The sequence below is a fragment of the Pseudorca crassidens genome, chromosome 11, assembly GCF_039906515.1.
Source record: "Pseudorca crassidens isolate mPseCra1 chromosome 11, mPseCra1.hap1, whole genome shotgun sequence".
NCBI classification, from domain to species: domain Eukaryota; kingdom Metazoa; phylum Chordata; class Mammalia; order Artiodactyla; family Delphinidae; genus Pseudorca; species Pseudorca crassidens.
Window position 1 is genome coordinate 90,960,104 of NC_090306.1, and position 115,199 is coordinate 91,075,302.

Below are 115,199 nucleotides of genomic sequence, written 5' to 3' on the forward strand. Positions count from 1 at the left end.
GTCTTAAATAAATGCTACCCAAAGTTTTTTCCATCCTAGTTTAAAGAGTTCATTTCTAGAACCATACAATCAGAAAAACACTTGGATGGAGAAACAGGGGTTCAAAGAACCTAGAACCTAGTATTAGGCATATTACCTACAAGAAAATTACAAACATATGTTTGAAATTGTGGGAAGATCCTGAAGTTTCTAGTACACAAGAGATGGTTAAAAGTAATATTGCTATCAGTCTTTTATACCCCAAATTAGTAACTGTTTTAAGTGAATGTGAAAAACTTAAAAACGTAGTTCCCTCAATTCAGTTTTTCCAAGTTGCTAAGCACAGTTTTTGGTAATAAGAGTTCAAGAAGTATCTGCTGAATGAACAAAATATCTTAAAATCCCTCAACCACCTATAGGGTTTTTAGAACGCTAACCCTTCCAGTTAGGGGGACAACACTGTATTCAAACATAGTGCATTTGCTCAGTTGGAGCACATTGATTGATACCTCTCTTTCCCTTTTGGTGATTTTTTTGTTTTAGTCACAATTTAGACCAAACTGAAAAAAGCTTTCCCCATCCCACCCCCCAAACATACGAAAATCCTTCTACATTTAAAAGTAAAATATCAGTGCCTATGTTGAAATAGTGTTCTTTTACTAAAATACTGATTTATTCATATGAAAACTGCATCTTTTATTCCCCAAATGGTGATGGTAAATTCCAAGTCAATGAATTTCTCAATTCTGTATAGTACAATCAGGTCCAAAGAGCAGGATGTAAAGTACAGGTGTGAAAAACAAAATATTACTCCTTATTAACAGTGATAAAAGAAGATAAGGCAGTTTTTTCTTTCATCTCATTTCTTTCTCAGTAATGAATTTATTGATCAGTATTAATTCATTATCCAGGATACTTTTTAAAATGTGTATCATCTAAAAATAAAAATGATTGTTTCTGGATTTCTGACTCAAATTTATTTTGAGTTACCTTTAAATACAATTACCACACTGAACATCACTAATAAAGATGGGAAAACAAAAGCCAATGTTTATAATTCCAAATGGTAAGAACTGGCCTACTGGAGAACAGTAAAGGGATAATAATAATGATAACAATAATGGCAGCTAGCCAGAGCTGCAGCGGGCAGTTATGCAGACTATGCACTGCACATTCCAGGGAGCTAGCTACACAGAACAGCAATCCTGTAGCTAATATTTACTGAGCATCCTACCACATGCCAGGCACTGTTATGACCATTTCATATGTAGTATGAAGCAGATACTACTCTCATCCTCACTTTTTATAGAAGAGAAAAAAGAAGGCACAAAAGGTTAATAATTGCCCAAGATCTCAAAGCTAATGAGTGACAGAGCCAGGCATTTGACTCCAGGGCCCACACTCTTAACTGCTACCCCATACTGACTAACTCAGAGTTATAAGCCCAATTACTTGAAAAAAATCTCTTTGATTTTAAATCTTTCTTATAGATAACTTTATTTTTAAAAGTATGAAGTATTTGGAAGATAGTATTCTTACTTGGAATAATTTTGAAAAGTATTTTACTAAATATATATTAGCTGTTTCTTCATTCAGAATGGTGACATGTAGTTTACAGAATCTGTCTCTAATTTGTGATCACATCTCACATACCAATGCTCTCCCCCTTACCTAAAACAAACAAAAAATTTTTAAAAAAGGAAAGGAAAAAAAAAAAAAGCAACCACCAAGTATACAGGATTCCATATACGCATATACTTTAATAACAAAGTCACTTTAGCTGTAACTGAACAAAGAAAGGGAGACAAGAAGAACTTAACACATGATACTATGATATCCACAACTTTGGGTCAAAACAGGCATACATAAAGCTTTAAAATATATATTGTCTATGTTAATGGAGGCTACAACTACCAATTTTGATTACACATGTTTTCTGAAACATTATTGTCAAAGAGTTCAAAGTTAGACCAAATAATGATGTCAAGAAAAATTCTGTCTTAAAATTTTAACAAAGTCTTTTAAGAAAGTCTAAAATCCTATATTCTCACATTGACTCTCAAAACTTTGATTTTTATATCAGAATATCAGTTTGCCACTTTAATTTTTACCATACATGAAAGATTATCAAAAATATATTGATGGGTCTATACTAATTGTGACTATTCATATTTACATTAAGCAAATTCTTTTACCAAGTTCTTTATATACAAATTACCATTTGTCCTATGTCAAATTCATTAAAAAGTTAAAAACTACAGAAATGTTATTAGAAATAATGCATTTCAATATGTAACTGTTTTCCATTAATGAAGAACATTTTAAAATAATTTAACTGAAAAAGTACTGAACTGCCCACCAATTTCTGCTGCAACGGTATTCCTTCTGAATGTTTTCTGTGATTTAAGGAAAAAAAAAAAACTGGGTAAAGCTTGATTGCAAGGAATGACAAAAATCTGATGACTGTTTATTGATCTTCAAGAAATTTACAGATTAATTATATTGGTATTAAAAAATAGCAATGATTAAAAAACGTAAACAGTTCAAGATAACTGAAGAAACAGCAGTCTTTAAAAACCGGCAAATGCACTATATGAATACTTTTCATATAAATTTAAATCACAAAATAGTATCCCATAACCAGTTGAACTGAATACAGGCATGGCTTTCTGACACTTCCAAAAAGGGCCAACATTTAAAAAAAACTTAAACTATTCCCAAACTGGAAATAATTTAGATTTTAGAAGTATCACAATAAATAAAAGAAATTTATAAAATCAAGAGAAGATTTGGGGAAATTTTCATAAGGGGATTATATTAATACCACTAAAATAAAAAAGTCACTTTAATTGTTTTAGACTCCTGGTCACACAGGAAGGAAATGAAAAGGATGGCTTTTTCCGAGGAAAAACCTGAGCATGACATCATAAGCTTTTCAAATTTGAAGATCATCAGTTCAGACGACCATAAAACTGAGTACAGCACTTTGTCCAGTACAGATACATTTCTCTTGTCTAAGAATTAACTGATTTTGTAACAATCACTGAAAAATTTATGCCTCAGATTCTCTGGTTTGAAAATAGAGATTAGCTCCATTTTGGAAATTATATTAATTTATGTTGATTATATACTCCGCTAAAGCAAGAAATAAAGCTCTAAAATATTTACCTAGTTAGTGCTCTGTCTCTGGACTTTAGGACCAATACTCTGTGTGTCCTCTTCCTGACTAGGACGTTTCCCACTGCTGAGACCAGTGCACGTGGAGCTTCTTCCTACACATTTAAAAAAAAATGTATGTTTAAGATAAGAAAGGTGAGAAGAAGAGTATGCTCAAATGCTACATTCTTACCTTGCTTTAATAGGTGAGTTTGCTGACTATCTCCATAAGCATAATGTAAAATACCACTCCCTGGAGTGCAACCTGTTAGTATGTTAAACATAGTAAAATTACTTAAACTAATTTCAAGTTGTATGTATTACGATTACAAATCTAATTTTTAGTATTTGTATTGTGCGTTTTAGGATTAATCCACAACCCTTCATATGAACCAAAACTCATACCCAAATCAGGAAAACTTAACTTGTCCTTAAATTTAGGGTCATAGGAATGTTGACTGTTCAAGGGCAAAATCACTAATAATCATTTTCTAAAAAACACTTCTTTACTGGATGACAATTAGACACTTGATCATGAAGTCAAAACATAGGGCATCAGTGAGATATACATCCTTCCTTCACCTCCTCCTCCCTCAGCACCTATCTAAAACATATGTCCTTGGAGATACAGTAAGGGAATAAGGTCCTGCCAGATGAGAGTTAAACAATGGAGCAGTTACCTAGCCTGTAAAATTGTATCAACTCTCCTAAAAAGAAAAAATGTTATAGGAGAATGGGTTAGCACAGAAAAGTAGATTCTAGAGAAAACATTATGGAAAAATATGAGGATCCTACCCCTAGGAGTGGTTGCATGATGGCCCGAACAAGACAATCTACTTATTTTTAGTGTAACTTCATACTTATCACATTTCTCTGGATAAAGAATTCAGCTTTTCGGGTACTCAAAATTGGGAAAGTGAATGCCCTGATCAAGGATGAGGACTTCTGGAAAGGAATATTTCCACCATAAGCTAATAAACTAATGTTCCCTATTGATATTTTAATTCATATGATTTTAAAATTTCTAGTCTGTCATTCACAGAATGGTCACCACTAATTATAGCAAACGTTCAGGCTTTAGACTTGTAAGGCTGAAGGCCAGACTCAGGACTGTGGCAAATTCACCGCTGAATGGTGCTGCTACTGGTCTTACCATCATCAGGGCTTCCCCTAGTAGCGATACTTGTCATCATGCATCTTTGCACGACTCTACTGAAATCTTCACAAAATAATGTGAAGGTACTTAATTCCACTGAATTGTACATTTAAAATGGTTAAAATGCTAAATTTTATGTTGTGCATATTTTACAATTAAAAAAACTTCAACAAATACATTTTTCAATTATCGTATTTATTTGATTTTTATTGTTATTTTCTATTTTTCTGAATTTTCTAAACTGTCTATAGTGAATAGTTTTTTAAAGCAGTTTTGAGGAGTAATTTATATACCATAAAATTCAACTGTTTTAAGGGTACAGTTCAATAATTTTTAGTTAATTTACAGAGTTGTGTAATCACCAGCATAATCCAGCTTTAGAACATTTTCATCACATCCAAAAGATCCCTCATGTCCATTTGCTTTCATTCTCCATTCCTACCTATAAGCCTAAGGTAGGCACTAATCTAATTTCTCTTTTAAAAACATGACTTTTCTCACTAGTTCATATAAGTGGAATCATGCAGCATGTGGTCTTTTGTGTCTGGCTTCTTTAACTTAACATAATATTTTTGAGATTTATCCATGTTGTAGCATATATCAGCATTTTGTTCCTTTTTATGAATTAATATTCCATTATATGGATATACTCCATTTTGACTATCATGAATAAAGCTATTATAAACATTCACATATAAGTCTCTGTGTAGACATATATTTTCACTTCTTTTGGATAGATACTTAGGAATGGAATTTCTGGGTTGTATGTTAAATTTATGTTTAGCTTTTAAGAAACTGCCAAACTGCTTCCCAAAATGGCTTCACTGTTTTACACCCTACCTCTCAGCAATGTATGAGCGTTCCAGTTTCTTCACATCCTCCACACACTTGTTACTGTCTGTCTTTTTTATTTCAACCACTCTAGTGGTTATAGGGTGACCAACTCATCCCAGTTTGGGACTCTTCAAGTGTTAGCATGGAAAGTCCTGTGTCCCAAGAAACTCCTCAATGCCAGGCAATCAGTGATAACTGGTCACCCTAAGTGGGTGTGAAGTCCTATCTCTTAGTAGTTTTAATTTGCATTTCCCCAATAACTAATAATGCTGAACGGGTATTTTATAATAGAAAAAATTTTAGTAGTCTGCTTTATTATAAGAACAAAAATACCTCAAGACATCTTTGTATGTTAGTTTATTCCTTTCCTGAGCACAAAAAGTCTACAAAAATGAGAGGACAAAAATGCAGTTTCTGTTGCAGAGATTAAGAATTTTTGCACAGTCATTAAAAAACTTAAATCATAAAGAATCTTGCCCTTTGAAATGCCTTTAAGACACTGTAAATAAAAGCCTACGAATAGGGTAAGTATGGGGCATTAAGGGATACGCTTCTGAAGTATAAGTCCTTTCTAGCATTTAAAAAAATTTTTAATTTATATTTTGGCTGCGTTGGGTCTTCATTGCTGCGCACAGGCTTTCTCTAGTTGCGGTGAGCGCGAGTTACTCTTTGTTGCAGTGCGTGGGCTTCTCGTTGCGGTGGCTTCTCTTGTTGTGAAGCGCTGGCTCTAGGTGTGCCGGTTTCTGTAGTTGCAGCACGCAGGCTCAGTAGTTGCAGCATGCGGGCTCTAGGGCATGCGGGCTTCAGTAGTTGTGGCGTGTGGGCTTGGCTGCTCTGTGGTATGTGGGATCTTCCTGGACCAAGGATCGAACCCATGTCCCCTGCATTGGCAGACAGATTCTTAATCACTGCGCCACCAGGGAAGTCCCCATGTAAATCCTTTCAAATGGAACAGAAACCTGAGGGGAGAAATTCTTAACAGCATAGTAACCTAAGGATCTTGCCATAATCACTCCCATTTTCAGGTCTACAATGCTCTCTCCTTCATCTGCCTACTTAAATGCTACCCACCCCACCATCTTCTTTTTTAAAAAAATTTTATTTATTTATTTATTTTTGGCTGCATTGGGTCTTTGTTGCTGTCTGCGGGCTTTCTCTAGCTGTGGTTGAGTCGGGGATACTCTTCATTCTCATTGCGGTGGCTTCTCTTGTTGCGGAGCACAGGCTCTAGGCACGTGGGCTTCTGTAGTTGTGGCACACGGGCTCAGAAGTTGTGGCTCACGGGCTCCAGAGCACAGGCTCAGTAATTGTGGCACACCAGCTTAGTTGTTCCGCAGCGTGTGGGATCTTCCCTGACCAGGGCTTGAATCCATGTTCCCTGCATTGGCAGGCAAATTCTTAACCACTGCACCACCAGGGAAGTCCCCCACCATCTTCTAAGAAAAGTTTCCTAGTTCCTTCAACTCCCTTTTTTCCTATTGCATGAGGAGGCAGTGTCTTACAATTTATCACTTTTTTCATTTTCTTTTTACCCCTTCCACACCCCCATTTAGACTCTAAGCTCTATGTAGCTTTTATGTCTTCTATGTCTTTTGAAAGCCTCTAAGCACCTAGCTACAAAGTGTGTTATAGGCAAATATTTACATGATTAGACTACTTTCAAGATTTATTAATCCTATCACAAAACATCATGTTTATAAATTTGTGAAGCAAAATTATTCCAGTTTAACTTGCTAACATGATTAGTTTTGCAGATAAATACAGATTTGGACTAAGAAACAGTATGTACCATCATTATCCATTAGCTAGGTAACTGGAGTCTGTTGCTTTCCACCCTCTGCCACCTGCTTGTTATCTCACTGCTTCACAGAACTTCTGTCCCTCAAACTCATGTGTGGGCAAAAGAGGCAGTCTGTGAACTGCATAATAAATCTGATAGAACTTTTGAAATGCTACCTTGTTAAAGTTTACTTCAAATTGTAGGAGACGCTGAGAAAGAACATTTTTGAAGTACACTGCCATCATTAGCAACAATTTGAATGCAGGTGAAACACATTCCAGTAATAAAATATTTTGTCTTATGAACACTACATTTGGCATTACATTTGCAGGGGAGACCCAGTGATACAGGAAAGAGTATGAACTTTAGGACTAGTTAGACTTGGATCTGAATCTTAGCTCAACTACTTACTAACTGTGGGATCTTGGTTAAGTTACCTAACTCTTCTAGGCTAATTTTCCCAATCATAAAATGAGAAGCCTACCACCATCCCTCAAGGTTATTGTGAGTATGTGGCCAAAATCCCCTCATACTTAGGCACAAAGTAGGCAGTCAAGATATGAGTGCTTTCGTTTCTTTCTCCTTAAGCTAATTGTTGATGCTCTCAAAAGTATGCAAAATATTTCTGAATTCAGAAAGGTTCAATTTGTTAAAGGTGTTATTCTTAATATCAAATTTTGAATAGCTGACTTCTTTTTTTAAAAAAAAATAAGCTTTCCTCTAATGCAGCCTTGGTGGGTTTTTTTTGCCTTTTAGTAACCATGCAGAATTATTTATTTTACTACCTATAACTGAAATACCAAAAAAACCTTATTTCCAAACCACAAAATGACGTTTTAGAATTTAGAATATGGATGTTTTTATCCCCTTACACGACCAAACAGAAAGTAATAAGTCCAGCCATTCAGCCTTGTTTTTAATCAAATTAATTAGCTTCATGCTATTTTTGGTTAGAAACTTTGAAAATTGATATGATTCAAATTTCCAATACATACTGACTTCTTGACACATATTAAGAACATATGTGGCAACTAACTATATATATCACAAAGAAAACCATTATAGACCAGGCTTTGTAAGAAAAAACTCACGTGCAAAAGGACTAGAGGCCCTATGCATGTGCGTGATAAATCTTTTGGCCACGTTCACAGGGCCTCTGACCTTCTTAACTAATTACCTTATAGCTGATATATACTTAAAGGGAGTAAAAAATAATGACCATTCTGAATATATAACATTTCAGTTTCATTTTATCCTTAAAAATTGCTAACCTCATTCAGTTTGCAAGATCTTTACCTTGACCCAATTCCACTATATATAATGATGTTTCTATCTCTAAAATGTCACTAATGGAGTGAGGGTATGTGTGTATGTATATGTACATGTATGCATGTGTACAAGGAACCTATTACACAATTTAAAGATAGATTTTAAAAAACATATTATAGTGAGGTATGATAAACAATATATTTATAATTAATCTCTTTATGTTACTAAGTGCAGAAATTTCCTTTTCACTTACTTCCACTGCTGCTATAACCTGGGATATTTTCTCCAGGAGAATACCCCATGAGGCCTCCATTCCCATTAGGATTAGATGGCACTGATGCAAGAAGACCTAAAGGGAAAAAATTTCCTATTAAGTTATGATCAAGATCAAGTTCAAGGATGGGTACATAAACAGCTGCCAAAGAAACAAATCAAAGGCATTTACTGACATACCTAGTCCTCTATATCGTGAAAGCTGCTGATAGATCTGTTTCATCCTCTCAATATTCAAACGGCTTGCCTCAGCATGGTTCACCATTGGTTTGGGGTAATTAACTCCTATCAAACATTTGGCTACCTTTTGAATACCTTCTGGCGCATTCCAGGGATCATAGATATATTTTGCAGGGAAGCCTCGTAGGACAGGCAAATAACGTCTTTTGGGAGAAGGAAGAAAAATTATTAATAAAATGAACTATAAGCAAATTATAACAAACTATTTATTAGCTATGAATGACCAAAATCAAATCAATACAATTTAAATGATTTGTTACCCTTCTGCTCATCTCTGCTGCCCATGATGAGTGGGGAATACCCACTTTTCATGTTGCTTAAACATGAAAAGTTCTTCCTAGATTAGCTATTCCAGACTGAATAATAATCATTCTTGATTTACCTGATATAGTCTCCATTGGGATCTGTTCTCCTACCAAAACCAACAGGGCAATAGCAGTGAAAAAATTGTTGGAAAAAGGAACTACAAGACAGCCACATCCAACTTCCAGCATTTATGCTCCAATCTGCATCAAGTAATAATTCTTCAAATACCTTCGGAAGTAACAGTAATCACAATTAGTCTGCACACACGTAATTCTCAAAGCAAGCATTTTTCCAGGTCTCTGTAGATCAAAAGTCAAGGCAAGAAAATCTAGCACAGAGCTGTAAACTTAAACATTCCAAAGTTAGCTTCCTTGTCTGTGTTCTATTCTATAATGAGTTATTTCAGGGAAAGAAACATATTAGTAATATATAGATTTCTGAATAGAATTTACTATTCTAATCTTTGCAGTGTTACTGGAAGAGGGGAGAGTAAAAGTTATTAAAGTCACCAATTTAAAAGGATAAGATGGGATATGAGAAGATTAAAAAACTGGAAGAAAAAGCAGTAAACACTTTCAAGAATGCAAAAATGCTACCAAATTAACCACCAACAAAAACTTGGAAGCTTAGTACAATGGCCTACATAATGGGAACAATCAAATACAAATGACCTTTAAAAATTCATTAGTATTATACAGTTTAAATTTGGGATTCCTTGATCCAAAAGAGAAATAGAATTAAAATAAATTATTTTTTATAAATTCATTGTGTGCTGTACATCTACCTCATGCACAACTTTGTACTAGGAAATACAGGAGATGTAAAAAAACACAGGATCAGAAATGGTCTTTGGATAGGGGAAATTTATGATATAGGCAGGAAGGTAAAACATATATTTAAGTCCCATTATATATAACCAAAAGATGTCACAAAATGTTGTATGCTTCACATTACATAATATAATTATGACTAAAAAGCTATGGTATTGAAGTGAGATGAAATGATTTATAGCTTAAAATTTATAAAACAAATTTGCTATTTCTAAGAACTCAGATGAATCCTTTATGTGACAGAAATGATCACCTATAAATATATATCGACCCAATAAGTCCAGAGTATTAAATCTTATAGCTCCCTTGATGGCTAGGCTGATTTAGCCATTGAAATGACTTCAGGTTAACTGAACCACTTTTCACCAGTTCTCCTATCTGATTATGCCATTCTGCTCCCCAAAAGTGTGTCTGTATGATGAGAATTAAATGCTTTTCTATTGAAAAAATTAGACTATAAATGAATCTACATAGCAGACAATTTTTAGGAATTGTTTTATAAAGGTACAGAGTTCTTCAGAATAAGGCCATACTACATTAGCTGGAAGAACACTTACCTTCATTCCTTCTTCCCAACTAATCCACAGGTCACCTCGTGTCAGGAAGCAAGCAACTGCATGTCTGGCTAAATGATGGATCCAACCCTCCTGACGAAGCTGTGTCATGATGGCATCAATCCATGGAAAGCCTGTCCGTCCTTCTGCCCATTTCGCTAAAGCCTCAGGATTCTTATCCCAAGGAATCTGAACACAGATGGGATTTCCTTCCATTTTGTCAAAGCGTGGATTATTTGTTGCTGCTGTATAGAAAAATTCACGCCATAACAGTTGCCCATAAAGGGAAAGGGGAGGGGAACTGTTCTTTTTTACCTAAGATTAAAAAGCAAAGAAGTATTATCAGCAATTTAAGAAAAAAGTATTTTGAAAAATAAGCTCCAGTTCCAGATAATACCTTTTTGTAGAGATCTGTCAGTTTGAAGTAAAACAGTCGACATGACAAACAACCAAATCGGAGATAAGGACTGAGTCCAGTAGGGCTAGCGAGCAGGGAATTCGCATTCATTCGAGGTCTTTCAAAGTTTGCCACCCAAGCCTGAAAACACACAGAGAAAATTATGCTAACTAATTGCCTTTTCCATTTTAAAAGATTGTTTAAAGTTGAGATTTTTTTAAAAGTTACATAGGGCTTGGAAAATAAAATATCATTTTTCTAGCCACAAATGACACATTTTAATAAAAAACAAGCAAGATAAAAGTGATCATTCTTTTGTTTTAGCCATCCTCATGCAGTAAATTCCTAACACAAGGCTGAGAGCACCTTCAATCTGTCTCTCTGACACTGAGAAAAATATGAAATAGAAGAACTCTATCCTAGCTTCAAAGTTATAGTCATCAGATACCAGCTTACAAAGTAAGAATAGAAGGGGTAGTATTGATAGTAGCTAAAGAGGAAATAATCAGAAGAGGAGGAAGAAGGGTATTTAAATGAAGAGATAGTTGTTAATTTTCAAACAATTAGGATTGCTCTATTTTAACTATTTCTCTCAATCCTTCTTTTTCAACAGTTTTTCTGTTTTTAAAAAAGAGTGAAATTATTTTTAAAATGCCAGTTTGACAATATAAACATCATTTGTATTATCATACTTTTCTTTCCAAATGCCTTTCCAAACGTGTAAGTGCTTCAGTTTCTCCGCCTGGCCACACTGCAGAAGATAAACCATCTGTATCAAAACCTAAAAAAAAAAAGAAAAGAAAAGAAAAAAACTTGACAGTCGCATAAAAATGAAATGACAGCCCTGGATAGGTCCTCAAAAATAGATGATATATAACATGGTCTCTGTTCTTTAAGATGTACATTTTAAGGTGATAACAGATAGACCACATATTTATAGAACACATAAATAACGCACAGATTTATCACTTCTTAGTTTCAGAGTTTCTTTTCTTTTTTCTCCTTTCTTTTCCTTTTAGTGCAAAATACTTTACATGACAAATTAGAAGTGGGATTTTTCTGAATGGTTTATTAACTCTTAAGCTCCACATGTATTACCGTTTACACCTACCTAGTTCTTCCAGTGAAGGGACTCCATATTTCTCATCATGGTCATCAGACAGAGGAGTTGTGCACTTTTCTATCACTTCTGAAGTAATTGTCTCTACTGGTATCTCTAGTGGTTCCATTTTGCTGATGAGAGTCTGGAATCTTTTATAAGTAAGAGGTGGTTGTCCACCATTTAGTTCTATGATCCTATTACAAAAGTTAGTAAAATGCTGTTAGTATTAAAAAAAGGACAATACATTTTGATTGATAAATTCTGAAAAGGCTTAAGGACCAAGAAACTTGTTAAAATAATTAACAAATCTAAAAATCATTCTCTTCATTTTATAGACATCTGCTAGGTATCAAAAATATAGTGTATGCAAATATCAAAACTTTTAAGACAAAGGGAATTAAGCACCTATGAGTGGAAAAACAAGTGGCTAAATAAGCCTAAAGGCAAAAACAAAAAATAATATATATGGAAATATAAAAACATACCACAACACAGCTCAAAGAATCTCTTAATCATCAATAAAAACTAAACCAGGCCCATATTATACCAAGGAGCAATCAGCAAGTCTCATTAATTAGGATTCTATATTACTGTCATGATAATCACTTGCTATTTTCTATTGTGCTCATGTTTTTGTTAAATGTCAGCATATGTATCTCATGTATATATTTTATATTTAATTCTGATCACTAATTTCTCAATTAAGTAATACTAAAAGGAAAGATAAGTCTTACCAATGGTAGTCTGAATTAGACACAATTTGGAAATACCAATTATTCTTTTTCACTATGGCCATTTGCTTACTAGCATTTAGCCTTAGTAAAAAATTATTGGTAAAATCCAACTCCATCGTTTTATGCATCAGCAACTGAAGCCTCAAGAGAATTTAATAGTCAAGGTCACATAACTAATAAATAGCAAATCAAGGTTTTCTTAATCCAAATACAGTACAGTTTTCATTATACCACATATAATTATGTATCAGTTGTACATACAGAAAGTAACCACCATAAAAACTATGCTCTCTGCTTTTAGTAATTTTGCTTTGGTATAATACTTTGAGTTTATATATAGGGTCATAATGAAATCTGTCCACTATAATGATACTACAATGGCACTACTGAGGACACTGCTAATTACATAACAGAAGCAGAATAAAAATCTTAGAAAAAATGTTTTCTATATGTTACATTTTTATATGATGGATTATATGTGGTAAATACTCACACTCAATCTAACAAACATTCCAATTTTATGCACAACACTGAGTTTCCCACTTAAAGCAATTGCTCTTATCTTGTTTTGTCTCCTTGCTATCAGCTCTCTAAAGTTAAGAAATCTGGTAAACTAGAAGGCAACTTTATTATCGAAGGATATATGACTTCTGGCTTAATATCAAGTAAGACCCTTGACTGAATCGAACCACAATATTTTGATACACTTGGAATAAAATTAACTAGCTTGTCGTGTTACTTACAGAATTAGTTTTATTAACTTGACAAAATGTGAAAATAAAAAAGTAAAATAATTTAAAAGGTACGTAAATTGTGAGATTTCAGCACTTGTAAGGATGATAGTACGCTAAAGGTTAATGTTAACAAATCTTATGAACCTTCAAATCTTACAGCATATAAAGCTTTCTAAATTTAAACTTGACCACGGAATCTTTGTTGGACAAAGCATCACCAAAAACTGATAGTCCAGGAAATACGCTTTGAGAAATAAGATATTATACCATTGTTCAGAAGACTATGTAATATTACATAAAATGTGCATATGGACTTAAAATCCAGAGACTAGATATATACACATAAAATAAAATAACTTATGACAATCATGTAAAATATATCAAGGCAGTTTGTGGCTATGTATGTCATATAAACTATAAAATTAACATTGCTAAGAGCCCAGAAAGGCAAGTTAGTAGGCTGAGTTAGAACAGTCAAAGATAACTGTGTGATGCTTTTAATAGTTTTGAAATTGAAATTCTGAGTATGTTTATCTTATGTACTTATGTCTGTAATTTTGGTATCTGTCACTGGGTAAACAAAAATCACAGATGTTAAATAAAATGCTAAAGGTTTGACATATATTCACTTAATTCTACCACAAGTCTATTGTGTATGTTTTTATTTCCACTTTATAAACTAGTCCCACAGTACATTCCCACAGTACATTTTCTATGTACTTAAAACCACTGAAATGTACACTTAAAAGTGGTTAAGATGAAAAATATTATAGTATTTTACCATTAAAAAAAACTTACTTGTCTAGGTCATATAATGTATGTGAAATTCGTACAATTACTTCTACCCCAGCTTCAGTAGCCAATTTCTTAATAGCTGCATCTCGTTCCTTTCCAAAGGGCTCAGAATCATATTCAATTGAAAGTTTAGTAATGTTCCATTCCTAAAATAAAAGAAAGGGGCAAAAACATACATAAATTTTAACAATTAGTTTTTCTATTATAATGACATAGGCTGGAAAAAAGTGAAAAGCTCCAATGCTACCTAGTATATAACAAACACTATATATAAGTGTTTGTCATGGTAAAATGGAAAAAAATAACATGTTACCAAGTTGCTGAAAGATTAAATGAGTCAATGCATATAAATTGTTTAGGACATAGTACATAGTAAGTCCTCAGTGAATGACAGCTGTCATTATTACTAGCCATTTGTATATTTCTTACTTTGTGGGTTGCAGCTTATGTTTTCTTGGGTTTCTATCGCAGATAATTTTTCTCTTAAGGATTTGTAAGAGCTCCTTATATTTTAATGATAGCAAACCTTCTCTATCACCTGTGTCACTTTTTTTCCTAAATAGTTTGTAATTTAATTCTATGATTTTTTTGACAAATAAATATTTAGTTTTTAGTTAGTAAATGTTGGAATTTAGAACAAGTCAATAACACTCCCTCCCCTTTTCCCTTTTTGAAAAGGAAGGGAATGTAAGTCAGAAAACTAAAGGTAAAAATATAGATCACACAGTCTCCCAAGGCAACTGAAATAAAAACAAAAATAAACAAATGGGACCTAATGAAACTTACAAGCTTTTGCACAGCAAAGGAAACCATAAACAGAATGAAAAGATAACCTACAGAGTGGGAGAAAATATTTGCAAATAATGCAACTAACAAGGGCTTAATACAAACAGCTCATACAACTCAACAGAAAAAAAACCAAATAACCCAATTAAAAAATGGGCAGCAGACCTAAATAGACATTCCTCCAAAGAAGAAATACAAATGGCCAACAGGCACATGAAAAGGTGCTCAACATCGCTAATAATTAGAGAAATATAAATCTAAACTACAATGAGGTATCACTTTGCACTGATTATGATGGTCAGATGGCCATCACTAAAAAGTCTACAAATGCTGGAGAGGATATGGAGGAAAGGGAATCCTCCTATACTGCTGGTAGGAATGTAAGTTGGTACAGCCACTATGGAAAACAGCATGAAGGTTTCCTCAGAAAACTAAAAATAGAATTATCATATGATCCAGCAGTGGCACTCCTGGGCATACATCCAGACAAAACTCTAATTAAAAAAGATACATGTACCCCATGTTCATAGCAGCACTATGCACAAAAGCCAAGACATGTAAACAACCTAATGTCCACTGACAAATGAATGGATAAAGAAGATGTGGTACATATATACAACAGAATACTACTCAGCCATAAAAAAGAATGAAATAATGCCATTTGCAGCAACATGGATGCAACTAGAGATTATCATACTAAGTGAAGTAAGTCAGAAAGAGAAAGACAAATACCACATGATATCTCTTTTACATGGAATCTAAAATATGACACAAATGAACCTATGAAACAGAAACAGACTCATGGACATAGAGAACAACCTTGTGGTTGCCAAGGGGGAGGAGGTTGGGGGGAAGGATGGAGTAGGAGGTTGGGGTTAGCAGAAGTAGGCTATTATACATAGAATGGATAAACAACAAGGTCCTACTGTATAGCACAGAGAACTATATTCAATATCCTATGATAAGCCATAATGGAAAATAATATATAAAAAGAATGTATATATGTATAACTGAATCTCTTTGCTGTAAAGCAGAAATTAACACAATATTGTAAATCAACTATACTTCAATTTAAATATATATATATATATAGACCACATTACTAGTAAAGTTGAATTGGAGTAAACATGTTATGTTTAAGGACAGATAAGCTTGCTAATTTTTTACCCCTGAATTAAACAGATTTAGCTACCCAATGATAAGCAGCACCTTCCTTGCAGTGTGGGCTGCCCCTACAAAATTTATTACATGGAAGAAGGGACTAGGATAAGTGCTCTCTGCAACTGAATAGGCAAAAAGGTATGATATGAGTGATACTCACCTAACTCCTTCTATTAACTCACCAGTGAGATCATTCACTTCTTCCCTGGGGATAAATTAGTGAACATCTCTCCAGAAAAAAAATGAAAAGCTAGGGAAGAGAAGGTTCCCCAAACATTAAAAGTATTCAGGGCAGAGTCAAGATGGCAGTGTGGAAAGACGAGGAGTTAGCATCTCCCCACACCTAGGGTGCCTGACGGCCGCTGGTGGTGGACTCTGATGCCAAAGGAGACAGGAGGAACCTGAAAGTGAACCAGTAGGACATAGGGGGACTGAGGAGGGAGGAGAAGTGGAGGTCAGACAGGATCAGGGCCCCTGAGGCCAGGGAGATCAGGAGAGGCAGGAAGGAGGAGTGGGGGAGGAGCAGAGGGCGATAGCCCTGCCCCTCGGGCCAGGGAACCTGCTGAGCTCCCAGGTCAATCCTCTGCCTTCCAAAGCCCCCTCCAGACAGCATGGGTCCTTGGAGTAGCAGGAGGGAGGCCAGAGCGATCAGGAGAGGCAGGCGGGAGGGGCCATCTGGGAGGAGCGGGAGAGAAGCGGAGGGTGATTGCTCCGCCCACTCAGGCCCCGGGAGCCTGCTGAGCTCCCAGGCCAGTCCCCTGCCCTCCAAAGCCCCTTCCAGGCTGCACAGGTCCTTGGGGGCATAGGAGGGAGGCCGGGGAGATCAGGAGAGGCAGGCGGCAGGGGCCCTCCCAGACAAGAGGAACAGGACAGGAGAGGAGGGCATTTGCCCCACCCACTCGAGCCCAGGAAGCCTGCTGGGCTCCCAGGTGAGGTCCCCTGACCTCTGAGACCAGGGGTTGGGGGCATGCCTGGGCCCCTTCTGTTCCTTGAGCCTAAGCTCCACCCCCCACGGCCTTTTCCAGCCCTGTGGGTCCTGTGCATTGGCCTGGCCCACCATCCAAACCTCACCCTTGCTTAGGCCCCACCCTCCAGAGCCAAGGCTTCTCCTGGCACCCCCACTATTTTTGTTCTTTTCCCTCCTCCTCTTTTTTACTACTGTGGTACTGATGTACCTTCTCGTTGTTGATTCATCTATATTTTTACTTTTATATTCTTCCTAAAATATCTCTTAGTTTCCTAGTCTAATTTTATTTTTTACTTTGTTATTTTTTATCTTTTTATTTTTTTTGCTGCCCCAGGAGGTTTGCAGGATCTTGGTTCATGAGCCTGGGGACAGGCTGAAGCTCCTGTGGTGGGAACTCCGAGTCCGAACCACTGGACTAACAGAGAATCTCAGACCCCAGGGAATATTCATCCGAGTGAGGAGGTCTCATGGAGTTCCTCATCTCAGCACCAAGACCCAGCTCTACCCAATCGCCTACAAACTCCAGTGTTGGAAGCCTCAGGCCAAACAACCAGTAAGAAAGGAACACAATCCCACTCATAAAAAAAAAAAAAAAAAAAAAAAAATGAGATGGCAAAAAAATATGTCACAGATTAAGGAGCAAGGTAAAAACCTACAAGATCAAATAAATGAAGAGGAAATAGGCAATCTACCTGAAAAAGAATTCAGAGTAATGATAGTAAAGATGATCCAGAATCTCGGAAATAGAAAGGAGGTACAGATTGAGAAAATACAAGAAATGTTTAACAAAGATCTAAAAGACCAAACAAACAGATGAACAACACAATAACTGAAATGAAAAATACACTAGAAGGAATCAATAGCAGAATAACTGAGGCAGAAGAACGAATAAGTATGCTGGAAGACAAAAGGGTGGAAATAACTGCTGAGGAGCAGAATAAAGAAAAAAGAATGTAAAGAATTGAAGACAATCTCAGAGGCCTCTGGGACAACACTAAATGAACCAATATTTGGATCATAGGGGTCCCAGAAGTAGAAGAGAAAAAGAAAGGCTCTGAGAAAATATCTGAAGAGATTATAGTTGAAAACTTCCCTAACATGGGAAAGGCAATAGTCACCCAAGCCCAGGAAGCACAGAGAGTCCCATACAGGATAAACTGTAGGAAAAACACACCGAGACACATATTAATCAAACTAACAAAAATTAAATTCAAAGAAAAAATATTAAAAGCAGCAAGGGAAAAACAAAAACTAACATACAAAGGAATCCCCATAAGGTTATCAGCTGATTTTTCAGCAGAAACTCTACAGGCCAGAAAGGAGTGGCAGGATATACTTAAAGTGATGAAAGAGAAAAACCTACAACCAAGATTACTCTACCCGGCAAGGCTCTCATTCAGATTCGATGGAGAAGTCACAAGCTTTTCAGACAAGCAAAAGCTAAGAGAATTCAGCACCACCAAACCAGCTTTACAACAAATGCTAAAGAAATTTCTCTAGGTGGGAAACACAAGAGAAGAAAAAGACCCACAAAAACAAACCCAAAACAATTAAGAAAATGGTAATAGGAACATACATATCGATCATAACCTTGAACGTAAATGTACTAAATGCCCCAACCAAAAGACAGAGACTGGCTGAATAGATACGAAAACAAGACCCATATACGTGCTGTCTAAAAGAGGCCCACTTCAGACCTAGGGACACATACAGGCTGAAAGTGAAGGGATGGAGAAAGATATTCCATGCAAATGGAAATCAAGAAAGCTGGGTAGCAATACTCGTATCAGATAAAATAGAGACTGTTACAAGAGGAAAGGAGGGACACTACATAATGATCAAAGGATCAATCCAAGAAGAAGATATAACAATTATAAATGTTTATGCTCCAACACAGGAGCACCTCAATACATAAGGCAAATGCTAACAACCCTGAAAGGAGAATTCGACAGTAACACAATAATAGCAGGGGACTTTAACACCCCACTTACACCAATGGACAGATAATCCAAACAGAAAATAAATAAGGAAACACAAGCTTTAAATGATACAATAGACCAGATATATCTAACTGATATTTATAGAACACTCCACCCAAAAGTGGCAGAATATACTTTCTTCTCAAGTGCATATGGAACTTCTCCAGAATAGACCACATCTTGGGTCACAAATTAAGCCTTGGAAAATTTAGGAAGACTGAAATCATATCATACACCTTTTCTGACCACAACGCTATGAGATTGGAAATCAATTACAGGAAAAAAACCACAAATACATGGAAGCTAAACAGTGCACTACTAAATAACCAAGAGATCATTGAAGAAATCAAAGAAGAAATTTAAAAAATACATAGAAACAAATGACAACAAAAACACGAGGACCCGAAACCTATGGGATGCAGCAAAAGCAGTCCTAAGAGGGAAGTTTATAGCAATACAATCTCACCTCAAGAAACAAACATCTCAAATAAACAATCTAACCCTACACTTAAAACAACTAGATAAAGAAGAACAAAGAAAACCCAAAGTCAGTAGAAGGAAAGAAGTCATAATGATCAGAGCAGAAAAAAATGAAATAGAAACAAAACAATAGCAAAGATCAATAAAACTAAAAGCTGGTTCTTTGAGAAGATAAACAAAATTGATAAACCCGTAGCCAGACTCATCAAGGAAGAAAGGGAGAGGATGTAAATCAATAAAATTAGAAATGAAAAAGGAGGGGCTTCCCTGGTTGCACAATGGTTAAGAATCCACCTGCCAATGCAGGGGACACAGGTTTGAGTTCTGGTCTGGGAAAATCCCACATGCCGCAGAGCAACTAAGCCTGTGCACCACAACTACTGAGCCTGCACTCTAGAGCCCGTGCTCCATGACAAGAGAAGCCACCGCAATGAGAAGCTCGTGCACCACAACAAAGAGCAGCACCCATTCGCCACAACTAGAGGAAGCCCGCGCACAGCAACAAAGACCCAACAGAGCCAAAGGTAATAAATAAATAAAATAAATAAATTTTTAAAAAAAGAAATGAAAAAGGAGAAATCACAACTGACACTGCAGAAATACAAAGGATTATAAGAGACTCTGCAACAACTATATGCCAATAAAATGGACAACCACGAAGAAATGGACAAATTCTTGGAAAGGTACAATTTTCCAAGACTGAACCAGGAAGAATTAGAAAATATAAACAGACCGATCACAAGTAATGAAATTGAAACCATAATTAAAAATCTTCCAACAAACAAAAGTCCAGGACCAGATGGCTTCACAGGCGAATTCTATCAAACATTTAGAGAAAAGCTAACACCAATCCTTCTCAAACTCTTCCAAAAAATTTCAGAGGGAGAAACACTCCCAAATTAATTATACGAAGCCACCATCACCCTGATACCAAAACCAGAAAAAGGTATCACAAAAAAAGAAAATTATAGAGTAATATCACTGATGAACATAGATGCAAAAATCCTCAACAAAATACCAGCAAACTGAATCCAATCATACATTAAAAGGATGATACACCATGATCAAGTGGGATTTATCCCAGGGATGCAAGGATTCTTCAATATACACAAATCAGTCAATGTGATACACCACATTAACAAATTAAGGAATAAAAACCATATGGTCATCTCAATAGATGCAGAAAAAGCTTTCGACAAAATTCAACACCCATTTATGATAAAAACTCTCCAGAAAATGGGCATAGAGGGAACCTACCTCAACATAGTAAAGGCCATACATGACAAACCCACAGTAAGCATCATATTCAATGGTGAAAAACTGAAAGCATTTCCACTAAGATCAGGAACAAGACAAGGATGTCTACTCCCATTACTCTTATTCAACATAGTTTTGGAAGTCCTAGCCACAGCAATCCGAGAAGAAAAAGAAATAAAAGGAATACAAATTAGAAAAGAAGAAGTAAAACTGCCACTGTTTGCCAATGACATGATACTATACCTAGAAAATGCTAAAGATGCCACCAGAAAACTACTAGAACTAATCAGTGAATTTGGTAAGGTTGCAGGATACAAAATTAATGCACAGAAATCTCTGGCATTCCTATACACCAACAATGAAAAATCAGAAAGAGAAATTAAGGAAACACTCTCATTTACCACTGCAACAAAAAGAATAAAATACCTAGGAATGAACCTGCCTGAGGAGGCAAAAGACTTGTACTCAGAAAACTATAAAACACTGATGAAAGAAATCAAAGATAACATGAACAGATGGAGAAATATACCATGTTCTTGGATTGGAAGAATCAATACTGTGAAAATGACTATACTACCCAAAGCAATCTACAGATTCAATGCAATCCCTATCAAACTACCAATGGCATTCTTCACAGAATCAGAACAAAAAATCTTACAATTCGTATGGAAACACAAAAGACCTCGAATAGCCAAAGCAACCTTGAGAAAGAAAAACGGAGTTGGAGGAATCAGGCTCCCTGACTTCAAACTACACCACAAAGCTACAGTACTCAAGACAGTATGGTACTGGCACAAAAACAGAAATATAGATCAATGGTACAAGACAGAATGCCCAGAGATAAACCCACGCACATATGGACACCTAATTTATGACAAAGAGAAAAGACAGCCTCTTCAATAAGTGGTGCTGGGAAAACTGGATAGCTACATGTGAAAGAATGAAATTAGAACACTCCCTAACACTATACACAAAAATAAACTCCAAATGGATTAAAGACTTAAATGTAAGACCAGACACTATAAAACTCTTGGAGGAAAACATAGGAAAAACACTCTTTGACATAAGCCACTGCAAGATCTTTGACCTACCTCCTAGAGTAAAGGAAATAAAAACAAAAATAAACAAATGGAACTTAATTAAACTTAAAAGCTTTTGCAAGCAAAGGAAAAATAAACAAGACAAAAAGACAACCCTCAGTATGTGAGAAAATATTTGCAAGTGAAACAACAGACAAAGGATTAATCTCCAAAATATACAAACAGCTCATGGAGCTCAATATCAAAAAAACATACAATCCAGTTAAAAAATGGGCAGAAGACCTAAACAGACATTTCACCAAGGAAGACATACAGATGGCCAAGAGGCACATGAAAAGATGCCCAACATCACTAATTATTAGAGAAATGCAAATCAAAACTACAATGAGGTATCACCTCATGCCAGTCAGAATGGCCATTATCAAAAAATCTAGAAACAATAAATGCTGGAAAGGGTGTGGTGAAAAGGGAACCCTCTTGCACTGTTGGTGGGAATGTAAACTGATACAACCACTATGGAAAACAGTACAGAGGTTCCTTAAAAAACTAAAAATAGAACTACCATATGACCCAGCAATCCCACTACTGGGCATATACCCTGAGAAAACCATAATTCAAAAAGAGACATGTACCACAATGTTTATTGCAGCACTATTTACAATAGCCAGGACATGGAACCAACCTAAATGTCCATCGACAAATGAATGGATAAAGAAGATATGGCACATATATACAATGGAATATTACTCGGCCATAAAAAGAAATGAAATTGAGTCATTTGTAGTGAGGTGGATAGACTTAGAGACTGTCATGCAGCGTGAAGTCAGAAAAACAAATACTGTATGCTAACACATATATATGGAATCTAAAAAAAAAAAAAAGTGGTACTGATGAACCTAGTTGCAGGGCAGGAATAAAGAGGTAGACACAGAAAATGGACTTGAGGACATGGGGTGGGAGGGCAAAGCTGGGGTGAAGTGAGAGTACCATTGACATATATATACTACCAAATGTAAAATAGTTGGCTGGTGGGAAGCAGCAGCATAGCACAGGGAGATCGGCTCAGTGCTTTGCAATGACCTAGAGAGGTGGGATAGGGAGGATGGGAAGGAGGCTCAAGAGGGAGGGGATATGGGGACATGTGTATGCATATGGCTGATTCACTTTTTCATGCAACAGAAACACAGTATTGTGAAGCAATTCTACTCCTCCCTCCTGGAACTTACTGAGGAACTTACAGAGGTAAATAAATAATTAAATATATAATAACTATTAGAAAAAAAATAGGATGCTATGATAGAGGATATGGGGGTGAGGGAGAGCTGGTAAGTTAATTATCTACTCTTAATTACACTGGCTAGACTTTTCAGTAGGTGGTGAAAGTGAATATCCTTGCTTTGCTCCCTATCTTAGGTGTAAAGCATTCAATGTTTCACAGTTAAGTATGATGTTAGCTATGCTTTTTGTGGACAATCCTTACCAAATTGATATTTATCAATTTTCTATTCCTAGTTTGCATATAGTTTGCATAAAGTTTTTAAAAATTATAAATGGGTGTTGACTTCTGTCAAATGATTTTTCTTCATCTACTGAGACAATCATAATACCCTGTCCTTTACTCCATTAATAGGCTTGTTAATTTTATAATGTTGAACCAACTTTGTATTCTTGAAATAAACCCCACTGATCATGATGTAGTATTATTTTAAAATATTGCTAAATTCTATTTGTTGATATATTAAGGATATCTGAGTGTGTGTTATGGGGGACACTTGGCTATACTTTTTTTTTCTTTCTTAAAAGTTCATCAGGTTTTGGTATGAGTTATGCTGGCCTCATAAACAAGTTCAGTGTGCCCAATATTATCCTCTGTTTTCTGAAAGAGTGTCATAAGACTGGTATTATTTCTTTCTTAAATATGTGGTAGAATTCACAAGTAAAGCCACCTGGGAACTGCAGTTTTACTTATTGGAAGGTTTTTATAATTACAAATGCAATTTCTTTAAGAGAGGGCTATTCAATTTTTCTTTCTCTTTCTTCTGAGAATTTTAGTAAGTTGCACTTTTCAAGAATATTTTTCATTTCATCTTAGTTGTACAATATATTGGTATTATGATGTTTACAATATCCTTTATTATGTTTTTAAAGTTTAGAGACTCTCTCGTGATGTCCCCTTTTTTATTCTTGATTAAGGTAATTTGTGTTTTCTCCCTTTTTGGCCCTGATCAGTATTGCTAGGAGTTTATCAATTTTATTAATCTTTTCAAAAGAAAACTGAACTCTGAATCAATCAGAGTTCAGTCAGTAGACAGAAACCACATTAGTAATTTGAACAGGGAAAATTTAACCTGAAGAATTGTCAGCAAGTAAAAGAAGAGTTAAGGCTATATACTGTCCAATATGGTAGATAACCACTTGCCACTGAAGTGGGTTCTGAGCACTTGAAATGTGGCTAGTTGGAATGGAGATGTGTTATAAGCATAAAATATGCAGTGGATTTTAAAGACTTCATATAAAAAAAGGTTAAAATAGTTTGTTTTGTAATGATTTTATACTGAAAAGATAATATTTTAGACATACAGTGTTAAATAAATCTAAAAAATTAACTTCACGTTTTCCTTTTTTAAAGGTGGCTATTAGAAAATTTTAAATTACACATGTAGCTTCTGTTGGATAGTATTGTTCTAAGGTGTCCAAAAGCAGCTACCACCTCTAAATGGAGGGAAAATAATTAAGCAATGAATTAAGAAAGTTCCCTTTCTTCCCTGCTGCAGAGATTCACACCTCATTGTATGGGGTGTGCTGACTCAAGAACAACCTTCCCTGTAGCGAAGAAACCTGCCAGAGGGCTAGGGCCAGAGCTGGTTCCTAGGAACAGCCCAGTTGGTGGCTGAGAAACTTCCTGCAGGGTATGGGCTGACTGGAGCTGATCTGTAGAATCAGTCCACTACATGGCAGAGAAATATGCCAGAGGGTGTGAATGAGCTGGAGCTTGTCCAGGAGGGCTACTGAGGTGAGGGCTACTGAGGTAAGTGCTACTGGTCCTCCCACATGCTCATTTGCTGGCTAAGGTGCTAGGAAAAAAAGTATAAAGATACCAAAAAGAAAGCCCCTTCTCTCCTGCTGTGACCTTACAAAGAACCAACAGCAATTTCTACTGACAAAACCTAAAATCAAGCCAGCCAGCAAAGGAAGAAAGTTTACAGCATCCAGCTTCAGTATCACAAAGCAGGGCAAAGAAGGGTGGATTTGGAGCCGAGAGACAAGAAATTGTTTATTCCATGTTTATTTTCTCTATTGTTTGTCTGCTTTCAGTTTCATTGATTTCCATTCCTCTCCTTATTATCTCCTTTCTTCTACTATTGGTTTAATTTGTTCTTTCTCTATTTTTTAAGGTAGAAACTTAGTTCTTTGATTCTTTTCTAATAGAGTATTGAAAGCTATTAATTTTCCTCTAAGCACTACTATAGCTGAATCTCATAAATTTTGATATACCGTATTCAAATACGGTATGTTTGATATACCATATTTCCATTATCATTCAGTTACAAAGATTTGCTATTCTCTTGCTATTCATTTTATTTTAAATTTTACTTATTTTTTATATACTGCAATTTTATTTCAATCGCACAAATGAAGTTAGCCTATAGGAAATTTAAATGAAACAGTATGGTAAAAATAGCAGAGAACCAAAAACTCTAATAAGGAACTACACCTAAAGCATGAGAATTCAACATTCATTACTGTTTCATCTTCAGTGTTGATTGACACCTGATGCCTGCAAATTTTGAAACAAACTTTGAGATCATGATGAAGAGATTTCAGCTATTCTGATTTCTTCTATTCTGAAGAGATTTCAGCACCAGCACTAAGATTTGTACATTCAGTTGGTTTGCAATTCACTTGTTAGCCATTTACATAGTGTATAGTACAGATTTGTCACATGTCAGATCACAGTGTTGAAGGAAAGAAGCACCTTCCTGTAATTAGAAAGGATCCCCTAAACTGCACTCAGCTTAAGACATGCAATGTACATGAGCACAAAAACCATAATATTGTGGCTCCAGTGAACATAGTTTTGATAAGGAAAATAACCTAAGCTTCTGTTTCCCATTTTAATTACTGAAATCTCTAACAATGATAAAACTGTCACATAGGACAGTAAATGTATACAGTAATTCAATCAAACTTCTTGGAAAGAACACATTTTTGCTATTCATTTTAATTTAATTCTGTTGAAGTCAGAGAATATTATTCTGTAAGATTTCAGTCTTGAAATCTGTTGATAACTGTTTTGCGACTGAACATATGGTCTATCTTGGTAAATGTTTCATATGCACAAGAAAATAATGTGCATCCTCTAGTTCTTGGGTGTAGTGTTCTACAAATATCAGTTACATCAAATTGATTTCATAGTGTTATTCATATCATCCATATCTTTATTAGTTTTTGTATAATCAATAAATGAGATGTAAAAATCACCAACTATGATTATGAATTTATCTATTTCTCCTTTTAGTTTTATCAGTTTGAGATTCATGTGTTTTTATGCTATTAGTAGATAATACATATTCATGATGGTTATACTTTTTCTTTTAATACATTTCTTTCCTTCTTTCTTTCTTTTTGGCTGCATTGGGTCTTCGTTGCTGTGTGCATGCTTTCTCTAGTTGTGGAAAGCCAGGGCTACTCTTCGTTGTGGTGTCCAGGCTTCTCATTGTGGTGGCTTCTCTTGTGGAACATGGGCTCTAGGCACGTGGGCTTCAGTAGTCGTGGCATGTGGGCTCAGTAGTTGTGGCTCACGGGCTCTAGAGTGCAGGCTCAGTAGTTGTGGTGCATGGGCTTAGCTGCTCCACAGCATGTGGGATCTTCCCGGACCAGGGAAGGAACCCGTGTCCCCTGCCTTGCCAGGTGGATTCTTAACTACTACGCCACCAGGGAAGTCCAGGTTATATATTTTTGATGTGAGACTTTACTCTTCATCTGTGGTAATTTTGTCTTGAATTCTACTTCTTTATCTTACTTCTTACAAAGTACATCTTTCTCAGTCTCTTTTATTTCAAACTATGTTTCTTCATATTTAAAGTGTCTCTTCTAATCAGCATATAGTTGGTTCTTGCTTGTCTTTTTATGTAGTCTGATAAACTGTCTTTTAAATGGAGAGTTTAAAAAAGACCACTTACATTTAATATAATTATTGATATAGTTGTGTTTAATTTTATCATGTTGGTAAGTTCTCCGTTTGCCCATCTCTTCTTTTACTCCTCTGTGCCCCCTACCTGCCTTCATTTGAATGAGTAATATTTTTAGTATTCCATTTAAAATTCCTCTATTAACTTTTTAGAAATAGCTCTTTGGGTTATTTTAGATCACAATATGTATTGTTATCACAGTCTACCTTCAAATAATATATTACACTTGAATAATGTAAGAATTTACACATACTTCTATTTACCTTCTTCCTACCTTGTGTGATCTTGTTACAGATTTTATTTCTATATATGTTTCAAGCCCCACTATATTCATATTATTCCCTACAATTTATCAATATTAGCTGGTTTTAACCTGTCAATGGTCTTTTTAAAGGAAAATAGGATATATTAATATACATAACTAAAAAAAAAGTGGTCTTTTATATTTACCCATATTTTTAGTGCTCTTCCTTCTTTGAAGATTCTGTCTTTAGCCTAGAATTATTTTCTTTTACCTAGCAGAACTTCCTTTAATATTTCTTTTAAAAATAAATTTATTTATTTATTTATTTATTTTTGGCTGTGTTGGGTCTTCATTGCTGCGCACGGGCTTTCTCTAGTTGTGGCAAAGGGGGGCTACTTTTTGTTGCAGTGTGTGGGCTTCTTATTGCAGTGGCTTCTCTTGTTGGTGGAGCACAGGCTCTAGGCGCACGGGTTTCAGTAATTGTGGCGCATGGACTTCAGTAGTTGTGGCACATGGGCTCTGTAGTTGTGGCTCACAGGCTCTAGAGCGCAGGCTCAGTCATTGTGGCACAAGGGGTTAGTTGCTCCGAGTCATGCGGGATCTTCCCAGACCAAGGATTGAACCCATGTCCCCTGCACTGGCAGGCAGATTCTTAACCACTGTGCCACCAGGGAAGTCCCCTTTTAATATTTCTTATAGTATAGATCTGATGGAAATAAATTCTCTCTGCATTTGTCTGACTGAAAATGCCTTCATTGTGCCTTCTCTTTTAAAAAAATGAATATTTTTACTATTTCTAGCTTTTTAAAAATGCCATTCCATTGTCTTCTGGACTTTTCTTTTTAATAAGAAACCATTGAACACTCTTACTGTGGTTCCCTGAATATGTCCTTTCTCTTCTGGCTGCTTATAAATTTTTCTATCTTTGGTTTTCAGTTAATTGATTATGATGTGGTAAGATGTGGTTTCCTTTATGTTTATGCTGTTTGGGGTTTGTTGAGCTTCTTGGCACTGTAGGTTGATATCGTCCATCAATTTTGGAAACTCAATTATCTCTTCAAATATTTTTTTTCTGTCCCAATCTCTCTCTCCCTCTTTTTTATAGGTCTACAATTATGGATATGTTAGGCCATTTACTATTTTTCCACAAGTCTCAGACACTCTATTCCCTTTTTAAAAAAATCTTCTTCCTCTTTGTGCTTCAGCTGGGATACTGTCTTCAACTTCACTGATCTTTTGTTCTGCTCTGTTCAATCTGGATAAACCCAATTAATGAATTTTCATTTTTGATATTGCATGTTTCAGTTCTAGGAGTTTCATTTGGTTCTTTTTAATACTTTCCATTTTTGTACTAAAATTACCATCTCTTTACATAGTTTTTCACCTGTTGACTAGATCCTCTACTATCTACAGCATAATTATTGTAAAGTCCTTTCTTTATTCTAATCCCAACATCTGCATCAACTGTGGGACTGGTTCTACTGACAGTTTTTCTTTTACTTGATTGCAAGTTACATATTCCTGCTTCTTCATGTGTCTCATAATTTGTGATCATACAACAGACAATGTTATAAAAGACTAAAACGCAATAAACAACATTTATCTCTAGAAAAGTGCATAGTCTTTGCTCTGATAGAAGTTGAATTGCTGGAGTCAGTAATTGAGCTGGGTCTGGGCTTTGTTGCTGCTGTAATTAAATTTCATTCACCACTGGCTTCAAATATTTTGAGGGCAGGATTCAGATTTTTCTTCAACAGGGCTTGAAATGTGAGTATTAACAAGACTCCAGATGTCTCTCTCGGCTTTACAGCACAGTCACTAGCTTTACAAACTATAGGACATCTCTCTCTGCTTTGCTGTCTACCCAACAGCTTTATGGTTGCTAAGGACTTCTCTGTTTTCTAGCCCTGTCCCCTAATTTTCTACACCTCTGGAGGCATCTTTCTACCCTGATGTCCTGTCTCCAGCTTCAGTGAACTGCTACTTTGCACTAAGTGAATGCCCAGTGCACTTCAATGAGGGATTCCTCTCTTCTGCCTCGCTCCAGCCTTTGGCACACTGCCACTGGTACTCCATGAAGGCACTGTAAGAAAGAACTGGAGAGTGGGTGTAAACTTACTCTGTGACTAGGGCTTCCTGAAATTCTAATCTGCCATGTCAGTACTGTGAAAATAATTAAGAAACATAAAATTTTTAGAAAACAAAGTTATAAATAACAAACTTCCTGGGAGAAAGCATTTAAAGTAGTATAATTACATTTAAAAATGTTATCTCACAAAATAACCCAAACATAAAGGTAAAGCTCTAAAAATTTCCACGCATCCATCCATTACTCCTTCCTTTACTCCATAAATCTAGTCTCAGGGTTTTAAACACAATTTACATGTTTAAGGTTCCTAAATTTAGTACAAACTTCTCCCCTGAGCTCTGGACTTGAATCCCACTCAGCAAATACATTCAGAGGTCTAAAAGGCATCTCAAACTTAAAATGTTAAAAAAGGTGAACTCCTGATTTTTCCCTAAACTTGTTCCTCCTATATAGTCTTCCTCATCTCACTAAATGGCAACCCACTGTGTCATTTGCCCAGGCTAAAAACCTAGCAGTCATCCTTGACTCTCAAATACCACATATAAACAAACCCTATAGTCCTATTTAAAAAATATACCCAAATCCTACCACTTCTCAACACCCCTACTGCTACTCTAGTCCTAGTCACCATCATCTTGTTTCCAAATAACTGTCATGGTCTCCTAATTGATCTTTCTGCTTAAGTCTTTACAGCATTTCCATTCTCCAATATCTATTCTCTATAGTCAGAGTGATTCTTTTAAATGTAAGTGAAATCATGTCACTCCCCTACTCAGAAATGTCCCATGGCATCCCATTTCACTCAGATTAAAAGCCAAAGTTCTTAACATTGTAAAGCCCTGTGATCTGGCTCCTGCAACCTCTCTGACCTTATGTCTTATTTTCACTCACTGTGCTCTGGCTAGAGCACACTGGCCTCCTTCCTTGCTGTTCCTAAATAAGTCATGGCACACTTCCACATCAGGGCCTTTGTAACTGCTGTTCCCTCTGCCTGTGACACTCTTTCCCCAAACTGCAGTAGCTTAGCAGCTTAAAGCAACTGATTAATTCTCCAAGTCTGTCAGTTAACTAGATGGTTCTTCTGTTGGTCTCACCTGGGCTCACTCACAAGCTTGCAGTCGGCTGGCAGCTTGGCTGCTGCCAGAGCATCTAAATGACCTCTCTCACACATTTCAGACCTTGGTGCTGGCTGTTGGTTGGCCCACTCTCTCTAAACGTGGTCTCCCATAATTTGACATTCTAGCCCAGTCCTTACATGGTACAAGGAGCATTCCAAGTGGGCAAAGGTAGAAGCTGCAAGGTCGCTTGAGGCCTAGGATTTGAAACTTGGTATCTCCTTTGGCACTCGGTATCTCCTTTGGCACTTAGTGAAAACAAGATATAAGGCCAACCCAGATTTAAGGGAGTGAGAAAATAAACTCTACCTTTTGATGAACAAGCTGCAAAATTTTGTGGATTCAATATATCACACCCCAGATATCTGCATGGCTCAATCTCTTCATATATTTGCTCAAAGGCTACCTTATCAGTGAGGCCTTCCATGATTCCATATAAAGTAACTATCCTTCCCTCACCTTGGGACTTTCTATCCCACATTTTATTTTAGTACCTATCACCACCTGACATTACATATTTACTTATTATTGGCCTGCTTCCCAATATAGTGTAAGCTCAGTGAAGGTAGGAACTTTTTCTGTTTGGTTCACCAGTATACCCCCAGCACCTTGAACACTGCCATGTACATAGCAGGCACTCAATCAGTATCTGTTGAATGAATTATCTTATTCAAATGAGCATGTACCATGAAATAATAAAGCAAGAATCCAAAATGACTCAAAAAGCATAATATAAATTTATGCATGTGAAACGTTAGTGGCTTTATATGTCCTTCTTTGATTTATTCTGTGATTTTGAACAAAACATTTTATTATGCTTCAGTGTGTCCATCTATAAAGACTTTAGACACATGTCTCTGTCTCTTGGATATAATGGGAATGTTTTAAACCAATACTTTAAACTCTTCATAAAAAGTTTCTGCAGGCCCTAGAATATGCGTGGTCTTGGTAGCTTATCACTCTGGCACCAAATGTAGAAGATATAAGATTTAACTGCATAATAACAATAATTTATATAAGATACCTATGATTAATACTGTCATTCAAGTTTTGCCTAGGCTAGTGTCTGCTAAGTTTATCATTTATTCAGTAGAACATGAAAAGAAAAAAAAAAAAGCCATGTTGTCAGCTTATATTAAGTTAGAATTTAACTGAGAAAAATTCTAAGTAGAAAACACGTAAGAAAAAACAAGTTTATCCAACATAGATGTGTGTAAAAATGTGTTTATAAAAATGCTCTGGCCCCATTCCTAAATCTACTTAGTATAAACAGAATTAAATGAGTGAATGCTATAGAAAGAAGGTGCACACTAGAGGAGACATCAGTACTGAAATCACTATTTCCACCCCAGTAAACTAAAGGTACTGTTATCAGGTCTAAACCAGTTTTACCTCCAATGTGGGAAGCTGGATTATTTACCTATTAAAGTTCTCACTATCTGCTGTACTAGAATAATAAAACCAGAGACAGTAATGTAAATGAGTCAGCTAGTTACTGACAAAAGAATCTTCCTCCTCAGAGAAGCTGGGGGTGTAAGGGTTAGGGATGAGAAGGAGACCTGCTTTTTATCGTACATACTCTTGGGCTCTTTTTTGGAAACACATGCATATAGTACCTCTAAACAAAAAGTAAAAATAAAAATATCAATACAATAAAAAGAGGAATTAACTCCCTCTATGGTTCAGACATATTAAATAAATCTGAAAGTTTTCATAAATGACATTTTATATAGACTACTGTATCAGAATACAATAATAAGCACTCTAGGTATATTAAAGTATATTCACGTATCTGTATTTTATGGCCCTTGCATAAACCATTGCCTCTCTGCCAAAGTAACAAGACAGGACATCATCTATATACAGAAGATAGTTTGATCCAATAATATGTTACTTCAGGCAGAAGAAAGCTCAAAATAAAGAACACAAAAGACTTGCGGAGTTAAACCATTTTTTTAAAAGCAGGTAAATGTTTTGTTATTTTAAAGGTACTTAAAATCCTCTTAAGATTCATTTTACTTATAACACATGGATTTAGATAGGGTTGAGCAGTTATTCACATATACTTTTATACTTGTGAGATGCTGATAAACTATCACCATTGTTTTTGATATCCTTTCTTCTCAGAGCTCTTCCATGTACCTTGGTTAAATTCTGACTCTAAGTAGCTACAGTAGTAAGAAAACTTTTTTTTTTTTTTTGCGGTACGCGGGCCTCTCACTGTTGTGGCCTCTCCCGTTGCAGAGCACAGGCTCCAGACGTGCAGGCTCAGAGGCCATGGCTCACGGGCCCAGCCATTCTGCAGCATGTGGGATCTTCCTGGACCGGGGCACGAACCCGTGTCCCCTGCATCGGCAGGCAGACTCTCAACCACTGTGCCACCAGGGAAGCCCGAAAACTTTTATAAAATAAATTTTCACTAGCTACAACTAGTGAAAATTTTGTATTAGAGTTGTATTAGCCAAACTCTAAACATTAAAAGGTTCTTTCACACTGCTGAAAAAAAGGCTAGGTAGTGTTGGTTTGATTCCCAGCACTGTGGATATTTCATTCAGGAAAAGGAACTGTTTTCTTGTGCATTAGAAGTAGAAAAAATGCTATTATAAAAATTTGATGAATCAAACAGCTGCAAGAGAAAAACAGATATACATTAGGAATACTAATGGTAGTAAATAGGAAGGGATAGATTAACAAAGCCAGAAAACTCAGTTTCTGGTCTGAACACTTCCATGAGCTAGTTTTATGACCTAGGTTAGCTCATTTAATCTCTCTAGGACTAATTTTTTCATTTGGAAAAAAGAGGGGGAAATAAGATTAGGAGATTTTTAAGATTCTACCAAGTTAAAAACATTACAGTTTTGTAGCATGTCAATTGTTACAGCCCTTTGACTCAGAAAGTCTTACAAGAATTGTCCCACAAATGTACTGGCACATGTGAGCAAAGATTTCTCTTTTGTGAACAAGGATGTTCACTGACAGCATTACTTGTATTAGCAAAAGGCCTGTGGAAAAATAACTAAATGTTCAATAGAAAGCTAGTGAAATAAATTATACCCTCAAAAAATTAAAAATAGAACACAGATAATATGGTAATATGATCCAGCAATTCCACTCCTAGGTATTTATCTGAAGAAAACAAAAACACTATATCAAAAAGATATATGTACCCCAATGTTCATATCAGCATTATTTACAATATCCAATATATGGAAGCAACCTAAGTGCCCTCCAACAGATGACTGGATAAAGATGTACACACACACACACACACACACACACACACACACACACAAACTGAAAGATTACTCAGCCATAAAAAAGAATGAAATCTTGCCATTTGTGACAATGTGGATGGACCTGGAGGGCATTATGATAAGTGAAAATAAGTCAGACAGAGAAAGACAAATACTGTATGTTTTCACTTATATGTGGAATCTAAAAAACAAGCAAACAAATATAACAAAACAGACATAGGCTCACCAGATACAAAGAACAAATTAGTGGGGACTTCCCTGGTGGCGCAGTGGTTAAGAATCCACCTGCCAGTGCAGGGGACACTGGTTCGATCCCTGGTCCGGGAAGATCCCACATGCTGTGGAGCAACTAAGCCCGTGTGCCACAACTACTGAGCATGCACTCTAGAGCCCGTGCTCTGCAACAAGAGAAGCCACCACAATGAGCAGCCTGTACACTGCAACGAAGAGTAGCCCCCACTCACTGCAACTAGAGAAAGCCCGGGCGTAGCAACAAAAACCCAAAGCAGCCAAATAAATAAATAAATTTTAAAAAACCAAAAAGGAACAAATTAGTGGATACCAGAGGGGAGTGGGGTAGGGGTAGGGGTGAAACCGGTGAAGGGGATTAAGAGGTATAAGCTACCAGTTATAAAATAAATAAGTCACAGGGATATAATATACAGCTCAGGGAATATAGTCAATATTTTATAATAACTTTGCATGGTGTGTAATCTATAAAAATATTGCATTACTATGTTGTACACCTGAAACTAATGATATTGTAAGTTAACTATACTTTAATTTAAAAAAAAATTAACAGCATATCTATACAATGCAGTACTATGAAGCCATTTAAAAGACTGAGAAAGTGGGGCTTCCCTGGTGGCACAGTGGTTGAGAGTCTGCCTGCCAATGCGGGGGACACGGGTTCGAGCCCTGGTCTGGGAAGATCCCACATGCCGCGGAGCAACTAGGCCCGTGAGCCACATCTACTGAGTGTGCGCGTCTGGAGCCTGTGCTCCACAACGAGAGGCCGCGGCAGTGAGAGGCCCGTGCACCTCGATGAAGAGTGGCCCCCGCTCGCCGCAACTGGAGAAAGCCCTCGCACAGAAACGAAGACCCAACACAGTCAAACATAAATAAATAAATTAAAAAAAAAAAAAAGAAGACTGAGAAGGTAACATGGAACAATCTCCAAAATATAAATATATGGTTATGTGAATAAAGCATGGCGTAGAATGGTATAACATAGCGTGTTCTCACCTTGGTTTTAAAAAGGGGGGATGGTTAACATTCACACAAACACAAATATGTGTATATAAACACATACACATATGCATTCTTATTTGTGCAAAGAATACTTCTAATGAATACACAAACTGGTAGTAGTTGTTGCTTCTGAGAGGGGAACTGTCAGTTTAAGGTAGAAGAAAGAAACTTTTCATTGTAAATCATTTTTTTCACTGTCTGATTTTACACTGTGTAGCATTTTTATTAAATACAGAAAATATCCACAATATTTCATTTATAAGCACTTATATTTCCCATACTTTACCCCAAATACGTGTCTTCTCTGACAAAAGATTATTTTTTTATGCAAAGATTTTTCCAATAACCTTGAAAAGCCTGGGAAACACATCTGCTGGTTGTCCACGAATCACAAACAGACGAGAGTTTAATTTTCGCAGATTGGCATCAAGGTCTTCAAGACACTGAAGCAAAAATCTAGAGAGAGGAAAATATTATTTAAATTCTTCAAAATATATATTTAGAAGATATAAAGTAATGTAAAATCATGTTATTCTAAAATTTGAAATGCCACCCCATCACCTTTTTTACCTCTTATCATCTTATTATTTCCAGCTTATATAGAAATTACTGTTTCCAGAAATCATATAATTTTTTTTAATTACAGCACAAATTTCTCAGTATTTTTTAATAAAGTTCCTAAATTAAATTGCTAACTTTCATTAAATACGGGTGACTGTTAGCAAAGTTTAATTTGTAAACATAAAAATCATATAAAGGGACTTCCCTGGTAGAGCAGTGGTTGAGAGTCCGCCTGCCGATGCAGGGGACACGGGTTCGTGCCCCGGTCTGGGAAGATCCCACATGCCGCGGAGCAGCTGGACCCGTGAGCCATGGCCGCTGAGCCTGCGCATCCGGAGCCTGTGCTCCGCAACGGGAGAGGCCACAGCAGTGAGAAGCCCACGTACCACCAAAAAAAAAAAAAAAAAAAAAAAAAAAATCATATAAAGAAAGTAGGGACTTCCCTGGTGGTCCAGTAGTTAAGAATCCGCCTTCCAACACAGGGGATGCAGGCTCGATCCCTGGTCGGGGAACTAAGATCCCACATGCTGCGCGGCAACTAAGCCTGCACACTTCAACTACTGAGCCTGTGTGCCACAACTAGAAAGCCTGCGTGCCACAACTACAGAGCCCAAGCACCCTGGAGCTCATGCACTGCAACTGCAGAGCCCACGTGCTCTGGAGCCAGAGCGCCACAACTAGAGAGAAGCCCGTGTGCCACAACTATGACCCACCACAGCCAAAAATAAATAAATAAATAAATATTTAAAAAACGAAATAAAGTAATTAAATGAACTTATCTCATTGTTGAAACTTGGTGAAATAAATTCAAGTTCATATAGGAAAGCCACCTTGTAAAATCTAGAACATTTTCTACTGGAAAAAAAGGTAACATCCTATTTAATCACTCTGAGCAATCGTAATTATCTATGTACGAGAGAGAAAGTATAATGCCCATTTTCAAATTTCTAATATAATTAAAGAAAAAGAATTTGATAATAAATAGACGTTAAATTATGTGGCATTAACTCTCTGAGTGTAGAGAATGCCAGACTAATTTTTTCAAAAAAGGTTTCATGATGCAGGTGGAGCTATAGATCTTTTTTCAATGAAATAATTATCAGTAAGTCTTACGCATAATAGATATCTGGGGAAATTCTGGGGCAGAGGCAGAAGACTGCTTACTTTGCATCTTCCATTGGGAAGAAATGGAGTAGCCCACAAGAGCAAATCCAAAAGAGATATCAGATACCTGGAAGGTTCAACCTCATTGTTTGCCTCATGTTAATTTTCTCTAATATTTCATCTAGATTCTGTTCCTCTCAGCTGGATATATCTTATTTCCTCTCTACTCTGTTTCTTCTTTGTTTTTCATCTTAAATATCTATCTGCCTTTTCTACAGGCCATGTGCTCTTTCAGAATAATGATTGTGTCTTACTTATGAGAAGGAGTGGTTAAAATGAATGGAAAGGCATATTTCAGAACTGCATTGTTCAATATGGTAGCCACTAGGCACATGTAGCCATTTAAATTAATTAAAATTAAAAATTCAGTTCCTCAGTCACACTTGCCACATTTCAAGGCCTCTCAAGAGCTACATGTGTGCCTAGTAGCTACCATGTTGGACAGCACAGGTGAAGAACACTTCCATCATTGCAGAAAGTTCTACTGGACAGCATTTTTCTAGAAGATTATTCAGAATAGATCATTTTGTTGTCTTTGCCCATTCTGATCCCATAATTTCACCAAGAAAGTCTTGTTAATTTTCTACAACTGTAGTTATTAGTGACATCAGTATACCTAGTCAAGTTTGATATTCCTTTCCCTTTAGGAATCATCATCTCTACGGGCCTGGGAAGTCACAGTGCTATACTCACGAGGATGTTAAAGACATCCCACCATTTCACCTTAGGAAGTCTCACAGTTGTCCGTAAACAAATATATACTCACATTTATATTTCACCACATCCCCTTTCTGTCTTGGTTTGGAGTTACCCCCCAATACCCAATCCCCATCCCAACCCACTACTGCCAATGTGTAAATACTTTAGGGAGAATATTGTTGTTGTTTGTTGTTAGAGCAATATAAAAGTATCTAAGTTTTGTAGAATTATCTGTAACTATAAATAACTTATCATGTTTGGTGATAAATGTTTATTGGGAAGCATCTAGTTTTCTGTATTTGCTTGGCAAAAGAAATTTTAGAGCCTGTAGTATTCAGATCAAAAATTAAGAAGTTGAATGAACTAGCAATTTTTAAGTTTTCTTAAATTTAAACAGTACAAAACTAAAATGTCCTGGGAGGATAATCCAAGGCAGAGATAATCCTCAAATCTCTTTTGTAGTATTAGTTTCAGTATCTTCTCTACCAGAGCTGGTAGTAAGTAGCAAGAGTTCACCATATTCTACTTTTTTGGTAGAAAAGTTTTTATGTAGTACAAGCAGGTCAATGATAGACAACAGATGGGAAAAGAAAAAAAAAGGATCTGATTCATTTATAAAATGAACAAGTAAGCCTGAATTAGTTAATAATTAGCCCTTTATTTTTCCCTTTCTTGTTCACAAGCTGAATAAGCGTTCTTAATGCTTTTCAATAAATACTCTATGAACCAAACAAACATTGTACAGAATGACGTGGGCTGAAGCAATGGAAAAAGTTTTGCAACCATAAAGTTAATTTTGTTTTGGCACTTCATAAAACAAAGGAACAGAAGCTGTATTGCAGTATGATGTTTTTCTCCCATAGATGTTATTGATGGTGTTTTTCTTCCATGGATGTTATTGTTTATATCACTATAATTTCACATAAAGATTGCAGAGATACAGTGGACTCAAATAGGTATTTCAGAAAAGACTTGTGAAGAAGAGAAAAAGAGCAGGATGGAGGAGAACATATCAGTGATGCTGTCCTTGTTATAAGGCTTTTTGCACTATGACTTTTAAAACTGTTGCATATATTATTTTGATAAAATAAAATTTACTTTGCATATATCTACTTGTTAACTGGAAGGATACTCACCAAGCTATTAATAATAGCTACCCTTGGGGAGAGGGAGTTTGGGGTGGGGGTAAAGAAGAGAGAAACATACACTTTTTTTAAATGTCATAAGAGTTATAAAATTGACAATTAGCATATTCATTCAAAGTAGAACAAAACAGAAATATTATATTTACTGTAAACCTGGTTTAACACATAGTGAACATATTTTCAAAGCAACAGACATACTTCTATGGCATCAATTTTCATGGTTTCATAGTATTCCATTCCATAGATGTCCCATAATTTAACAATTGATAGCAACAAGTTACTATCCCTCAATCAATCCTGAAAAGTTCTAATTTCCTCATCTGTTAAATTGGAATAGTAACAGGGCCCATATCATACTATTGTTGTGAGAATTAAATAACATAAGTGAAGCTCTTAGAACAGTGCCTGACCCATAGTAAGCATGATTATATAACTGCTATTTATTTATTTTTTTACTCTCCTCCTTCCTATCACTTCTATTCTTGCTACAATAATTCTATCCCTTGTTATCTCTTGCCAGTATTATTTGCTGCAATGCCTTAAAATGGCTCTGCCTACCAACAATCTCTCTCCACTCTTATCCATTTTATACACAATATGAAATCTTCCTGAGGCACACTTTCCTGTAAAAAGGTCTTCAAAAATTCATTCTCTATAGAATAAAGAACAAATTATTTTGTTTGACTAACTTAGGGTTCCAGGGTTCATTTCCTACCATTCCTCTTTCCCTCCCGCCAAACCAAACTACTTCTCTTTTCCCCACACATTCAATCTCCTGGAATTTGCTCCATGCTCTTCCCTTGGCCTGGAGTACCTTTCCCAATTCCCATGTCTTTAAGTTCACATTCTACTAATCTTCAGTCTTCCACCTGAAAGTAATTTCTCCATCCCCTAAACCCTCAAAGGACATAACCTCATCCTAGAGAAGCTTTCAGATTGTACGTTATATGATAGCTATAATATATAGATCACCTTCTCCTCCTCAAGGATTTCAAATTAAGTATCTGTGTCTCACTCCTAACTACACAGTTTTCTTTACCTGTCTTTTGGATTCTACATTTGGCAAACAAATCTCATCACCTGCCTTACACAATTTGTTGAAAAGATCAGAAATAGTAGAAAATAACCTATAGAGTTGTCTTGAAAATCTGCTGAAAGGATAGAAAGAGCATAAAATAACTAGTACTTGGTAGATATTCATTCAGCAGAAGTTATAATTATTCTCCCTTGGGAAAAATTTATAGTTTTGAAAGAAGTAACATGTATTTCTATATGTAAATACTGGGGCATGACAACAGAAGATAATGAATTAGTTAATGCCTACATCTATATACATAATCATCTTGATCTCTTAACTTTCTCTGAATGTGACTTTGAACAAAGGTTTGATGAAAATCTTTCCCACAAGGCAAGGCAAATGTGAATATGAATATATATACAACAAGATACAGTGCAATTAAGACCCTGAATCAACTAATCTCTAAGCATATAACTCTTCCTTGATAATACCATAAAATCTCCAATACACCAAGTTCAAAATATCAACTCATTGACAGGTAAGATTTCTTTTTAGTGCTGAAGGAATAATGTTACTTCAAAGGGTACTCTATAGTCTAACTTTTCATCCTTTACCCTCAACTGGGAAGAGAATGAGTTCTGCGAGAGTTCAGATTCAATGTGTTTCAGAGAACACACCAATTTCAAACTTTATATATTACGAATGCATGTACCTAAGAACAGGAATCCAACATTGAATGGAATGATTTAATACAATATATTGAAATTGCATAAGGTACGTTTTTTTTTTGACCCCACCGTGCAGCTTGCGGGATCTCAGTTCCCCGACCAGGGACTGACCAGGGCCACGGCAGCAAAAGCCCAGAATCCTAACCACTAGACCACCAGGGAACTCCCGCATAAGGTACAATTTTAATAGGGACTTATTTTCAGACCTTATCCAATTTGGCATGTTTACTGTTTTCTTGAAACCATACCCATTTGAAGGCTCAGTTAATAATGCTATTAACTACATGTAACAGGTTGATTTTTAAATAGGCCAAAGGGTAGTAAAACTCACTATATCCCTCTGCATAATTGTGTTGCCTACACAGAAGAACAGTTCTTATACTATTTAATTACAATACTAACTGCAGCACTTCAAAATAAATTGAAGAGGGGTTAGGTGAGAAAATATATTTCTTCACTTTAAACATTTTAAGGATTTTTTTTTTTACCTCCAGCGATCACTACCTTATTGCTATTAGGAAAAATTACATGCGGTGTGTTTCTTTATGCTGGTTCCAAAAGATGATTTCAACATGAATCAACAGAAATAGTTTCTTAAAGTAGGTCATTGCTATAGCAACCAGTGGGCAGTTTGGTATACTCCCCATAACAATGACCTACTTTCCAGCCTATGCTAGTACAGCTTTATATAACTAGAATTTCTAGTTCTGTCTATAAAATAGTCTAAAAAAGGCAACAGTAAGATACGACATAATCCCATTCCTGCTAAAAACAAGGCATTATGAATTAACACGTATCATACCAGAATAAAGCCATCTGGTTCTGCACTTTAGTTTATAAAATATATCTTATCACATGCTCAACAATGAAAACTACACTTAGAAGAGCTAAACCAAAACAATTCATTGCTGACCCTAGAGAAGTGATTTACAGACTATAAATTAAGATCATTAAATCACATGCAAAATATCTTCTCTTCTACCCTTCCTCCTTGTGAAACAACAGAGTTAAATTTTTTTAAATAAAAGTTCTGGATATACTAACTATAATAAAGGAAAAAATGGAGAGTCTCAGTCATTAAGCAGTCATTGGTGCTTCATTAGAAGTTCAAAAATTATAAATAGCAATTTGTCTCTTTATAAATTGAATAAAGTTTACATATGCTTTTTTTATGGTTTGTAACAAATTTTTAGTGCTCTTATCTAACATTATTCAAATTATCAGAATATTTGTGTTCAATATTCATGTTGTTCAATATTAATGTTGAACAGGATTAAATATGTATTTTAAAAGCAAAGTTTATATTTTTTCCAGGCTCTAATGGTTCATAAATCAGTGGCTCTAAACCATGATACAACGTCACCTTTTATAACAAATATTTTTCACTGCCTTATTTTAAATTCTGAAATGAAATTCATAGATAACATATCCTTATATACAATTTTAAAGCATTAATATAACACTCCAATGTAATATATGAGAGAAGTTTAAGTAAAGTCATTTATATTTTAAAAAAAAGCAACATTTACTTACCATAAGTAAATATCTGGGTATGAAACAAAAAGACAATGAATTAGTTGGATGCCTGCACCTACATACAGAATCACTTTAAATTCAACAGCTACAAAAACAGAATGATACAGTTGTATTATTGGTGACTCAAATACCATAAGTGTTACTGCCTTTGGTTTTCTGTAATGTTGAGCAAGATTTAGTAGAGGTCTGGACAAAGTTCAATCTTCCCTTGATTCACATTGGTGATCAATATATTTTAGGAACACTCAGTGTATATTAAAATTGTGTAAAAAATACCTAGTGTTTACACATAAAAATGGGTTTAGGCTCTAGATTTTGAAAATCATGAATAAGTTTTTCACTTACTAGATGTTTCACGAAACATCTAGTATAATATTTGAAAGTTATGTGGGACTCAGGACAACTATTTATTTTGAGAGACTGTCCTGAGCACTGCAAGTTTTCCATCCTCAGTCTCTCCTCATTAATTCCACTAGGACCCTCCAATCACTGTGACTACCAAAAATGCCCCCATAAATTCCCAAAACACCTTCTAACGAATGACATTCATTATCCACATAATATTCTTGATTTGAGGAATACAAAATAAATGATATGAAATTCCAACACTCGAGTGTAACATTTAGAAAAGAAACTTGAAAATGTACATGATGTATATGAATATAACAGAATCTGTTATGGCAGAATGCAATATATATTATAAGAGACACATATGAATACCAGTAATTTGCTTTGAACAATCAGGAGGGAACAATCACTTCTGGATTTTTTTCTTTTTTTTTGAGATGGGGAGAAATTTAGGCAAAATTTTCAAGGTGATGGTAGAGAGGACTTGCAGTATTAATATAACTTTACTTGATAGCTGAAGACAGGAAGGGAGAATTATTGGCCATAGGACTGTAACCACCTTAAAGTCTGGGACTAGGCCTTGTCCACCACTTCACAGTAACTAGACAATGCCTGACATATAGTAGCAGTTCAAAAAATATTTATCTAATGACTAACCAAATAAATAAATTAATGAAAGCAGGAGAAAGGGACTTTTAAAGACTTGATTCAATAGTCAATGGAGAAGTAAGAAATGTGAGAGGGAAAGAATGTCTGCTGGACTAGGTACTTTACATATACTATATTCCCAACAACTTTATAAGGTATCTCATTTTAAAAATGAATCTAAAACTCAAGGACATCTTCCAAAGTAACTCAGCTAAGCAATCAAGTAAAAAATTTTTTAATTTTGATGTGTCTGACTCTAAACCCATGTTACTTTCCTGAAGGATATATAATAATCTAAAATGTTTTAGGAAAATTAGGCTGGCAGCTTTAAGGACATAAAGACGACTAAAATACAGCTTTTGCCTTCAAGATGAGGGATGAGCATGTGTGTCAATTAAGACAGAATATGTTAGGTTACACTGAGGTAACAAACAACTCTCAAAGCTCAGTGTCTTAAAATAACTAAAGTTTATTTCTCACTCATGCTATGTATCTACTGCAGGCAAGGCATTTCTGCTCACATTTAATTGGTTAAAGCAGGTTACATGGGCAAGCCAAACTTCAAGAAGGCAGAAGCATAAACTTCCTGCAGGTGAATAATGGTGAACAATAATAACATCTACCATAATATTCAAACCAACATTGATATATATGTCTTCATATTTCTTAATGAAGGGTATATTATGGCAGCACAGAAGAAATCAAACTCTGTGTGTGGGGGCAGGGGAAAGGAGACAGGAGAAGGCATGAGGAAGAAAACACTTGAACAGAGTTTGGAATCTATAGGTGTTGATCATGAGGATCAAGTAGGAAAGATCAATCAAAGCAGAGAAAACAGTATCCTTAAATTAAGAAACTCATAAGAACTGTGTTGTTTGGGTCGGGGGGAGTGAGGAATTGGGAGAACGACTACAAGTAACATACTTTCTAAGTCTAAGCTGTATTTCCCCCCAACACAAGTGTTAACACTTTTAAAAATATTCAAAATCAATGTCAAAAGAAACCTACTAACTTCTGTTGCTGACAATACATTGGATTAAGATACCTTAATGGAAGTAACTAACAAAAAGTTAACAAAAAACAACAAAAGGAAACTTTTAAACATGATTCACTGGACTGTCCCAAAAGTAAGGAATCATAAGAGGTTAAGCAGAGTGCTAAGGTCAGCTTTAGCCTTGAGGATTTCTACAGAGTCCTGGAAAGCTTAAATATAATCCAGGTTGAGGAGGACAGGAGATAAAACCCAAGGCCCATCCAACTGAGGAAACTAATAATAGACCCTCAATAAAAAACCTGGGCTTTAAAGAGCTCCATCCACAGTTCAAATGTAAATAAGACATAAATCTTAATAGGACAGGAAGGAAACTTGCCTGTCTCTACTCAGTCTGGGCTGAAAGAAAATAAAATCTCCCTTCCTGAATGGAAAGGTTAAACATAGTAATTTCACAGTGGAGAAAACTGGCAAACAGTACTGCAACCACATATCGGAGCAAACCTCATCAGTGATAAGTCAGTCATGTATCATGTACAACTTGGTATGATATGATGAGAAAAACACTTCACCTTTGTGATATTTTCCACAAAACCCATAACCCCACTCTACAGATGAGAAAAACATCAGACAAAACTAAATTGAAGACTATTCTACAAGATACATGACCAGTACTCTAAATCAAAAAGGTCATAAAAAACAAGGGAAGCCTGAGGAACTGTCACAGGACAGAGGAGACTAAGGACACATGACTAAATGCAATGTGGTAATTTGGATGAAATCCTGGAACACAAAAAGAACATTAGCGGAAATCTGAATACAGTCTGGAATTTAGCTAGTGTTATGATTTCTTAGTTTTGACAAAAATACGGTGGTAATGTAAGATGTTAATATTAGGGGAAACTGGGTATAGAGTAATCAGGAACTCTCTGTATTATATTTGCACATTTTCTATAAATCTAAAATTATTTATTTTATTAAAAAATTCTTGTGCATCCCCCCCCATGCATAATCTCAATGCAAATTCATGGAATTTAAACGGTACCAAACGTCTTAAGCATATCATTGCATTTAACATGGTCCCAGGTTGGTTGTGATCTGAGATAATTGTTAAAAGAAATTATAAATCCTCTCTGGATTCTCAACTTCAACCCATGCTTCAATTTCTACAGAAAAAGTTCCACCAAAAATCAATCAATCAATCATAAAATACACAAGGAAACAAGAACTTAATCTGAGTTGCAGAATAAGAGACCTGAAAATTACTGAGAATTTTCCAGAACCACTGAAAGATATCAATTCAAGAAGCTCATGAATCTCAAGCAGGGTAAAAAAGAGAGGTACATGGGGATACGGTTGGGAGGTGGGATGGAGAGGAGGGGAAATAAAAACAGAAATAAAGAACAGATAAAAATAAGCAGAGATACAGAGAAGGAGAGATGAGACAGAGACAGAGAAAGGATCCACATCTAGATACACCATACACCATCTAGATACATCCACATCTAGAAACTACACAAAACCAAAGACAAAGACATAAGATACAAAGCAGTCAGAGAACATTATATCCAATAAGCAGAGAACATTTATGCAAGTACACATGGAATACTCATGAAAATTGACCCTGTACTAGGTCATAATACTATTCAACAGATTTAAAGGAATTGGTATCTATCATACATTTTGAAATTAAAAAACACTTCTCCAGGCTTCCCTGGTGGAGCAGTGGTTGAGAGTCCGCCTGCCAATGCAGGGGACATGGGTTCGTGCCCTGGTCCGGGAAGATCCCACATGCCGCGGAGTGGCTGGGCCCGTGAGCCATGGCCGCTGAGCCTGCGCGTCCAGAGCCTGTGCTCTGCAACGGGAGAGGCCACAACAGTGAGAGGCCTGCGTACCAAAAAAAAAAAAAAAAAAACACTTCTCCAAACAATTTATCAGACAAAGAACATCACAATGGATTTTAGTAAATACCTAAAACTGAATGATAATGAAAAAAATATATCTAAAATGCACAGAATGAAAAACAACAAAAAAGAGGTATTAGAAGAAAATATATAGGCTTAAATCCTTACATTAGAAAAAAAGACTTGAAATTGAGTTAGGAAAACAGCAGAATAAATCTTTAAAAAAATATAAAGAAGGAAATGATCTCTTTCCAGCCAGCACTGAGCAATAGCCATATCTCGGAACAACTGGCACAAGCGCCACAAGACTAGGAACGAGAGAAAAACCTACTACAAGAAGCAGAAGTATGAGCTGGGAATCCCCGCTGCCAACACTAAGATTGACCCTGCCTCATACACACATTCCACATGCAGGGAGGCAACAAGAAGTTGCTGGACGTGGGGAACTTGAGGCTGGACATGGGGAACTTCCCCTGAGGCTTGGAGTGTTGTACGTGCAAAACGAGGCTTATTATAGTTTACAGTGCCTCCAACAATGAACTGGTCAGTACCAAGACCCTGGCGAAGAACTGCATTGTACTCACTGACAGCACACTATTCTGACAGTGGTAGGAGTCCCACTATGCACTGCCCCGGGGCCGCAAGAAGGGAGCCAAGCTGACTTCCGAGGAGGAAGGGATTTTAAACAAAAAACGATAAAAGAAAATTCAGAAGAAATATGATGAAAGGAAAAAGAATGCCAAAATCAGCAGCCTTCTGGAGGCTCCAGCAGGGCAAGCTCCTTGCATGCATTGTTTCAAAACCAGGCCAGTGTGGCCAAGCAGATGGCTATGTGCTAGAATGCAAGGAGCTGGAGTTCTAGCTGAGGAAAATCAATGCCCGGAAAAGCAAACAAATCCTCCTCCCTCCTATCTTAGCTCAAGTAATAAAGATGTTTATTGTTCTATTGTTCATCTATTGTTCTCTATGTTCTAAAGAAGAAAAAGAAAGAAGGAAATGATCAAGAGCAGGAATTAGTGAAAAGAGAACACAAATACATAATAGAAACAACAAAGCCAAAATTTATTACTTGAAGAAACAATACTGTAAAACTCTGACAAGGTAAATTAAGGGAAAAATAGAGAGCAGACAAAATAAGCAATATTAAGAATAAAAAAGAGGATATAATCTCAGATATTGCAGGGATTAAATGGCAAATAAGGCAGTATGAAAAATTTTATGCAAATAAATTTGAAAACTTTGATAAAATGGATAAATTCCTTACCAAAACTGACTCAAGAAGAAATTTAAAACTTACCAAAACTGACTCAAGAGCAAATAAAGAACATGAACAGTCTCATAGCTACTAAAGAAACTGAATTCGTGGTTAAAAACCTTATATGGAAAACACAAGAGCCAGTCAGCTGTACAGATGAATTCTACCAAACATTCATGAAATAGACAGTTTTAATTTTACAGAGGATTCTAACCTCATACAGAGGATAGACAAAAAAGGAACACTCCTTAACTCACTTTATGAGGTGAGATTTACCTTGATACCAAAATCAGACAAGGACAGTACAAAAGGAAAATCACAAACTAATCTCACTCACAAGTATACCATATTAGCAAGCCAAATACAACAATACATTAAAAAATATGCATCATGATCAAGTTGGGCTTATCCACAGAAAGTTGATTAGTTTAATGTTTAAAAACTGGTTAGTGTATTCACCTCATTCATAGAATAAAGAAATTTCACATGACCAACTGAACAGATGCAGAAAGTGTAGCTATTAAAATTCAATTTCATTTTAGCCTCAACAAACCAGGACTAGAAGGTAACCTCCTTAATGTGAAAAAGGGCATTCACAAAAAGTACACAAAACATCATATTTAATGGTAAAATGTTGAAAGTACTTCTTTTAGGATTGGGAAGAAGACAAGGATGCCTGCCACGGCTTCTATTCAACCTGGTACTAGTAGGACTAACAAGTGTAGTAATAAGAAGATCAAGAGATAAAGGGTATAAGCATGGGAAAAGAAGAAACAAAAACATGATTATTTACAGATGATATGGGTATTGACACTATCAAAATATAAAAAAAGGAATACACAGAAAATTATTAAAATTAATAATAGAGTTTAAAAGGGCCAAGATCACTCAATCTCTGGAATCGATTTACACTAATACAATCTATGTAACTTAAGCCTCTCTGATTTCACACAAAGCTATGTATAATCTAGAACTCTTACTCCTTGTCTAATTTTAGAAACCACAGCATTGTGACTCTACCAGGTTAGGCCAAAATCAAGTACAAGATGTACTTCTAGGCTTTAAAGGATTTACACATAACTAAATAAAATGTCTAACGTGTTCAAAAGCATGCTTTCCCAGATCTATGTGTAATGCTTTTCAGTAGTCTAACGGTCTTATTTGAAATTTCTCTCCTTCAGAAAAAGACTAGTTACATGTCAATTATATCTCAATAAAGCTGGGGAAAAAAGAAAAAAATAAGATCTCTATTTTCATCTGTGAAAAATAAGATTGGTGGTTACCAGAGAGGATGGAAGCGCAAAATAGGTAAAGGGGGTTAACTGTACGGTGACTGTATTAGTGGTAAGCATGCTGCAGTGTACACATAAATTAAAATATAATTTACACATGAAACCTATAAACCAATGTTACCTCAACAATAATAAAAAAAAAGATAGGAATCCTTTGAAAGGTTTTGAGCAGAGACTGGGACATGACATGACTTAACTTTTAAAATAATCACTTGGACTGCTGGGTAGAAAATGAGTATCAGGCAAAGGGCAGAAATAGGAAGACCACTTAGGAGGTTACTATACTGCTCTAGAGGAGAGATGATGGTGGCATGAATAACAGTGGTAATAGTGAAAATGATAAGAGCAGTTGGTATCTGGGTAGGAATTCAGCAGGTAATATAGCACAGGAAGTGGGATTGTTAAATCTGGAGTCCAAGGTAGAAGTGTGTGCGTGGAAGATATAAAATTGGAATTCATCAGTACATATACGGTAGTCATTAGACTAGATAAAGGAAAAGAAGAACTGATGGAAGAAAGGACCTTCGCTTTGAATGAACAGAAGGAATGATAGGACAGAAAGAATGCTGGAGAGAGAGAAGGAATAAGAAAAGGAAGGATGGAATGAGGTCTGGATATACGGAAGCAGAGGATAGATATGTGTACTCCTAGAAGGAAATATGGAAAGAATGACTGATGGAAGGAAGGGAGGGAGGGGGGATAAAGATGCAATAACACATGAGAGAAGGACACATGATAGAAAGAAGCAAGAGTATATGGGACATATACTCTTATATGTCTTATATGGGACAGAGAAGCAAAGACTGACGGGACAGAGAAGCAAGAATGAACAAAGAAGGATAGAGTAGGGGGTGAGATGGTAAAGTGTCAAAAAAAAAAGGCAGAGAAGAAGATAACATGGAAATCAAACTGAAATTTTAGAATCCTGAGTCTGATGCAGTTCTCAATAACAAAAAAGGGTCAATTTTACTTAATTATTAATAAGTGAGTTATGAACTAGTCATGGACCTCAAACACATCCCATTAATTTCATAGTTGAAAATAAGAAACGTCTCATCTTTACAGATTCTATATAACTACATACAGAACTTGTTCTATGCTTAGAGAAACATAAATGAAACTAAATAAACCCGAAGTACTATCATATCTCTTCTTATTTGGTAAACAGACTCATTTAGATTCACATTAACTTTTACTCTCTTTAGAGATATTTGAGAATTAATTGTTAGTAATCTAATAAAATGTAGAGTCACATATTCTGAGGTACATTCTTTCATTCATAAACCAACATCTGGGCATCTAAATAGGACACAAAAAAATAAATCCAGGGCTTCCCTGGTGGCGCAGTGGTTGAGAATCCGCCTGCCAATGCAGGGGACACGGGTTCGAGCCCTAGTCTGGGAAGATCCCACATGCCGCGGAGCAACTGGGCCCGTGAGCCACAACTGCTGGGCCTGCGCTCTGGAGCCTGCGAGCCACAACTACTGAGCCTGTGAACCACAACTGCTGAAGCCCGCACGCCTGGAACCTGTGCTCCGCAGCAGGAGAGGCCACTGCAATGAGAGGCCCATGCACTGCAACGAAGAGTGGCCCCTGCTCGCCACAACTAGAGAGAGCCCGTGCGCGACAATGAAGACCCCAACTCAGCCAAAAATAAAAATAAATAATAAATAAATACATCCAGAATTCCAGTCCTTGGAGCCTCCAAGTTCAATGAGAATAAGATGTGCAAATTCATTACTAGTAATTAATATATTGTATTACTGAAGTCCCTATTGTTAAAGGACATGTAGAAGGAAGGTAATTATGCTGAGGAAGAGCTCTAAAATTTTACAGGTATGACTGACCTGGATCTTTATTATCTATCACAGCACTTTGTGATAACAATTTAAGTCAGTCTTTACTTGAAATATATTTTAACTTCTGAGGTTAATTTACACTAGTATAAGGCTATGTAATTTATGCCTGCCTAATCCCCAAATCACAAAGTACTTGAAATCTAAGACTTTTACTACCCCATGTGTATTTTTAGAAACGATTACATTGTAACACTGTGAGGATAGGCCAAAAATTATATTTAAAATCTACTTCTAGGCTTTAGAGGATTAAAATAGAACTAAATAAAATCTGTTCAACACATGTACAAAAGCAAATGACAGAGTTACACATATTGGTTTTCTGATATTCCTATCAGAAAATTCTCTTCTAATAATGTTAATTTTCCTCTAGATATAAGTCAAGTTTTTCAGAGGTTTTCATGGTGGTAGGACTATGAAAAAAGAAGAAGAAAAAAAAGAGTGCCAGGACACAAAAAAAGGCTATAAAAGATGAAACAGTATCCAGATCTTGGTTTCTAAATATCCTTCTCCAATTAGAAGAACCAGGATTCCACAGAGCAGTGGCTGATTTCCGGGCAGAGCAAGAAAAATACAAGATGAGCTGGAGCATCTCATGGTGCCAGAAAGTAAGGAAGTGCTCAAGAGAAATAAGATGGGTGCATGTCTAAAAATAAGATGGATGTCAAAGCTGGACCAATTTAAACAAAATAAACAGTAACAGTAATAGATTATAACCCAAAGAATAAAACAAATACTCACAAACCCACACTTTTATAAATAAATTATTGAATAAATAAATGGGGGGAGAAGGAATAAGTCTTCATTACAGAAGAATTCCAACTAATAAATATAGAAGGAATGAAAAAAATCATGATTGGAATAGCACATAATAATTGCTTCAAGCAAGATCCACTGATGAATACTAAAATTAATATCTGAAAGTATCACGAGAAAAAGAATATTTATCAAAATATCTCTTCCAAAATATTTATTAATTACAAAGGAAAAAAATAGTAATTTTACAGTGGAGAAACCCAGAAGACACTATTTTAACCACATGATCAAAAGTAATATCACCAGTAACAAGACACACTGATACCATGTCTCCCCTGATACAAGGCCATATCACTTCTGTGGTATTTTTCAAAAATGCAAAACCTTGATCTAATCATGAGAAAACATCAGATAAGTCCAAATTGAGGGAGATCCTACAAAATGCCTGACTAGTATTTTTAAAAGTCTTAAGGTCTTGAAAGATAAGGAAAGACTGAGATATTGTTACCGGCCAGAAGAAATTAAGGGGACATGATGACTAAATGAAACAGGGAATTCTAGACTGGACTCTAGGACAGAAAAACTACTAGTGGAAAAATCAGCGAAATTCAAATAAAGTCTGTACTTTCGTTAACAGCATTGCACCAATGCTAATTTCTTACTTTTGATAATTGTATTATGATTATATAAGGTATTAACATTAAGAGGTGCTGGGTGAAGGGTATACGGTAACTCTCTGTATTATTATTTTTTCGCTGTGTTGGGTCTCCACTGCTGCATGCGGGCTTTCTCTAGTTGCAGCGAGCAGGGGTTACTCTTCACTGCAGTGCATGGGCTTCTCATGGCGGTGGCTTCTCTTGTTGTGGAGCACAGGCTCTATGTGCATGGGCTTCAGTGGTTGTGGCACATGGGCTCAGTAGTTGTGGTACGCAGGCTCAGTAGCTGTGGCTCACAGGCTCTAGAGTGCAGGCTCAGTAGTTGTAGTGCACGGGCTTAGTTACTCCACGGCATATGGGATCTTCCCTGACCAGGGATTGAACCCATGTCCCCTGCATTGGCAGGCGGATTCTTAACCACTGCACCACCAGGGAAGCCCTCTCTCTGCATTATTTTTGCAACTCTTCTGTAAGCCTAAACTTATTTCAAGATAAAACAAAAAAACAGAAGAATCAGAGCATTGTATCCTGAAATAAACAGGTTTGTGAAGTTTTTCCTACATAGATATTACTTTCACATCACTTCCGGTAGTAACCACTTGAATAGTTCCATCCATGAATTTATTCATTTAACAAATAAACACTTGAGCGTCTACTAGGTGCCAGGCATATATTACAGAAAAAAAGTAGGGAGTGCCAAGTATGGGGGAAGGGGATTGCTGTTTTATGGGTTGATTGAGAAGATTTCATTAATAAGGTGATACTTAGCAGAGTTCTGAAGTGAGGTAAGCCAAGTGGATATTTGGGAAAAGGAACAGCAAGTGTGACAGCCTAGAGATTCAATAGCATGTCTGAAGAACAGCAAGATGGCCAGTATGGTTGAAGCTCAGGGAGGGACAGGAAGAAGGCAAAAAATAAGACAAGGTGAGCAAATTATTCAGGGTCTCCTTGGTAATTGTAAGGGCTTTCTTTGGCTTTTATGCCAAGAGAAATGGAAAGGGACTGGAAAGATAAGAGAGCAAGAGTGACATGAAGGTTCTACAGGGTAATTCTGACTATCATATGAAGAACTGGGCTAAGAGAGGGAATACAGAGATCAATTAAGAAATTACAGCAGTTATCCAGGTAAGAGATAATGATGGCTTAGGTCAGGCTGTAATCAACAAAGGGAATGAGAAGTGACTGGATTCTGGATATATTTTTAAGGTATAAACTATAGCAGCGGTCCCCAACCTTTATGGCACCAGGGACCAGTTTCGTGGAAGACAATTTTTCCACGGGGGTTGGTGGGGGATGATTCAGGCGGTAATGCAAGCAATGGGGAGCGGCATGCTCGCTCGCCACTCACTTCCTGCTGTGTGGCCCAGTTCCTAACAGGCCACGGACCTGTACTGGTCTGCGGACTGGGAGTTGGGGACCCCCCATCTATAGGATCACCTCATAAATGTGAGGTGTGAGAGAAAGAGAGCAGTCAAGGTTGATTCCAAATTCAGAGCACATGATAGGATAAAATTTCTATTTACTGAAATGGGAAAATACAGGACAAAGAGCTTTGGGGATTTTTTTTGTTTTATTCTGTTTGTTTTAAGTATAGTTGTTTTAATTTTAATTTTGTTTGTTTCAGTTTTAATTTTGGTTCATATTTATTATTTCCTTCCTTTCACTTTCTTGCAGTTTACTTTTTCTGATTTTTTTTTCAACTTCTTGGAAAAGAATGCTTATGTTTCAGATTTTTCAGTCTTTCTTCTTTTCAACTTGATGCTTTTAGGGCCATAAATGTCTTTAGCTGTATTCCACAAATTTTGGTATGTCATTGTCATTTAGTTCAAAATATTTAAAAATTCCACTGTGATTTCTTCTTTATTATTTATAAGAATATTCCTTAACTATCAGTATTTGGGGCTTTTCTAATTATCTTTTTATTAATTCTGAGCTTATTTCATTGTGATTAGAGAACATATTCTCTGTTACTTCAATGTTGTGAAATATGAGACTTGCTTTATGACCCAGGATACAATTAATTTTGTTAATCTTTCGATGTGCCCTTGAAAAGAATATGTACGCTGTAGGTGTTGGATAAAATGCTCTACATATGTGAATTAAGTCAAAGTTGTTAATCATATTGTTCCAATCCTTTATAACACTACTGATATTTGGCCTGCTTGTTCCATTAGTTACTGAAAGAAGTGTATTAATATTTCTGTGACTTTGAATTTGTCTGTTTCTCCTTTTAGTTCTATCAGCTTTGGCTTTCTGTATTTTGAGGCTATATTTTACACATACAAATTTAGAATTGCTATATCTTTCTGGAGGACTGTCCATTTTAATGACTGTGAAACATCCCTCTTTATCTCTAACAATTACGCTTCGTGCTTTAAACTTTACTTTATCTGATATTACTAAAGCAATACCAGCTTTCTGTTAGCCTTTGCCTGGTATATCTTTCCCCATGCTTTTACTTCAGCCCATCTTAACCCCCATATTTAAGTTTTAAAAATGTGTTTAACGAAATTTTATAAATCAGTGAGCCAAATATTAACACAATGGAAAAACGGACACGGGAGCTGAACAGGCACTTCCCGAAAGACAGTATCTAATGATTACTAACCACATGAAAAAATGCTCAACTTCTTTGGTAATCATGAAGTGAAAATTAAAGCTATAATGAAATAACACTTCACATCTATCAGAATGACTGAAAATAAAAAAACTAACAATAACAAGTGTTGACAACAACATAGGTAATCTCAGACTCCCATGGACTGCTGGTGGGAATGTGAATGATATAACCACTTGGGAAAACCGGCAGTGTCTACTAACAGTGAAGAAATGCCCACTTTATAACCCAGCAATGCCACTTCTATGTATATATATCCCCAAAATGTGTGGACATGTTTAATGGGAGACATATACAAAAATGTTCACAGTAGCTTTATTCATAATGATCATTCTGGAGAAGAATGGATGAGTCACAATGTTCATAAAAGGAACTTGATGGAATTCAACAACTAATCTATAATAAAAACAGTGATAAAAAAATAGTTGGACACTTCATACCTATCTTTCACCACCGTTTTTTTTAATGGACAGCAAGCTCTTATTGAAAGTTTAGGGTAGTGGTAGGAAATGACACTACAAGACAGGTAACAATTAAAAGTTGAATATTAGACATCTCCACCCTAAAGCACTAGTGCTATTCCCTACCCCAACTTTCTCACTGGCCATGACCCTCTGCTGGCCCTCAAATCTATCTTATTCTTGGGACTCCTCATCCTCCTCAGCTTATCCCTATACATGTGTCTTCTTGCCAGGTCTTGGTCACTCAACCCTTCTCTCCAGAGTTATCCAGCATCATACATAGTGGGAAAACACTAGTGGAGTTTCCACTATAGTTGAGGACAAAACAAGGATGCCTGGCATCATAGTCTGATTTTCCAAAATCAGACCCTGAGACAAGAACTTGAAAGTGGGAAATTTACTTGACGGTCATCTCAGGGAGCACAGTGAGGAGACAGGGAAGAGAAAAGTCAGGAAAGTGTGCTTTACTAAGTAGAACAGACTGCAGTCCTTTGTTCTTCAGAGCTCTGCCCTTGGAGGGGTCTTTGCATTTCCATGAGAAATGGCCCTTGTGGCAGCTGATTGGCTTTCTCACTCTGTTCCTACTCAAAGAAACTTGGGCCCCCAGAAGTCTTTGTGTAACTAGAGCCATCTCAGTTCACACTGTGGTGCTTCCACCAGTAGAACTCTCTTTAAAACAATGAATTTCCTATGAGTCTGACTTTAGTCCTCTCCATTCAAGAGAGGTCACACCCTCGATTCTCCTCTAGACAGGCCTCTCTCCAATTTGCGCAGAATGTTAAAGTTCTATCGGACAACAGCCTTAAGATTTTTCAGCTCTTTAGTCTAGCCAGGAGGATCTACTAGCCACTGACTGGAATCCTTCTGAAATGTCTCTTTTTTAAAATTAAGTATAGTTGTTTTACAATATTGTGTTAGTTTTAGGTATATAGCAAAGTGATTCAGATATATTTTTTTCCTAGATTATTTTCCATTTAGGTTATTACAAGATATTGAACATAATCCTATGTGCTATATAGTAAATCCTTGTTGCTTATCTAGTTTATATATAGTAGTCTGTATCTGTTATCCCCATACTCCTAATTTATCCCTCCCCCCTCCCTTTTCCCTTTGGTAACCGTAAATTTGTTTTCTAGATCTGTGAGTCTGTTTCTGTTTTGTATTCATTTGTATTATTTTTTAGATCCCACATATGATACCATATAATATTTGTCCTTCTCTGTCTGAATTACTTCACTAAGTATAATACTTCTAGGTCCAAATGACAACACTTCATTCTTTTTTTATGACTGAGTAAATATTCCATTGTGTGTGTGTGTGTGTATATACATATACATACATATGTATACATATACATACATATGTATACATATACATATACATACGTATGTATACGTATATCACATCTTCTTAAACCAGTCATCCGTTAATGGGCACTTCAGTTGTTTCCATGTCTTGGCTATTGTAAACCATGTTGCTATGAACACTAGGGTGCACATATATTTTCGAATTAGAGTTTTTGCCTTTTCTGGATATATGTCCAGGAGTGGGATTGTTGGATTATATGGTAGCTCTATTTTTAGCTTTTTAAGTAACCTCCATACTGTTGTCCATAGTGGCTGCACCAATTTGCATTCCCACCAACAGTGTAGGAGGGTTCCCTTTTCTCCACACCTTCTCCAGCATTTGAAGATAGCCATTCTGCCCTCTGTGAGGTAACACCTCATTGTGGTTTTGATTTGTATTTCTCTAATAATTAGTGATGTTGAGCATCTTTTCACGTTCCTGTTGGCCATCTGTATGTCTTCTTTGGAACAATTTCTATTCAGGTCTTCTACCCACTTTCTGATTACATTGATTGTTTTTGCAATATTGAGTTGTATGAGCTATTTGTATATTTTAAATATTAACCCTTTGTCAGTCACATCATTTGCAAATATCTCCTCCCAGTCCATACTTTGTCTTCTCATTTTGTTGATGGTTTCCTATGCGGTGCAAAAGCTTTTATGTTTGATTCGGCCCCATGTGTTTTTTTGTTTGTTTGTTTGTTTTATTTCTTTTGTCTTGGGAGACTGATCTAAGAAAATATAGTTATGTTTTATCTCAGAGAATGTTTTGCCTATATTCTCTTCTAGGAGTTTTATGGTGTCATATCATATAGTTAGGTCTTTAAGCCATTTTGAGCTTATTTTTGTATATGGTGTGAGGAAGTGTTCTAATTTCACTGATTTACATGCAGCTGTCTGGCCTTCCCAGCACCACTTACTGAAGAGACTGTCTTGTCTCCATTGTATATTCTTGCCTCCTTTGTCATAGATTAATTGACTGTAGGTGTGTGGGTTTATTTCTGGGCTCTCTATTCTGTCCCATTGATTCATATATCTGTTTTTGTGCCAAAACCATGCTGTTTTGATTACTGTCGCTTTGTAGTATAGTCTGAAGTCTGGGAGGGTTATGCCTCCAGCTTTGTTCTTTTTCCTCAGGATTGCTTTGGCAATTCTAGGTCACTGTGGTTCCATAAAAATTCTAGGATCATTTGTTCTAGTTCTGTGAAAAATGTCATGGGTATTTTGATAGGAATTGCATTAAATTCATAGATTGCTTTGGATAGTACGGCCGTTTTAACAATATTAATCCTTTCAAGAGCATGGGATAGCTTTCCATTTCTTTGAATCATCTTCAATTTCCTTTATCAATGTTTTATTGTTTTCAGTGTATAGGTCTTTCACCTCATTGGTTAGGTTTACTCCTAGGTATTTTATTTTTTTTAATGTTATTTTAAACAGGATTCTTTTTACATTCTTTTTCTGATATTTCATTGTTAGTGTAAAAAAATACAATGGATTCCTGTATATTAATATTATATATTGCTATCTTGCTGAATTCATTTATTAGTTCTAATAGTTTTTGTGTGGAGACTTTAGGGTTCTCCGCATAGAATATCATGCCATCTGCAAATACTGACAGTTTTACCTCTTCCCTTCCAATCTGGATATCTTTTATATCTTTTTCTTGTTTGACTGCTGTGGTTAGGACTTCCAATACTATGTGGAATAAAAGTGGTGAGGGTGGGCATCCTCGTCTTATTCCTGAATTCAGTGGGAAGTCTTTCAGTTTTCCACCATTGAGAATTACGTTAGCTGTGGATGCGTCATAAATGTCTTTTATTATGTTGAGATATGTTCCCTCTATACCCACTTTGGTGAGAATTTTTATCATAAATGGACACTGAACTTGGTCAAATGCTTTTTCTGCACCTATTAAGATGCTCATGTGGTTTTTGTGTTTCCTTTTGTTAATGTGGTGTATCACATTGATTGATTTGGGTATGCTGTGCCATCCTTGTGACTCTGGAACGAATCCAACTTGATGATGGTATGTATGTATTGTTGGATTTGGTTTGCTAATATTTTGTTGAGGATTTTCCCATCTATATTCATGAAGGACTTTGGCCTGTAATTTTCTTTTTTTGTAGTGTCTTTGTCTGGTTTTGGTATCAGGGTGATGGTGGCTTCATAGAATGAATTTGGGAGTGTTCCCTCCTCTTCAATTTTTTGTAATAATTTGAGCAGGATAGGTATAAGTTCTTCTTTGTATGTTTGGTAGAATTCCCCAGTGAAGCTGTCTGGACCTTGACTTTGATTTGGAGGGAGTTTTTTAAATTACAGATTCTATTTCACTTCTAGTGATCGTCTATTCAATTCATCTATTTCTTCTTGACTCAGTTTTGGCAGGCTGTACGTTTCTAGAAGCTTCTCCATTTTGTCTAGGTTGTCCAATTTGCTGGCATATAACTTTTCATAGTACTCTCTTATGATCTTTTTGTATTTCTGTGGTATCTGTTGCTATTTCTCCTCTTTTATTTCTTATTTTGTTTATTTGAGTCTCTTTTCTTCTTGGTGAGCATGGTTAGAGGTTGTCAATTTTGTTTATCTTTTCAAAAAAACAGCTCTTGATTTTATTGATATTTTCTATTTTTATGTCTATTGTATTTATTTTCTCTCTGATCTTTATTATTTCCTTCCTTCTGCTGACTTTGGGTTTTGTCTGTTCTTTTTCTAATTATTTTAGGTGGTAGGTTAGGTTGTTTGAGATTTTTCTTGTTTCTTGAGCAAGGTCTGTATCCCTATGAACTTCCCTCTTAAAACAGCTTTTGCTGTATACCATAGATTTTGTAAGGCTGTGTTTTCATTTTCATTTGTCTTAAGGTATTTTCTAATTTCTTCTTTGATCACATTGTTGACCCATTGGTTTTTCAGTAGCATGTTGTTTAGTCTCCATGTGTTAATTCTTTTCCTGTTTTTCTTTCTGTCGTTGATTTCTAGTTTCATACAACTGTGGTCAGAAAAGACGCTTGAAATAATTTCTATCCTTTTAAATTTGCTGAGGCTTGTTTTGTGACCTAGTATGTTGTCTATCCTAGAGACCATTCCATGAGTGCTTGAAAAGAATGTGTATTCTGGGTTGTTTTTTGGATGTAATGTCCTGTAGATATCAATTAAATCCAACTGGTCTATTGTGTCATGCAGTTTCCAATGACAGAGAAAGAGAGAGAAAGAGACATTTCTTAAATTCCAAACAAGAGGGCTTCCCTGGTGGCGCAGTGGTTGAGCGTCCGCCTGCCGATGCAGGGGACGCGGGTTCGTGCCCCGGTCCGGGAAGATGCCACATGCCGCGGAGCGGCTAAGCCCGTGAGCCATGGCCGCTGAGCCTGCGCGTCCGGAGCCTGTGCTCCACAACGGGAGAGGCCACAACAGTGAGAGGCCCGCGTACCGCAAAAAAAAAAAAAAAAAAAAAATTCCAAACAAGAGTGTCTGGACCTGCCATGGACCACAAACAAACTCCAATTGCATGTGTTTGCACATCTGAAAATAAAAAATGTTCCCTGACCATACAGATATTACATAATTATATGACAAAACATAATCTAAGTAGATGAAAAAAGAGCAACAACAGAAATGTACTTAATGAACTAACTGTGTGAAGTACATTATTTTACTTAGGTAAAAAATCATATTTAGGCATGTATTAACTTTTACTATCTTTATGGTCCATTGGTGGTATGGTCCACACCATTTTTATAATTTTTAATACTAATAACCAGTGACATAATATAGAAAAGTATATCTGAAGCATTTTCATTCATTCGTTCTTTAAATCAACATTTGGGCATTTTCTTGAGATAAAAAACACAGAACTCCCATCCTGAAGGCCTCCCAAATTTAATGAAAATAAGGTATAAAAATAAACAATTTCTTATTAAACTGTATGATCAAACTTTATGGTACTAAGAAAATATGGAGGAGTTAAATCTGTCAAGGGAGGGTCATGAAGTTTCACACAGATGATGTTTGATATAGGTCTTTTAATAGCACAGCATTTCACTTTGTGTTAGGAATGTAAGATGATCTTTAATACAAGTATCATATACCTTCTGGAATTGAATTACACTAGTACAAGTATATGTAACTTATGCTGTCCTCATTTCAAAAATCACATTGAAGTATTTGTAATCTAGGCCTCCTACTAATCTTTGTCTATTTTTAGAGCGCACTGCATTGTAACCTCAAAAGGACAGGCAAAATCAGGTAGGAGATTTATTTCGGGGCTCTAGGGGACTTACATGGAATTAAATAAAATCTATTAAACATTTGTAAACAGCAAACTGTTTTAGAGAGCTACATATAATGGGTTTTTATAGTCAGATAGCCTAAAAAATTTCTTTTCTGAAAATATTTATTAAAAAACGCTGAAAATTATACTTATTTTTCTGATCCATGACCTAAATTAAACACAATTATCTCAAGTTTGCCAGAAGCTTTCTCCAATCGTAACCAAATAAGTACACCAAAAACAACAATAATAATAAAAGAAGAAGAAATCTAAAAAGTCATAGAAGGTAAACCACAGTATTCTAATGTAATATGATTTGTGACTTTCCCAAAATGATGGTACCTACTCACCATATTGACAGTGGCTTCAACAATGCTATATAATCATTTATTTATTCAACAAGTATTTATTGAGAACCTACTAGGCACCGGGGACTGTACTAAACATTAGGGACACAGCTGTGACTTTTTTAAAAAAGACATTCTTACTACTGCATAGCTTACATTCTAGTGGGGGAGGGATGGTGACAGAATAATAAAGAAACAAAAAAGAAATCAGTCAAATGGTAATAAGTGAATAATACAAGGTTCAAGGGGGAATAGGGATTTTAGGGAATAAAAGAATGGAGATTGCTGTTTTATATAAGACTGTCAGGTAAATCCTCAGTGACAATGAAACATTTGTGCAGAGACCTGAAGGCAAGTGAGGGAGTAAGCCATGCTGGTAGAAGAATATTCTGTGCAGAGGGAACAGCAAATGTACAGTCCAGATGGGGAATATGCCTAATATTGTAAAAAGAAAAAAGGCCAGTATGACTGCAGCACACAGAGTGAAATGCAGAGTAGTAAAAGATTAGGTTAGCAAGTTATCAAGTTCCAGTTCACATAATATCTTATAAACTATTGTAAGGATGTTGTCTTTTACTCTGAGAAGTAAGTCACTAGAAGACTGACCTTATGGTCACAAAGAATCATAATAGTTTAAATGGGAGGAAACGCAGAACCAGCAAAGTCTAAAAGGAAACTATTGCAATATTCTATGTAGTGTCTTGGGCCAAGGTAGTTAATATGGAGGTATGAAACATGGTCTGAGTTTGGATACGTTTTGAAAGCAGATAAAATATAATTTAATTAATATGCTTAAAGTAAAAAAGTATAAATAAAAGCAGGCAAACAAGCAAAAAACAAAAACAAGACAAAAAGCTTAGGGAGTAAGAAATGGCATGTTTGAAAAGGAACCAAGGAAAACTTCTATTAAAAACTAATTGAAATAAAACATAATGATGCAGTTAAAAAGAGATCTTATGAAATGTAAAGCTGACATAAAGAAATTTTATAAAATGAAATACTGAGAGGCAAAGAGATGAAAATTATGGAGAAGACCTTAAGAACACAGTGAAAATATCTAACACATGTACAAATAGGGTTCCAAAAGGAGAAAGGAAGATGAAGTAAGGGCAATATTTGAAAAGGTAACAGCTGAAAAATTATCAGAACTGATGAAAGATACCAACTCTCAGGTTCAAAGAGCCTTACAAATCCAAGAGGAATAAATGTAAAGAAACTCACACCTATATTCATCATTGAAAAACTGAAGAATATATCACAGAAAGAGAAGATTTAAAATTAGACAAAAAGGAACAACATATTACCCTCAAAAAAGTAACAGTGGAAATGGTGGCTGACTATAACTATTATCTCCAATATGCTGAGAAAAAATACTGTCAATCTAGAATTCTGTACCCAGTGTAAGGAGAGAAACACAGTATTCAAACAAAGCTTGAGAGAGTTTGCCACTAGCACTACAGATAATTCTAAAAGATATATCTGAGATAAAAGTGATTCCAAGTGGAATATTTGAGGTGCTAGGAAGAATAAAAAACACAGAAGGTAGTAAATATGTAGGTAAATAAACACTAGTTTTATAAAACAATAAAAATAATGCATTTTGGCTTTTTTAAAATCAAATACACAAACAAAAACCAGACAGAATTAGAATATATGTCAGGAGGAAACTAACGAGTTTAAAAGTTTAAGTGTTTTAAGGTATGATCCAATATATGGACAAAGTCATTGATTAACTTTAGACATTGATCAGTATAGTTGCAGTAATTTCTAGGGTAAATGCTAGAATAATAGTTAAAATAATGTATAATTCCCAAGCTTGTACAAAGAAATGAATAAAATTTAAAACAATTAATTAAATTTAAAAGAAGCAAAGATAAATAAAACAAGCAGAACAAAAAGAAAACACAAAATAAGATGGTAGACATAAATACAAACACATAGGCAATTATAACAAATATAAATAGGCTTCAATTAAAAAATAAAAACTGTCAGACCAATTAACCAAAAAAACAAATATATACTGTTTACAAGAGACATCTAAAACAAAGTTTCCAGAAAAACTGAAACAAAAGTTCACCATAAAAATACCAAAGAAACCTGCCATAGCCGTATCAATTATCAAATAATTAACTTTAAGGGAAAATACTTGGCACCATTCATAACACTTCAATTCACCAGGAAAATATTATATAAATATATATATATATATATAAATTTTACACATACACTCATCACACTTCATAATGATAAAAACTAAAAGCATCGATTAATCAGGAGGACATATATCTATTATAATAATCTCACAATGTATAAAGTAAAAAGTGACAGAACTTCAGAGAGAAGCACGATTAAACTGGGGGAGATTTTCAAAACTACAATGAGGTATCACCTCACACCAGTTAGAAGGGGCATCATCAGAAAATGTACAAACAATGAATGCTGGAGAAAGGGGAACACTCTTGCACTGTTGGTGGGAAGGTAAATTGATACAGACACTATGGAGAAGAGTATGGAAGTTCCTTAAAAAACTAAAAATAGGGCTTCCCTGGTGGCGCAGTGGTTGGGAGTCCGCCTGCCGATGCAGGGGATGCGGGTTCGTGCCCCGGTCCGGGAGGATCCCACGTGCCGCGGAGCGGCTGGGCCCGTGGGCCATGGCTGCTGGGCCTGCGCGTCCGGAGCCTGTGCTCCGCCACGGGAGAGGCCACAACAGTGAGAGGCCCGCGTACTGTAAAAAAAAAAAAAAAAAAAAAAAAAAAACTAAAAATAGAATTACCATATGACCCAGCAATCCCACTACTGGGCATATACCCAGAGAAAACCATAATTCAAAAAGACACATGCACCCCAATGTTCGTTGCAGCGCTATTTACAATAGCCAGGTCACGGAAGCAACCTAAATGTCCATTGACAGACGAATGGATAAAGAAGATGTGGTACATATATATAGTGGAATATTACTCAGCCATCAAAGGAACAAAATTGGGCAATTTGTAGAGACGTGGATGGACCTAGACACTGTCATACAGAGTGAAGTAAGTCAGAAAGAGAAAAACAAATATCATATATTAATGCATATTTGTGGAATCTAAAAAAATGGTACAGATGAACCGGTTTGCAAGGCAGAAATAGAGACACAGATGTAGAGAACAAATGTATGGACATCAAGAGGAGGTGGGATGAACTGGGAGACTGGTACTAACATATATACACTAATATGTATAAAATAGTTAACTAATGAGAACCTGCTGTATAGCACAGGGTACTCTACTTCACTGTACAGTAGAAACTAACACAACATTGTAAAACAACTATACCCCAATTAAAAAAGTTTTTTTTAAATAAAAATACATAAAATACATAAAAAATACATAAAATACACAAAAAATACATAAATAAATAAATTGGGGGAGATTTTAATACTCTTCTGATAATAACTGAGATAAACAAGCAGACCAAAAATGATTACAGAAGATTTGGACAACACATTAACAACTTTGACCAAATGAGAAAAAAAAATACTCCATGCAATCACAGTAGTAGACTACTACTGCTGGAAGAACAGTATGAACATGGAACATTTTTTAAAAACTGACAATATACTGGGACATTAAAAAAGTCTAAACAAATTTCATGTAATTAAACAATGCAGAGCATATTCTCTGACCTTGGTGTATTTAAGCTAAAAATTAATACTAAAAAGATAATTAGAAAAACTTTACAGGCTTGAAATATATAAATATTATAAATAAATAATACTAAAGGTATATTTACACACCTAAATGCTTTTATTAGGGAAAAAAGGCTAAATATTATTAGCCTAAGTATGCATCTCAAGAAGTTAGAGTAAGAAAAAGATATCAGAAGGAAGAAATAAAAGTAACAGGAGCCATTAATGAAATTGAAAACAAATCTACAACAGAGAAAGACGATCAGTAAGAACAAAAGTTGGTTCTCTGAAGATGATAAAATTAATCAACCTCTGATCAATTCATCACAACAAAAAGGGAGAAGACACAAATAAGCAATATCAAAAATGAAAAGGGCAAAATAAGTACAGATGCTACATATATATTTGGGTCACACACACAAAAATAAGTGGGTTTCAATTCCAAGTAATGGCCTAATTATTTAGATCAACATTCCCATTAAAAACAAATAAAAATATTGGTTAATATATATAAAAACACATCTTCTTAAAGCAGCTAAGAGCTGACAAGACAATAAAAATTAACAAACTAGAAGCTCAGCAGAACACATAATCAGCTTTTACCCTAAGAGCATTTCCTAATCCCAAAGCATCTGAAGAGCGGTTTTGATCACCTCATGATGCAAGGGGAACAGAAGACAAAGCCTAGGATCAGTCCAAGGTGGAAAGTCTAAAAGAAGATACCCAAAAATATTAAGTCAAGATGCCAAAACACTACACACATTCTTAGGAAATGAATAAACCAGATACAAAATCCTTCACACCACACTGTGGTGAGGTTGCCTTGGCATTCAGCAGAAAAGGAGGGAAGAAAATAAACAGAAAGAAATGAATCTGTAAGTTGTAAGCACTGACCAGCCCTGGGGCGGATTTGCAGCCCAAATTCAAATCATCAGGATAGTCTGAGAAACTTCAGACCAAAAAGTTAAGTGTCCCTCAAGTGGCAAAGACTCTAATGCCACTAAGAATTAAGTTCAAATTCTCTCCGAAGAAAGGAACCCTCAGGAATTTCCCACCAATAATTTTCAAAGACAATGAGAAAAATCCCCAAGGCAGATCGAGGGTAGGGGTAGACTACAGATTACCTTCAAAGGAGCAACAGTGGAAACTAGAAGACAGTAGTATATTTTCAATAGGCTGGAAAAACAAAAATTTTAAGCAACTGTTGCTTTTGGATGAATGGCTGAATGGATTTAGGTCTCACCTTGACTCTTAAAAAAATAATTATCCGGGCTTCCCTGGTGGCACAGTGGTTGAGAGTCGGCCTGCCGATGCAGGGTACACGGGTTCGTGCCCCGGTCCGGGAAGATCCCACATGCCGCGGAGCGGCTGGGCCCGTGAGCCATGGCCGCTGAGCCTGTGCGTCCAGAACCTGTGCTCCACAACAGGAGAGGCCACAGCAGTGAGAGGCCTGCGTACCGCAAAAAAAAAAAGAAACAGAGAAAAAGAAAATGGTATAAAGAAAGAACAAAAAATGCCAAGTAAAAAGATTTACAAAGTACCTATTACATAACAGGCATAAATGACAATTGTTGCATGATGGGTTGGCAAATCAAGAAGCAATATAGCACAGGAATTTAAAATGATGAAGTCCTGACTACGCTATTATGAATGAGTGCAATGAGAAAAGAAACTAAGTTGGGGGTAGAGGGGATAAAAAAAAGTCTCTCTCTACCTAAAGGAGTTTTCTCAAAAGCCCAAATTTCAAAAGTGAGAAGACTGGTGTATAATCAAGTAAAATTGCAAAAATAAACAAAAACCTTTAAAAAAATGTCTGCAATGTTAAGGCTGACATTTTTATTTGTTTGTTTTGTTTTAAATGCTAGATATGACAACACAACCCTTTTAAAAATCATGCTCAAGCCAAGAAAATTAACAGAGAAAATTCAAGTCTATACTCAGGATAATAATATAATATTAATAGATGACAGAGAATACAGAATGTCCTATTCCACTAGCCCCTGGTAAATATATATACCCTAACAACAAACATCAGATAGGGATGTACAAACCTAAAGAGAGAACAGAAGTCCAAGAGATGAATCTTGGCAAGAATAATGAACAAGCTCAAAATGAGAAGAGTCAGAGGACGGTAGATGAGAAAATAAGTCTTTTTTTTTTTTTAACAGGTGTGTATGTGTAGGGAAGATTCAAAAAGTATAAGCTAGTAAGTTTAATTTTATTCACCCCTGGAAAATAATAGAAAACAAAGCTTGTTCTAAAAACAAAAACAGTATTGCTGGTAAGTTAACAGCAAGATAACAATTTCTTTTCACTTTCTGACAGGACTATTAGACTGATGGGATATATGACAAAGTTAATGATGCTTTTTGTGGACAATATTGAAAATTCTGAACGGTTTGATAAGATTTTTAACTATGAATTGTATTCAATAGGGAACTGTTGAATTAGTTAATGTTAACCTGGAGCAAGGACTCTGATATGAAACCCTGTGAGGCTATCTGTCTGTACTCATATATCTCTTGACAATTTCATCATTATTTTCAATTACACAAAAAAGGATTTTGAATGTAATAATCATGTTTTATATTAAGACACTATTGGAATAGACATGGCCTGGGGCAAGTGGTTTAATCTCACTGGACCTATTTCTCCATCTGACAAATAGACTAAATCAGTGACCTTTTTGATAGTGATCCATAGCAAGAAATATGATTGAGAACAACTAATCATGTATGCGTTTATGTGTATAACTGAAAGTTTCATAAAATGGCTTACCGTTATAATATAGTGCCCTCTGATAGTTGTAATTCTGTATCATTATTTTTAATGTCCATTACAACCTGCAAAATTGATTTCATAACCAAAAATGGGACATGAACACTTTAAGAACTCAGAAACTAAATCCATGCACCCCCACAAAAGCTGACAGCTAAATGCTTGAATTGGGGAAACAGTGACAAATGGATTGCTAATCTACTCTTTACCTGCATTTGGACTTCAAAGTGTATCTTCAAATTCTATTGCTATACACAAACATACACATGTTCTGTTAATATATCCACTAGTATGTCATTAATTTCTTTCTCTAAACAAATGAACAAAATCATCAAGTGCTAGGAAACAGTCAAACTCGACTATTAAGCCATTTGTACTACAATTCAGTCTTTAGAAATCCTTTTATCTTATCCTCAACATTAAAAATCACTATTTTTGCCCCACCCAAGAAACTGTAACATGTCATTAAGATTCACTACTTAATAAATAAGCCACTGGCAGTCACAAAAATAACATTTTATTGGTATCAGCATGTAAAGAAGTGTGATGATCAGTGTTATAAAGAAATGCACACAACTACTGAGACTAGAAACCCCTATAACCACTGCAGGACTGCAGAATTTCTGCAGAAGAGGGAGGAATTATCAGAGATTGCCATTTTGGTCCCCCTAGGTTAGGAGAAAAGCCAAAAGGAAAAACTCAATGGTCATAACTACTTAGAGCTATTTACTTCTATCAACAAAGTCTTATTTAGCAAGCTAGAAGTAAAAGAGAAAACAATTAAAATTCTGTAAACCTACAATAAAATCAGAGTGAACTGCTCCTCTCTAACTCGCCACTCCCATTTTCATCAACTGTCAATACTGGGGCCCAAACCCACAGGAACCCTTATCATTTTTTTGCCTGGGGAGATACAAATACCCCTGGAGAACAACCATGGCAGACTTTAAATGTTGAAAACATAGCTCTAGGGCCCCAAATTGAGGAAGATTCACAATTCAAAACCTGAGCATATGCCCCCATGAGAAAAGGGTGTTTCCTAATCTAGATGGAAAGAACACTAGTATAGAACTTTAACACAAGTTAACACAGAGCAGAGTTCAGCTCTAAAGCAAAAGCTGTAGTCTAATCAAAACACACACACACACACACACACACACACACACACACACACACCAATGCCACCAAGTAAAGAGAAGTAGATTAAATGCAATGTTTTAGCTCCAAGTATAGTTTCCAGAGAAAAACTGAAAAGGTCTCGATAGATAGGAAAGGAGTTAGGGAGAACACACACATACTATTACAAAACAGAGGGCTTCAAAACAGTTCCCAGGCTCTGCATGCTGAAACTACAAAACACATGAAAAAAATAAAAGACCTAAATAGATGGAGCGATATACTATGTTCATGGATTGAAAGACTCAATATTGTTAAGATGTCAATTTTTACAAATTGAGCTATAGATTCAGTGCAATTTCAGTCAAAATCCCAGTAGGATTTTTTGTAAATATTGACAAATTAATTGTAAAATTTACATGGAAAAGCAAAGGAACAAGAATAGATAAAAAAAAATTTTTTTGAAAAAGAAAAAATTTGGAGAATTCACACTACCTGATTTCAAGACAGTATGGTTTTTCATGAAAGGATAGATACATACATCAATGGAACAGAAGAGAGAGTCCACAAATAAATTAATTTATATATGAGTACACACATACACACACTGAATTTTGACAAAGATGTAAAAGCAATTCAATGGAGAAAGGATAGTCTTATCAACAAGTGGTGCTGGAACCACCTGAGATCCATATGCAACAAAATGAACCTTGACACATACCACCACCTCACACAAAAATTAACTAAAGGGCTTCCCTGGTGGCTCAGTGGTTGAGAGTCCACCTGCCGATGCAGGGGACGCGGGTTCATGCCCGGGTCCGGGAAGATCCCACATGCCACGGAGCGGCTGGGCCCGTGAGCCATGGCCGCTGAGCCTGCATGTCCAGAGCCTGTGCTCTGCAGCAGGAGAGGCCACAACAGTGAGAGGCCCACGTACAGAAAAAAAAAAAAAAAAAAATTAACTAAAAACAAATCAAAGACCTAAATATAAAATGTAAAACTATGAAAGTTTTAGAAGAAAACACAGGAGAAATCTTTGTAACTTTGGATTAGGCAAAGACATTATGTATGGCACTAAAACTACAATCCATACCAAAAAAAATTAATAAACAGAATTTTGTTTAAAATTTTTTAAATTATTCTTTGAAAGACACTGTTAAGAGAATGAAAAGACAAGCTACTGACTGGGAGAAAATATTTGCAAATCATTTATCACACATCCAACAACTTGTACCCAGAATATGTAAAGAACTCTTAAAACTCAACAACAAAAAACAACCCAATAAAAAGTAAGCAAAAGATTAGAACACACATGTCACTGAAGATGATACAGATATGAGAAGTACATAAAAATGCAAATTGAAACCACAATGAGATGCCATTACATCTTATTAGAATAAGAATAAAAAAAAACCCTGATAATACCAAATGCTGACAAGGATGAGGAGCAACTCGAACTCTCATGCATTGCCAGTGGAAATGCAAAATGGTAAAATTTGCATTTGCAAATGGTATAAAAACAATTTGGCAGTTTTTAATAAAGCTAAAACATATACTTACCATACGACCCAGCAATCTCACCCCTAGATATATGCTCAAGCAAAATGAAAACCACATTCACAAGAAAACCTGTGTGTGAATGTTTATAATGGTTATGTGGGAGGTCCCCATGACAATGCCTAGGTTCAATGATTTACTTGAGGAACTCACGGGATTCAGCATATAGTCATACTTACAATTAAGATTTAATACAGAGAAAGGAAACAAAGCAAAACCAGCCAAGGAAAAAGGCACATGGGGTAAAACTGGAAACCTGAAGAAAGCTTCCAAGAGTCCTCTCCCAGCAGGATGCACTTAATCCTTCCAGCAATTAATTACAACAGTGTACGTGAAGTACTATCTACCAGTGAAACTTCCCTGAGCCTAGGAGTATAGGTTTTATTGGGGGGCTAGTCATACAGTCACCATAGCTTATAGTACGTACCAAAATTCCATACTTCCAGAAGGAATGAATGTATTTCGCATAAACAGCTTAGGCACATAAACCACACTTATCAGTTAGAGAATGGTGGGAACACTCTTGAAATCTGAGTTCCAGACAATAGCCAAGAGCCAACCCTGCAAACAGGCTTTCCAGGGATAGCAATCTCAGGTCTGTTATGTTAGCTCTTTTCTACACAGTGGCTTTATCTGTAATTGTCAAAAACTGGAAACAATCCAAATATTTGTTGAACTGGGGAATGGATAAACAAACCATAGAACATCCATACAATGGAATATTACTCAGCAATGAAAAGAAATGAACTACTGCTACCTACAGTGACATGGATGAATATCAAATGCATGATGCTAAGTAAAAGAAGCCAAATTCAAAAGGCAACATGCTATGACATTCTAGAAAACACAAAATAGATCAGTGGTTGCCAGGGGGCTAAAGGGGAGGGGGCGGGGTGTGAATACAAAGGGATAGAATGAGGGAATTTTTCTGGAATGATGGAACCATTCTGTATCTTGATTTTGGTGGTGATTGTAATGTTCTGTGCATTAAAACTCAGAGCTGTATACCAAAAAAAGTGAATTTTACTACATGTTAATTTAAATTTTTAAAAAAGTAAAATACCGTCCCCACATTATGCATGAATAAGATGAAAAGAAATAACATCACAATGTTAATGCAAATAAAAGACAAAAATAATTCCACAGCAGGCAAAAAGCCCACAAAATCCAGTACAGAAGAAAACAGAACACATGAGAAAAGTAGAAAAATCTGCCAAAAAGATCTGCACCTTCAGATGAACTTAAAAAGAACAACAGGGCTTCCCTGGTGGCGCAGTGGTTGAGAGTCTGCCTGCCGATGCAGGGGACATGGGTTTGTGCCCCAGTCCAGGAAGATCCCACATGCCGCGGAGCGGCTGGGCCCGTGAGCCATGGCTGCTGAGCCTGCGCGTCCGGAGCCTGTGCTCCACAACGGGAGAGGCCACAACAGTGAGAGGCCCGTGTATCACACACACACACAAAAAGAAAAAGAACATCAAATCAATTTGCCAAATGCTTAGAGACAAAAATGATAAAATAGAAAAATGAGATAAAAAGATTGCAGAGCTACGTAAGAATAAAAACTAATAATAGGCCCCCATTACAGAATTATATTAGAAATAGAAAAGGGCAGAATCCACACAGTATAACCAAATGACTATAACACGTAGGAACTGTAGGAGATGACATGTAGATTACAACAATTTGAGAGAAAAACAATGAAATGATTGAAACCATAAAGATAGGAAAGTCAAAGCCAATCCCACTTAATTAGTAAATTTCAAGTAGTGAACACAACACATGGAATAGAAAAAGTATTCAAAACTATGTTAGAAGAAAATGTCTCTGAAATAGGGAACTGAATCCGTCAAGTGTGAATGGATCACATCTCGCTATTGAAGATTAAAAATTCAAATCAGGTTAAAAATACTCAGGTACATACTGTTTATAAGAGTCATACAAAAAATAAAAGCAAAGATAGAGCAGACAAGTCAAAGTCAAAACGAAGAGAAAGCAGGAATCACAACATTAACAACATCACACAACGCAAAAAATCCCAAAAATGCTGAACAAAAGAAAGAAGGAACTGTCTACAATGAGGGTCAGCAAACTATGGCCCATGGGACAAATCTGACCCATGGCCTGTTTTTTTTTGTTGTTTTTTTTTTTGCGGTACGCGGGCCTCTCCCTGCTGTGGCCTCTCCCGTTGCGGAGCACAGGCTCCGGATGCGCAGGCTCAGCGGCCATGGCTCACAGGCCTAGCCACTCCACGGCATGTGGGATATTCCCGGAACGGGGCACAAACCCGTGTCCCCTGCATCAGCAGGCGGACTCTCAACCACTGCGCCACCAGGCAAGCCCATGGCCTGTTTTTATATTGGCTCACAAGCTAACAATGGCTTTTACATTTATAAAGGGTTATATTTTAAAAAAGAAGAAGAAGAATATAAGACAGAGACTATCTGTGTGGGTCACAAAGACTAAAACATTTACCATCTAGCCCTTTAATCTGCTGACCCAAGGTACAATCTACACTAATGCATAAACTTATACATAGGAGGCCTTAATATATTAAGGAAACCAGACTTTTATCATATATATTGACTTTTTCCCGTATGCATGCTGTCTTCAGACTTTATGATTATATTGGCATGTACAACTTCTCTATGCTTATCTAACTGAATTTACCAATCTTTTCTTTTTAGTTTCTAAATTGCATGTTAGAAAGACATACCCTGTACTTCAAGAGTATTTAAAAAATTCCTCCCAAGTTTTCTTGTACAAGTTTTATAGTTTTGTTTTTTATATTTTAAACCACTGAGACACACAGATTACTGTATCTTTCCTGAGGCCTTTCTAGGAGAAAAGGAAGAGACTCTACATAGCAGGATACCAGACTGCAGGCTAACTGGGGAAGGGAGATGTTGGAAAGGTTTAGAAAAGAGGAAGAGGAAAATGAGCAAGAGTCTGTATGTAGGCTGAAACCTTACAAATGACTGATAACTGATATTATAGGTTTTCTGCCTCTTCTCACTGGAAAACTTAAAACTATATTCTTTGTTCAATCTTGAAAGAACGTTCTCAACTGAGGAAGTCTCATGGGTCATGAAGGAGTTAATTTCCTAGCTATTTCACATCTCCCTCCTCCCTTATTTGAGAACAAGAGTTTAGGCAGAGAATAAGATCCAATCACCAATCTCTTTGTACCTGAATTCAAGTTATCGCTGGGTATTGTCATCTCTCTTTGTTGCTGTTATAAAAAGGATTTTTCTTCCTATGATACTTTCTAACTGGTTGTTTATATGTAACAGAGGGTCAGCAAAGTATGGCCCATGGGCCAATCCAGCTCACTGCCTGCTTTGTAAATAAAGTTTTATTAGAACACAGACATGTTCATTTGTTTACAAATTGTCTATGGCAGCTTTCATGCTACAACAGGAGATTTGGGTAGCTGTGACAAAAGTTGTACGGTCTAAAATATTTATCACCTGGCCCTTACACAAAAAGTTTGCCAATCTCCAATATGAAAGAAAGCTATTTGTAATTTTGTGAGGTAAAATTCATATCACATAATTTTAACCATTTTAAAGTGCACAATTTAGTGGCATTTACTTCAATTCATAATGTTGCATAATCATTATCTTTTTTCTAGTTCCAAAGAATTTTCATCACCCCAAATGGAAACACTGTACCCATTAAGCAATCACTCTCCATTTCTCCCTTCCCCTATCCCTGGCTACCACTAATTTGCTTTCTGTCTCTATGGATTTACCTATTCTGGATATTCATCCATGTTGTAGTACCTTATTCCTTTTTATCACTGAATAACATTCAATTGTATGGATATACTACGTTCTGTTTATTCATTCATCAGTTGATAGACATTTTGGTGATTGTTCACAGAGCTGCTATGGACATTCATGTACAAATTTTTGTTTCAATACCTGTTTTTAATTCTTTTGGAATTCTTAGAGTGGAATTGCTGGGTCATATGGTATGAACCATAACACAGCCACAAACAATTCTGTTTACAACTTTTTGTGGAACTACCAAACTGTTTCCCACAATGGCTACATCATTTTACACTTTCAACCAGCAATGTATGAGGGTTCAGATTTCTCCACATCCTCACCAATACTTATTTTCCTTTAAAAGAATTTTTATGATAACTATCCTAGTGGGTGTAAAGTAGTATTACACTGTGGTTTTGCTTTGCATTTCCCTAATGACTAACAATGTTGAATATCTTTATACGTGCTTGTTAGTCATTGTTGGTATTTTTTAACATATATTTAAGACTCCTACAAATAAAATTTTAAAAGACAGCTGAAACATCAATAGAAGAATGAGTAAGACTATTAAAAGGTAATTTTTAATAGAAGGAAAAAAGCCTCTAAAGCCAAGGTAACAAGAAATGTTCAAACCTATTATAATCAGAAAAGTACAAAACAATCAGACATTACACTTATTAGACTGGTAAAATTTAGAAACCTGGATAACTTTTAAATGTTGGTATATATGAATATATGAATACTCATACATTGCTTGTGGGAATATAGACTAGTTAGGCTATTGGGGATAGCAACCTGGCACTTCTTAGTCAAACCAAGTATAGGGTTATCTTATGACTCAGCAATTCTATTCATTTTTATACATGTTCCAAAGAAATCCTTACATAGAGTCATGTACAGGATGTTCACTGCAACATAATCTGTGATGCCAGGAAATTGGAAGTAGCTATCACTAAGATAACAGGTAGGTAAAATGAGGTAAACGTCCCACAAAAGTATTACGCAGCTATTAGAGGCAGTGAATTAGAAGTACCAACATGAGTAAATCTTAAAATTTTAGTGCCTAGTGACAGAAAGTAGCAGAATAAGATTTACTACTCTATGACTTTTACATAACTTAAAAAATAAATGTACAGAAAACAATAATACCCTTTTTTTCAAGAATACACAGTTACAAAAAGATAAACAAATATACTAAAATATAGGTAATAACATACTATATAATTATTTTATGAAAAATAATATAACATAAACAAGTATTAAGACATTTCTTTATGAGGGAAAGGAAATTCAAATAGATAGATATAAAGGAGACTAAAGAAAGAAAGAAATCAAGCAAGAGATTTTATATACACCCATGACAACAATGTGTCTTGATCTAAAGATCAGTTTAACTCTCTGCACCCAAGGTTAAGAAAAATAGTGCCCAGCCACATTACTAAATTCTTTTATTATTTATAACACTTTCAGTCGATTCTCCTGGACATTTCAGATGTAAAATCATATCATCTAAAAGCAATACTTTTACCTTCTTTTCCATTGTTATGCCTTTTAGACTTCACTGGTTAGTATCTCTAGCACAATGATAGTAATAGTGATGGTAACAAGCATTTGTATCTTGTTCTCAATTTTACAGAAATTCTTCCAAAATTTACTCATTAAGCATAATGCTGGCTTTTGAGCTGATTTTTTTAATATAACTGTATTAAGGAGGCAGCCTTCTATTACTGGTTTAGCGCTAGTTTTTACTCAGAATGGATGTTGAACTTTATCAGAAGTCTTTTCAGCATCTATGAAGATGATCTTATGATTTTTCTTTGTTCTTTAAATATAGATTTATATTAAAATATTTCCAATATTGAATTATCCTTGCATTTTCTATATGCAATAGAGTATACTTCTAAAATATGATTTTGTATTCCATTTAATAAATTTGTACATTTTATTCCTAAATAATACTGGACTATAGTTCCCTCTTCTTTTACCATGCTACAGAACAGTGCTTCTTATAGCACTGAAGCTACATGTTCTTAAAAGTTTGGTAGAACCCAACTATCTGAGTCGATGCATTTTGTGGAGGTAACTCTTGGCAATATTCTTTTTTCCTTCTGTGAGAGCTATGCTTTCAAAAGATCAATAGGATAGAAAAGCATCTGTCAAGTCTCACTAAAAAATAAAAAAAGAAAACTATACAAATACCTATTAGTAATATAAGAAAGGGACCATAACAGCAGTGGTTATTAAAATAAAAGAATATAGTATACAACTTTGACAATACATATGAAAATGTGATTAGATTAAGTGGTAGACATTTTAAGAAAATATGAATTATTATCAAATTCAATTATCAAAGTGACCAAAAAGAAACTAAGTCAAGCAAAAAAAAAAAAAAAAAGAAAGAAAATTGGAAGAATACTGGAGTATCTCAGGTAACCTATGCTCAGGAAATACAGTCAAGTCTAAGGGTTCTGGAATGTTAGGAACCCAGGATACCTGCTCCTTTTTGGAAATGAATGGTCTTGTTTTTCTCTTTCTACAATCACCTTTCTATGCTAAGATACCTAGCTTTTTATGACTGCTCAGTGTCTAGGCACAGTATCAATCAACTAGAGTTTGTGTATCCCTTTTCCAAACTTCCAAATTCCAAACTGGAACAGTTTGGGTCAGGTATGGACTCTAAATCCAATAAACGGTCCATAGGAAAAGTAGATTAGAGAGTCATAAACTACTAAAATGGAAGCTAAAATTCATCCTTTTAGCAAGGTTTTTGATGTTGGCAGTACAGTGTGCGGACTGCACAGGTACCCTGAGATATTTACAAAAAGAATCTGCCTACTCCCAAAAGACCCCAACCCAAAAGACTTTATGGGTAAATTCTAGCAAACCCTTATGGAACAGAGAATTCATCTTTTTTATAATGTTAGGGAGTATAAAAAGGATATGAAGTATTTTACAAGGCTAACATGATCCCATTATCAAAACCTAACAAAATTAGCTCCCAAAGTAATACCCAATGAATCATTTACATTTTTGAATAGAGACACCAAAGTTTATGTATAAATATGCTTAGTTTTAATATACATATGCATTCATATTTTCGTACTTTTAAACTATTACCAGATATTTTCTTCATATTTTTTGAATTGTTTACAATTTATTTTTCATCAGAAAAAGTTTCATATTTTGAAAATTAAATAGCCTAGAAACAGACCTCAAAATATTTAAAAATTTAGTGTATGGTTAAGATATCATTTCAGTGGGGATATTATTCAATAAATACTGTTGGAACATCTGAACACCATTTGGGGGAAATGACCTTCAATTGGGGAAAAAGAAGTTAGAAGTTCAACCTCAGTGTCAATATAAATTGTAGATATTTTTATGTATAAATGAAAATATAAATGTATTAGAAAAGCATATAGATAAATATATCATCTTTGGGTGGGAAAGGCCCTTTGAAGCTTATTATTACTGCTATAAACTGAAATTTTTGAGTACAAAGATTTTAACATGTATATTTTTTCAAAAATCATAAAGACTGTCATTCCTTTTTGTTTTCTCTTATGTCCCTCTTTTAGTATTTTCATAATTTTCTATTTTGAATTACCACCTCAAAAAGGATTATTTCCAATTATATATATACATCTAGCCCCAACTTCCCTTCCCAGCTTCAGTCCCTGTTAACCAATTGTACCTGTACCTGGATATCCTACTGTTTCCTTAACTACAGTACACCTTGAAACAAGCTTATCATCCTAACTCCTGAACTAGCTCCTTTTGACTTCATATCTCCCTTTCTGGGATCTCAAAACTTAGAATCTTCATTGTTTCTTTTTCTAAAACCTCTCATATATGTTGCCAAATCATTTTTAGTATTTCCCTTTCATTCAATCTTTCCTTTCTATTCCCATTATATCATCCAAAATTATGACCCTCACTACAAAAAATAATAACATTAAATCCTATAACAAAAAAGGTATTTTAACCCCCAAATTAGAATCTGACCACCCATCATATGTTAATAACAGTAAAAAGATTGGTCAGTACATACACACTATAGCACAGTAGTTTAATATTAAGTCATTGTATTTATAGCCTTTTAATTCCTGCCGGCTTATATCACTTAAAACAGCAAAACTAGAATAAAACCACAAATGTTAAGATATTAGTTTGTTGTTATTGTTGCTACTGAGGGGAGAGAGCTGCGATAAGATAAAAATGGCAAAAATAACTAGAGTCAATAGAATCCCATTTTTAAAACTGCATTTTTCCTTCTTTCATCTCTAGGAAACTCTAATGCCCGATTAAAACAAATATGCAATCCAAACCAAATAAAAATGTCAGAATTAATTTTAAAATATCAAGTTAAAAAGAAAAGTTACAGCTTTTATATTACTAATAACTATTTTTGCTATTTCCATATAGACATCATACAATCTCTCCATAACTCCTGTGAAACATACAAAGCCATACTGACTGACTGATGGCCATGGCTAAAGTCAGCTTAAGAAAAGCAAGCTATTGCTCTGTGTTACAACCGATTATTGTTCTAATCAAACTTCTAGGCATGTCAAGAGTCAATTGTGTTATTTAAACCTGTTCATTCCAGCTGAATTTCTTATTGTAATCACATAATTACATTTTATATAAACTGATTGAATGAGTGTAAAAAGAAAACTAAATTGAATGCTTCAAAAAGGCTTGATAAACGGCAAATCACCAAAAAAGTTTCTAATTATCTGTGGATAAGATAGCTATAATAGATCAGAAGAAAAAAATGTACTAGAGGAATTCTATACTGCTTTGCTTCACAAGCGTCTTTAAGGTTTTAATCAACTTTAAAGAAAATGATAGGCAATATCATACTATGAGTGTAATTTATGCATGAAAGCCAACATGAAACTCCATCAGCAAACTCAGCAGAACAATATTCATTTAGACACTCAATCCACAAGTGTACAATGAACACCTACCCTGTGCCAGGTGCTGTTCTAAGGCAGTAGTTCTCAAACTTTTTTGGCTTTAGGACCCTTTATACTCTTAAAAATTACTGAGTAACCCCGAAGAGCTTTGTCTTATAGGTAATATCAACCAACATTCATGTGAGAAATTAAAGCTGAAAAAATTTTAAAACACAAGAATACACCAGCACACATTCCATTAGCCATCATAGCCAATAATGTCATCACTTACCGCGTAGCTTTTAGAAAACTCAACTGTACAGATATGAGAAAATGACAGTAAGAAAGTCATATAATGTCTTAGTATTATTACAAAAATAGTTTGACTTCACAAATACCCTGAAAGAGTCTTGGGAACCCAAAACGTCCCTAGACCAACCAGTGAGAACTGTGTTACAGGACTGAGGAACCGATAATGAATCAACCCCTCTCTTGTGTAATTTGGTGAAGGAATAAAACAATCAATCAATCAGTCATTCAATCAATCAATCAATGATTTCAGGTAGTAATAAATGCCATGAAAAATAAAACAGGGCAAGGAGGAAGAAAGTGAAAAGTGGGAGATGCAGGGAAGGAGTAGGGGCAATGACATAGGATGGTCAGAAAAGGCCTCTCTAAGGAGAGATACTGAAGGAATGAGCCCTGTTAAGTTATAACGGAATATAATGTTCAGGTAGAGAAGTAGAAATGCTAATACCCTGGAAGTCACTGGAGGATTCTGAGCGTGGGAATGACCTGATTTGATTAAGGTTTTTTAAAATACTACTCTGGCTTCCACATGGAAGAGACTGGGAAGGAAGTTATAAAAATGGAAGTAGAGAAGTTAGGAGGCTACTGCAGTAGTCCTGCAAGAAATGTTGGTGACTTGGATAGTATGATAGCAGTGGAAATGTGAGATTTGAATCAATATGGGAATTATTTTGAAAGAAAAGCAACAGTAATTGCTGAAGGACTAGAGATGGGGTTGTGAGGGGAAAAAAGCAATGAAGGAAAGATGGTTCCTAGGTTTTTGCAGAGCAATGAGGTGAATGTTGCCATATGTGACATAGAGAAACAGTGGGAGGTGGAGGAGAAGGAGGCAAAATTAAGTTTAAGATGCTTATTTGCAATCTGAGTAAAAATACTGGATACCTAGGTCTGTAACTCAAGATAGAGGTCAGGGCAGGAAATGCATGAGGTATTCAAGTATGTGACTAGATTAAATCACCTAAGGAGTAAACGTGGATAAAGAAGAGAGACAGAGAATCCAGACCTAGAATTCCACCCTACATCAAAAGCTGTCAAATTAATGTACATTTATATGTTATTTTTTACACTTGCCTTTTTCAAATAACTAACTGCTAGTCCCAATGATATCAGATAAGAGGGCTTTTTTTTTTTTTTTTTTAGTATCTTCCTTTTCATATTAGGATAATCTTAGGAGCACAGAAGAGAGACAACCCTGGGGGAGGAGGAGGGATTAGGAGTAGAGGTGGTGTGTGCGTGTGTGTGTATGTGTGTGTGAGAACAGAGACAGAGACAGAGAGAGAGAGAGAGAGAGAGAGGGATAGAGAGAGGGAGAGAGGAAGAGAGAAAGAGAGAGAGAGAGTGAGTTGGGGGGAGGGAAAGTGTAGGAGGTAGGAGGGAGGGAGATACTGGTTTGAGAGAGGAGGAGTTCCAGAATATTTCTACAGAAGTCCTATTTAACATCCTATATTCTAATTATTTGTCCTTGAGTGGTGTGAAAGTTTCTTTATGGGCAGAAACTATGACCTTCATCTTTGTGCCTTGCAAAGTGCCTGGCAGATAACAATCTCTTAATGAACATTTACTGAATGAATAAAATGAAGGAGTGACTTAACCCAAAGTCAGCCCAATTGCTACTGAACAGGAAAGCAGGGATTAGTATCTAGGTTTTAGGACAGTCAGATGTTCTAAACTCACTTCAGGCTGTCATTAAAAGGACTACACATTCGGGCCTCACCTTATCTATATATTTTATTTTCTATTTGTCATCCTGTCTGGACTACAAGTCTGATGATCTACCCAAAATTCACCTTCCCTCAGCCTGTCCAGAACCTGTGCATCCAGCTTATGTCTTACCTCTCCCATAAAAACTCTCTTCACCAATCCCTCAATCATCACCCTCCTCCCCTACACCAGCCACACACACACACACACACACACAGACACACTTTCTGTAACACCCTGATTTCTGTCCTTACAACTACATTGAAGCTGCTTTCCCAAAGTTTACCAAAGGCCTTTGTAATAGTTAAAGTATAATTTTTAAAATGGTTAAATCACGACTCTCATACAAATGTGAAATGAACTTATTAATGAATGAAGGAACCAGTAAGATGTTAAAACTCGTTCAAATGAGAATCTGACATTCAGAGATTTATATTGCCCAGTCTATAAAATTCATTTGCATGGCATGAACAGGAATAATTGCATTAGTATAGGCAGGAAATATTTGTTGTTACCAGTTTTCTAGAATGAAACTTCTGTCGCCTTTTTGCAGAGTTGTAAAACAGTCTAGTCAATCAAGGACAAAAATATATATCTCTAAATCAAAATAATATAATTCCTGGAGGGTCCTCTAGGTTCTGGAGGGTCCAATGCCCAGCATTCAGATACGCAGTAATTTCTTCTGCCCATTTCCAAGTCTCTGACAAATTTTTCCCGCGTAACTGTCAAAACTCATCCTAACCTGCCTTCTTTAGCACAATGAAGGAAAATTCTTGCCACCTTTGGTTTCCTGACTCCCTTTCTCTCTGACTGATTCTCTTCAGTCTCCTTCACCACTTCCTATTCATCTTAAATACAGTATTCTCCAAGGTACTGATGGGTCTCATTCTATCTAATATCAGCAGTCATGCTTCACCTATTAATTATATAGGAATTACTCCCATATCCACAGCTCTAATGTCTATACTCCCCGAACATGAACTTCTATTTTCTCCATTTCCCATACTGATATCTTAGCAGCACCTCATATTCATCATGACCTAAACTAAACTCACTCTTGTCATCATCTAAATATGATCTATCCCTAACTTAGTTAATGTTTAATTGTCAAAGAGGCATAAAGCATGAGAATCTTACATTTTACTCTCTCCCTCACCCTCCTCTACGTAACTGCCTTTTACAGTCACCTAAACTATCCATCGCACCTCTACAATTACCCTCTTGCATCCCTCCCCTTCCTCACAGCCATTTCCCTAATTCAAGTCTATATTATCTTTCAACTGAACTGTTGATAAAGCTTCACACTGCTATATTGTCTCTTTTCTCTATCATTCACTCAGATGCCAAAGTTATAGTTCCCTAACAGGGGTCAAAGTTTTTCTGACTTGGTCCCACTTTCTGATCCGAGTTCTTATATAATAGGCATCTGTTGTTTTAGGACATCCACCTACTTCCTACTTATTCTACTTCAGTTACTTCAGTCCAGTCAAGCTGATTCCACCCATGAGGCAAACAACTCCAGCTCAGACAATCAGGTTCATAATGACTGGTTCAGAATTGGCTCAAACAGAGCCACTGAAATGCCACAGACTTTTGCTGACACTTCTGGGGCAGAAGCAAATGCTTTTTACTATATACCTGCTATTGTTATTGCTATATTTTACCACCAGAGGACAGCCTGTCTGAAAACCCAGTGCAGAATAAGTGAAGTTTGGAGATGCAGAGAGAATTTGGCCCTTCTGAGCCCTAGCATCAACCCATGTCTGAAGCCAATTTCCCTTGGATTGTTCAATTACACCTGCCAATAAACTGTCTTTCTGCTTAAGCTCGTCTGAGTCAGGCAACCATCTAAAGCACTGAACCAAGAGTGCTAAACAACACCGCCTACCTTTTTATGCATGATATGATTCGGTTACACCAACCTCCTCACCAGTATCAGAATACAGTGCCTCCCCTCACGTTTTCTCCTCAGCCTGGAATTTTCTTCCCTCTGGCTGGAATTCCCTTCCCTCTTTTCTCTGTTTATTAAGATCCATCTCATATTTCAATGCTTAGTTCAAATGCCTCAGTGAGGCAATCCCTGGAGGCTGGGAAAAGAAGCAGAAGACCAGATTACACAGAGATTTTAAACCATGCTATGGTTTTTTGAACCCTTACATAAGGGTAAATAAATGTCACTGAAGGATTTTAAAATAGCAAAGGACATGATCAGATTAACAATTTTAAAAGATGACTCTGGTTGTTGTGTAAAGGATGAATTAGAGGAGGGCGAGGGGAACAATGATTTGTAAACTATGAAAAATCTACACAAAAAGGATAGTGGTATGGGCTAAAGTGGCAATGGAGACAGAAGAATGTACTTCCATGATTACTTTATTTCTGAATAAATCTGTCTCTACATTGTAAACTCCCTGAGGACAGAGAATTTATCTGTTGACTACCATTTTATCCTCAGAAATTAGCAAAGTGATTGGCACACAGTAGGGACACACATTTATCTGTAGAATAAATGAATACACAATTAACCTAATATGTAAACTCTGTGAGCAACTGGGCAAATGGCAGTATTATTTATGAAGATAAGAAACACAAGAAAAGTCAGTTTGGAGTTTTTTCTTTGTTTTTGAGAAAGAGGTAAGGGAAAAGATGCACTCTGTTTTGAACAAATTGAGTTTAAGATAATATAATACATTCAAATATGGAGGGAATCTATATATAGTGGACACATATCTGGGGGTCAGGTGAGAGATCTGGGCTGCAAATACTAATTTGTGAATTCTGGGCATATAGATTGGTAACTGACTTTATGAAGAGAGAAGATTACCTAGGAATAAGGAAAAGAGGGTGGAGATTACAGACTTAAGGGGCATTTAAGGGTTGAACAGAAGAAGAGAAGTTAAGGAAGAACACTAATAGCTCTGGCAGAAAAACAAACGTAGGAGAATCCTCTAACCAAAGCAGAGGGAAGAAGAGGAATGTGTAGTCAAATGTGTCAAACAGTAAAAAGTCCAGGAATGAAAAGTTTTAAAGTATCCTTTGGATGAAAACAGTTTTGGTGGAGAAGGGGATGGGGAGTGGGTAAAACCAAATTTGGAGTGGGTTCAAGGGTGAGTAGAAGATAAAGAAATGAAGTCAGTCAGTATTTAGACACCTTGTTTAGGAAGTGTGACTATAAAGGAACTGAGAAACATAGTTTCAGGAGAGGAATGTCAAGGGTAGGTTTCGTTCCTGTTTGGTTTTTTGTTGTTGTTTGTTTATAGAATTTGGTTTTAAGCATGTTTAAATGTTGGTTGGAAGCAACTTAAAAAGAGGACAGCGTTAAAGAAAAGGTGAAAGTGAATAATCAAAAATGAGCTTCACGATGAATACATATATCAAAAAATCTATCTTACAGCTTAAATATATACAATTTCAATTTGTCAATTATACCTCAATAAAGCTAACAAAGTTTATAGAGTACAGATGAAGATATTGGGATTTTTAAAGGCATTTATTTTACTTTATACAATTTTTAAAGGTTACACTACATTTACAATTATTACAAAATATTGGCTATATTCTTCATGTTGTACAATACATCCTTGCAGCATATCTTACACCCAACAGTTTTTACCACCCACTCCCCCACCCCTCTATTATCCCTCTCCCCCTTCTCACTGGTAACCACTAGTTTGTTCTCTGTATCTGTGAGTCTGTTTCTTTTTTGTTATATTCACTAGTTTGTTGTATTTTTTAGATTCCATATATAACTGATATCATATAGTATTTTTCTTTCTCTGTCTGACTTATTTCACTTAACATAATACCCTCCATGTTTCTCCATGTTGCTGGAAATGGCAAATTTTCGCTCTTTTTTATGGCTGTATAGTATTTCATTGTGTGTGTGTGTGTGTGTGTGTGTGTGTGTGTGTATACACATACATATATATACACCACACACCACATCTTGTTTATCCATTTTTATCCATTTAGCTGTTGATGGACACTTAGGTTGCTTCCATATTTTGGCAATTGTAAACAATGCTGCTGTGAACATTGGGATGCATGTATCTTTTCAAATTAGAAAATCTTAAAGACACCACCAGAAAACTACTAGAGCTCATCAACGAATCTGGTAAGGTTGCAGGGTACAAAATTAACACACAGAAATCTGTTGCATTTCTATACACTAATACAGAAAGATCAGAAAGAGAAATTAAAGAAACAATGGAATTTACCATCACATCAAAAAGAATAAAATACCTACGAATAAACCTACCTAAGGAGGCAAAAGGCCTGTACTCCAAAAACTATAAGATACTGATGGAAGAAATTCAAGATGACACAAACAGATGGAAAGATACACTGTGTTCTTGGATTGGAAGAATCAATATTGTTAAAATGACCATACTACCCAAGGCACTCTACAGATTCAATGCAACCCCTATCAAAATACCAATGCATTTTTCACAGAACTAGAACAAATAATTTTAAAATTTGTGTGGAAACACAAATGACCCTGAAAAGCCAAATCTTGAGAAAGAACAGAGCTGGAGGAATCATGCTCCCTGACTTCAGATGATACTACAAAGCTATAGTAATCAACACAATATAGTACTGGCACAAAACAGACACATAGATCAATGGAACAGAATAGAAAGCCCAGAAATAAACCCAGACACTTATGGTCAATTGATTTACAACAAAGGAGGCAAGAATATACAATGGAGAAAAGATACTGGTTTTGAATAGGGTAAGCAATATCTCTTTCACTGAAGTCATACAGTAGAAGGAAAGAATAAGTAAAGATGTGGATACATTTATAGATTCGGTTACTGAAAATTAAGAGACTCTCATGTGACAGCATCAACTGTGTCATAAACATGTTTAAGTTTAAATATCAAAAGTAATCTCTTCATTACAAATTATTTTTCCAAATTATGAGTTTGTTACACGTTAGCATCTAAGTTAAGGGAAGTAACTGCCCCTCTCCCAAATCCTAGACTTAACAAAGAAAATTTAAAAGATAATTACCAAATGCCTACTTTGTACAAGACATGATGCTAGACATTGTGAAGAATACACAGGGCTCTTCCCCCAGATATTTCCATAGCTTTTTTCTCCTTCATTTAGGTCTCTGTTCTCACATTCTGCTTTATTTCTCTCCATTACAATTACCACCAGCTGATATGTTTGTTTTATTGTCTGTTTTTCCTCCTATACTAGAAGCTTCTCAAGGCAGGGACTTTTTCTGTTTATTCATTGTTGTATCCCCAGCACCAAGAATAGTGCCTGCCATGAATATGAACCCCAAATAAACTCTGATTAAATGAATAGTATCTTCTCTTTAGGAAGAAGAGGTGCAATCTGTTAAACAGGGGAGAAATGAATATATGAGAACTATATCAATATTTACAAATGAAAGAAGTAATTACTAAGGATGATATAAGTAGTATCAAAAAATGATATAAGAGCTCACAAAACTGTTCATCAACCAGACAAGATGTTAAAGAAAGGTATATTGGAAACGGCGTCATTTGGACTGGGCCTTAAAGAGGTGAGTAGGGTTCTGGGGTTTTGTTTATTTTTCAACATGTACAATTCAATGGTTTTTAGTATATTCACAAAGTTGTGCAACCATCACCTTCTAGAACATTTTCATCACCTCAAAAAGAAACCCCATGCCCCTTAGCTCAACTCCCACAACCCCTCCCCCACCAGACCGAAGAAGTCACTAATCTATTTTCTATCTCTACATACTTACCCGTTGAGGACATTTCATATAAATAGAATCAAATAGCATGTGGGATACTGTGACTGGCTTCTTCACTTAGTATAATGTTTGCATGTCCATCCATGTTGTAGCATGTATCAGTACCCCTTTTTATGATTGAATAATATTCCATTGTACAGATATATCATATTTTGTTTAGCCATTCATCAACAGATGGACATTTAGGTTGTTTCTACCTTTAGGTTATTATGAATAATAGTAACTCTATGGACATTCACATATAAGTTTTTGTGTCACATAACTTCAACAAGAAATAAGTGAAGGAAGGAATTGAAATACTATAAACTACTCAAATCCAAAGATGACAAATTCACGATAAAATTTTCACTGGTCTGAGAGATCAAATGGGGCAAAGTGAATTTTCATAAAGCTTAATTTATTCAAATCAAAGAACTGTCTTTTATTTTGTAACAATGTCCTTCAAACTTTTTTTTAATGTTAAAGCACTCCTTTTTTAAAAACTGAAGTATATTCGATTCACAATGTTGTATTAGTTTCTGGTGTACAGCAAAGTGATTCAGTTACATATATATTATTTTTCATATTTTTTTCATTATGATTACAGGATATTGAATATTGTTCCCTGTGCTATACAGTAGGACCTTCTTCTTTATTTTATATACAGTAGTTGGCATGTGCTAGTCTCAAACTCCCAATCCAACCCCCTCCTGCACCCCCCTCCACCTTGGCAACCACAAGTCTGTTCTCTATGTCTGTGAGTCTGTTTCTCTTTTGTAAATAAGTTCATTTGTGTCATATTTTAGCTTCCACATACAAATGATATCATATGTTATTTGTCTTTCTCTTTCTGACTTACTTTGCTTCATAGGATAACCTCTAGGTCCATCCATGTAGCTGCAAGTGACCTTATTTCATTCTTTTCTATGGCTGAGTAATATTCCAGTATATGAGTGTGTGTGTGTGTGTGTGTGTGTGTGTGTACCACATCTTCTTTATCCATTCATCTGTTGATGGAAATTTACATTGTTTCCATGTCTTGCCTACTGTAAATAGTAGAGCACCCTTCTTTTTAAATTGAAGTATAGTTGATTTACAATGTTGTGTTAGTTTCAGGTATACAGCAAAGTGATTCAGTTATAACTATATATATGTGTGTTTGTGTGTGTGTGTATAGATATGTACACACACACATATATATGTTCTTTTTCAGATTCTTTTCCCTTATAGGTTATTACAAAATATTGAGTATAGTTCTCTGTGCCATATAGTAGGTCCTTGTTGGTTATCTGTTTTATATATAGTAGTGTATATATGTTAATCCTAAACTCCTAATTTATCCTCCCCCCTTCCCCTTTGGTAACCATAAGTTTGTTTTCTATGTGTGGGGGTCTATTTCTGTTTTGCATATAAGCTCATTTGTATAATTTTTTTTTTTTAGATTCCACATATAAGTGATATCATATGATATCTGTCTTTGCCAGGCTTACTTCACTTAGCGTGATAATCTTCTAGGTCCACCCATGTTGCTGCAAATGTCATTATTTCATTCTTTTTATGGCTGAGTAATATTCCTGTGTGTGTGTGTGTGTGTGTGTGTGTGTGTGTGTGTTTCACATCTTCTTTATCCATTCATCTGTCAATGGACATACAGGTTGTTTCCAGGTCTTGGCTATTGTAAATAGTGCTGCTACGGACATTGGGATGCATGTATCTTTTCGAATTATGGTTTTCTCCAGATATATGTCCAGGAGTGGGATTGCAGGATCATATGGTAGCTCTATTTTTAGTTTTTTAAGGAAACTCCATACGTTCTCCATAGTGGCTGTACCAATTTACAGTCCCACCAATAGTGTAGGAGGGTTCCCTTTTCTCCACACTCTCTCCGGCATTTATTGTTTGTAGAATTTTTGATGATGGCCATTCTGACTGGTGTGAGGTGATACCTCATTGTAGTTTTGATTTGCATTTATCTAATAATTAGCAATGATGAGCATCTTTTCATGTGCCTTTGGCCATCTGTATGCCTTCTTTGGAGAAATGTCTATTTAGATCTGCTGCCCATTTTTTGATTGGATTGTTTGTTTTTTCTGATATTGAGCTGTATGAGCTGTTTGTATATTTTAGAGATAAATTCCCTGTCGGTCACATCATTTGCAAATATTTTCTCCCATTCTGTAGGTTGTCTTTTTGTTTTCTTTCTGGTTTCCTTTGCTGTGCAAAAGATTTTAAGTTTAAGTAGGTCCCGTTTGTTTATTTTTGTTTTTATTTCCATTACTCTGGGAGTCACATCCAAAAAGATATTACTACGATTTGTGTCAAAGAGTGTTCTGCCTATGTTTTCCTCTCAGAGTTTTATGATATCCAATTTTACATTTAGGTCTTTAATGCATTTTGAGTTTATTTTTGTGTATGGTGTTAAAGAATGTTCTAATTTCATTCTTTTACATGTAGCTGTCCTGTCTTCTCAGCACCGGTTATTGAAGAGACTGTCTTTTCTCCATTACACGTTACTGCCTCCTTTATTGTAGAGTAATTGACCATAGGTGTGTGGGTTTATTTATGGGCTTTCTACCTGTCCCATTGATCTATACTTCTGTTTTTGTGCCAGTACCATACTGTTTTGATTACTGTTGCTTTGTAGTATAGTCTGAAGTCAGGGAGCATGATTCCTCCAGCTCCATTTTTCTTTCTCAAGATTGCTTTGGCTATTCGCAGTCTTTTTTGTTTCCATACGAATTTAAAAAATTTTTGTTCTAGTTCTGTGAAAAATGCCATTGGTACTTTGATCTGTAGAGTGACTTGGGTAGTATAGTCATTTTGACAATATTGATTCTTTCAATCCAAGAATACAGTACATCTTTCCATTTGTTGGTGTCATCTTCAATTTCTTTCATCAGGGTCTTACAGTTTTTGGAGTACAGGTCTTTTGCCTCCTTAGGTCAATTTATTCCTAGGTATTTTATTCTTTTTGATGTGATGGTGAATTCAATTGTTTCCTTAATTTCTCTTTCTGATCTTTCACTGTTACCATATAGAAATGCAACAGATTTCTGCATATTAATTTTGTATCCTGCAACTTTACCAAATTCATTGATAAGCTCTAGTATTTTTCTGGTGGCATCTTCAGGATTTTCTATGTATAGTATCATGTCATCCACAAACAGTGACAGTTTTACTTATTCTTTCCCAATTTGGCTCCCTTTTATTTCTTTTTTCCCCTCTGATCACCGTGGCTAGGACTTCCAAAACCACGTTGAATAAAAGTGGCAAGAGTGGTCATCCTTGGTTTTCTCCTAATCTTAGAGGAAATGTTTTCAGCTTTTCATTGATTATGTTAGCTGTGGGTCTGTCATATACGGCCTTTAGTATGTTGAGGTATATTCCCTCTATGCCCACTTTCTGGAGAGTTTTTATCATAACTGGATGTTGAATTTTATCAAAAGCTTTTCCTGCATCTACAGAGATGATCATATGGATTTTATTCTTCAATTTGTTGATGTGGTGTATCATACTGATTGATTTGTGGATACTGAAAAATCTGTGCATCCCTGGGATAAATCTCACTTGATCATGATGTATGATCCTTTTAATGTACGACTGGATTCAGTTTGCTAGTATTTTGTTGAGGACTTTTGCATCTATGTTCATCAGTGATATTGGCCTGTAATTTTTTTGTGTGTGTGGTATCTTTTTCTGATTTTGGTATTAGGGTGATGGTGGCCTCATAGAATGAGTTTGGAAGTGTTCCTTCCTCTGCAGTTTTTTGGAATAGTTTCAGAAAGACAGGTGTTAACTCTTCTCTAAATGTTTAGTGGAATTCACCTGTGAAGCCATCTAGTCCTGGACTTTTGTTTGTTGGGAGCTATTTAATCACCGATTGAATTTCAGTACTTGTAATTGGTCTGTTCATATTTTCTATTTCTTCCTGGTTCAGTCTTAGGAGATTGCACCTTACTAAGAATTTGTTCATTTCTTCTAGGTTGTCCATTTTATTGGCATATAGTTGGTTGTAGTAGTCTCTTATGGTCCTCTGTATTTCTGTGGTGTCCATTGTAACTTCTCCTTTTTCATTTCTAATTTTATTCATTTGGGTCCTCTCCCTTTTTTTTCCTGATGAGTCTGGCTAAAGGTTCATTAATTTTATCCTGTCAAAGAACCAGCTTTTAGTTTCATTGATCTTTTCTACTGTTTTCTTAGTCTCTATTTCATTTATTTTTGCTCTGATCTTTATGATTTCATCCCTTCTGCTAACTTTGGGTTTTGTTTGTTCTTCTTTCTCTAGTTGCTTAAATGAAATGATGGCAACATCAAAAGGTGGTTCTGTTAATTTACTTAGGCAAAATAAATTTTTAAAAATTTGTTTTTCTGTTAAATCCAAAAATCTAGGAAATACTGTTGATTAAAGGAAATGGCACAAAGGAAAGAAGACAGAAACCCACAAGACAGCCTGAATGCCAAGCTAAGGAATTTGCACCTTATTCTATGGTCAATGAGTAAATTAATAAAGTTGTTTAAACATAAAATTATTGACTCCTGGAAGTCACTTCATTAACAAACATTAACTGAGTTACTACTATATGAAAAGCACTGTAGTTGGTGCTATGAGAACAAATTAAATAAAATCTCTCCCTCCTTTTTATAACAGACTTCAGTGGAAAACTGTCTCTCTTCATTATTTACATCTTTATCTGTTACTCATCAAGGGCAATATTTAGTAGTTAAAAAAATCCTTTTTAAAAAGGAAAATATGGGACTATTCCTATTATGCTTACAAGTTTTATTTCACTCATTATTTAACAATGTGAGTTGTTGGATGTACAAAGTAAAGCAATATATAACCCCTAATCTACAGAATTTTATAGTTTAGGTTTTATAAACTTATAAAGTACTCTAGAAGAAACTGACTGTAGGCATTTAACTAGATATTATTTACCTAGGACTTCCAATTTAAGAGCAAACAGCAAATAAGCACTTACTACTACCACTCACATTTTAAGCATTTAACTTTTTTTTTTTTTTTTTTTCCAGTACGCGGGCCTCTCAGTGTTGTGGCCCTCTCCCGTTGTGGAGCACAGGCTCCGGACGCACAGGCTCCTCGGCATGTGGGATCTTCCCGGACCGGGGCACGAACCCGTGTCCCCTGCATCGGCAGGCGGACTCTTAACCACTGCGTCACCAGGGAAGCCCGCATTTAACATTTTTAAACTAATTTAATCCTCCTAACAATCTTATGAAGAGGGAATCATTACTATATTGTTAAGATATTAATAGATTAAAATATATAACATTTATTATCTTTTTCCAGAATCAACTTTGACACCAATTCTGCTAAGGAAAGTGTTTTATATAGAGTTGCTATATAATTCCCATCAGTACACAAACATGCTGTAATTTCTCCCATCTTAAAAAAAATCCTCTCTTGACTTCATGTTCTCCTCCAGGAACTACACCATTTCTCTGATCCCCCTAGAGGAAAACTTCTTAGAAGAGCTAGTTAGGGCTTCCCTGGTGGCGCAGTGGTTGGGAGTCCACCTGCCGATGCAGGGGACACGGGTTCGTTCCCCAGTCCGGGAAGATCCCACATGCTGCGGAGCGGCTGGGCCTGTGCGCCATGGCCGCTGAGCCTGCGCGTCCGGAGCCTGTGCTCGGCAACGGGAGAGGCCACAACAGTGAGAGGCCCGCGTACCGCAAAAAAAAAAAAAAAAAAAAAAAGAGCTAGCCATTCCCAAAAGGCTTTTGTCTCCGACACTACTGGAACCATTTTAGTCATGATTATGAATGATCTCAAATGCTAAATATGATTTTTAATTTTCAGTCCTCATCTCACTTGACCAGCAACTTGACAAAGGTAAAACACTTTCTTTGAAACACTCTCTCTCCTTCTTTACTTGGCTTCCAAGACACCATACTCTTCTGGGTTTTCTTATCTTCCTAGATGTTCCTTCTCAAACTCCTACGCTGGTTCTTCCACAGGTCCACAATTTCAACACATTTGAGTACCCAAGGCTCAGTTCTTGGACCGCCTCTCTTCTCTATATACACTCATTTTCTTAATGTTCTCATATAGTCTCATGGCTCTACCAGAATGTGCTTCAACAAGACAGGGATTTTTTAGCTATTTTGTTTATACTGAATGCCCTACACCTAAAAGTGTCTGACATGTAGTACATGCATGCCATATACCTGTTCAATGACTGAATGGATTAATAAATGGCTTTAAAAGGTACCTATAAAGTGATGACTCTCTAATTTATACCTCCTGCCTGGATCTCTGTCCTTAACTCCAGATATATCCAACTACCTATCTGCTATCTCTACCTGGATGTGTAATAAACATTTCAAACTTAACCAAGTTCAAAAGAGAACTCAAATCACCCTCTCAATGGCTTCTTCAACTGACCACTTAGCAAAGAGCAGTTCCATCCTTCTAGTTTCTCAAGTCAAATTTTGAAATCATTCCTAATTCCTTCTCTTTCTCTCACACCATATATCCAATCTGTCAATAAATTCTGTGAATCCTGCCTTCAAAATATACTCAGCACTTGACTACTTGTCACCACGTCCACCACAATCACTATGGTCCAAGTCATTATCATATCTCACCTGGATGAATGCAATGGACTCCTAACTGGTCTTACTGCTTTTTGTCCACCTCCATCCCACAATCTGAGTCTGTTCTCAGAACCGCAGCCAGAGAAGTTTTTTAAAAACTTACGTCAAATCACATCACTTCTCTGCTCATAATCCTACAATTATTCCCACTTTGCTGTGAGTAAAAGCCCAAATCGTGACAACTGCCTATAAAGCTCTACTCAATCTGGCCCTATTACATCTCTGACCTCATCTACTACTTTTCCTCTCACTTATTCTGCTCCAGCCATATTGGTTTCTTCTGTTGTTCCTTCCAAAGGTTAAGCATATTTCCAACTCAGGTTCTTTTCTCTTACTGTTCTTTCTCCCTGGAATGCTTTTCCCTAGATATCTGTAATCCATTACTTGCTTCATCATCTTGCTCAACTGTGACTTTCTCTGAGTTTTTCCCTATCACCATATTTTAAACTGCTACTCCAACCCCGACCCCTTGTATTTTTCATCCCTTTTATCTCTATTTCTGCAAATCCTTTATCGCCACTAAATACTATATGCTTTCTGGGACATGTGCTTGAAAAGCACAAGAAGTTCTATCTGTTTCATTCACTATCGTATCCCTAGTGTTTAAAGCAGTGCCTGGTATACAGTAGGTGATCAATAATCTGTTGAAAGAACGGTTTCATTTCCACCAGGGGGCCTAACAATCCTCTAGCCTGGCGTTTCAGGAAAAGATCATAAAGCTTCTCTACGATTTCTTCCAGTGCTCTGAATCCTAGAAGGATTATACATTGCCTAGAAAGAAAAACTGTGCTTGTCTAGTCAACCACAAGGAGGAGTGGAGAGGGAGAGCCGAGCAAAGAGAAATGTTTCCCTTGCTTTGCCTGTGGCAACCTCATGGTGGAAGAAAACCGGATTTGGAGGCGACTCTACTGAATGATTTTCTCCATACTATGAGTTAACTAGACACACACAAACGTAAACATTAAAAACCGCAATCCCTTCAAACGCCACAAAGAGGCCAAGGAAATCAACCCACGGGCCACTGAGAACTGGACGGGTGTTTCTTTAACTCCAGCACTAAGCACTCCATAAATCCACGGTAAGAGTTCCCATTAGTGCAGAGCCACGGAACTCACACCTTAAGGCCAAGGTGTTCCAGGCTGCCAGCACAGCACTCTCTGTCCAGAGGACTATTAAATCCGTTCTATTTAATACTTAAAGCACCTGCAGTAATTAAAACGGCATAGGCAAGCCGGTGCCAGGTCTAAATTCTCAGGTCTGGCCGATCGCATGTCAAGTCTTGATTCAGCAAACAGCGAAACCAATTTCCCACGGGATTTTGACTCACCGCCACCTGTTGATGCCAACATTGGAGGAGCCGGCGAACCAGGGGTCGAGGATGTAGACGCAGCGGATGGTGTCGGCGCCCTGAATACACTCCTTCAGGGCAGGATTGTCGTGAAGCCGAAGCCCCTTTCGGAACCAGTGCACAGCATTCACCCCCATCCCGGGGACGCGGCGGGTGGCGGGGAGCCGCCGAGCTCCTCCGCGGAGAAATTCAGGGCAGGGGCGTCCGGCTCATAACCGACACCTCCGGTCGCAGGAGAATCGCCGCACCCAAGGAGTGAGGAAAGGGCGGCAGAGGGGAGGGAAGGAAAAAATGAGTCCGAGGAGGGGACGGGAGAGGGAGAGGGCGCTGGCGGCGCAGCTGGAAGATGAATGGAGGTTGCCCAGTCAGCGGAGTCCGGGTATGACGCCTTTAGGAGCCGGCACCCGCCGCCACCTCCTGGACGAGACGCATAACTTCGAGGGCCCCGGACCGGCGGCGGAGGCTGAGCAAGTTCAACAAAATCGAGCCGACACGACGGCCCGAGCGGGCGCGGGCAGCCCCAGGAGGTTCGTCACGGAAACCTAGCCCCACCGAGGCGGCCCCCGAAGAGCAGACGGCCCGCCTGAGGCGAGTCGCCGACAGGAATGAGAGAGAATTTAGCCACTGTCGGCCACGCTGCCTCTCGGCCCGGGAAAGAGGAGTGAGGACGGAGCACGGAGGCGGTGGTCGAGGCCGCTGGACGGTTGCCGGCCGGTGACCGGTCCCGAGGCTGGCCGGGTGACTCCGCCGCCACCGCCGCGTCAGCGGCCTCGGCCCCGCCCTCGGCTCCTCATTGGAGGGGGCACTCCCCACGTGACCACCGGCACCTCACGTTTCTGAAGTGTGTTTACTACAGCAGCTCTGGGGAATCTGCTTGCACTTCAGTCGCTTCTACGGGGCGACAGCTGCTCCATCTCAAAACGGCCTATCCTCGCCCAGACGCTAGACATTCTCCCTCTGCCCCTTTTCTCGGCTGACTGGTTGGTGTTGCCTGGAAGCGCCCACTGTGAGCAGAGGCCCCATGTGAGAGAAGGCTTAGCCCCGCCCTCGAGGGCCGTGAACGTCCACCATTGGCTGAGGTTCGCCGAGACCCGGATGAGCACGGGTATGCGGGGAGCTCGCGAGCGCGCGCTCTGCTCTGGAAGGCGCGCTTGCGCTCTCGCTGCGTTCCAGTGGGAAGGAGGGCGGGGCCGGGGGTGGTTGGAGCGCGGTCCGGGATTCCTCCCGCGGGGTTCACGGAGCCCTGGAGACAGCCTGGTGTCTTCCAGGAGTCGGCGGGGCAGCCGGGCGGGGAGTGAGGGCAGGATGGGTTGGAAAGAGCGAAGTAGGAGGCTCCACGTAGACTTGGAGCCCAAACCATGTGCTTCCATCCAGCTTTAGCTGGAGACCCCAGCTCTACTTTGGAGTGTGTAGAGCTGGCGCCCTTCTTCTTGCGGCCCTCGCGGCATGGCACCCTTGCATGTGCTCTGGTGAAGAGGAGTAGCTGGCGGGTGCCAGGCATCCGTGGAATTCCTTAATATCGTCAACATGTCAGCCCTAGTTTCTTACACTTAGTGTGGTTTGCAGGGCTCTTCGTAATAGAATCTTTGCCTACCTTCCTGGGGACAATGAACTTAAGGCCATGCCATTCCTTAGACATGCAATGACCTTATATTCATTCAACAATCACTTACTGAATGAAACTGGCACTTTTCGAAGTGCTGCAGATACAAGGGAGAAAGAGACAAATATCTCAGCCCTCACAGAGTTCACAATCTGTCTCTTAACCTTTATATGTTCTATTTTTCCCTCTATAAAATGCTCTTCTTTAGAATCTGCTGCTCACTACAACCACCTTTGAGGTGGTTGTTATAGATTGAGTTGTGTACCTCTAAAATTCATATAAGCCCTAGTACCTGTGAATGTGACCTTATTTGGAAATAAGGTCTTTGCAGATGAGGTCATTAGGGGACCAAATCCAATGACTGGTATCTTAAAAAGGGGGAAATTTGGATGCAACACAGACCCACACACAGAGAGAAGGCCATGTGAAGATTGGAGTTATACTGCCACAAACCGAAGACCTACTCGAAGCTAGGAGAGTGGCCTGGAACAGATCCTTCCCTAGTGCCTTCAGAGGGAGAATGGCCCTGCCAACACTTTGATTTCAGACTTCCGGCCTCCAGAACTGTGAGATGATAAATTCCTGTTGTTCTAAGCCACTCATTTTGTGGTACATCACTACAGCAGCTCTAGCAAACTAATACAACTGTAATGTAAATTTAGTCCTCCAGTGAGCCAATATGTCTGGATAGACTTCCCTAACCCTGCTTTTGTTGCCGTAGGGAGGGCATAGCATCTTCTTTTTAGTTTCTTAACATTTAAAATTATATAGTATATGAAAACCTGTTGTTCACTATGAAGTATTAAACAGTTATTTTTATCAGTGGGGATGAGCCTCGGTTAATTACCACACCCAGGGTCCCATCACTTTTGCAGAGGATGTGGCAAACAGAGCTGTGCACTCATTTGGATTGCCTCATACTCCAGGGCCTATTGTACTTGTAAAACTACAGTGTTTCTAGTTCATATTTCATTTTAGGCAGTTTGAAAGTAAGCGGATTCTGGGACTTAACCTGGTGGTCCAGCGGTTAAGACTCCGTGCTCCCAATGCAGGGGGCCTGGATTCAATTCCTGGTCAGGGAACTAGATCCTGCATGCCACAACTAAGAGCTCGCATGCTGCAACTAAAAAAGATCCCACATGTCACAACTAAAGATCCTGCATGCCACAACTGAGACCCAGCACAGACAAATAAATAAATAAATATTAAAACAAAAACAAACGAAAAAAAGTAAGCAGATTTTGTCTAGAGACGTAAGAATTATTTTAAGCATCTAAGTGTAACAGTGGGAGGTAGAGAGAGAATATTGATTTGTGTGGAGTTGCCTTATGTTTGCCAGTTGTCCATTCAATAGATGTTTTTTTTTTTAACAGACGGCTGTATGTGGGTGGGTGTATAACTTTCATTTACACATGAAAGTACTAACTTATTATGAAAATGTCAGTACTGTCAACTGTGCATTCCTCAAAGAGTAAAGGTTTTTTATGGCATGTAGGTTGTTCTTTAATATATTTTTGTAAGCATTTAATAAAAGCTATGACTTATTGATTACCAACTATATGCCAGGCACTTTATATAGGTTATTATTAACCCTCAGAATAATCTTGTAAGGCAGCTTATTATTTGTGCCTTTGCAGATGAAGACGCTAAAGCTCAGAAATACAAATACGTAGTAAAACCAGACGAAAAACCAAGACTGTTTCTGAGCCCAAAGCTCTTTCCTTATCACATACCATCACTGACACCACCACTCCCTTTCTTTTTCAGAGTGAGTGTATATGTATGAAGAAGGAAAGAAGGGATGGGGAGCATTGCTGGGAATCTCTTGTGAAATTCTGGTTGGCTCCAACATCCTGGTGGTAGAAAGAGTATGGGACTAAGAGGAAGACACTGGGTTATATCTGAGCTCGCCGCTAATTAGTTAATGATCTTGAGCTAGTCGTCTAGGCTTTCCTGGCTTGCTTAATTCATATGTAAAATGGGGGGATTGAACTAGATTTCTAAGTTTGCTATACTATTTTAAAATTCTAGGATTCTATAAGCACAGCCCTGTCATGGGCTCAAAAATATCTATGAAGAGTCCTATTAAACGTTCTTTTAACTGCCCACAGTGTTAGAAAAATCAGTATCTCTTTGATTTCATAAGCACCCTTGATAAAACTGTGTCAGCCTCTAAATTGCAAGGCTGTGTTCTCCCTTGACCCTGTCTTGTAGAGGTGATTTTGGGCGTGTGTTATCAACACACAAATAATGAAGGAGTAGACAGTGTGATCAGCTCCCTCAGTCTTGATGTGATGTGAATATTAGGCTAATAGTCCCTGGCTGAGTGACCCCCCCCAGCACTGGAGTCTTTGGGGGGATTGAATTTAAATGTGTTAAGGGATCTTTTTTTAAATTGAAGTAACATTGGTTTATAACATTACATGAGTTTCACGTGTATAATGTTATATTTTGACTTCTATATATACTACAGTGTGCTCACCACCAAAAGTTTAGTTTCCATCCATCACCATACAGTTGACCCCCTTTACCCATTTTGCCTTCCCCTAGGATCGTCATTATTTTAATGTCATTCTCATATGAATATAAAATGAACACATGTCAAAGATTTCACTAAACTTGTTAATTAATGAGGGAACCAGTACGATGTTACAATGAAATAAAAGGAGATTCCAAAGAGCAGTTATACATGTAGGCCATCAGGAATGCTAAAAGTAAATTTGCTTAATATATGCAAAACACTTCTACAGAGGCGTTGGGGGGAGGGAAATCAATTTCACTTTCACAGGAAAAATCCACTTACATGTCCATAGTTAACATTCCTTTGCATTGCATCGTTTATCTACAATTTACAGAGCTGTAAAATAGTTTAAAGATAATGACAGACAGAGAATAACTTGAAGGGTGTCCCAGACAAGAGACCTAGTGATCTTTTTTGCCCATTTCAAAGTCATTCATAATTTTTGTCACCTCCTGGAAGAGGTCTCCCCTGTCAGCCCATTCTAAAAAGGACCCCTTCTTAGTTTCTATTATAGTCCCCTGTTTACTTTCATCATAGCACCGATTGTTATCTGTATTTTTTTGGTTGTTTACTTATTTATTGTCAGGCAATCTATGCCTGCCCCAATCCCATATGCAAACTCCAGGAGGGCAGATATTTTGGTCTATCGTGTTCCTCATTATACCCTTAGCATATGCCACAGTGCCCAGTACCCAACAGACTCTCAATCAATGTTCTTCTACAGACCGTGATAACACCCAGTTGATCACATGAACGCTGTACATCATCCACATGTCAGTTATCAACTTATTGCCTCTCAGCTCCAAATTCACCTTTTGTGCTTCCTCTGTGTTAATGGAACTAAACTCTGTAAGGATTTCTCCTTCACCACTGGCACCATGTTAAACATTGCCAGTAGAGGGTGCTGGAGGGAAACTGAAAGAGGAAGGGGCTTCTCTTCCTGGTTCTGGTATGCTTGGTTTCTTTGTTGTTCCACTGATGCCGCAGGCACTTGGGGGAGGAACATACATCAGGCTCTTAGGCTCTCTGGCTCTCCGTATCCACAGGTTCCACATCCACAGATTCAACCAACTGCAGATCAAAAATATTAAAAAAAAAAAAAAAAAAAAGATTCCAGAGCTTTCCTGGTGGCGCAGTGGTTGAGAGTCCGCCTGCCGATGCAGGGGACACGGGTTCGTGCCTGGGTCCGGGAAGATCCCACATGCCGCGGAGCGGCTGGGTCCGTGAGCCATGGCCGCTGAGCCTGCGTGTCCGGAGCCTGTGCTCCGCAACGGGAGAGGCCACAACAGTGAGAGGCCCGCGTACCGCAAAAAAAAAAAAAAAGATTCCAGAAAGTTTCAAAAAGCTAAACTTGAATTTGCTGTGCACAGGCAACTATTTACATATAATTTACACTGTATTTATTTCTATTTACACAGCATTTACTTTGAATTGTAAGTAATTTAGAGCTGGTTTAAAGTATACAGGAGGATGTGTGTGGGTTATATGCAAATACTGCACCATTTTATAGAAGGGACTCAAGCATCTGCAGATTTTGGTATCCTGGCAGGGGGCAAATGGGAAATGAGTGCCGTATGAGAAAGATAATTATCTATCTTTTCTAAAATAAGAAGATAATATCTCACCTACCCTTTTTGGATTAACTCCAGATTCCTAGATAAGCTTAGAGTGATCTGAGAGTAGAAGAGACTTGCCAACTTTCCATCTGAAATCTGGAGGCTGACCCCTCACGGAAGTCCCATTACCACTTTACTGTGACCCAGCCCAAAAGCCCATGAGGGATGCTATTGGACAGAGAGGGCCTGGGGAGCCCTGCCAAGCATCCTGCTGGCTAAGAGAACAGCTGGAGTTTTCTAGACATCCCCTCTTCATTAGAGGGCTTCCTTAGAGTTAGCTGAAAGACAAAACCAGTTAACCAAGGGGTTTTGCTAAAGGGTACAGCATGTGCAAAATGTCACAAGATATTGTGACCAAGGACTAGATGGGGATGTGGGCATCTCAACAGATGTCATCCTGGAGAGATAACGACATCTGAGGACCAGACAGGATGAGACATTCAGCAGATGTCAGTGTTGGCAAGTAAGGAATGACAGATCAACACTCCTTTGCACTGTCCTTTAAATATCTGGGAACTTAAATGCTACCCTAAAGAGAAGCAGAGAAAAGGAGATTTTTTTTTTTTTTTTAGAATTGATTGATTTTAAACTTGGGATGACAGGAAAATCCTGAATTGACCAAGAAAATCTGGAATTGACCAGACCAGTTTTCAACCAGTGAGCAGACTGAGACCTTAAGATAGAAACTACGTTTAGCTATAGAAAAATAAAGACAGTTACTTTTGGACCATGATTTGTGGACTGAAAAAATGTTATACTTGCTACAAAATCCAGCCAATTATTATAGAAACTCCAAAGACCTTACACAAGCTATCTGGACGTGGAATCTGGTCTGCATCCCTATTCCTCTCACTCTCCCACTTACTCTCTCCTTGCTGTTCCTCAAGCAGGCCAAGAATGCTTCAAGGACTTTGTACTTGCTGTTTGCCTGGAATGTTGTGACCCAAGATATTCTCATAAATCCTTCCTCATTTCCTTCAGGTGTCTGTCCCAGTGTCACTTCCTTGGGGTGGCCTTTCCTGTCTACTGTAACTATACTTATCATTCTAAAATCCCCTCACCCACATTTATGTTTCTTCTAGTACTCATCGGTATATGAATTATATATTTATCTATTTGGTTACATGTCCATATTAGTCAGCTTGGGCTGCTACAACAAAATACCATAGACTGGTGACTTAAACAATATATTTTCTCACAATTCTAGAGGCTGGAAGTCCAAGATCAAGGTGCTAGCATGGTCGGGTTCTGGTGACAGCCCTCCTCCTGGTTTGCAGACTACCTTCTGTTGTATCCTCACATGGCAGGGAGAGAGAGAGGGAGATGGAAAGATGCGGAGAGAGAACTATCTGGTGTCTCTTCTTATAAGGACACTAATCCTATTGGTTCAGGGCCCTATACTTATGACCTTATTTAACCTTAAATACTTCCAGGAAGACCCTACCCCCACCTCCAAATACAGACACTTTGGGGGTCAGGGCTTCAACTTACGAATTTTGGGGGGACACATTTCAGTCCACTCTATAGAGTAAGCCCCATGCTGTGGGCTGGAATGTTTGTGTGTGTCTCCCCCCTCCCTGCCCCCCAATTCATATGTTGAAATCCTAATCCCCCTCATGAATGGGATTAGTGATTTATAAAGGAGGCTCCCAGGAGCTCCCTAACCCCTTCCACCACCTGAGGGCACAGTGAAAAGTCGGCAGTCTGCAAGTGGGAAGAGGGCCTTCCCCCAGAGCCTGTGCTGGCACCCTGATCTTGGACTTCCAGTCTCTAGAACTGTGAGGGATAAATTTTTGATGTTTGTAACCTATCTAGTCTGTGGTATTTTGTTATAGCAACCCAAAGGAAGTAAGACACCCCACAGTATTTATAGAGTGAATGAATGGATAAATACCCTAAACAATATTAATAATATCCAAGATCAATTCAGTCCTTAATATGTGCCAGACACAGAACTACTATAGTAGGCACTGTGCTAAGAGCCTTAGGTATGTGATTTAATTTTCACAACAGCCGTATAAAGTAGATATCACTGTTCCCGTTTTACAGATGAGAAAACTGGGGCCCAAAGTTAAGGCCTCATAACTTGCCCTCAAAAGTGGAAAAGGCAGGAAGCAAACCCAAGTTCTCCCAACTCCAGAGGCTGTGGGTTGCCCATCATACTCTCCTGCTCTCACTGCCCTGGCATTTAGGTGCTTTCATATAGATGCAGGACAAGGACTATCAGAGTATGGGGAGAAGGCTGAGTATTTCTGGTTAAGATGAATCTGGGTAGGGTTTTTGTAGAAAGTAGCATTTGCACGGGGAAAAAAAATTAAAGAAATGAATAAAGGATTCCAAAGGAGTAGATAATTGTGCAATATAAAGCAATATATTTATTTAAAATAAGACACTGATGAAAGAAATTTCATGTGCTATAAGACACTGATGAAAGAAATTAAAGATGATACAAACAGATGGAGAGATATACCATGTTCTTGGACTGGAAGAATCAATATTGTGAAAATGACTCTACTACCCAAAGCAATCTACAGATTCAATGCAATCCCTATCAAATTACCAATAGCAGAACTAGAACAAAAAATTTCACAATTTGTATGGAAATGCAAAAGACCCCGCATAGCCAAAGCAATCTTGAGAAAGAAAAACGGAGCTGGAGGAATCAGACTCCCTGACTTCAAACTATATGACTAAACTATATGACTAAACTATACTAAACTATACTAAAGCTACAGTAATGAAGACAGTATGGTACTGGCACAAAAACAGAAATATAGATCACTGGAACAGGATAGAAAGCCCAGAGATAAACCCACACACATATGGTCACCTTATTTTTGATAAAGGAGGCAAGAAGATACAATGGAGAAAAGACAGCCTCCTCGATAAGTGGTGCTGGGAAAACTGGACAGCCACATGTAAAAGAATGAAATTAGAACACTCCCTAACACCATACACAAAAATAAACTCAAAATGGATTAAAGACCTAAATGTAAGGCCAAACACTATAAAACTCTTAGAGGAAGACATAGGCAGAACACTCTATGATGTAAATCACAGCAAGATCCTTTTTGACCCACCTCCTAGAGAAATGGAAATAAAAACAAAAATAAACAAATGGGACCTAATGAAACTTAAAAGCTTTTGCACAATAAACAAGACGAAAAGACAATCCTCAGAATGGGAGAAAATATTTACAAAGGATTAATCTCCAAAATTTACAAGCAGCTCATGCAGCTCAATATCAAAAAAACAAACAACCCAATCCAAAAATGGGCAGAAGACCTAAATAGACATTTCTCCAAAGAAGATATACAGGTTGCCAACAAACACATGAAAGGATGCTCAACATCACTAATCATTAGAGAAATGCAAATCAAAACTACAATGAGGTATCACCTCACACCAGTCAGAATGGCCATCATCAAAAAATCTACAAACAATAAACACTGGAGAGGGTGTGGAGAAAAGGGAACCCTCTTGCATTGTTGGTGGGAATGTAAATTGATATAGCCACTATAGAGAACAGTATGGAGGTTCCTTAAAAAACTAAAAGTAGAACTACCATACGTCCCAGCAATCCCACTACTGGGCATATACCCTGAGAAAACCATAATTCAAAAAGAGTCATGTACCACAATGTTCATTGCAGCTCTATTTACAATAGCCAGGAGATAGAAGCAACCGAAGTGTCCATCAACAGATGAGTGGATAAAGAAGATGTGGCACATATATACAATGGAATATTACTCAGCCATAAAAAGAAATGAAATTGAGTTATTTGTAGTGAGGTGGATGGACCTAGAGTCTGTCAGACAGAGTGAAGTAAGTCAGAAAGAAAACCAAATACCGTATGCTAACACATATATATGGAATCTAAAAAAAAAAATGGTTTTGAAGAACCTAGGGGCAGGACAAGAATAAAGACGCAGATGTAGAGAATGGAGTTGAGGACACGGGGAGGGGGAAGGGTATGCTGGAACAAAGTGAGAGAGTGGCATGGACTTATATATACTACCAAACGTAAAACAGATAGCTAGTGGGAAGCAGCCGCATAGCACAAGGAGATCAGCTAGATGCTTTGCAACCACCTAGAGGGGTGGGATAGGGAGAGTGGGAGGGAGGGAGACGCAAGAGGGAGGAGATATGGGGATACATGTATATGTATCGCTGATTCACTGTATTATAAAACAGGAACTAACACACAATTGTAAAGCAATTATACTCCAATAAAGATGTTATAAATAAATAAATACAGTGTTCATGTGGTAAAGTAAGTGTATAGAGGAAAAACAGTTGTCAAGTATAAATTGAAAACCTAGTGAACAGTGACAGAAACCTGGAGGGTACTTGCTATAACTGCAACATCAGCATAGGAGGGCAGAGATGGAAAGAAAGGGCAGAAAGATCGCACTGAATTGTGCTGCATATTACTCAGAGCTATCAATGTGCTTTTAAAGGACCCATCTCCACAATTCTTTAGCATTTGATGAAGAATAATCCAGCCACTCCTGGGGTTGCTGTGTTGAGATGGTAGCACTTAGAGAAGGGTCAGGGTAGAAAAGTGGATTTAGGAGTTGCTTCATAAGTTAATCAAGGCCAAAAAAGTTCTGGTAGGAACTCTTTAAAGAAAATACTCATAAATGACAAGTGTTATGAACTCAAGGCAGAAGAGGGAAGAGCAAGTCTTTTGTCCTTAAAGCTAGATTTTTAAGGAAGAATAGTTAGCAGACAAGATTGAGGCAAGTGGGAAGAGGCAAGGTGTGGGAACAGGCATTACCCAACCTGGAACTTCCCTGACCCCAACCTCTCAGAATTACTGGAAAGCAAATTTGCCTGGGGCAACCACCTGGTGATGCCAGCTGGTGGCTAGTGCAAGAACTACAGGCAGTTCTACAAGAATCCATATGTATGTTCAGAAAAATCTCCATTCTGCAAAGAAGCACAGTTAAAACAACGTCTTATGGAAAATATTTGGTTGAGCCAGACCACTTAAAACGTATGCAACTTAATAACCACAGCACTAACAACGACAGAAAAACCCCGATCCTAATAAAAATACAATTAAAAGACAAGTTTAACACCTATAAAGAAATAAGTAATTAGGGACTTCCCTGATGGTCCAGTGGGTAGGACTCTGTGCTCCCAATGCAGAGGGCCCGGATTCCATTCTTGGTCAGGGAACTAGGTCCTGCATGCATGCCACAACTAAGAGCCCACATGCTGCAACTAAAGATCCTGCATGATGCAGCGAAGATGCCAAGTGCCGCACCTAAGACCCGGCACAGCCACAATAAATAAATAAATATTAAAAAATGAAATGAGTAATTAAATATTGGGCTTTACTTTTAAAAAAATGAAGCTAGCTTGATGTAAAGGGTATAAGAACAGGTTGAATACACACAACTATATACAAAATAGATACCTAATAAGGACCAACTGTATAGCACAGGGAACTCTATACAGTAGTCTGTAATGACAAGTATGGGAAAAGAATCTAAAAAAGTGTGGATATATGTATATGTATAACTGAGTCACTTTGCTGTACAGCAGAAACTAACAACATTGTAAATCAACACTGTACTCCAATAAAAATTAAAAAAAATAAGGAACAGGTTGAGGCTATCGATTTATGAAGACAAGAATTCAATATACAAAAATGAGGTAGAATTCCACCTCTTAGACTGAGGATGTGGCTAAATCAAGGCAAGAGAAAAACATGGGATGAATCATCAGTATTCTATACAGTACTGTATTTCTCTGTGGCTTGCGTGTGCATCTATGTTGCCATTCGTCTGTTGTTACTTAGTGGAACAAAGTGGAGAAATTTTCGTGGAAGAAAACATTAACCTACTGGGTAAAATTTCATATGAGTCAACACAACTTTTGCCTATCACTGATATCATTTCTCTATTAGACAATCACATATAGGCTAATTTGCATGTCAGAAACACTTGAAGTGGAAGAGCTTGTAAGTCACTTTCCCTTCCCCAACAGTCAAGGAGAGCTTCACCTACTGAGCATTCTCCCCACCAATCAATCCCCCACACTCCGCTCCCATGCTCACATTTCCTCCAGTATTCGAAACTTAATTCCACCTCAGGCAAGCTCTTTATCACGCTTATTTAGCTGCTATGAATCTCAGACCACACAGCCATGTGTACAGAAAAAATGATTTTCTACAAATCAGCTTGATTTCTCATGTCATGCTTCTACTCTGCCAAGTTGACAGGAAATTTATCACAGTCATTCTTGGAGCTTTCATATCTCTTCCTGGGAGTCATGGCAAGGTTATGTGGCCTCATGCAGGACCCACATTTTGGGGGTCCTCAGTCTACTGTCCATACTGGCTTCTGCAGAGATGGCTATTGTCGCTCTCATGTGGTCCTTTCAGATCTGGGTGCTGTCTACCAATTTTTGTGCTTCACTTACAGAATGATGGTTTGTTTTTTGCTGCTGGAATCTCCCCCAACCCTGGCCAGGCAGCCACTTCCCTAGGTTACCACTCCAACCCTCTGAGGCCTTGCCACCTCCTTGGGGCACTGCCACCAAGAGGCATGTAGGATCCCTGCTTCTCCTCCACTGCTAGGGACATCTCTTCTTTTTTAAAAGAAATTTATTTATTTATTTTTGGCTGTGTTGGGTCTTCATTGCTGTGCATGGGGCTCTTTTCTAGTTGTGGTGAGCAGGCTTCTCACTGCAGTATCCTCTTTTGTTGCAGAGCATGGGCTCTAGGCACGCAGGCTTCAGTAGTTGTGGCACGTGGCCTCAGTAGTTGTGGCTCGTGGGCTCTAGAGCACAGGCTCAGTAGTTGTGGCACACGGGCTTAACTGCTCTGCGGCATGTGGGATCCTCCCAGACCAGAGTTTGAACCCGTGTCCCCTGCGTTGGCAGGTGGATTCTTAACCACTGCGCCACCAGGGAAGCCTGGACGTCTCTTCTTAGACCCTGGTAATCTGAATCCCTCTTCTTGCTTCTCTGAGATAACTTTATTCTCCCTTTACACCCTAATCTCCCTCTTATCAGTTAAGAATCTTATAGTTGTAAGCAACAGAAAATACAGTTCAAACTGGCTTAAAAGCAAACATATTGGCTCAAATGACTGAAAATCTAGATGTAGGCCTGGTTTCAGGTTGGGATTTGGTCAGTCAAAAAAATTGATTGAAGTAGATTTCTATGTTCCTGGTCCTGTTAGAACTAGTGATATAGGGGTGAGCAAGTGTTTTCTTTGCCCCTAGTCAAGCTGACACATGGTACAGAGACAGCGGTTCTTCCCAAGCCCTGCTCAAATTTCATACTTGTGAGTAAATTAATGATTATAGCTGTTTTAAGCCACTAAGTTTTGGAGCAATGAAGTATCATCAGATTAAAAATTAAAGTTGAATAAATATGGAAACGACTGTTAGGGGACACAAGAGGATCTTCTGGGGTGCTGGGAATGTTCTGTTTGATCTGGAGCTGGTTACGTGAACACTCAAGCCGTACACCGACTCTGGCACTTTTCTGTATGTTATACTTCAGTGTAAAGTTTCTCGCTACATATGTCAAATTTGAAATCTTCAGAAATCGTTTTTTCATACTATTCCATTTTTCCTTTATTATTTTTATATTTAATACATTAAGTACAACATATTTAGTTCATACAGACTTCTATAACATATACTAGGTGTAAAGCATAATATAATAAGTAATCCTAAACCTACCATACAACCCATCACTAATAACCTGCATCTAACTATGCATCCTTCTGCTATCCACGCCCTCTGTGAAATCTTTAGAAATCTTTAACTCCTCATTAAACCCGTTTTTCTCAAATGCTAAATTTCAAGATACATTATTTTCTTCAATTTTAGAGATTAGAGTTCCAATTCGAATTCAAAGCTGCATTATAAATAATTTTTGTGGAACAATTAGTTATATGCCCGATATGTGCTAGGCACTGAGAATAAAACTAAACACAAACACAGCCCTTGCCCTGGTGGAGCCCTGTGGGACGGACCACATTGAAAAGGTATCACAACCCAGATGTGGGTCCTTCCCAACAGGAAGTTCATTAGAATGTGGAAGCTTATAAAGAAAGGAGTTAACCCAAGTGAAATTGAAACTAAGACCTGAAGATTAAAGGTGAGGGGAGGAGAGGGAGCTGGGCAGAAGAAATGACAAGGGTAAAGGTTCTGCAGTGAGACAAAGCAGAAGTGAAAGCATGCTGAAAAGTGGAGAGGGCAAGGCAGGGAATGGTCGAAAAGGAGGCTAGGGGCATAAAGAGATAAAGCAGGCCAGCAAAGACCACATTTCAAGAACGAATTTTCCGGTGGAAAAAGTTTATCAGTGGTTATCAGTGGCTTTCAGACCTGCCTGCAAAGAAGTTCTAGGGAACAAAATCTACACTCAGGGGTTCCCCTTGGGATAACAGGATGTCAGAAATAACTTCCATACAGCAGTGAGATGGGACCCTACCAATTCCCCCGCTACCACCACCACCTCAAGGGGTGAGAGGTTATAGCAAATCGAGTACAGGATTTCGAAGTGGAGAGGTCAGGAATCACTGTACAGAGGTTCCGTGCCTTGGGCCATTGTTATTCGTGATTCCTGTCTTTCCCAGGCATGCACTTCTTAATGTCCAGCTAGCTTCTTTCCTCTCCCATCACACACAGGTGGCCATGGTCTTCCCTTCCCTAGAGCATGCTCTCTCCCCTTCCCCATTCCTTCTTTAAACAGAATGTAGTCTCAAAGTGTTCCTGGGACTCAGTCTTTCCTTGAATTAAATACACATCATTGTTAGCAAACTCAAGTTCAGCTGCTCTCCTCTCAAAAGCCAATAATCCAGGGACAAGTGTCAGTAGAAAGGAAAGGTGCTTTAGTCAGAAAAGCCGGCAATCTGCAGAGAAGGTGGTCTCTCACATCCAGAGACCAAATCTGAAGATTCTGCTCAGCCATGACAATTTTTTTTTTTGTGGTATGGTACGCGGGCCTCTCACTGTTGTGGCCTCTCCCGTTGCGGAGCACAGGCTCCAGACGTGCAGGCTCAGCGGCCATGGCTCACGGGCCTAGCTGCTCCGCGGCATGTGGGATCTTCCCGGACCGGGGCACGAACCCGTGTCCCCTGCATCGGCAGGCGGACTCTCAAGCACTGCACCACCAGGGAAGCCCCGGCCATAACAATTTTTAAAGGGAAAAGGGGGAAACAATCTCAGTTAACCATTAAGGTAGGAGATCAGATTCTTCACCGTTTTTCCATTGAGTGTAGACCTGCTGACTTCTTCTGATCTCCCTTTGGATGCTGTCTTGCCCGTGTGGTCTGCCTGCAGATTCTCTAAGGGGAAGCTACAGGTAGAGTCAGTCATTCTTTAACTACTTAATTCTTCACTCTTATCTCCTTTTTTAAAAAAAAATATGTATTTATTTATTTATCTTAACTCCTTTTAATCCAGGAAAGGAATCAACAGGTTAGGCAAGGCGTTGTGTACATTCAGTAAAGGAAAAATCTGGAGTTAGGTTAAATGCTGCCTAGTGATCTCATCTTTATGATTAAGGTCTGAGGAAAACAGAGATGAACAAATAGAAAACGGGCGAAAGAACTGCTTACATCATCCATAAGACTTAGAGACTGAACAGATAGTAGACGAAGACAAAAATTTGAAAATAATGCTCAGTTCAATCAAGCAGTAAAAGGACTAGTTGAATCCACTTAAAGAGGTGAGGTAACATGAGGGATGGGGTGGGTTGCAGACTCAAAGAATTAGACAATGGTGTAATTTATACTCCTAACGTGGGTTCAGCAAAACCAACCATTTCCCTTGGAAAGATTTGGATTTAAAGTCCCCAGTTGGAATAAGTGACTAACTTTTAAAAAGGCGAGCGCATCTATTTTTGGTGCTAGAAAAATAACCCTGGAATTTGGATCCTGCCTTGGGCCAGAAATCTCTGGCAAGAAATCAATGCAACTTGCTTAGGATGGGAACATCAACTCATTTTGAGATGCTATAACAGTTCCCTTAGCTGTAGTGTGCTCATGTATTTTAGCCATGGGAAGATTTAGAATTAAATATAGACAAGCAAGACACCAAATCCACAGTATTAACACTTTTGTATTAAATTTAAGAACAACAATCTGTATATTTGGTATTCACAGTATTTATAATGTTTGAAATAATTGGGTGTAGGAGAATGGCTGAGAGATTAGCCTCCCGATTCCAACTTGAAATGTGTAACGGGGTAACTGACTTTAGATTTGTAATTTATCACTGACAGATGTAAGAGGATTTTATGGTTTGCAAGCAGTATAGTATTGGAATCTTTAAGAGATTTGTTATATTTACAAATTTAATTTAGTCTGTAAGTACTGAGAATATTTTGCTTGTCAGGAGAGGTGATAAACATACTTTAAAAAAAAGAAAATTGAAAATGTTAAATGTATTAATGCAGTTTAAAGCATTTAGGGAAAATTTAATTAAACTAAGCTTGTAAACATAACTGGTTGAAGGAAGTTTAGTTTGTTCAACTTGAGAATATTAATCAAAGCCCCCTTATTAAAATGTACTAGACTTATTAATAGAATAATGAGATTTGTATGTTGAATTTAAAGGCTTAAGGAATATGGCTTTAAATTTTATCATTTAAAAAATTGAATATAAGTTTAAAAATCATCTTTTCTTTACATATCACCAACCTTCCACCTCTCCTCCATGGACCTCAAGCTAAAAGAGCAGTCTTCATTTTTTCCCTATGAGTCCTTACTATTCAAAAAATTGATGAAAAGGAAAAAAGAGAGCTGTGATGAAATCCCAAGGAGAAGAAAACTGGGAGAGTGGAGAGGGAAGGAGAGCTTCTGAGACCATTAGGCCAATTTAGCTGGATCAGCTTTTCCTACGGGGCACGTGTGTTGTATCTTTCTGTGCCCAGGGCTCCCTTACATAATGTAACAGTATTGTTTCCAACAATTTTCAGTTCAAATGTAATTGATTTCTGCTACAATATGAATGAAACAGGCTTAGGGAACTAGCCTGGAAACTATTTGACAAAATTGTTTTGATTGGAAGGGAATTCCATAACATTTTAGAACTATTAAAAAGTGAAACATTTGTAACTTTGAGGTCAAATATTGACTCACAAATGAGAGAAAAATGCAAGAATATCCAGGCGGAGTATTGTGAATTAGCTACAAATGACTTTCCCTGAAAGCTGATGATGCATCCTTTTGTATATGGCACACTTTTAGAGCCTGTGAGAGCGAGTGTATGTTAGTGTTGCTGCTCTCACTAGAGCTTTTAAAGGACTATAGCTAATTTAAGTGTTGGCAAGGTGATATTGTAAAGTATTAATTAAAGTGTTCTCTCTCCTCAACCCCTATGAAAAAAATCCAATCCTGAATTGGCTTCTGGAACAATACAGACATTAGGTTAAAAACAAAGGAAATCTAAATAAACGTTGGACTTAGTTGATAATAATGTATCAATACTGTAACAAATACACCCAATTAATGTAAGATGCTAATAATAGGGGAAACTGGGTATGTCTGTGGAGGCATACAAGAACTCTTGTACCATCTGCTCATTTTTTTTCTGTAAATCTAAAATTGTTCTAATAGTAATGTCTGTAAGTTAAAAAAAAGAAAGAAATCAGGAGACTGATAACACATAGAAGGCAGGATTGGGTTGAAACTGGGCCAGGACACATGAAGAGACTTCTGAGGTAGGCAGCAAAGTCCTATTTCTTAACTTGGTTAGTTGTTACATAGATGCTCACCTTATAATAACTCATTAAGTTATACATTTTTTCTGTGTGGTTTTCAGTATCTGTGGTCTCATTTTTTTTCTTATAATATAAAAGCCAAAAACAAATAAACCAACAATGAGCTTCACCTGTTCCTTTTTACCTGTGTTGTTGTTGTTTTTAATGTGGCTACTAGAAAATTTTAAATTACATATGTGACGCACATAATATTTTTATTGGAGAGCTCTGCCGTCAAAGCTTCCAGTGTCAGAATATGTTACATTTTGCCTTTGTGTGAACCTTTCATGCAAGATGCTTGTCAGGCTCTAAAAGGGCAGAGAGAAGGGACCTCGCTGAAATTACGGTGACTGGTCACATGATTTTTTGTGCCAGCTTGCCTGGAACGTAGATCATTGACAAAACCAAGCCCCTGTGCCCGAGGCACAGTGAGTCCAGAAATGCCAGTCTGGAGCAGAGAAAGTTTTATTGCAGAGCCAAGCAAGGAGAATGGGAGACCTGTGCTCAAAAGACCCAAACTCCCAGATGGTTTTCAGGGAAGACTTTTTAAAGGCAATATTTGGCATGGCAGCTGCAGGGTGTATGACTTTCTTCTGATTGGTTGATGATGAGGTAACAGGGTGGTGTTCTAGGAATCTCAATCATCAACCTTCTGGTTCCAACCAGTCTGGGGTCTCAGCATGTAGTTACCATCTTCCACCCCGGTGGGGGCTTTAATTCCTGCAGAAGATATGTATCAGATTGGTAGGTATTGGGTTGGCCAAAAAGTTCATTTGGAAAAACCCGAACAAACTTTTTGGCCAACACAGTATATCCCTTGAGGAGGAGCTGGGACTCGGTGTTATCACTGAACTATTGTTTCTTGACTGCTTTTCCTTTTGTTCCTGGATTCCCTCACTTCCCTTAAGGTCATTACTGAGACCTGTTCAAGGGCAAGCATTGTGGCCAGGCTTAGATCACAAAATGGCTTAGGCAAAAATGGCTTCTCTTATGTCAAGAAAGCCACGCCTATTTCTCTTTCTCTGGAGACCCCCTACCCTATCTGCTAACAATGGTGAGGATACTAGTTTTTGAGGCCACAAATGAAAGCTCTGTGCACCATCTGAAGATGCTCTGTATTCTCTGAAGTAAACATAAAATTATTGCCATCGTTTCCATATTTTATTCTTAATATTTCTGCACATACTTGCTGTCTCACACCATCACTGGAGAAAATAAAATTGTTCTTAAGTCTTGGGTCCATAAATGTGGCAATGGACCAAATTAATTGGCTTCTAAGATAACACAATTCCCTGCATTTCCATCTGCAATTTGGCTTTTGTGGCATGCACACCAATTTTAGCATCTTCCCTGGCTTATTTACAGATAAAAAACACTTGCTCTCTTAAGGAACATTGCTTTGGCTATTTCTTTGGCAGTTTCTGTCATATGAACTACTTTCTCTGCAGGCAACCACTGGTGGTTTCTAAGCCCTGTTATATTGGTATTTTAATCTGCAAAGTACTGCATTAAAGAAGTCTTTCTTTCATTCAAGCAGTCTTTTAAGAATGTAATTGCTGCTATTTCATCTTGTTTGAACATCTTGTATAAGTACACGACAAGGCAACTCCAGAATCCTTTGTCTGCCTTGTGGTTTGTCTTTGCTTGAAGGAAAATGATGAAAGTGGCCTGTTATCTTTCTGTTTACAGTCAGTAATTCTGCTTCATTAGGCTGCATGCTAATTACGTTCAGAAAACACAACCGAAGATTCATGGCCTAAATGGAATTAAATAACTAAAACCCAAAGGCAGTTTTAGAAGTATTTTATTTAATGTTATGAATCTTAGAACACTAGACAGTTCTACAAAGATTAGAATTATGATATAATCTAATCTCCATTATTCTGCCTTGTTATTTTAAAGTTTTATAAAGCTTGTTGATTCAAAAAAGATGATAGTCTTCCTAAAATTTTCTAGTTAATGATCTCTCTATATTAGAAGTTTCTTAGTTTTTTTCCGTAACATATAGAGCTTTCAAAATCCTCATTAATTATTGTAACATTTTACTCTACAAACTAAAAATATACATTTAGACTTCAACTGAGTGATAGGAATTAAAAATCCAAAGCACACAAATTTTTTTTTTGCTCTGAGTTACATTAAAATGCTTACTTATATTTGAAAGTATGTATTCAGATATTAATAATGACTCTGAATGATAAGTCTTGTTCTATCACTGACATTGTTAAGCTGAGTAGCTTTAATGGTTAGCTTTGCAGTCACTTGCAAATTGATCATATGCAAGTTCAGGAGGCTAGAAATGACATTAAAGTTGGCATTCTGCTACTCAGAATGCCAGAAAGCTTTTGACCTTCCAAAGATCAAAGCCAATGCCAAAACCAGATTTTGGCCAAGTATTGTGGCTGAAGTCAAGGTTTGATACAACCCTCATTCCTAGGAAAAGTACAGGCATGTAGGCAGGCAGCAAAGGGTAGCTACCATAGACAGCTACAATAGAAATAAGTAATTTTTTGCTCAAATTGATATATAACAGAATATATTAATATAATTAATACAAAATATATTAATATAATTAATATAGAATACATTATATAATTAATATAGAATATATTAATATAATTAATAGAGAATTAGGCCAGGAGTCAGATTTGATGATCAGGGCTATAGAACATTCTTGTCAATTAAGGGGAAGTTTAGATTAGACCCACCCTTTATGAAAAGTCTGCTAAATATCATACCTATGGTATGTATTTTCTACATGCAGCCCAGATGTCTGCTAGTTTGATGGGCCCTGCTAGTTAGTAGTTATACCACAACCTGCCCCCACTCTCATCAGTGACCCCAGTTATTTCCAGAAGACACCCAAAGGTGTGACTGTCATCTTCCTTCTGTTGGTTGGTACCTTGTGTCCGTAGATATCGTCGATACAGCTGCTGGGAAAAGACCCACACCCAGCAGGGGGGTGCCCAGGACTCTGCCAAGGGCACTGCCTCTGGGTTCACTCAGATTCCAACTGAATGGTGTTTGCCAAGGGTTTGGGCAGTGGTGGATGTGGTTTCCTCCCAAAGCCACTTTCCTTATGTTGAAAGCCCCTCAAATCCCCCTTGAACTCTAAACTTTCAGTCTCTTTAGAGATTGAAAACTAGTCACTATTCTATCACCTTTCAACTTCCTGTTTTTTTTCCCCATTACTCAGCCCTTCTCCTAGAAACATCCGCCCACCTTCTTCCAGTTTAAAAAAAAGAAAAAAATGCCTCCAAATGTTGACAGAGACAAATCAATGCTAGTGTGTATAGAGGATAGGGGGCTGAGAATAGGATATTATTTCTAGCCGTTCCCAAGTTTGGATGTTGTTCTGGTTTTCTGTTGCTGCATAACAAGTTGCCACAAGTTTGGTGGCTTCAAACCCCCATTTTATTATCTCACAATTCCATAGGTCAAAAGTCCAGGTAAGCTCCACTGGGCTCTCTCCTTAGGGTTTCACAGATTTTCTCTTCTGTTACTATCTGGAGAAAACTCTGCTGTTAAAGTGCTCATGAGACCCACCCAGATAATCTCCTTTTGGGGAAATGATATCTCATCATAATCCCAGGTTTCATCCCTACTCGAAAGGGATGGGATTATGCAAGAGTGAGGGTCATTGGGGGCCATTCTTAGAATGGTGCCTACCACATAGGCATCAGAATT

At 37.1% G+C, this 115,199-nt stretch overlaps 1 protein-coding gene and 1 pseudogene across 5 annotated transcripts; one reads left to right on the plus strand and one right to left on the minus strand.

Moving 5' to 3' along the window:
• Nucleotides 1–1,719: 1,719 nt before the first annotated feature.
• CRY1 (cryptochrome circadian regulator 1) lies at nt 1,720–94,822 on the minus strand. Of its 5 annotated transcripts, none has more exons than XM_067697848.1 (13): nt 94,022–94,820; nt 35,302–35,410; nt 14,143–14,285; nt 11,886–12,070; nt 11,467–11,555; nt 10,775–10,915; nt 10,381–10,692; nt 9,070–9,221; nt 8,628–8,830; nt 8,428–8,523; nt 3,329–3,400; nt 3,148–3,247; nt 1,720–2,375 (listed from the first exon to the last, which is right to left on the minus strand). In XM_067697848.1, the coding sequence occupies exons 1-13, from the start codon at nt 94,177–94,179 to the stop codon at nt 2,249–2,251; spliced, it is 1,887 nt and encodes a 628-aa protein (XP_067553949.1). In that variant the 5' UTR covers nt 94,180–94,820; the 3' UTR covers nt 1,720–2,248. The 5 variants fall into 5 exon arrangements, with proteins under 5 accessions (XP_067553949.1, XP_067553945.1, XP_067553946.1 ...); XM_067697844.1 differs by having other exon boundaries at nt 2,237–2,375; nt 3,148–3,251; nt 94,022–94,819; XM_067697845.1 differs by lacking the exon at nt 3,329–3,400 and having other exon boundaries at nt 2,237–2,375; nt 3,148–3,251; nt 94,022–94,817.
• Nucleotides 44,797–46,696, plus strand: LOC137202693 (small ribosomal subunit protein eS8 pseudogene; annotated as a pseudogene).
• Nucleotides 94,823–115,199: the final 20,377 nt, after the last annotated feature.

Bases quoted from the DNA above. Each gene is read 5' to 3' on its own strand.
- CRY1 (XM_067697848.1), bottom strand. From the start codon at position 94,179: ATGGGGGTGAATGCTGTGCACTGGTTCCGAAAGGGGCTTCGGCTTCAC. The intron at 8,524-8,627 runs GTATGTCAGTAA...TTTTCCCTTTAG, and splicing joins TTCACGATATAGAGGACTAG to GTCTTCTTGCATCAGTGCCA. The intron at 3,401-8,427 runs GTAAGTGAAAAG...ACATACTAACAG, and splicing joins AGGTTATAGCAGCAGTGGAA to GTTGCACTCCAGGGAGTGGT.